At 41.2% G+C, this 144,179-nt stretch overlaps 5 protein-coding genes across 6 annotated transcripts; 1 reads left to right on the forward strand and 4 right to left on the reverse strand.

Moving 5' to 3' along the window:
- Positions 1-13,667: 13,667 nt before the first annotated feature.
- LOC145393530 (pro-resilin-like) lies at positions 13,668-15,085 on the reverse strand. The gene is made up of 3 exons (XM_080267680.1): positions 15,077-15,085; positions 14,152-14,238; positions 13,668-13,877 (listed from the first exon to the last, which is right to left on the reverse strand). The coding sequence occupies exons 1-3, from the start codon at positions 15,083-15,085 to the stop codon at positions 13,668-13,670; spliced, it is 306 nt and encodes a 101-aa protein (XP_080123806.1).
- A 3,687-nt stretch (positions 15,086-18,772) lies between these two features.
- On the reverse strand, positions 18,773-64,935 carry LOC145393466 (uncharacterized). Of its 2 annotated transcripts, none has more exons than XM_080267569.1 (23): positions 64,835-64,935; positions 59,412-59,492; positions 56,858-56,975; positions 54,497-54,667; positions 50,076-50,272; positions 48,886-49,055; positions 45,956-46,272; positions 43,271-43,450; positions 42,107-42,294; positions 40,947-41,120; positions 40,372-40,783; positions 39,152-39,404; positions 32,012-32,183; positions 31,604-31,660; positions 30,064-30,291; positions 28,672-28,839; positions 27,064-27,258; positions 26,008-26,107; positions 25,576-25,706; positions 22,450-22,764; positions 21,872-22,066; positions 20,901-21,057; positions 18,773-20,644 (listed from the first exon to the last, which is right to left on the reverse strand). In XM_080267569.1, the coding sequence occupies exons 2-23, from the start codon at positions 59,472-59,474 to the stop codon at positions 20,445-20,447; spliced, it is 4,161 nt and encodes a 1,386-aa protein (XP_080123695.1). In that variant the 5' UTR covers positions 59,475-59,492; positions 64,835-64,935; the 3' UTR covers positions 18,773-20,444. The 2 variants fall into 2 exon arrangements, with proteins under 2 accessions (XP_080123695.1, XP_080123696.1); XM_080267570.1 differs by lacking the exon at positions 64,835-64,935 and adding an exon at positions 64,420-64,517.
- A 7,874-nt stretch (positions 64,936-72,809) lies between these two features.
- On the forward strand, positions 72,810-75,267 carry LOC145393531 (pro-resilin-like). Its single transcript, XM_080267681.1, has 3 exons — positions 72,810-72,824; positions 73,903-74,040; positions 75,079-75,267. The coding sequence occupies exons 1-3, from the start codon at positions 72,810-72,812 to the stop codon at positions 75,265-75,267; spliced, it is 342 nt and encodes a 113-aa protein (XP_080123807.1).
- Positions 75,268-88,689: 13,422 nt separating this feature from the next.
- Positions 88,690-127,032, reverse strand: LOC145393532 (phospholipid-transporting ATPase ABCA3-like). Its single transcript, XM_080267683.1, has 28 exons — positions 126,806-127,032; positions 125,114-125,171; positions 121,522-121,755; positions 120,353-120,554; positions 115,588-115,818; positions 114,733-114,830; positions 114,156-114,314; positions 108,208-108,457; positions 107,273-107,449; positions 106,821-107,002; positions 106,380-106,507; positions 105,863-105,999; positions 104,995-105,149; positions 102,910-103,065; positions 101,597-101,807; positions 100,870-101,116; positions 99,166-99,296; positions 98,621-98,730; positions 96,604-96,795; positions 96,110-96,196; positions 94,596-94,772; positions 94,065-94,193; positions 92,857-93,007; positions 92,616-92,741; positions 91,705-91,823; positions 91,315-91,448; positions 90,588-90,773; positions 88,690-89,983 (listed from the first exon to the last, which is right to left on the reverse strand). Exons 1-28 carry the CDS (start codon positions 127,030-127,032, stop codon positions 88,690-88,692), a joined length of 5,688 nt encoding a protein of 1,895 aa, XP_080123809.1.
- A 1,263-nt stretch (positions 127,033-128,295) lies between these two features.
- Positions 128,296-140,541, reverse strand: LOC145393533 (RNA-binding protein 8A-like). The gene is made up of 5 exons (XM_080267684.1): positions 140,484-140,541; positions 137,747-137,911; positions 136,531-136,667; positions 134,553-134,683; positions 128,296-128,341 (listed from the first exon to the last, which is right to left on the reverse strand). Exons 1-5 carry the CDS (start codon positions 140,539-140,541, stop codon positions 128,296-128,298), a joined length of 537 nt encoding a protein of 178 aa, XP_080123810.1.
- Between the last annotated feature and the right edge of the window lie 3,638 nt (positions 140,542-144,179).

Consider the following 144,179-nt stretch of genomic DNA (forward strand, 5'->3'; position numbering starts at 1 on the left):
AGAGAGAGAGAGAGAGAGAAATAAGACATACATAGACAAATAAGAAAAATAGTAAAGGGAACGATGGGAAAAATGCATCAGACATAGATCAAGTGACCGACTGACAAAACTATCCACCACTGGCCAGCAGTGTAAATGACCTACCTATCTTCCCTCTCCCCTATCCACCCCATCCCCTATCCACCTTCCTTATCCACCCCGTTCCATATCCATCCCATCCCCTATCCACCGCATCCCCTATCCACTTTCCCTATCCATCCCTTCCCTATCCACCCCTTCCCCTATTCACCCCTTCCCCTAGCCCATTCCCCCTACCCTCTTCAATCCCATCCCCCTATTCCTTTCCATTTAGCGTTTCCTCTAACCTGATAAATATCTCTACCCCGTTTCAGCTCGGTTGATAGTCAAGTGTAGTTATTTTGGAGGGTTGATATGTCTAGTAACCAAGGAGACTCAGTTCCACCTCGCAACTACAGCTCATCCAATTTCATGCAGCCACGATTCGGTATTCAAACTTCTAGGCTACTCCACCCCCAAAGGGAATCTCTCTCTCTCTCTCTCTCTCTCTCTCTCTCTCTCAGCACACATGGGTCAACTCGCCCCCCTAACCACCCATCTTAAATAACCCATCCCCCCCCTTCCTCCAAGCCAGTCCAAAGCCGTGTTGGTCATGTAATACCACGAAGCCTGCTAAGACACCCAGCCGGCTTTATCAGGCTTTGTCACACCCGGCTGACCACCACACAGATTCCCACAACATTAACAAACTTTCCCTCTTCTAACTTTTTTCCTTTTTACGAAGAACAGACACTGGGCCACAGCAGAACCAGATACAACGAAATATTTCTCTCGTAACTATTTTTATAATGAAAGACACGAGACTAGGGACCACTGCTGAGATTTACGTAACAGTACATTTAACGATGAAATGTACTTATACCATTAAACTGACAAAATTATGGACAGACAGGCAGATAAACAGACTCAGATAGGCAGACAGATACTGTAAATATAAAACTTAATATTTATGCTTATACTGATAGACAGATAAATAAATAGATATAAGGTCAATGAAATCCAGAGTCACTGGCCAAAAAAAAAAAAAAAAAAAAAAAATGGAATAAACACATAAATGGGGTTAATCACAAAAAAGAAAACGGAAAAACAGAAGGGGTAACTTACTTCTTCAGGACAACTTGCCCGATGATGTTCTTAGGCTACACACACTCCATTCAAGCAATTCCCTCACATCTTGACTCCTTAGGCACCTGGGAGATTATAAACATGCATTTCAGTATCACAGAAAAACACCACAGCATCTATAACACAAAAAGTAACACTACAACACACACAACATTCGTGATAACACCGTGCAGCGTATATACAATTTCGATCAGTATCATTTTAGTATCACACAATAACACAGTTACAACAACACAACAAATAACACCACAACACATATAACATTTGTAAAAACACTGCAATGTCTATAAAAATCCTGAATCACACAAAAAAATAGATACCACACAGAGAGAACGTACCTCCTCCAACACCATCAAAACATAATAGTTACTGCTGGTTAACATTTAAACGGTAATATCTTATACTGTACTTAGGTAAAGCTCTGTTATCTAGACGTGAAGGCGGCTCAGTATAAAACTGAAGTATATGCGCTACAGGACAAACGATGATATTAAGCACTCATTCGTGTCGTCTAGTGGTACGGTACCCTTGTGCTTGGTGTTGATAGCTAAGAATGATGGTGCGAGCAGCTGGTACCACGTGACTCAGGTAACCATCAAACCTTTGTGGATTGGTAGGTAAAAGGAGTACCCAGAGTAACACACAGGGGGGGCTAACTGTGGTAACCTGCATGAGACAGCATCTTTGTATCCCAGGTCAATGGATGAATAACCCGCCACAAGCTAAAAGGCCTCATTAACATACGAGCACCGCAGTTAAGCCCCTCAAAGTCTTCTACTCCATCTTTACGTTTAATCGTAGTGTACAGGCCCACGTGCAACAAATCAACCGATGATGCATACACTATTTATGAATATGCCTACGCCCGTTCGAGGTAATAATATGCTTTAAATCAGTGCAATACGGCGGAGTTAACAGCGCAATAACATACAGTTGCCATACATCGTTGGGGTCACCATGGAAAAGCTTGTCGAGGTCAGTTGGTTAGTGGCGTACAATGAACCCTGAAATGCCGGTGATTAAATGAACAATTAACGCAATATCACATCCAGTACAGCCAACAACAACCACGCCAATCAATCTATATGACAGGATTTTTTTTTTTTTTCTTGTTTAGCTTCGACCCCTACAAAACCCAGACATTTTTAAAGACAGGCTGCCGTACTGCTGCCTATGGAATCACTGGATCTCTGTCTTACAGTCATAGTGTTTTCCTCTTTGTATTTTTTTTTTTTTTTTGGGGGGGGAGGGACAGCACTATTAGATTTAACTTTTCTTTTCCTGTTTTCAAAGTGTGGTAGAAATTTTCAGTATCAAAATAGTAGTAGTAGTAGTAGTAGTAGTATACCAGTACCCTACGGTGGTGGTGGTAGTAATGGTCGTTGTAGTAGTAGTAGTAGAAGTAAAGGAGGAGGAGGAGGAGCCTACCAGTAGCAGCAGTAGTATGTACCGTTACCATCTTCTGTTATCATCTTCCTACACCTAATATTTCGTAACAATCCGTACGTGTGTGTGTGTGTGTGTATATATATATATATATATATATATATATATATATATATATATATACACTACATAGATTCCATACAAACATACACAACCTGAAGCTGGCTATGCATTTTGGCCACCCTGTTCAAGCCGATTACGCCTGGCCCCACGAATTTGCGAAACACACACACACACACACACACACACACACACACACACACACACACACACACACACACACACACACACACACACACACACACACACACACACACACTCACACACACACACACACACACACACACACACACACACACACACACACACACACACACACACACACACACACACACACACACACACACACACACACACACACACACACACACACACACACACACACACACACACACACACACACACACACACACACACACACACACACACACACACACACACACACACACACACACACACACACACACACACACACACACACACACACACACACACACACACACACACACACACACACACACACACACACACACACACACACACACACACACACACACACACACACACACACACACACACACACACACACACACACACACACACACACACACACACACACACACACACACACACACACACACACACACACACACACACACACACACACACACACACACACACACACACACACACACACACACACACACACACACACACACACACACACACACACACACACACACACACACACACACACACACACACACACACACACACACACACACACACACACACACACACACACACACACACACACAGAGCGTCAAACTTAAACCTAGGACACGGGAAGCAACCCGTTTAGATTCTATTCTTGTTACGCCAATATGACTGTAGCCAAGTTAGGAGACGGCCCTCGGTGTGAATGGGTTAGGAACATGGAAGGGGTGCTAGCGAGCCTCCTAAGCCAACGAAGACACGGCCCTTCACTACGATGACGTCTTTTGCAGTTCATCCTCACTATAATAAGACGATTATATTCAGCTAACAAAGCCCTGGTAGAGAAAACGGTTAGCAAAAGTTGTATCTAAATCTCTCCTGTTTAAATGATTTGTACTAAGCTGAAGTTGGTAAATAAAATAAATACATAAATAAATAAAATAAAAACGCAGTCGCCATACAAAGGGACTGAAAAAGAAGGACATATTTTTACACCTGTCGCTTCTCTCCCTCTTCCCCCGTACCACCCACTGCCTCAGGCCCCGTAAAGTGTCGCTATTCAACCCAACCCTTCATTTCACCAAGCTAAACACACAAACGCGTAGGGCTTGCACGAGTCTGGACCTCCCATTCTCGCTGCTTTAGATATTTACCCTTCCATCTACAGCATTAAGGCTAGTTATTCTTACGCTGCTTCCGATATTTACTTTGCTCCCTGACGCTGAGGAGATGCGTAATCGTGGTGGTGCTGTGTCCCTGGATGTTGCAGCTGCAGCGTCCACTTGGGAGCCAAACCTCTTCACATCTCCCTGCACTTCGCCTTGGGAAGGACACTGGTCCGACCCTGGTGAGGAGTTGTCTACTACAAGGGGACGCCTGATCCCTACGCGATGTACGGTACCGTTCGTACTGTCCCGTACCTGCTGGACGGCCCCACAGAAGCAGTTGCTTTACTGTGGTCGACGGATATGTTCGGCTAGACAGACCAGGATTAACCATCAGTTTTGCTATCTATAGTATTACCGGTGTTACAAATTTGCACACCAACTGAAAATAGCAGGAAATACTAAGCTGTCAAATAAACGAGCCTAATCATATCTATATCTTACAAGACAACTTAACGCAACAGACAGACAGAGACAGACAGACAGACATAAATAGACTCCCCAGCTCTGATAACTTATATATAAGGCAGACCAATTTCTAATAACCTAAGTGGAATTACTATGGGCTATCAGTTAAGCCTAAGGAACCGTACCTTTCAGTTCCAGTACCTTTAGATATTTCTCCTAATACAATAGTAGTAGTAGTAGGAGTAGGAGTAGTAGCAGCAGCAGTAGTGACGATGATGATGATCAGATGATACCAATAATAATAATAATAATAATGATAATAATCATAATAATAATAATAATAATAATACGGTGGCTCAATCGGTAGAGAGGTGGCCTGTAGTCCTACCGGACCCAGGTTAAAATCCCAGCTGGGCCAGGGAACAGTTTAAGGGTTTAAATTTCACGAAATCAGACTTTACTAATCTACCAGAAGACCCGCCGACATGTCGTAAAAATACCCCGCTAATACCAATACACCCGTCCTGTATGAGACAGCCCTAGCATGTATTCAAATGGACGGTGGGTGTTAGCGCCGAAGTGGTGACATGTAGAGAGGGGTATGGTATGTAGGAGGACTACTGGGCCTTAATAGCAGGCTGTGAAGCCTATGCCCAGACTCGAACACATTAAAAAAAAAAAAAAAAAAAAAAAAAAAACGTTTTCGATAAAATAACACCCTTTTTATCATATTTATTCTTGTTAAGGTCATTCAATTTTACTCAGCTTTTTATGTGGCGTGTTAGGAGTGTAATGCTGTATGGTACCGAGACCTGGGGTGTAAAGGAAGAGGATATTAGTAGGCTCAAACATACAGAAATGGCAAATATCACACGGATGTGCAGTGCGTCCTTGAATGAGAGGTTTGAGGGAGCTAAGATTACAATCGATGAGTTGAGAGGAAGGATGGGACTGGGGGGTATTGGTATTGCGATGAGGAAGGGTAGATTGAGATGGTTTGGGCATGTGGAGAGGATGGAGAATGACAGCTGAGTGCGGAAAGTGAGAAGTGTGAACGTCGGGGGCAGGGTTGCGAGAGGCAGACAGAAAATAAGGGACTTAACAGGGAGGCTGCCAGGGATTGAGCAGCGTGGAGTGTCGCCATTAGGGGACCAACGCCGTCGCGTGCATGCATGTTGGAGCCTTTGAAAACGATACAATACGAATTATACGATTAGGGAGGGACTCCTACTGAAGGGGCGACCAACACTCTCCATACACTATATTTAAATAAGATAATGGCCTTTTTAACCCCTTCAGTACGAGCAGAAAGTAATCGTATATCGTGTTCAGTATTAAACAGTAATCGCATATCGGTGTTATGTATCATACAATGCCGTAATCGTGTATCGTTGCTCATAGTATTTAAAATGTAATTGTCCATCGGAGTAAAAAGGTAAATAAATACTGAAATGAGAAATAAATCGCTCGGTAGCAGTCAAAATAAAGCTCTAAATAAATAAATAAATAAACGAGTCGTCATCGCGGAGAAGCCATAACTGCAGGTAATAATTCACGGGGAGGTAATTATGTCGGCTAATTAAGGAAAATGACAGGGATTATACGGGTAATTAGTCTAAGGGGTTGGTAGCCATCATCTTAGGTCCCTCACGCCATCACCTCCAGTCTATATTTAACACCTTCACCCCGAGCATAAGTAGGCTATATACCACACAGTTGCCTTCAGATTAGGGTAGACTTTGCTTACTTGGGGGAGTAGTAGTAGTGGTAGTTGTAATAGTAGTGGTAGTAATAATAATAGTAGTAGTAGTAGTAGTAGTAGGAATAATAGTAGTACCAGTAATAGTAGTAGTAGTATGGTAGCTAGTTTTTTTTCTTCTTAATTATTATTATCATTATTATTATTATTATTATTATTATTATTATCATCATCATTATTACCAGTATTATTATCCATCGATCACAAGCAAACAAGCCGTCCAGGGGCAGACAGCACCTCGCCAAGATCGAAACGGAGCGGGGGGAGAAAGGGGGGAAGAGAGAGTGGAAACAGAGTTCTTTAACTCCAACACAAGAAAAGGGACAGAGATATTTACTAATCTAAAAAAAAAAAAAAAAATCGTATGTCGGCAGTTTATAATAAAAATGATATACTCGGACTGAATGGGTCAAGGTGTAATGACCAGGATGATGAGGGCAGGTAAGGTAATCAGTGGAAGACTCGGCAATCATCATATTTCGTTCCCCGCGCCGAAACCTCCCAAGCTTATTTAATCATTAACTTTTATGACATGGCTAGGAAAATAATTACGGTATGCCGAGAGAGAGAGAGAGAGAGAGAGAGAGAGAGAGAGAGAGAGGAGAAAATAATAAGAAGCAATAGAAGAAAAAGAAAAAGACAATCAGAGATGTTACACGTCATGTTCAAACCTACAGTACTGGAAAAAAATTAACACCTCCATTCTAAGCTTCTTTGCACAAAATTCTAAGCTACTTTGCACAAAACTAAAACGAGCCTAACAATGTTCTCTTCACATTATCTCGAAGCAGAAATTGTCACCTGTCTTGAATGTCGAGCTGTAACACGAGACTAACACTAAAATTAGCGCTAGTCATGAAGAAGTGCTACTGAAGGATGCTGAGTTATAGTATCGTCATTTTCTGTCACTGAACTAGAGGAAATAAACAAAAAAAGAAAAAGGCCAAGTTGAAATGAGTGAAGCATAGATAATTATAATGAAATATATAAAGAAAAATATTGAAATAACACCTCAGAGCTCGATAACCTAATTAATTACACGCACAAGGTAGACGCTGCGTTGCTCATATCATCTTACCTGATATTTTGACACAGGTAAATAATAAACAAATGAATGAGTAACACGTGTGAATTATGAAGAGGCTTATTACACCACAAAGCTGGCATTCGCACTGACCTACTGTTAAGTGAAAGTTGTCTGTGCACCTTTGTCCTCTAAAGTACTTCTCACCTAAGTTTTACTGTTTTATAATTCACTAACAGAAACGTCGAAATATTTTTATAGCCTTATGACTCACATTACTCTCCCTTCTCTCTCTCTCTCTCTCTCTCTCTCTCTCTCTCTCTCTCTCTCTCTCTCTCTCTCTCTCTCTCTCACACACACACACACACACACACCACTTCTATAAAATAACTATACCATATCACAACAGTAATAGATAGATAGACAACGGTAGCCGCTATATACACTTACCAATTCTCCCTTAAAATTTCGTAACATTTTCCAAAACCGCTAAATATGAGAATGCTAAGTGTTGGTCCTCGTGTGTGTGACGTGACTGGGGCGTGACGATCTTTTAAACGTAACAAAAAGCGTAACTGAGGGTAAGGAAAGCAGTCGTAACCTCGTCTGCCTTACTGCGCTGGGTCACGAGAGGTCGGGGAGGGAGAGAGGGGAAAGGAGAGATGGAAGGGAAAGGGAAATGTGGGGGGGTAAGGAGGGAGAGGTAAAAGATATGGGAAATAGGGGGAGAGGAGAGATGGGAGGGAAGGGGAAATGTGGGGGGGAGAGGAGGGAGAGGGTAGAGAGGGGAAATAGGGAGGAAAAGGGAGAGAAATGGTAGGACAAGAGGGAGACGGAAGAGAGAGGGGAAGGAGAGAATTGGGAGGGAGGAGGAGGAAGAGAGAAGGGAGAGGGGAAAGAGAAAAATGGGAGGGAGGAGGAGGATGAAGGAAGGGAGAGGGGAGAGAAATGGGAGGGAGGAGGAGGAAGAGGGAAGAGAGAGGGGATGGAGAGAAATGGGAGGGAGGAAAGGAGGGAGAAGGAAGAGAGAAGGGAAGGAGAGAAATGAGAGGACGGAGAAGGAAGAAAGAGGGAAAGGAAAGAAATGGAAATAGGGAGAGGGGAGAAAGAAGGATGGGAGGGAAGGAAATGAGAGAAATGGGAGGGAAAGGGGAAGTGCAGGAAAGGGGATGGGAGGGGAAGAGAGGGAAACAAAGGAATGGGAATGAGGTAGATGGAGAGAAATGAAAGGATGGAGGAAGAGGAGACAAGAGGAAAAGGGATGGGAGGAAGGAGGAAAATGGAAGGAGGGAAAGAGAGGGAAGAGAAGTGCAGAATGGAAAAAAGAGAAGGGACGGAGCAGAAGGAGAGAAAATAGAATGGGGAGAGGGAGGGAAGGAAGCGAGGGGAAAGAAGGGAAAGGCAAGGAAGGAAACGAGGAGGAGAAAGAAGCGAGGGGAAGGGAACAGACGTAGAGAAAGGGATGAGGAAAAAGAAAGGGAGAGAAAGAAAAGGAAGCGAGGGGAAGGAATGTACAAGATGAAAAAAAGAATGAATGAAGGGAAAATTTCGAGAGGTGGAAGACAAGGAAAGTGTGAATAAGTGAGGAGAGGAACGACAAGTGAAGGAAGAAATGACAAAAGAGGGAGAAGGGGAAGGGACAATAAGGAAATAGTGAAACAGCTACAAAAATGGAGGAAAAAGGAAGGAATTATAAAAGGATGGATGAACAAGGGGGTACTAGAGGAGGTGGCGAGGAAGGCAGAGCGGTGGACTGGTGACTGAGGATGCAAGTTCATCAAGCGGTAAATACCATAAATAGACGTAAATATCGTAAATAAAGATGGAAATAAATACCGTAAATAAATATATGTTAATAAATACCGTAAATAAATAGATGTAAATAAATACCGTAAATAAACAAAGATGTAAATAAATACCGTAAATAAGGATGTCAATAAATAAAGATGTAAATTAATACCGTAAAAAAAGATTTAAATGAATACAGTAAACAAATAAGATGGAAATAAATACCGTAAATAAACAAAAATGGAAATACCGTAAATAAATGATGTAAATAAATACCGTAAATAAAGATGTAAATAAATGTTGTAAATAAAGACGTAGATAAATACCGTAAATAAGGATGTACATAAATACCGTAAATAAATAAAGATGTAAATAAATACCGTAAATAAAGGTGCAAATTAATACCGTATATAAAGATGTAAATAAATACCGTAAATAAAGATGTAAATAAATACCGTAAATAAAGATGTAAATAAACACCGTAAATAAAGATGTAAATAAGATGTAAATAATGTTATGTCCACTGCTCTTCCATATGGCCACACCGACTCGCCATAAACGGAGAGTGGTGGCTTGAAATAACCCTTCCTCATGCTGGACAAGTACGAAGGAAGGATCTAGAACACTCGTTAATCCCTTCAGTGTACATGATGATCCTGCACCTGGACCGAAGCATTTTGAAGTCTATTGCAGGATGCGATCTTGAATGAGTGATAGCCAAATTTAACCCCTCATGCTGGAGAAGTACGAGACGGCATGGAATCCAGTACCTGATGAATGCCAACATGTAAGTGAAGTAACATGTGTGTGTGTGTGTGTGTGTGTGTGTGTGTGTGTGTGTGTGTGAGAGAGAGAGAGAGAGAGAGAGAGAGAGAGAGAAGAAAAAGAAGCGAAATGATGTAGAAAGGAAGGATAAGCAAACACAAGAAATGGAAACGAAAAAAAGGAACAGAGGAAAGGGAGGAGGGTGGAAGGGAATATGGTAGAGGTGAGGAAGAGAGGAGGAGGAGAGAGAAATGAGGAAGAAGGAAGTGAGAGGGAAGGTAAAAAGAAAAAGGGGAAGGAAATGAAGAGAGGAGGTGAAGACGGGAGGAAAGAGAAGGAAGGAGAGGAGGAAGGAGAAAAATGAGTAAAGAAACAGGAGATGGAGGAGGAGAAAGAGAAGAAAGGAGGGATGGAGAGGAAAGGAGAAAATGGGAAGAACACAGTGCAAGGCAGGAAGAAAATGAGAGAAAAGGAACAGGATGCGAGAGGGAAGGGAGGAGGAGGAGGAGGAGGAGGAAGGGGGGAGGACGGAAGGAAAGAGGAAAGGGGGAAGAGGGAGAAGAAGCGAAAGGACGAGAGTTAAGAGGGGGAAACAGGAAACAAGAAAAGAGGAAAGGAACACCAAGGAGTGAAGGATGGAAGGAAAGTCCAAGGAAAGGGAGGGAGGGAATTAAGGAAGTCAAGAGGAGGGAGAGAAGAGAGAAAATGTGGAGGGAAGAGAAAGCATTTAAAAAGGGGGAGAAAAAAGGAATACAGAGAAGGAAAGGAAGATGGATGGAAAGATGGAGAGGGAGAGAGGGAAAGATAATGGAAGGGAGGGAATGAATGACGGAGGGAGGGAGGAAAGCATGGAGAGGGAGGAGGAGAAAGATGGAGGAAGGGAGGGAGGAAAGGAAAAATGGAGGGAGGGAGGGAAAGATGAGAAAAGGGAGGAGGAAAAGTAACAGGTGAGGAAAGGTAAAGAAAGCTAAGGAGGAAAGGCGGAGGAAAGGAAGGGAAGGCGTCGAGGAGGTCGAGAAAAACAGATAAGGAGGAAAAGAAATTAAGAGAGGAAAGAGAAGAGGATGGGAGGAAGGACGGGGCGAAGAGTAAGACGTGAGAAAACGAAGGGAAGTCAAGGAAGGTGTAGAGGAAAGGAGCATGGAGGGGAGGAGGAGGAAGGGAGGAAAGATGGAGGGAAGGAGAGAAGTGATTGGGAACCTGGAGGGGAAGAAAGATGGAGGAATGGAGAGAAGTGACTAGGAAGGAGAATGTAACCTAAATAAAATGAAACAGGCAGTGATAGAAGAGAAGGATGTAGAGGGGGTAGGAAACGAAGAGAGGAAGGGAGGAGGACAGGAGGGAAGGTGGAGGGAGGGAGAGAGGAGGAAAGAAATCACGTGGGGACGCCATCAAGAACATCTCATCTTATCCTACGCGAGATAACGCTGAACTCCAAAAATATTACGTAAAACAACTCCCACAAACCTATGACCTACCAAAAATATTCACCAAATTAACTATATTTCCCACAGCGACCGTCAGCTAAAATATTCAGTCATTAATTTTATAATAACAACAAAACAGGTATCAACACTTACGTTTAATCAAGGCGGCCAACGGTCGAGGAATTTAAACTTGCAGGTATGGGGCAAATATGGCAAAATCCTCCTTAAATCACTCAAAGCAAACTATTGTGTCGATCATGAACGCTCCTCTACTAAAGTTCGACTTATTTTTGAGATGCTAATGAAAGCTAGCGAACATTAGAAAAGTTTCCAAGGTCAAGATGAGGAGCAACACACCCCTACCTTCGCCGGCCGGATGCACACTGACGTCCTGGCGGCGCAGAAGGAGGTTGTGGGAGGAGCTGGGCAGGGAGGGGCGGGACCAAGGGGGTGGCTGGGCGGTTCCAAGGAAGAAGGAGGGCGGGCTTTGGATTGAAGACGGGATTATTTTATTTTTATTTCCATTTAGTTCCCCATTATGCTCTTTGCTTCGGGCGGGGGACACTATTTATTTATCCATTATTCTCTGTTTTCTGCTGTTTATCTTGTCATTATCCCACGTGTTCCTATATTCATTTCCTCCTAAACCCTTTAACTTCGATGGCGTCATTCATTTCCTTCAGGGCATCACCAGACGATTTTATTGAAGTTTGGAAGGACCTTAACCGGTGAAAATATTAACTAAAGCACCTTCTAACCCCCCTAATTGTCAAATTCCATCCTAACCTGCATAAAATCGCCTGGAGAGAGTGGAAATTTAAAACAAAAACCGTCATCGAGCTATTTCTAAAAAAATATGAAATCGTAGAGGAGACTGACAGATTGTTTTACTGGATCTACCTAAGCTTATTAAAATCGTCTGTCGGTGGGAAGAAAAAAAAAAAACTATGACTTGATGGAGATTTGACTCTTTCTCGTCAAGGCACATCTCCCGAAAGTGTATAAAATTCTGTAATGGCATGAAGAATAATGAATAAAAGATAAACTAACGTATAAAAAGGGACTGACTGGGATCATTTTAAGTAGATTGGGATATGCTCTTTTTTTTACAGGAAGAAGTAGACAAGGAGAATTTTTCACTCTTCCCTCACCATCCTGCAGGAAAGTTACAGTATATCCTGCATTCATTTTCGCTTCGTAGCCAAGATGAATTTATGAAGAGAGAACAGGTGAGCATCCTTGGCTTAGAAGAATATGGACTCAGATATATTATTATTATTATTATTATTATTATTATTATTAATTTTACTACCACTATTACTACTTCTGCCACTATACCACCACCACCACCACCACTACTACTACCACTACCACAGTTTTACTACTGCTACTTCTGCTATTACTACTACTACCACCTCAATCATTACTAATCATCTGTTAAGTACTTTATTGTGCCTTAATCCCTCTAATGATAATTCTAGCACTATTACACTTTATTTCTCAACACTGCTAAGGTTTTTATATGCTCGATTTTACTCTGGGTCTTTTTCATACATAAAATATTTGTTTCCCTCTAGTTTTAATCCTGGCTATTTTTTTTTTTTTTTTTTGGTTCACCCTTTACTCGAAATGCGTCTTCAAAGTTGCATGAAATTATATGGCAGTAACGAGAAACAAAAATAAGGAAAAATAACGAAAAAATACTGAAGCACACCTAGAACTCAATAAAAATTCACATTTTTTCTATTTTACACATGCAGTTAGTAGTAAAGAAAATAAACACAACCTTCAACGATCAGCTCTATACTCATTGTACCCTACTATAGTTTCTCTCTCTCTCTCTCTCTCTCTCTCACACACACACACACACACACACACACACACCATGAAATGTTACTCGTACTGTCATTAACCAGGATAACATCGTAACAGCATCAAATCCACTGTTTACATTATCTTCTAACTGCTAATTTAACCATATATTAATAAAAGAAATAAATTTGTATATAAAATTCAGCAAAAAATTAAAAATAGAGGGTATTAGTATTTTATTCATCTATTTATTTTTATTACCCAAGAAATTAACTTCATAACCACATCAAATCTAACGGTTAAGCATTTCTCTCTTAACGGTACACTATTTTGTATTATTCTTGTAACAAACAAACACAGACAAACACATACACACGTCCCCAAAACATTACCTCAGCCGTACAGTCATTATATAAGGAAAAAAAAAAAAAGTATGCAACGTCTGGAGACGAATTCGTTTTTTTTTTCTTTTTTCATTTTTTATACGGAAGACGAAAAGAGGAAAAACAAATTACACTATCAACCCTCTTTTTTTTTTTTTTTTTTTCACTAATGATAGCCGCCATCGCAGCCTCCCTCGCCCCCCTGTCTGGTCACGCCCTCGTATGTCTATGATCCTTGACGCCCTCGTACGTCACCTTGGCAACGTAACCCGCGTCACCCTCCACTGTGTACGTCACCACCTGCGTCCGTCCGTCGGGGAGCAACACGTGGTACTCGCCGGAGGAGGAGGCGGGCTCCGCGTGTCCGAACTGCGTGCCTTCCCTGCTGGCGGAGGCGCTGTAGCGGTAGTTGTAGACGGCCTGGCGGAGAGGCGGTAGTGGGTGACAAGTAGTGGTGCAGTGATGGGGAAAAGAGCATCCGATCCCCTCCACTTTGTGATCTTACTGTAAATACTAATATATATTTGTACACACACACACACACACACACACACACACACGCACGCGCGGGGGCGGGGGGCATTTTATATAGATTGACATAGATAGAGAGACACAGACAGGTATAGATACGTAAGCAGGCAGGCAGGGAGAGAGAGAGAGAGAGAGAGAGAGAGAGAGAGAGAGAGAGACTCACAGGGGAGGTAGGGTTGTTGTCCTGTGATGCTGTGTTGTATGTGGGGCTGGCCAGACATACACCCACCACCCCTAACAACACACCAACCTGTAAAGGGTTAATTAAGTCACTAACATGTAATAAATAATAAACAAGCAATAACAGCCAATCTGCACCATCCCTGCGGCCCGGCATGGAGGCAGACATAACCCGTTTAGCATGACATAGATCCCTTACCTCCTTTCAGCTTTCGACTGCTGATTTGGCTAGTAACCAAGGAGACTCATTCCTATCTCATAACTAAGGCTCGTCGAATTCCATAAAACCATCGTACCCAAGCAATGACAGTGGGCCAGTTCCGTCAGATAAAATCAAATGAACTACAGACTACAAGTACTAGAATTCAAATCATTTAAGCACTGGGGCCCGTAGTCTCGTCGGTTAAGGAAGCTCCCTAACACCACTTCCTAAGCGATTTATTTTACTTATTACTCCTTATTTAGTTGAATTAATCTTTACTATTGTTATTTCAATGGCCACTGTTCTCATGAAGTGTTCGCATCCCTCTTCCACCCATCTGACAGCAAACTCTCACCCCTCTTCTGTTCAACTCTCTGATGATAAAATTAACTGATGCTCACTGTTCTCCACGCACGCAACAGGTTAACTCTGGAACTGTCTTCCTTGGTCTGTATTTCCCTCTACCTATAACCTTCAGTCTTTTAAACGCAATGTGTCCAGACATCTCGAGATTAATAGATTCCCCCCCCCCTCTTTCTCTAAGCAGTAAAATATTTGCGGGCTTGGGGTTTTTACTTCTTTCTTTGCATAAAAAATACGGCACGCAGGGAATACATAGGTGATATTCGTGTTCACTTATACCCCAAAACTGGTTATCTTTTTTCCTTTTTTTTTCATTCACAAAGCGTGTGAGAAGCCGTCTTACCTTAAGCATCATGGCGGGAGCGTAGAGCAGCGTGTGAGAATTCAAAATGACTATACAGTACCGCTATAGCTATGTCTCAGCGTGATATATACCATCAATCTGATAAACCTCGCTTATATACCTCACCTCACACCAGCCACAGGTCTGAAAGTGAAGATGGTATGGCCGCCGAAGCATGAGGAATGTCACGAAAAAATACAAGACGGGATTTACAAGTTGTAATTTCGGGTCTTCTTCTAGTTCGGTTTTTCATAGGACACTCGCTCCTTGACAGATTTTGAATTCGTCTTTTTACACTTTTGCATCGAATTTCGTTTATATCTCACTTAACTAGAACAAAATAATGTCATTAGTTCGTCTTTCTACTGTTTTGTATCCAATTTAGTTTACATTTTTTTTTTTTTTTAAGAAGTAGAAGAAGGCGAAGATGTAAAAGACGAAGCAGAAGACGAAAAAGTAGATGAAGAACTAGGAGAGGAAGAAGTAAATGAAAACGAGACAAAGGAGGAGACCCAACCAAATTATCACAATAGGTATTTAACCGTGGACATCAGGATCCACAGATACAGTTTTTAATATTGTAGTACTGACAGTTTTAGGGTTGAGGTGTTTTCATATGCAGATTTCATTAGTTTCCTTTAACGAGAGAGAGAGAGAGAGAGAGAGAGAGTACTTGTTTCACGATCGTAACTCGCTCCATCTTTAGGCGCGAATAAGGGTGAGGACACTTGCTCACTTATTTCTAGCTTCCTCACTGCCGGGACAACTCTAGTACTTTATTCCAACTAGGGTCACATGATTTTAACTATGAGTGAGCCATAGGATCCTGTATTACGAAGAATTGATGAGCTGAGCGTTAAGGGAGGAACGGAAGCGAGCAAACAGACGTGCACTTAATCGCTGAAGAGCACCACTTTCTCTTCACCAAGACTAAACACTGGAAAATTATCACCTTCTTCCCATCCCTTTTCCTCACATCTCTTCCTCCCCCCCCCCCAGGTTATTATTCCTCTCCTTTCCATCGCATCCCCCTCGCTCTCTTACCAACCCCTCTCCCCTTCCCTCAGTATTCAGCCCCCCCCCTTACCGATTATTATTTTTTTTCAACAACCCTTCCTTTGCCTCTCGCTCATCTTCCCTTCCGAACCAGTGAGTTCCCCTTCCATTCCTCCGTTTTCTGTGGAGCCTTCAATCGCACTGTGGGCTCAGTGGGACGAGCGTATTTGAACCAAGCTTTCATTTGATATTTATTCTCAGACCTTTTCTCTCATTCCAGTCGAGGTATGAAGATGGGCTCCGTGTATGAATATCTTTTTGTTCGGCTCTTATGCTATGTGGTTGTAAAAACTGACACACGAAATGATGTGCAAGACCAAGTATTGCAGACTTGCAAGAAAATCAGGTGGTAATGACTTTTTTGTGGAAAACTGCTGCTTTAAGTGAAAACAATGAATATTATGCGCCAGTAAGTTTAATGCTGTCAAATTTATATGAATCATATTTAACTCACCCATACATTATCCACTACTTCATTGCTAAACCACTATCGCACGGAGCCGCGTAACATAGACCATTCCCCTCTTATGTCGAGGGTGGCAAGCACTGAGCTCTATAGCAAGATCTAAAGACTTTAGACCTTGCTCCATAGTATGGAGGGGTTGTCTCCGCCGCGAGCGTGACTTTCGCCGCCACATAGAAACACCCACACTCGTCGCCTCCATCATGGTAATGCACTTGGAACATTCTTAGCTTGCTGTTTCAGTTTCGCTGTTGCTTACATAAGCTGAGCAGTGGGCCATGGCACTGTATTTTAGTTGTGCAGTGGACCAAGGCACTATATTTTCCGAATCCATGGGCAGTATACCTTCTGTGATAAATAACATCATTTGACAGCAAGTATAAAACAAAATACCACTGTATTAAAGAGGATAAAGCTAAATATTTCATGCTTAGACTTGACCACTTGGGTCTCCAGTTTGTCTGGGTTTGCCTCTGACCACGGCCATCATCATCATCACCATGCTTGGACTCATCACTTGGGTCTGCTCCATTTTGTCTGGGTGTGCCTCTGACCACGGCCATCATCATCATCACCACCACCACCACCACCTCACTTATCCAACTTTTGCTTCCTGGCGAGAATTGTCGTGTTGACGCTTATTCCTTGTATCTCAAATGCAGCCTCCTTTCTTCCTTAACACCATTGTGATCAGCATCATATTCTGGTGCTTATACAATATCTTGGTACAGCTCGGCATTCAAGGTGGATATACAGTACTGCGATGTTAAGCCAAATTAAAAGTGGAGACAGTAAAATGAATTGAGTAGGAAGGATCCCATGAAGAGCGAATGCAAATTTCTAGATGAACCACCAACTCGATCACCACTACCACCACCATCACCATCGATGCTCTCTTCTAACACTCCTCTTTTTCTTCCTTCCCCCTCACAAATATACTGGTCCACTGTCTCCAACATACCAGCAATTACTTTACATTCCCAGACAGACATGCACTTCTAACCAACCTTTACGTCGCTCCTTAACCAAACATTCTGGACAGACATACCTCAATTCTTTGGCTTCCATGAGACGTGACCTTTTTCTTAACATATAAAACTCTTCAATACAAAGGTTATATCTTGCTAGACACCTTAATCTCGCAAGGGATGGTCAGTGGTCACAAACAAATTGCTTCCATGTCGCCCTGCTCCAAGCTCACATACACCTTTCCACTCCATCCATCCATCTCATCCTTGGCCTCCCCCCCCCCCCACCACCTCACTTACATACACTCTCCTCGTTAGTCTCTCCCTCTCCATCCTCCACGGCCAAAACACCTCAATACAATGCAAAGACGACATTCACCGTCTCCCTCATGAGTGACAAGATGATTCAATGGAAAAAGTTTGCAAGCAGGTTATTTGCGCATTTACTGTGTATAATGCAAGACCAAGACCCTCTCTCTCTCTCTCACACACACACACACACACACACACACACAAATGGTGAGATGCTGAGGGAATTAGTATTGAATAATTACGATGCGACAAATTATATGCAGGAATTGTACAGCAATATCTGAGGGGGGAGGGGGAGTGATGATAAACTGGAGAAGGTACAAAGAAAGGTCACAAGGAAGATACTGAGCTTGGGAGAGTTGTCCTATGAGGAGTGACTGAAGAAGCTAAAGTTACCACACCTATGAAAAAGGTGGGAGTAAACTGAATATGATGGTTCAAGGTATTAGGGGATTGGAACAGATGGACAGGAGGTCTTTGTGACTGATGATGGAAGAACAAGAGGACAGGAATTTAAAAGGAGAAAAAGCAGATGACCTACTGTTAAAAAAAAAAAAAAAAAAAAAAAAAAAAAAAAAAAAACTTCTCAAACAGATACCTGTACTTGAAACAGCCTGAAAGAGGTGGTGTTGCAAGAACATCCATGTGTTTAAAACTAGATATGAAAACAGGACAACAAAAACTCAGCTTAATTCCTGTATACTATAACTATGTACATGTGCACGACAGTAAACACACGCACACATGGATGCACACACACACACACACACACACTGTCTTATAATTACACCAACATTACTTACTGTACTGCTACCCTGTACTATGTATTTCTTCTTAACACAGTAAATATTACCTGTACTAGGTTTACTTGAGGTCATGCAAAAATTAAGACCTATTTCACTCTTTTAATGCCTTTCTAGATAATTTGTTTTAACAGTACTGTAATTTAATATTAGGAGTAAATACAATATATGTAACCTGGGTCAGTATTCTTGCCAACTCAGGAAGCTTTCTAGTAAATCTTCCTAACCATGTGTTCTGCATAATACACCTCAGGAAGCTTTCTAGTAAATCTTCCTAACCATGTGTTCTGCATAATACACCTTACTACTCTTATTTCCTTCATTTATTTAGATGTTAAGGCTTTGTATATTTGTGTATGCATAATGTCAGCCTTTTATCAACTGATGGTCATTCTAAATGCACCACAATTTGGCAGCATCTCTATTCAAACACTTAACCTCTCGTATGTCAGTCTTTCATTGGCACTGACTGCATACACAGCATTCAAAATACCGGTACATTACTAGATACTGTATGGAAATATACTGATGAAAAAGAGGTTCTGAGAAGTCTCCTTGGCAGACAAGAATACCACTCATGCTGTTGCACAATAGCTGTAGTTCTGCAACAAGGCTTCAAAAATCACAGGAGGCACAAACCTAAGCACCAGATGTGGCATCCTTTGCTATTAACCCCTTCAATCCCATGACACAGTTTGTATTCTTGTTATGTAAACACTGATCTCAGGAGACAGTTTTCAAACTGGAGGGGTTAGAGACAGCCTCCATTAACCCATTCACCACAAAATTTCTTCCAGAAGTTAGGTAAAATTGTCTGGTTGTTGCTAGAATAACACAATTATGTCATCAGACTGATGGGGTAAAATGCTATACAAACAAGTGTGAACCTATAATTAAAAGTAATGAGTAAACTTGCTGTGAAGGCTTACCAACCTACTCAACATTTGGCAAACACAGCGAGTTATTACATACTGGTATAAATAAAAAAGAAAAAAGTATCAACATTAGAACATGCACTTATAAATACACCTACTTCATTTACAGCTGATAATATATACTGACTTTCTCACCTGCATCTCCAGTGTATCCTAAATCACATAGACATTTCACTCAGCCACAATGGTTCTTTCATGCCATTCTTTAAACGCATGTTGCCATCCTCATCCTCATCACTATCAACCTATTCCTCCAGCTTGTATTCTAAGATCACCACATTTCATTCACTAGTTCCTTCATGCAGTTATGTATTTGCGTGTCATCCTCATCATCCTAACCCCTTTCCTGTTCTAAGGACAGGGTCAAGAAATGAGGGTAGCATCATACCACTGTAGCTGGAGCGAAACCAAGCAACATTGGAAGCTGAGGAAATCCTCTGGCCGTGTGACTATCTCTTCTTTTTTGTGTATGCATGTAAAGAATATAAAAGACACACTTCCACTTAAACATACACTATCTGAGGTCACCTGGTCCATAATATAAGTAATGCTCCTCTACATATTAAGTCTTCTCTCACTTGACTGGTTTTCCACAACCATACACTGTTAACTCCGGTCCAATGTCTCCTTAACAGGCAAGAACATAATAATTGCAGAACAGTGTATAAATATTAATTAATACAACTATACTTAAAATCACTTTTTTTGCGTATATTCTCCCCACTCTTCGGAAATTTCTTGGGCAAGAAGTCTTTAATATGGTCAGGCCATTCCCTATGTGAGGAATGCATGTATAAATATCCAATATCCATAATACCGCTAAACTTAAAATCATTTCTTTTTGCGTATATTCTCCTCGCTCTTGGGAAATTTCTCAGGTAAAAAGTCCTTGTTATGGTCAAGGCGTTCCCTGAGTGAGGTACGCATGTGTCCGGCAAATGATTCACCAAGCTGAGTGGCAGCTTCACCAGCCACACTGTCCATCACCACTCGGTTGATCCCTGCACCTCTCATGCTGTGTCGCAGGGTGTCTAGTGGGGGAAGGAAGGGGGCACAAACTGATTAATATACTGCTTGGTGAATTATAAACAGTTCAGAACAAATGAGTTTATGTTAAGTTTTCTCTACTTACTGTGAAATAGTATCCAAGAATCAAAATCTCCGGTACAGAAAATTTTAAACTTTCTATATGTATACACAACAAATACAGCAATGACTATAACATGGTACGGTACAGTATACTGTAAAGATATCCACAACAACAACTGACACCCAGAGGGCACACACCTTGAATAACCTGCTGGACTGATCCGTGTGGTTTGTGTTGTGATGCCAGCTTGCGTCGCTTGAGTGGCATCCCACACAGGTAGGCATCACTGAGTCCTGTGTCCGGCACGCCACGACGCTGCCTCTCAACATCCCTTGCAATAACAGGGATCCAGTCCTGCAATACCATCCCACCATTACCTTATGCAGAAAAAAAAATTCTGTTCATCCATCACCAATTCCTGTATTGCCTCATCAGGAGAATACAGGGCCAGGGCTATGCTACTCATTTCTGACATTTAAGGCAAGAATGACCAATTGCTTATCCATGAGTGACTATGGGAGCAATAAACTGAGTGGATGTGTCTCATCATGCACTTTATTTACTTGCAGGAGAGCAGAGTGCCCTGGCTGAGGCTTGCTGATGAGGATTACGAGTGACTCCCACTCCTTCTTTTCCTTTACAGATAATGAAATGTATTCATTCTCCCCTTCTTGTCACTTTTTACTACTATTCATTCCATTTCAGGTGGTTCTACACTGAACGATACGCCTAGTCCTGTAACCCAAGAACCCACTTACAACACTGGGTGACAACCATGTGACCAAATTACAAGGTGAAGTGGAGCCATGTATGATGCCCTGGTAACTGGGCTGAGACCCAAATGCAACATCCATCCAGGAACCAAACCTCCACACTTTTCCCCACAGCAATGTGCTGTCAGCCAAAGGGAACATCAGTTTACTGAACGGAATGACCATGCAAGGGCAGCTGCTCGCCTGCTGTTGATGGGTCTGCTCAGCCAGACAGATTAGAGTTGACCACCACCACCATCGTCATCATCATCCAGACCTTTCATATCACAAGGTGGAGCATATTAACCAAAGCTTGCCCAACAGAATGTGTCACACTCCCACTCACTCACCATCCAAGCCCCTGGAATCCTGGCTCCAATTGATTGATCACAAAATATGTACTATACATTATTTACATGTGGGACAGCAGAGTGCCATTGCTGAGGCTTGTCACTGATGATTATGGGTGCCTCCTCCTCTTTTTCCTCTTCCTCTGTGCCTCCCCCCGTCGCTCCCTCCACAGCTATCTCCAAATCCGACTCTACAGCAGGAGCAGCAGCAGTGGTGGTAGTCACTTCCTCCATACCACCTACTTCTTCTATCTCCATAGGCTGGGGAAGAGAATAACAGTAGTAGTAGCTGCAACCCCTGGCTCATATGAATGTAACCCAGTGTAGTGCAGGTTGATGCTGCCCTCCTCCTGCACTTCACAATTCTTCTCTTGGGGAACAGGAAGGGAGCTGAAAATTTTTGTTTGAGAAGGTAGCAGAGCTGACTGGTTATATCAATGCCACTGTAAGCAGGCTTCCCTCTCCAGCACCTCATGGGAATGATGATGCCAATGTGTGGTATACAGTATAACATTCATAAAGTCTCATAAAACTATTTTTTTTACACACAATTAATGGGTATTGCAGCTGTGAGTGGATTATACATTTATCTTTTAAAACGAAGTTCCTCTTTAGCAATGAATTTAAAAATTTAGTAAACCAACCTCTACTGGGGGTCCATTAGCTGCTGTCACATGAATGACATTATCAATGGCAGGAGATTCCTCTGATGACACTGCCTCTGCTGGTGGCTGTGGCTGTGGCTGTTGTGGAGGTGCGGTGGTGGCTGCTGCCTCCTGTGCGCGTTGGCGTCGCGTGCGTTCCTCCTCCATGCGACGTCCCTCATCAGGTGATACCACATAGCGGCGAATGTGGTCATCTGTGATGGTCATGCGGGTCATCATGGAGCGCAGCTGCATGATGGATGTGTTGATGGACCACGTCTGGATGGCTGGGCTCACCCCAGCCATGATGGATCGCTGTACACAACAACACACCATTATAACTCGGGCTATATCGTTACACCTGATAAATTGAATTTTGAGACTTGTTTAAGTATGCAATAATGTATTAAAGTAATAATCATCATCATCATCCAGACCTCCTAGCAGAGTCCAGACAGCCCAAGTTTGCCCAATCCAATGGTCCACACTTCCATTCACTCATCATTCAAGCCCCCGAAATCCTGGCTCTATCTGATACACTAAAAAACTTTCCCCACATTCTGTAGCTTCACATAAATGTATCCGATAGTCAATCTGAACACTGTCAAGTTAAAATGAGGGGCCAAATCCCTGATCAGGCACTTCTTCTCATGACATTCATCCAGCCAGCTCGATCTCATCAGTCCCCTAACCTCACCGACGTCCATACCTCTCTTCCTCACACACTCGTCCACCATATCCCTCCACCTTCTCCTTGGCCTACCTTGCCTCCTCCCTCCTTCAAATTTGCTCAGGTAATCATTTTTCACCACTCTATTGTTATCCATTCTCTCCACATGACCACACCAACTCAGTACATTCTCTTCGATTCTGGTTTCCACAGGCTTCCTCATTCCGCATCTTTCACGAATCACATTATTTCATATCTTATCCATTCTCTGTACTCCACATACATTGCTCAACAGTCCCATCTCCACTGCTCAAACTCCTGACTTTTCATTTTCATGCCACACCACAGTATCACATCCATATGTTAAAGTTGGCACTAACACTCCTTCACGTAAGCCTCGTGCAGCTGCAACACTCAAGCCTCTGTTTCTTATCAAGGCCTTCATAATACCAGCTACTTTCCTTCCTTGTGTCACTCTACTTTCCACTTCATTTGCATACTTTATTCTTTTTTCTATCACTGAACCCAGGTATTTGAACACTCTCACCTGTTCCAGTCTCTCTCCATTCACTGTAATATCATACTGGGAGTCACCTTCTCTCTCAATTACCATCCCTCTACTCTTTTCTACGTTTACTCTTAAGGCACAATGCTCACAAACATCAGCAAAACTCTGCAGCAGCCTATCAAGTTCTTGTCTGGTATTTGCAAGAAGTACTGTATCATCAGTACTGCTACAACAAATCCGAGATATTCCATCCACCACCATTCATTACCAACACCATCCCTCTCTCCATTCCTCGTGTTTTTACTTCTCTCATCACCCCATCCATATACTGTATATACATGTATATACTGAACAACTATGGGGACATAACATAAGCTTGTTGCATGCCCACACTGATCATGAACCATTCACTTTGATGCCCATTTACCCTGATAAATGTCTCACTATCATCATAAAAACTCTTGACGGCACCTAGCAGCTTACCATCTACAATATAAGCCTCATGCAGCTGCAACACTCAAGCCTCTGTTTCTTATCAAGGCCTTCATAGCACCAGTTACTTTCCTTCCTTGTGTCACTCTACTTTTCATTTCTTTTGCACATTTTCCTCTCTATCACTGTACCCAAGTATTTGAATCTCTCACCAATTCCAGCCTCTCTCCATTCACTGTAACATCACACTGGGAATCACCTCTCTCAATTACCATCACTTTACTCTTTTCAGTATTTACTCTCAAGGCATGACACTCACAAACATCAGCAAAACTCTAGTCTACCAAACTCCTGTCCGGTATTTGCAAGCAGCACTGCATCATCAGCATACAACAAATTCGAGATATTCCATCCATCACCACTCAGTACCAATGCCATCCCTCTCTCCATTACTCATGTTTTTATTTCTCACATCACCCCATCCATATATATACTGAACAACCATGGGGACATCATAGAACCTTGTCGCACACCCACACTGATCATGAACCATTCACTTAGATGGCCATTTACCCTAATAATAATAATAATAATAATTTGCCATTCTCCACATACTAACAATTTCTTGCAAAAATAATGAAACTCTACAGCACTAATAAAAAAGTTACAGTTATGATTGTACAATCCAATAACTATAACAGCTTATGGGAAAAAAAATAAGTAACCAGGTGAATTTAGTTCTGCCATGCAATACAAAGGTCCCTACCAGATGATAACCATACATATGTACAGTAACTGACCTTGGGAGTAGATGGCTGGTTGTTCTGCATGACACGTCATGGTATGGGGAACAATTGTGTGAAGTTATAGCAAAATATGTCCATGCATGTGGAAGTTACAGAGCGGACACGAATGTACAGTAGGTATGGTTAGAAGTATGACAGCACCCAACTTTGTTTGAGCCCCAAGAGTGACCTTGACCTTGGGAGTAGATGGCTGGTTGTTGCGCGTAACACAATGTCATGGTATGGGGAACAATTGCGTGAAGTATATCAAAATCTGTTCATGCATGTGGAAGTTACAGAGCGGACACAAAATTGCAGAAGCACTGCAGGAATCGCGCAAACCTAGATTCCCTGACCGGTTTCACCCGTACTGGACTAATAAAACCACCATGATAATGAACGTTTTGGATACTTGGATTTTCTAGAAATGTGTCAGCTGCATTCAAACAAAATATCTTCAAGAAAAAGGAAGTTTTCCTATCATGACATTCAATCTACCTTTCTGATATTTGCTTTCACTGAGGTTATTCTATCATTAATATTTTATCTACCAGTAATGCAACTAGTACAATCTGACTGGAGAAAATTACTGCAAATTCAGCTACTAATATGAGGACTGTCTTATTATTACTGTGTACTGTACTTCCCATAATCATTAATTTTTACTACCTGCACCAGATTTGTAACAAAACCAATTAGACAGGAAAAGACAAAACAATAAGGAAACATACGACTCTCTCCTGCAGGACTCTCTCAAGACCTTGTGCTCCATCAGTAAAGCAGTGAAGGGAAAGAGCAATGAACTCTCCAAGGGCACGTCTTACCAGTGACACCAGGGAAGGACCAAATGTTTCTGGGTCACCTGGAAAAAGGGAGAAGCTGTCATTACCATCATCACCACCATCATCCACACCTTTTTTTTCCTACCTAAAGCTGGGGAAAGGTAGGGTTCAGAAAAACCAGAAAAAACCTGATAGGAGAAACTAACCTAACAGCAGCCTAATTACAAGAACCATTCTGTGTTCTACAATTTATAACACCAAGAGAGCTTCAATTCTCATAAATACAAGGAGCATACACTTTGTTTAATCACACACAATACATTGCTTATACTGTATTATAAAAGTATATACTGTAAATACCAGGAATCTGCATTCACTTACTGTGATTCAATACTAGGTTGAATATGTCATGTAAACGATGTCTGATAAAGTTGTGCACTGTGTTGACGTAATCAATTCCTTCATGGATTACTGCATCACCCTGAAAAATAATACAGTTAGAACAAAACAAAGAATCACGACTATTTAACATGTTCCAGTACACAAAAGTCTTTCAATAAGTTTTTCCAGCTTTCTCTTAGAACAACTTCCAGCTGTGTCAACAATGGATGGCTACCATCAACCCTGGGAGACACAACCATAAACGTAAACTGTGGGTGGCTACAATCATCACTCTTAGGCAGGAAACAGCCAAAAATAGCAACTAACTTTCATTTGTTTTCTGTCCAACTCTCTAATGCAAGAGAACTGTTACTCCCAGTCCTTCATTTACTGCAACAGGTCAACTCTGGAACTGTCTCCCTCTGTCTGTATTTCCTGCATCCTATGATCTCCTGTCTTCAAACATTGTGTCCAGGCATCTCAAAATGAACGGATCTTGAATTTGGCTCTCTTTTGTATTGTTTTCGTTTTTTTTCTTGGAAGGAACGGTTTGCAGGCTCCTGGCCTTTGGTTTCTTCTTCCTTGCATAAAAATATTAAAAATAAAAATAAAAAAATAGTCAAAGTTCAGGTCAAGACGCTCACTCCGATACAAATCTTCTTATGCATCTGATATTTCCTTTTTACAAAGAGTTGTCCACACTGTTGAGAAGTAATCTGCTGGTTTGTAGTACTAGGTTTAACTTCCAGTCCATTGAGAACATCAGCCGCACCATAACCAACCTCAAGATAGGGAATCCTTACCCCCTTCAGTCTGATAAAATTTTGGGACAATCTTGCTGACCCTAGACAATTTTATTCACCTTACGAAAAGGACCCTGCAGTGAAGGTGTTAATGAAGGCTATATCTAACGCCTTTGGTACTAAATGGCTCTCAAAGGGTGAATGAAATTGACTGGAGACAGCATGAACACGATGAGAATGGCATCATCCAAAAGAACAAGTTAAGAAGAAAGCAAGGAGCCATTTAATCTGAACTAATTTGCTTCAAACTTACAGCTGTGAGTACAAGGTGGGGGTGGAGATCCTGTATGACTGTGTCTATGGCACGGTCAAGGTTTTCCTGGGTGGGTTCTCCTCCCTGCAGTGCTCGCTCACGCACAAACCTCTGGAGTGGGGCACGTAGCTGATTCACTGTTGTGGCTCTTCCAAAGAACAGCTGGACCAGGTCACTAATGGATAATGATAAAGCCTGGAAGATAGGAAAATGGATAATGATAAGAACTAAAACAAATTAATAAGTACTGTATATAAAAAGGGATAAATCATGAAAAAGATAACATGATAAGGCCTACAGGAAAAGAGAATGGATAATGATAATGCTCAGAGGAAAAATTAATAATGATAATACCTTACAGAAAGAAAAAATGAATAATAAAGCCTGAAAGAAAAAACATAATTATAAAGCCCATAAAAATGGATGATGATAAAGTCTACAAGGAAAAAAATTTGATGAGAAAGCTTGAAATTAAAGAAAATGAAAAATATTAAATATTACCAAAGAAAACAGATAATGATAAAATCTGAATTAAATACAAGATGCAAAAAACATGACTATGGGTTAAGCAAAGTAAGCATGTGACTGCATTCTAATATTACAGGGATTTTCGTATTATAGCATACCAACAACTTTAACACCTTTTAATTTTGAACAATTCTCATTAGTAACATGTCCAACAAATTAGAAAGAACATTGAAAGACAAGTTTAATGATGAGAAAAACACTGCACTACACATTAATATCAAAAGTGTAACAGTCGAGGAGAAACAAAACTGGACGTACTAAACTACTACCTCCCAGTGGAGATCTTTTTTTAATGTCAGACTTCAGTGCCCATGTGATGACTGATACATCAAGACCACGAGAGTAATTACCAATATACAACAAGCAACCGACTGAAAATTTATATCATTTTCAAACAAAATCACATCATAATACTGTATATCCCAAGGAGAAAACTTTTCCTCCAATTCCTTACAAAGAATATTCTTATATACTACATATTTACAGTATATATATAGAGAGAGAGAGAGTATATACCCTGTGCACCCTCTATATAACAAACTAATTGGCACCAGACCCTTGACATTAAAGCCGAACTCCATGCTGTTTGGTAATTTCCCAGGTGTCGTGACTTTTACTCTGCAAAGATCATTAAACACAGAGAATCATTCGGAAATACAGTCCTCTGTGTGCGTGCGTGCGTGTGTGTGTGTGTAGGGATGCCACGCTGGTCAGTGTTTCCCGACCATCCATTCTTTTACTGAACGAAAATTAGTTAAATGAACATAATATTCGGCCAGCTCAAGGTGGTCATTAAAACCGAAATTCATTAATAGAGAGATCTGTATACATATATAGACTGTGTGTGTGGGTGTGTGTGTGTGCATACACACATACTGTATATGATGGAAGAAGAAAAGCAGATTAGTATAGCTTCACTGATCACTGGCATACACCTTCTTCAACGAAACAACTTGTTTCAAATAAAATCATGTCAGGTACAATGCAACACAATTTCGCAGCATCTCTACCAAAATATAAGCTTGCTTGTAAAGTAAAACTGCATACTAAACAAGTAACACTGTTAGAATGTCTGCTTACCACAGTGTTGAAGAGCTGGTAAAATAGCGAGTCTTCCCCATCTCCTCCTTCACTGAACATACCACCATCAAAAGGCTGGAGGAAGTCATGGAGGGATGCACTTGACTGCTGAGTGTTACTCCCTCCTTCCGCATTGTTTAGGCTTCCCGACACTTGGGACATCACACCCTGAGGACACACACAGAGGAATGTCTTAAGTACAGAGATATGGCATACAACATTAAGGATGGTGTTTCCACAGATCATCATACTAAACTAACTTCCCATGGCTTCTGCTAATGACATCCAAAATACTACTAAAGGGAAGTGGAAGCTATAGGAAAATGGTACACAAAATAGTTGAGATGTCAATCATATGTGAAGCAATACATCCTTCCACTTCTGTCTCTTTCCTTCACTCTTTCCTCCTCCTCCTGTCTACGGGTGACTCTACACTGTATGACAAGCCAAATGGTTTCCCGTACACCAGGAAACCATTTACTACACTGGGTGGTAACCATATAACCAAAATATGGCACCTGGTGGTTTTGTGGGCAATTAAGGCGCTCCAATCGGATTGAGCCGATGCAGGCTTATATCCAAGGGATGGTTGAGGTTTACTGCTCAAATGATGCTACTCAGGGATGAGTGAGGCTGGTCACTCTCAACTTAAATGTCAGGACCAATTTGCCTGGCCCCAGGCTCCTACGTTACTCGTGGGGCAACACTGGATTAGATGATGAATAAATGAATGAATACTGCTACTAGTTCTGAAAAGTAAATGGTACAAGGATCAATGAAGTTTGGACGGTGGCAGTGGTGGGGTCAACATTCAGTCCCATACTATTAAAACAGTGCAAAACCATGGATATACCTTATATTTATTTAAATAGTTTCTGAAACACATGATGACGATAGAACATGTCTAACTTCTCTGTATCACGACAATCTAAACTCTAAATTGTAGCAAGCCATCCATCCATCCATCATCCAATCCTACATTGCCCCATAAGGAGCGTAGGAGCCCGGGTCTAGGCAGTTGGTCCCGACATTTAAGATGAGAGTGAAACCAAATGATCAAATTAACACTTGCATACATTCCACAAATGTCAATAAAATATCAGGGGCTTGCTTTCCCCTGTATGCACTCAGTTTTAATACAGACGATGGTCCTGGAGAACAAAGCCTTAATGTGATGGCACTGATAAAGCTAGGCCACAGAAGTGTATGCTGTTATACAAAATATAATGTCTCTCAACACCCTCTTTATCTCCCAAACAACGATGGTAGACTGCAGAAAAAAAGCAAATTTGGCCTGGGGGTCAACATTTCACATTCAGGTGAACATCAGGTTACAACTACTACTACAACAGTACCGTTCTACTAATAATACAGCTGTCACCAAACTCCTACCTGCACCAGCTGAGCAAACATTTGGTCACTAATCTGCGGCTCCCCTCCATCTGTGGCCGGCTGCTGCTCCCCCTGCTGGGTGCCCCCTGCAGCTGCTTGTCGCCCACTGAACGCCTCAGCCATGAGGTTAGCAAACAATGCTAAAGGGTTTGCCGAGGATGCCGTTGGGGAGACACCAACTTGTGGCCGAGACTGTGATGATGGTTGTGAGGTGCTATTCTCCTGTGCCTGTTTTTAAAATGGCATCATCATCATTGCTGTCACTGTCATCATCATCATTATCATGGCCTCTTTTTTCCTACCCAAAAATGAGTGAGGCAGAGGCCACAGAGCAACATGAGAAAAAAAATGAAAAAAGGAAGAACTAATCAACAGCATGCCCAATGAAATGGGCTGCACACTCATTCACTCATGATTAGGCCTCAGATTCATGACTCCACCTTACAGGGATAGCCATCTAAATATATCCAAATTATATTAGGATGCACAAAAAGTACTTATCTCACAAGAAACATAAGCATAGCAACATCAGTCAACAGAAAAGCAAAGTTTTTAATTAGTGACCAAAGAGACACAGTCTACATCACAACTAGGCCTAAGGCTTATCAACTTGCAAGTAACCATGGCAATATTCAACTTGAGAGAACCATTTCAATCGGATAAAAAGAAACTGACAATACAGACAATGAATTTCCAGACAACCATGATCACAGACAGTAATATAAGCAGGATCCAAAAACATACATCTGCAATATTACAAGCCTACAAAGGGAAAAGCAACTTCTGAAGAGAGTGAGACAACTACAACAAAAATACTTTAACTTATTAAAATGTATATCATGACCAGTTGTAATGAAGAATTAATATATGCCCTAATATGGTGCCGCTCTTAACTGGATGAACACATGCAAATGAGGCATCCACCCAAGAACAACTTTCACATTCTTCCCTGAGTCTCACTGTCTGCTGCAGGGAAGCATTGGTTCACCGCATGCGATGACCCTGTAGGGGTGGCTGTTTGTCTGCAGTTGATAGGTGCAATCAGCTAGACAGACTGGGGTAGCTCAACAACCCCTTCCACAGCTGGAGTAACTCTATTGTCATATTTTATTCTGCTAATTAAGTCCTAGGCTTAGTATCCTGCGAGAGCCAATACGTTCATCACTAACCCTCTCATGGTCAGAATAACACTAGTAGCCACACTACAGTACTCCAGCCAGTGCCAGATTATTTGTTCAACCAAGATCATAAGATCATGATATACTCAACTATAGAAAGGATTACATAGCTATAATAATACATGCCCAAGAATTAATAACACAGAGACTCTAACATATTTACTTCTTCCTGACTGATATGGGCTGCTTTCACAACTTGCATGACATTCAATGAGCTTCAGGTATGAAGCAGGAATGAGTCTTCTTGTATACTTGTACCAGTCAAATCAACCTCCTCAGTCTGGCTACGCTTGGGCATTAACCAAGCTAAAAGGGGCTGGGGATCTTTTTGTGCTGTAATGCTGGTCTCACAGTTGGCTTACCTGGTTATTAGCTGCTGCTCTTCTGCTCTGTGCTTGACTACTGGCTTGGTCTTGTGTCTGGGAAAAATTAATGTAGATTAGCTGTTTTTCAATGTAAAGCAACCTGATGCACTACACTCTTCCATGGCCTAAATTTACCGTCTGTTCATCTTCTTTGTTTAGCTGTTATGAGATTAACACTACAATATGATGCTGGTTACAAAGAACTAGATTAGAATGATGCATATATCACCAAAAATGCACTGTATGGAGTGTGCACTAACTAAACTTGTGTGCTGCCTATAGTGTACAGTACTACAGTACCTCTCTCTCTCTCGATCTCTCTGACCTACAATGTTCCTGTTCTCTCTCCAATCCAATATGAAGCATCAAGTGTAGCCTAACTAAATTTACCTCATGTCTGCCCACCTGTGTCTGTGCTTGGTGCCTCCTGCGTGTGGCAGGCCGGATGTGGTGACTCTGGCAGGGCAGGAACGGATCAAACTGGTTCATGCCCATGCCTGGCACATTGAGCGGCGTCACATGCACGTGCGGCCGGTGGGTCACGCGTGTCTGGGTCGCATTTGTCGTGTTTGTGCCACTGTAGAGAAATAATCATGGACACAATTATAATACAGCTGATAACAGAAAGAGGGCAAAAACAGAGACTAATGGCCATATCATAAAACTGAACATACTAAGGCAAACACAAACCCCTGATTTTTTTATGGTTACTTACGGAACACCTGTTATTTTTGTGGCCCCAGACTCATCTGGACATGAACCTGGTGGACTGGAGGCAGAAGTTGCCATTCTCTTGCAATCCACCATCATCCTTTCACAGAAAACAAGGGAGATGATGGATGTCCGTACAAGTATGCAGCAGAGCCAACCTGTTATATCGGTGCTATCATGCAAAAGCATCCCTCCCCAACTCTATGAAGCACTTGAAATTTTTAGATGCGAGCAGCCTGTATCCCACATGACTGAGTGATCAACATTTTATAATGATCAAACATATTCACTTATCATCACTGACTTCAGCAATCAGTCAAAAATTGGAGGTTAGTTATACTTTCACAAGCTTGGTCTTAATAACATGGCCCTTACTCTTCACTTTTGGTGCATCATTTTCATGTCGGTATGAAGTTTTAGGCGGTAAATAACTAACATCAAGCAAGCCTATTAGAATGTAAAACTGGATCTCATATTCTCATCAATTTATGAGGCTTTCCAGCAACTTTTCCTTTACAAGATATTATATTACAGCCTATTATTCTCTTGCAAGTTATTCATGTATATTTGTTATATCAACATAACATTACCTCGAATTCAGGTGGGAAAAAGAGGTTGGTATCACTATGAATTTGAGACTGCACAAAAAAACATGCATTAGCATTAACCCACTAAGCCCAGGGATACCTTTCATTATATTTGAACCATCTCCTGATTATTTTGTTCACCTTAAGATAGATTTTTTTAAATGGAGGGGTTAGATACAGCTTTTTTTTTTTTTACCTTTCCCTACCAGGAGATTCTCTTCAGAAAAAAAAAAGGACATTTGCTAACAGCAGAGGTAAACTAAAAATAATATCACCTAGTTTCGGAAAGGTAATATACCAAACACAAATGCAAACTTGTAAGGAAGAGGTGCTAAGAAACCTTAACATACAACAACATAGGTCCTGAGTACAAAAAATAGTATATCCTAAATTTTAAGTTATGGAAGGGCAAAACCAGTACTCTGTCAGCATAATACAAGGAACAGGATATAGTTACAAGTGATTACCATGCGATGTCAAGATAAACTGTTTTGCAAATAATGCCAAAACTTTATGCGATACACTCAACCCTTGATATGCCGGACTAAAAGGGGGGGGGGGAGGGGGACCAGTCCGGGAATGGTAAAAGTCCAGGCATCGCAAAAGTCCAGCACCGCATACCATTCCCCAGACTACTACAATTTACCATACTTTGTACGAATTCTCCAACATTGTGCGGCAATTATTCTGATATTCTAGAGCATTCTGGTATGCAGGCTACCTATACCAACATACCTAATATTCACAGTGCATAAAACAATACCAGTGCCACAATAACAATAATAATAACTGAGACAATATCTGTATTTTGATGGCTACAACCCTAAGAATGGTTGTTTAGACAGTTGTTGACGAGAATGTGGAGGGTATGATAGAAGAAGATCAGAAAGCCGAGGAAAAAGAGGAAAATAAACAAGGAATGGAACACCACAAAGTCAGCCAACCACTAATCAGCTGACCGAGATACAAACACGTAGTCTTGGACCGAATTGGCCTTTTCAACTGGAAAGTATTTTAATCTTTATCACCATACAGGTTTGCACACCTATTTATTTGAAATTCAGTAAAAAATTTGAGCTTAATTTAATTATTAATAGAAAATCAGGAATCAGAGTGAAAATTTCTTAAAGTTAGCATAAATGTTTTGCCTCTAGCCTAACAACTCGCCTTGATGGACTTTTGTTTTATAATAAATATTTATTTACAATGCAGATACATCTTTTTGTACTCAAATACTAATGCAAAACAGAAGTCTGTCAAGGCGTCCTGACGATCTGAATGGGAAATATCTGCTAACATTGGTCAATCACTAACCAGCTGATCAAGATACAATCATTGAATGTGATCTGGATCTTGGACAGAATCGGCAATTTTAATTGGAAAATATTTTAATCTTTATCACTATATAGGTTTGCACACCTAATTATTTGAAATTCAGTCAAAAGTTTGTGCTTAATTTCATTATTAATAGAAAACCAGGATTCAGAGCGAAAATTTCTTAAGTTAGCAGAAGTGTTTTACCTCTAACCTAACAGCTCGTCCTGACAGAATTTTACTTTGTATAAATATCAATTTACAATGCAGATACTGTACATTTTTTTGTACTCAAAAATGAATATTTAAGCAAAATAGAAGTCTGTCAAGGCATGCTGACGATCTGAAGGGGAAATACCTGATAACACTGGTGCATTTTAGCTCTTAAACTAAATTTTTAACTTAAGCTATATTAAGTACAATTTTTTTTTAGCAGATATCAGATAATTACGTGTGTATGAGCCACTGTGGCGAAAAAAATATATATTTTTTTTCCAGTGAAAAGTGCCGATTCGGTATTTAGACGCACCGAGTCGGGTGAGCTAAGTGAGTAGGAATGGATCTCACTGAGTTTGTCAGTAATATACTGTATATTTTTTTATTACTTATGAATTTTACAGTGTCCAAGTCTTCCTGAAATTTTACTGTTATGTAATAAACTATTTACAGTGGCATTTGAGAAAGGTAAGTGGCAAATGGGATATTGCCACGAGTTAGGAACTGGTGGAGTGAAGCAGGTTGGTGGCCAAGATGCATTTCATGTATGAAAATATCTTGTGTGTTACAAATGGCCTTTATCGAGTCAAAACCTTGCTAAAATTATACTGTATTGTGCAGCAGACTGCTTATAGACTTTTGTGAGAATCCCGGACTTGAATGGGCATTTGTCTGGCATTTGATAATATTGTCCAGCCACAGACCGTGTCTGGGAAATCCGAAATCAGGGAAATAGGGGTCCGCCAAATCAAGGGTCGAGTGTATAGTCAATGGATGTGGCCAAGTGCTGTGTACCTGGACTCAGGTGCTGGACAGGGATGCCTTCATATGTTGCACCAATCCACCCTCCCTAGCCCCCCTAAATGAAAATGGTAGACAGAATTCTGGCTGCAGTCCACCAGGTTCATGTCCAGAAGACAACAACTAACAACTACTTGGATTCTGGAGTACAGTTGCAGTATGAAGGATCACACTGTCTTGGCTCAGGAGGCTCACTACACCTGATACCAATCTCTTTTCACTTCCATTATTCCATAAGGCATGCTAATCCTTTTGTGCTCAAAACCCTTGTATCCTATTATAATGAAGGCCAAACAATTCTATAAAGCTTTGAAGGATTACATAAACCTAAAAGGGTTAACACTCTACCACCGAGGAACTCAATGTCAGGAGAGCTCTAGTATTCTACTTCTGCTAATGCCATATTTTATTTAGCAGCGAGGATGTACAGGCCCCGTTAACAATGTCTCTTCTTATGAAAACTATGCTGATATTTAAGACAAGCTACTAATGCTGCTGTCACCTATCTGACCCCAGGCTCAACTGAAATGTGAACCTGCTGGACAGCAAGCTAGAGCTGTCCTCCAATAATCCACCATCCTCTATCTGGGGATAGGGAAGTTGAGAAATGTTTATATAACCAGACAGTGGAGTGCACCACCACATGAAGGCATCCCTATCCAGCACCATCTATATCATACAATTGGATATTTTCTTTACTAAATCAAGATTACCATAACACTGAAAAAATCATATATATATATATATATATATATATATATATATATATATATAATGTATATATACTGTATATATAAAAAAGTTCTGACGAGATCAATGTTGACAGGTTTGAGACCTTAACTATTAGGGGTCTCTCCTCATCTGAATATTGTAGTCTGGCAATATGGAGAAAAGGGGTCACAGTATTTAAAGATCTGAAGTGTAACATGCAAAGTAAACAGGTCAGGTAGAGGTCGTAGGAAGCCTCCGATCCCACTGCCTAACAAGAATGTGGCTCCAACATGCCATGTTGCACGGGTACCAGTAACTGAACACCTGCCATTACAAGTCTACTTCCTTGCAGATTGTACTGAGGCCAAAGATTGGTTGTCAAATTTTACTGCAAATTAAAACTGCAAAATTAATTCAAATTACGCTAATCTGTCTTACAACTTCAAGGCAGTGTCTTGTAATAAATATTTATATAAATAACACCTTATTATTACAAAACCTACAGTACAAACACTGACATACAGTAATTCTTTACAGCAAAACACAGCTCTAAATGTTAAAGCATACTTTCTATTTTTAAATATGTAATTTTTAACATAAAATCTTACTTAAAAACTTTCAAAAGTTGCCAATATTGAAAAGTAATGTACTGTAACCTGCAGTAACAGGCAACATAACAGTTTGCCATGTACTTCAGACACTTTCTTAAAATCAGCATCATGGCTGATAAAGTCAACTGGTACTAAACTAGAATGCCATAAATTCAAAATAAACCATTCACTTAAATTTCAAAATCCTGAAAAAGCAAAACTTTCAATTGTGCAAATTAAAATAAAATTCTGAAATGCCAAATGTATTGGAAAAAATGCTCTACAAAAAAAAAAAAAAAAAAAAAAAAAAAAAAAAAAAAAAAGCTTAATTGCATCTGGTGGAAATGTCTCTAAAAATGTTTCAACATTACAGTACTTCATATCACACATATAACAACAACAGTAGTAAATGCTGTAATAAAAGGTCTCCAGCTACATCAGATTAATCAGCTCTAACAAATTCTTTGCATAACAGGCATGCTTTTTCACTACAGCAGAGCGTCTATTGCCAGTTGATTGCTGTTTGGTATGCTTGGTAGTCTCAAAAGAGGATCACATATTAAATTAATCCTTATGCTAATACAATCAGCTCAGACATAACGAAAAGGGGGGACAATGGGGTAAAGTATACTCTGGTGTATGTATGGACAGTATTGCAAGGTTTGAGAGTACTGTACTGTACAGCAAAATGTAGTTGAGAATATTAACAGGAATCACCAACTTCTCTGTGCGACCAAGACAACCAAAACTATAATTTGCAATCTCATACCATGATGCCAGCAGCTCATTAAACATGCAACATGTTTCAACATACCCCTCACTGGAATGCAAACTATGCATCATTTCAATATTTTCCTCAACAGCAGCGGCCACGCATATGACAAGGATGACACTCTGACACTAACAAACTTCTCTGGCTCTTTTGCAATTCCCAACCATCATCCAAAGAGGCGTAGCCTAAAAAACCTGAACGTAGTGCTTTCAAATAATTTTCCTGATGTTCAACGTAAAATATGCAAATCTAGGTGAATAAATATACTGTAATCTCTCACCGCCAAAGCAAAGTGTCTGCAGCCATGCTTACCATAAGGCCGGACTTGCAGACTGTGAGCTAGCATGAAAATTAGAAAAATTGTACATGGAAGGTTCCCATGTCATAAGTCAAATAATTCTCCCCTTATGACATGGCAACCAAATTCATCATGAGTTTTCATAACACAAAACACTATAATGAAAGAAGGCACTCTGAGGCTGAGTTCACACTTTTCTATGAAACAGAATATCAATCAACTGCAACTGACTAGGGCAATGCGTGTCCCTTAATTTTTGATGAAGTTTTTAAATCCACTGATCTATAACTGCACTGGGAGAAACCCATACTACTCACATGACACTGTCATAGTCTGCTTCTTAACCATTAGGAATGCTGTCATTTCCAAGAATGAGGATATACTATTTGGGAACAATCAATATTAGGAAAAATTTTAGACCATTACCCCAAGTAATACACTTTAAGTATTTAAAAAAATCAACACTTGTGCATGATAAAAATGTTCTAAATAAAATTTTGTATAAACATATGTTTATTATCAATATACTGGTCATTTATCTGTAGAGGACTTATCCACAAAAAATGTCAACAGGCATAACAAATACAATGCTAATGGAGTGGAAAAATACTGAAAGTTGAAATGATATGATAGCTGCACTTCAATATCTCCCAAAAGTATCTAGCTACCTAAGTGAGTCTCTCAACCCCTTGAATCTGATGGTAATTTTTGGTTCATCCTTGCATCCTCAAGCAGTTAGTATTCAGCTCATGGCATATTTTTCAAAGAGGAGTTAGATACAGCCTTCAGTAATCCCTTCAATACAAGACACCTCCCCTAAGCTGAATAAAGTCATCTGGAGGTACCAGAGCAAGAGTAAACCAATAATGTACGCTGATGGGTAGAAAGGGTTAACTGTGTCACTTACAAGCTGCCAAAATGAGCCACTTGATCATAATTATCCTTTCCACACTTCCTGCCACACCAACAGCATCACCATCACCAACTTATACTTTTTTCCCACCCACAGATACATTAAGTCCTTGTTATTTATCGTGAATGAGTTCCAAAAGATTACACACTTCCCTACAAATGCCACTGTAACCTGAAGGAAACTGGCTTATCAGCATAAAAGGAGTACTGGAACATGAACAGGCAATTTTTGGTGTGTGATGTCTGTGCACTTAAATTCTTCAATCCAGTAACATCTTATGCTCTACTACCGTACTGTAACCACCAGATAATTTGGCTTTGTCACGACTTCAAACTGATGGCATCAGGCATAGTATTCACGAATCCCTTCACTACTAGAAGTCTGTCCAAGGCTGAATAAAATTGTCTGGTAGTAAAAATAATAAAATATGTCTTTGGATTCAAGAAGTTACAAGCAAAAATGAACATAAAAGAAAGGTAACACCATCATCATCATCATCATCCAAATCTCCTTTCTCATCCTAAGGTGAGGTGAGGTAGGGTCCAGAAAATTGGAAAAAGGGAACACACAGTACAAATAACAAGGGCTTACTGTACCATACAGGAACACAACATTATCATCCCAATTCGTACCTGTTTCCAGCGGCCTGACTGTTGCGTCCCGAACCTGCAGTTTGGACTCCTGGGGCACTGCTGGAGGCTGAGGAGGAGGCGGAGGAGGAGGAAGAAGTGGTGGAAGATGTGGATGTAGAGGAGGAGGAGGTTGTGGAGGAGGAGGTAGAGGCAGGTGTGGAGGTCGGCACAGCACCTCCAAGTCGAACTCCTAACTGGTTGGTGATTGAAGATACTATGTTCTGAATCAGTTCTGGTGGGGGTGCCGACCCTCCTGTGGAAGGACGAATGTTTATATAGTCAATCTGTTTTCATGTGAAGGAACTGGGTCACTCCTATTACCTATATACAGTACAAAGTTGTGGTTGCTTCAAATTAATGAGTCATGGTTATGAGGTAATGGTGAGTCTTCTTGGTTACTAGGCAAATCAACTCTCCAATCTGACTATACTTGGCCATTAACTGAACTAAGAGGGATTAGGGATAGTATACTCGGCACTGGCTACGACAGTATAGTACACTGAAAAACACTATGGGCAGAGATGGGTCATGTTTTATTCAATGTTTCACCAAGCAGGCTTCTTCAGGGCCAACACTCCTGAAGAAGCCTGCTAGCTGAACACTGAATAAATAAAGCAGGTTCTCTCTCTGCACTTGGTCTTTCTCTGCAGGGGTTAGGGATCTTTGTCAGGTTAGAAAAATGCACTACAATACAGTCTATGCATATAGCATACCAAATGACCAAAAAGAATTACATAGCACGGTACCACACAGTCTGGGACAAAAGTTCACCTATTACTTTGCTTCTACATCTCATTCTCCTCTGCTGGCAAAAATTTTCAACTTGAGATTTGTTATGTTTCTTCACCAATATGATTCATCAAGGTAAAAAGTGAAGCACATGACCCAAGTGTGAAGTAGATGCACTGAAATGGTAGGTGACCTTTTTCTCCTGACTGAACCCACAATTTATGTGCATCCACTCTCAGAAGTAACCCTTTCAGTATGATGGCATCTTTTACATTCTATTTTTGCTGCCTCCAGATTTATTTAGCCAATCTTACAGTTCTAAAATTTAAGGGTTAGAAATAGCTTTCAATACTCCCTCCACTAACAAGGGTGCTCTCCCAAGCTGAATAAACTCAACTACCAGTAGAAAGTAGAAAGAATAATACAAAACAAGTGTCATCATGGCTTAAGACAGCAACATCTGCATAAAAACTAAAGCACCAATTACTGACCTGTGGAGCCTCCCTCAGTAGACACGGAGTCTATGGTGATCCCATGTGGCCCCACCTCCATAAGCACCAAGTCCCCACCATCCACTGGGAACCCCTGCATCGACCCCAGGTTCAGCAGGGAGGCCAAATTGCGGGCTTGTGTGGCTGCACCAGAGGCAGGAGTGGATGGCGATGTGGTGGAAGGTGTGGCAGATGTGGCAGCGGGTGTGGCTGAGGTGGAGGAAGAAGGAGGCGGAGCAGAAGAACCAGATGTAGTGTAGAGGCCCGGGGTGGATGATGAGACTGTGGAGGAGGTGGGTGTGGTGGAGGACGGGGTGGATGAAGGGGTGCTTGATGGGGTGCCTGGCTGCAGACTGGTCCGGGTACTCAGGCCTCTAGATGGATCTGAACTGGTGGTTACGTTGATTTGGGCCTGTAACAAAAAAAAAAAGTCAAAAAGTATAGAGGGACTTGGAACATGAAAAATCAACAATTAAAGTTAGACCAACAATATGAAAAATTACACTGATTCAATTATATAGACACACCCATGGTCACAGACAGACAGGTGTAGCTACACAGAAAGACATAATTACCTGTACTAGAGCTGGCTGCTGTATGATGATGGGTCTGGCACGCAGCTGTCGAGGTGGTGAGCGTCGCAGGTCCACCATGATGTCACTGATAGCGTGCATTGCGTGTGACACAAAATGCAGCACCTCTGACACCCGCCATAGCAGCCACTGTTCTTGCATCAGCGTGGCTGCCTCCTGACAGCACAACCACGTGTAGTCATGATGGCATAGGTTAAATATCAAAAACTTTTCCATTATGTAAAAATATTCACATCTTTCAAATTCCATCCATCCATCCATCATCCAATCCTACATTGCCCCATGAGGAGCGTAGGAGCCCGGGGCTAGGCAGTTGGTCCTGACATTTACGATGAAAGTGACCAGCCTCACTCATCCCTGAGTGGCATTACATGAGCAATCAACCCCAACCACCCCTTGGATATAAACCTTCTCTGGCTCAATCCAACGGGAGTGCAATAATTACCCACTAAACCACCAGGCGCCAAAATCTGGTTATATGGTTACCACCCAGCGTAGTAAATGGTTTCCTGGTGTACAGGAAATTCAATCACCAATAAAGACTTTGCTGATCTCTAACATATTTCAAACTAATCTATAGAAAAACTGGGAAAAAAATCCATTCTGCATTTGTTTAGTAGCATTATCCAATAACAGATTATGACAGTTATGAGTCACTAAGCTCTATAAAAAACTGATATCAGTCTGGTTTCTTGTAAATTTAGAAGACTCAAGAGGATCTCCTCCTTCACAACCTATTTTGCACATTACACTTTACAATTCTCATTTCTGCTATTCATAGCTTTTTGATATAAACATGCCATACTTTTCAGCGTTAAGTAATGGATGAATATTATTGGATTCAATGCAGAAATGAACTACCAGTAGTCAATTTGTTTTACCTGACAAAAGATCCAAAACACCTTTTCAGCTTAGCTATGGCCAAAAGTAGTCAAAGTTGGAGGATAAATATGACTACTAACCTATATCTCATAACTATAGCTCATCAAAGTTAATGCAACTACAACTCGGTATTCAAGTCATGAAAGTGGGCCAGTTCCCTCAGACTAAAATAAACTGACTACTACAAGAAAAAGCTACTATGGTGCTTCCTTAACTGTCAAGAATAAGGAACTTAAATTAGGCTTCCTGAAGAAACTTACAGCCTCTGTGAAGGCAGGGTCGGTAGCCATGGCCCGGTGGTACAGAGCCAAGTAAGGCTGAAGGCGGCGCTGGACCTGTGAGTACTGGTCCAATACCTCCACCATTACACCACACCGAGGGTGCTCCAGACGCACATTGTTCATGGACCCTGCTACACCACCACCACCACCACCACTACTACCACCCTCTGTGAAAAAGAAGCCTAGATTATTACTCCACTCTGTTCAGGTACTACCCTATTTGTTTCGCTTTAATATGCACTAAAATTGACTTCACTGCACCCTGAATGCTGAGCTATAACAAGATTAACACAAAAACAGAGTGCTAATCATGAACGACTGTGGGGCCACAATACTGTCTATTCTGCCACCGAGATACAGGATATAAAATACAAAATGACAAATATCCCAGCCAAGTCAGAGAGAGAGAGAGAGAGAGAGAGAGAGAAAAAAAGACTACAAGCAGCCTGCACCTAACATGTCCACCTCCTGCACCTCACTGTCATCACAATCTTTCAAGATTCCCTCAACAAAAGATCTCTGGCCATCTTCCTGCAGTCCTTTGGGTTCACATCCAGATGAACCCACGGCAACAACAACTATCAATGCATACAAGTTGGTACATCTGGATACATCGCACCTATTGTGTATCCAATGAACTTAGGGATGAGTTAACCAAGTACACCATATAGCTAATTACCCCCAAACAGTTTCTGAAATGTGCTGGGAAGGATATAGCTTGGTCTTGGACTCAACCCATGGCAAGTTCCTGCTTTTGTAGTTGCTGCTTCTATGGCCCCACATTCACTTGACTGTGAACCTGGTGGACCGTAAACTGACACTGCCCATATATCACAGTCCACCACTCTCTTTTCAATGGATAAGGAGGAACCTGTGGGATGCTTGTATGATCAAGCACCTCATATGGTAAAAGTATTAACTTATTCAATATGGTGATGAATTTTTCATTTTGTTCCTGCTATCTTCATACCAACTTAGAGAACTCTAACATTTCACACTGGAGGGGTTGGATACTGCCTTCAGTCACCCCTTCACTACCATAGCTCTATTCTAAGGTCAATAAAATCATCAGGTGGTGACAAAAATAAATTGGAAATACATTACCAAAAAGGAGTTACTCTCCAATAATACATTCAAACTAACCTGAAGCAGAAGGTGCACCATCAGGGCTGGGTCTGTCCTGATCAGGGCGGTTGTTACTGGTGGCGGCTGAGTCAGCACTGGTGGTGGCAGCAGCTCGGGTGGCTGTCGTGCTGGAAGATGAGCTACTGCTGCTGCTGGTGCTGGTGCTGCTACTACCCTCCACACCTGAGGGCCGGGAGTCTGTAACAAGCCATAGGCGCTGGGTTAGAGTAAAGATATTTCTCTACTTATCCAGCCATCCATTTATCAATCATCCAAACCTTTATTGCCCCTTCAATAGAGTACTGTAGAGGCCTGAGACTAGAATACACTCTATGCATTTATGCAAGAGTGATCAGCCACTCACCACTGAGAGGCCTTATGTGAGCAAAAACCCCAAGTGCTCCTTTGATTTCAACCATTCTGGCCAAATCTGGTCTTACTAACACCAGTGGACCACCAAGTGTCTGAATAAAATCATCAGGCATTTAAAAAAGTAGGTGGTTAATACAGATTGGTAAGATGGTACACCATGCAATTAAATTTTTAAAATTATTTCCCTTCATTTAGTGTACAATACGAAGTGCCTCAACCTGACGAGTAACATCCGGTGCTACCTTTGCTGGCTTCCTTAATCCACACAGTTCTACACAAATGAGTGAATTTCCAGCCCCCCAGATTCATTTGTCCGTATCTGAACATAAAAGTTCCACCATCAGCAGCTGAGTGGCCTACAAATTTAAAAAATTGGTTGGGTGGCCAGCCAGCCCCTCTGCCCACACGCAGGTAATGGACCAAACCCACAAGCTGGGCAAAAATGGCTGTCTGGCTCCCTACCAAACAGTCGAAGTCCCCCAGCTGCCCAGATCACTCGGAAAGTTCTGCCAGCACTCAAGTAATACAGGCCCGTAACCCATAAGCTCACCAAAATGGCTGTCCGGATTACTCGGATGCTAATGGCCACATGCAAGTAATGCAGACCCCAACCCACAACCTGAGCAAAATGGCTGCCCGGCTCCCTACCGAAAGGTCAAAGTACCCCGGCCACCCAAATCACTCAAAGTTCCACTAGCACTTGAGTAATACAGGTCCATTATCCACAAGCTGAGCAAAATGGCTGTCCAGCTCCTTACCGAATGGTCAAAGTCCCCTGGCTGCCCTCGCTTATCACCCCCAATCTCTCCTCCAGCCCCCTCCAAGCTCAGCGCTCCGAGGCATGTCTCCCTCCCCATCCACCTGCCCTCCCTCCCCTAACCCTGCTTAGTGTGCTGCCTGCCTACCACTACTCACCTCCCTGCATCACCACCAGTGGGTTTTTTAGTTTTTGGCAATTTAACTGAATAATTTTGGTCGTACCGAAATTCCGAAAACACCATGAGAAAGCTTGTGAAATTATGCATTTAAAGATAAGCTTAGCTCTTAAGGATTTTTGTTGTTTATGCACTGTTTTCTGAGTGTCTAGCATTATACTGAATATTCCCATGTGAGTTATGATGTCTACATGGCTGAAAGACCAAAGAAGACTGCCACAATTAGGTGGGGTACTGTGTATGTAGGTAGTGAAATTGTGGATTTTTATTGTTTATGCATTGTCTTCTTAGTGTCTACCATTAGACTGGATATTCCCATGTGTGTTTTGATGTCTACATAGCTGAAAGACCGAAGAACACTGCCACAATCAGGAGGGGTACACTACATATTGGTAGGGTATTTGTGGATCTTTGTTACTTATCCACTGTTTTCCTAGTGCATAGCATTATAATGGATATTACGTGTGTTTTGATGTGTAAATACAACTGAAAGACCGGATAACACTGCCACAAATAGAAAGGGTACAGTACATACAGACTGGGTATAGGTAGAGTATAGGTACAGTAGAGGATATTGCTCCATATCCAGATTACGTCCACATCCGGCTATGCCTTTGGCTCTATTACGTTGGATAATAGAGGGATTACTGGATACAGGTGCTGGAGCCTGGAATGTTTACTCCTAGCATGTTATTCAACTAAAAAATAACATCTAACAGTGAAAGCATTATACAGTAGTTTGTTTACATCAACTTGGCCCAGAGTTTTGTCCCCTTGTAGCTAATTAAACAAAGCACAATGGCAGAAAAAGAATGCAGTGGCTCTGTATCCTTTCCACAGAACTTCTTCATGACTAGCATCACATAATGGTGCTAACCTATTATTACTAATCAACAATCAAGAGGGAAACATGGCAATTTTAGGCCAAGTTAGAGTTTTAAGAAATAAAAAATAACTAAAAAATATATAGAAATTATCATCATCATGTTCTTCAGTGTAATATTCTTGTTATTCTCAAAACCAACAGACAATTTTATTAAGGCCCTTCATAGTGCTACATAGGATTAGTCTGGAGAGAGAGAGAGAGAGCAAATTAAATGAACTGAACAATAAGCATATATAGAGTAGGCATGCATATGACTGCCTCTCGAGTCAGCAACAAATTCAGCATCCTCCTTTGGTTCAAGATGGCTTGGTGAATAAAAATATTAGGTATATAAATCAAACCTCAAATAACTTTGTAGATAAGCTGAAAACATACAGGCTGTCTTCATTATAAGTAAACTTTTTTTTCTGACATATCATTTTACTCTCAAGTCCATAACAGATAATAAAGTTACAATGATCTTTCTGAAGAATCATCTGGTGTGACTGAGAGGCAGCAAACTGGTCTTACTTGTGATTCTGAGAGTCAGTGTGCGAACACTACCCGGAGGATAGCCAAGGGTGGGTCCACTACTGCTATTGGAGATAGAGTTGGAGGTGGTGGAGTTGTTGCTAGAGGTGGTGGAGGCTGGTGTAGGGGTAGGTGAGGGCCGAGTCGTGGGGGTGGAGGCACTGTTGGTGCCGCCTGGAGCACCACGAGCCAGGGAGGACAGTGCTGAGGCAACAGCAGCTGATGCAGCCTGGGCCAGACCTCCAGCCAGGCTCCCATTTATAGCACCCATCATTGGTGGCGGTGGTGGTGCGGGGATCAGTGTTGCTGGGTCCATGCTGAAAACATGACATTACAAATTCATCATCATCATCACCATCATCTGGACCTCCTTTCCTACCCTAGGGCAGGGCAGGGAGTAGCAACGTCCAGACAGCCCAATTATGCCCAATCCAATGGGCCACGCTTCCATTCACTCATCAATCACGCCCTCGGAATCCTGGCTCTATCCGATTACAAATTCAAATCAATCAAATCAAATGATGATATGCTTCCTCCTACAGAATCCCCAGATTCAGAGTGACCATGGTACAGTAGTTTTCTATGGACTGCAAACTAAAGTAAGCCCCAAAACCTGCTAATTACTTTGTAATTTGCTAATAATGTGCAACCATTTAATTATAAACTTTATCAACCAGAAATATTTTTCTCATTCAACAATGAGACGAAGTTGGATTCTGATAATAAGTAAAGAAAAACTATGATAAGGGGAAAAATATCAACAGAACATTCAGTGAAATAACCCAAACACTCCCATTATCATTCATGCCTGGCTGTTTCTCATAAACCACACCATATGCACATGTCCTTCTGGTATTTTTCAGTAAACATGGGCTTCTCATTAATCTGCCACATAGTCAAACATAATACATGGTCATTATTATAAGAAAAGAAGACATACCTTTCAGTCCTGGAGCAGGGATTTATCTTTTAAAAATAAATCATGATCATCTTTTAATATTCTAATCAAAATACAATTAATTCCATGCTCCCTCCCAAAGTACTCCCATACCAGGGTTGGCAATGGTACAGCTTCTTTTGTATCGGCTAGAAGCTTAACCAACCACCGTAATCAGCAATTACTTTCCAACAATTATTAAAAATTAGACAATAATGAGCCAAAGATGTGCAGTAAAATCTGTAATAAAGGAAGAGTCTCAGCTTAGGTGGTCTCATGGCTAACAGTCCTATGATCAAAAGCAACAGCACAGAGATTAATGGTAGGTGGAGGTGCTCACCATCCACTCACTCAATGTAGTGCTGCTATGGGTGTCCACCCTTTCCTCCCATCCATCTTTCCTCTTCTGTCTTTCTTTCCTTCACTTTCCTCTTTCTTCTGCCTATGGGTGACTTTACACTCCTTCTGTCTTTCTTTCCTTCATTCTTTCCCCTTCCTTCTGCCTATGGGTAACTATACACTGACAAGCCAAATGGTTTCCTGTACACCAGGAAACCATTTACTATGCTGGGTGGTAACCATATAACCAAATTATGGTACCTGGTGGTTAGTGGGTAATTAAGGTGCTCCAATCGGACTGAGCTTGCGCAGGTTTATATCCAAGGGGTGGTTGGGGTTTATTGCTCACGTAATGCAACTCAGGGATGAGTGAGGCTGGTCACTCTCATCTTAGAATGTCAGGACCAACTTGCCAAGCTCCGGGGTCCTATACTCCTCATGGGGTGATGTAGGATTGGATGATGGATGGATGGATGGATGAAAAAAAGAAGAAGTTCATTTCAAGATGCCTGGACACACTGCATTTGAGACTGAAGGTTACAGGTCACAGGCAGAATAAAACAGACAGAGGAGGAGAATTGCTGTGTACATGGATATCAGTTAACTCTTGCATTAGAGAAATGGACAGAAAAGGGGGGAGAGTTTGCTGCCAGATGTGTGCTATGTACCATGCATTAGGCAAAAGGATCTAAGCAGACAGTTCAGAAGGGCAGCGATCACTGAAGTAGTGACAGAAAGAGAGATAATGATGCAACAGTGCAGCAAAGAGATGGGAGCCAGTAGGAAGAGGTGATACAAAACACCTTTGACTCCTCCCTTTTGAAAAGAGCTGTATGCAGGGAGACCTCCCCACAAATGAGAGTTGTACTCAACAAAGGAATGAATAAAACCCCAATATAAAGTCAACACCCGTGCATGGGTAAAGAATGCATTTGGTCTGCTTAGCACACCTAATCTCTTGGAAGCAAGTTTTGCATGGGGTTAATATGACCTTTCCATAATAATAAATCCCAAGAGAATGAAACCCCAAACAGTTTCAAAGATGTTGCAAGACAGCGTTGGATATACAGTAGTTAAATATTAAAAGATATACTTGTGCAAGATTTTGATGGGTCAAAAGATGTAGGAACCTAATTCTGATGCACTGAAAAGGTTACTTTTACCCCAATCGGATATGAGCCAAGTCAGAAATAAGGCATGTCAAAGCCTCATCCAGGGTTTGTTGAAATAAATGCCGTGACGGACTCTACGAGAAGCTAGTGGAATGGTGAAGGGTGGAGTTGTCAGCATATGAATGGATAGGGTCTGATTTACCACTTTATGTTATTCATGAACAGAAGTAAGTCTGTGACAAGACAGAACCCTGAGGAATGATCAAAAGCCTTTGAGATGTAAGTGCAATAGCAAAACTTTTGCAAGTAAGTCCCCAAAGGAGAAATGGGCCACTCTCATAACTTGAATAATATGCCATTTAATAGATGCATGAAATTATGAGATAAGAATGAACCACCTTGGTTACTAGTCACACTAACCCACTTATCTGATAACATCTGGCCATCAAATGAGCTGAAAGAACTTTGGAATCTTTGTCAGGTTAGAAAAAAATTTATGTATTCTTGCAAAGTCAGAATACTTGTGCTACAGAGTCACTTACTTATTTAGAGCATCAATCTCTGAGTACAGGGCTTCCATATCCTCCGTCGGTGGGTCAGAACTGGCCACTGCCGGTGTTACCTCCGAGCCAATGTTGTTACCCTGGCTCTCTCCATTGACTGCTTCAGCATCGGTCTCCATCTCCCTCGTCTCTCTCCCAGATTCTGATGACTGAGATCATTGTTTGCAAAGTTAGTTCACCATCACCACTTAGTCTCCATCTCTCTCACCTATCTCCTTGACTTTGTCATTTGAGATTGTCTGCAAAATCATTTCACATGCAATGAATAACTCACCATCCACTCACTCAATGTAGTGCTGCTCTCGGGTGTCTGCCCTTTCCTCTCCTCCATCCTTCTTTCCTTCCATCCTCTTCTTTCTTTCCTTCATTCTTTCCTCGTCCTTCTGCCTACAGGTGACTTTACACTCCCTCTTTTGTCTTTCTTTCCTTGATTCTTTCCTCTTCCTCCCGCCTGTAGGTGACTCTACACTGAGTGACAAGCCAAATGGTTTCCTGTACAATAGGAAACCATTTACTACACCGGGTCGTAACCATATAACCAAATTATGGCGCCTGGTGGTTTTGTGGGTAATTAAGGCGCTCCAACCAGATTGAGTCTGTGTAGGTTCCTATCCAAGGAGTGGTTGGGGTTTATTGCCCACGTAATGCCACTCAGAGATGAGTGAGGCTGGTCACTCCCATCTGGAATGTCAGGACCAACTTGCCTAGCCCCTGGCTCCTACGCTCCTCAGGGGGAAACATAGGATTGGATGATGGATGGATGGATGGATAAAGGAAGTTTTCTCAATATCTGGGGAGGGGACAGTTCTGTAGTACTTCTTTCATCTACTCCCAACCCTACCAAAGGAGCTAGCTTAGCTTCAGCTTCCACCCCCCACCCCCCATCACAGGTCATATCACCTATATAACAGAATTCCTGTACACACTCCAAAGTTATATTTATCAAATCCATCCTCACACCTCAAGCTCTCTCTCCTTGTTAACACAATACATAGCACATTTAATTACAATAACAAAAGCAGAACAACGACTTAAAACTCGAAGATACTGTTCACAATTTTGAGCCGAATCCGATGTAAGACAACTATGACTAGAAAGAGGAGTAATTGTAATTTTGCAACTGTATTGCACACATCAACTAGCCTAAATGGGGTCAAAAGAAATCCAACCTGGTTTTGCTGCTGCGCAGTCTGTGAGTCAGTGGCTGATTCACCCTCAGCTGTGGATGGTGTTGCTGCTGTCGAGTTTGACTGGCCAAGGTGAAGGCGACGGTCGAGCTGGTCCAGGACAGCAGCAGCGCGGTCCAACATGCTGCGGGCCTGGTGGAGACGGACCCCAGAAGAGCTGGGACCCTGCGTTGGTGGAACTGGACCCCCATATCAACAAAAAGATGGTAAGAATACTTATTGCTTACAAAAATGAGACTAAATGATCGCAGTCAATTCATATTCACAAAAACATACAAATACAGTAAAAATAACAGTGAATTAGAGAAGTGCTGCACCTGTAATAACTAGAAAACTGTTCAGTTTAATATTTATGCAAAGAAATGATCAACCACAGCTGCACTGATACTGTAGATGCAAAGGGAAAATAATCATCATTCATATAATGCTTCATCTGGTTAATTTCAAGGTCCAAACAATAACAGGTTGAATTTTGGCACAAAAATGGACCCTCCTCACACAAGAAGGCTTGTGACAACACATGGCAGATGGATGTGGGGACAAACACATCTCTCCAGCCTGTTGTGTTCCAACTCTGGTCCAGTGATTTACTTGTCACCATTATTTATGATTTTTCATTTCCATCCACATGATAACCATACCAACAAGAAAGACAACTGAATATGCCTTCCAATGGCATTTATTTATTAAAAACTATTAACTGACTTTGTCAAACTTTTACAAATGTATGCACACCATCAGGCAAAAAGTATTAAGACAGTCTGCTTAAATATTTTTTTTTTTTCCCTTGTTGTTTGATGACATCACTTTCTGCCCACCAAAGATGAATTTCAAAGAGCAGCAACCTATTATTATTTCAACCTTGGTTCAACCCTTCACTACGATGAGGATTATCATTTCTGTCTTGCTACTGCTATTATATTCATTCTAAAGATCCCTCAAAATACATGGATAAGAAACTATCGTACTGACGGGGGTTAAGTAATAACAGGCTTACAGTATTAACATCATCTTACCATCTGATGTCGAAGATATGCCCTTCGGAGTATTCTAAACTGCTAAATATAACTTCAGGTGGAGGCAGCCATAAAATACAGTGCACACCTGGACAATGAATAAATACCTGGTAAATATGATGACTCCATTCACTGGTCACTTGAGTCATACCTCCTGTTTGTGTGACTGTCTATTTATAAACCCTTCTCATTCCTCTGTTATATGAGCAACACTGTTGGGATGACTTTTTTTTTTTTTTTTTTTTTTTTTAATACTGAGGCTATCTGCTTCAATATGATATCCCTTACATTTGTTATGACCATCAACTTTTTTTCTCACCTAAGGGACACTTTACAGTAAATATTAAAAAATACTGTTATCTCCATCTACTTTCTACCACCATACAATTTCATTAAGCTTAATGAACACCTCTCGTAGTGAAGGGGTTAATCTGAAAGTGTAGGAGGAGAAGGATGACACCTGAAAACAAGTACCTGTACGATAACTAGCTTACTCTCAGCACTGATGCTACATTTCACCACTCTGCCTTGGTGCTGGAAAGGAATGCTTACACACAGTGGCACCACTGTCGATAGATACCTCCATTGCAATTACCCTCAAATCCCTCCCTATTCCTCAAAAGGAGGATGGTAGACTACAGGAGAATGGCAGCTTAAGCCCACAGTCCATCAGTTCAGGTTCAGATGAGGCTGAGGCCACAACAACAACCGCTTTACATCATACAGAGATGCAGAACAAGAGAATAACAATATTTACACTTAAGTTTTAAAAATGCTTTCATCATTTTAGGTTCACTGATTACCTGAGGATAAAGGTACCCATAGGAGGGCGCACTGTCTTCCAGACTTCGTTGTTTGTGCAAAATGATAAAGATACGATGACATATGCATAGCTGTATCAGGTTACCTGTGTGGTGCTATTGGCAAATATACGAAGACAGTGCAATGTCCGTAAATGATGAAATATGTTTTATTGCTGTATCACAGTATGTGTTTTGCTATCCTTTATTACAGGTAGATCTCTTGTACAAGTTTAAATACACAACTGCTGACCAGCATCTGTGGGGAAGAATGAGACCATCCTGGTCTCAACATTACTAATGATGTATGGACATTGGACAATGCCAAGTACACCAAGTATGAGGTCATGCTGTCAGAGACAAGTAACAGGATTTATATGATTCAAACTATTAAAACTGCCTAGCTGACACACTGCTGATAATACTGCACTATGACTGTGAAGCAGCAGAATTAGTCAGCAGCATTATATCTAAAGAATTACTGAGCAAATAAACTTTATACTATCTCCATTTCATCCTGTGTGTCTTGCTTTATGTTGATTTAATTAAATTGTGCTGCATTTCCTTTTCAATCCATAAGTTACTTGCTACTTGTAACTTGTTAACCTCTTTGCCTCATTGATGTCACTTATCCAACTGGTTGATGCTTGTCAATCTTATTTACCAATAAGTTAGGAGACATCATCAGACACATGGGATTAGATGCATTTTCCACTAACTTGTTCAACCTGCAAAGCTCTTATTGTGGCTGATGAATGAATATACCGTACCTGTAGCAATCAGGTTAGGAGAGCTGTCCAAAGGATAAATGGCTTAAGTAAACAGTATACTTACTTTGCTTTTTCCAGGTATATACCCAAATTATGCATCCTATACCATGAATATACATACAGCCCTGTGCTAGTACCAGGTATTGGTATTTGTGGAACCCAAAAATTATACAACAAAGAACTAGGATGCCTTAGTTATGGCAAAAAAAAAGGATCTGTAACAGTTGCAGAATAAATGAGGGGGCCGCACATAGGAAGTGGTTCACAGACCATTGGTCAGAAAATGCGTTTTGTTGGACAACACTATTTTCACCCAAACTTTATCATATGGCCCTGGATGAGAACACCTTCCACCACTGGAAGAATGGGTGAAAGACCTAAAAAAAAAAAAAAAAAAAAAAAAAAAAAAAAAAGCACAGGTACTGAACATAGTCCTTATGCTAACTACTCGCCAATCACCCAAGAGTTGTGTGTGCATGTGTTGGTTGTAGCCAATGAGAACACAGCCGGGCTGCTAGCCTCGCTTATTGATTGGCTGGCCATACGTGGCAGTGTGTTTGGCCCCACCAATCATCAGTCCCTACCATTGTGCTCTGTTCATAGCACGTAAAAAGCAGTGCTCGCTGTTTTACAGACATCTTTTGCAACTTTTACAGAGCTTCATGTGATTACTGGGGTAACAATGTCCTATCATGCTGGTAACAGTAATGAAACTGTTTCTGGGCACTCACAAACTGGTGAAAACAGTGGTTTTGTGGTGAAGTCATTCTATAGCAATAATGGTAAATGACCATTTTGGGGGACCATGGAACATTCACACTGTTTTATGGTACTTATCTTCATTCTAATCACTCTAGCATTTTGCTTAAGCAATCTTGTTTTGTCAGAAAATGGGTTGAAATTTCAGTAAAATAAAAAACTTAAAAAATTCTTAAAATATTAGTTTCATAGATATGGCCAATATAAGAATCACAATCTACTCAAAAACCTTTCCTAGAAAAAAAAAAAAAAAAAATCTACCATCAAAATTTTAAAAGTTAAGGCTGCGAGAATACTGCTGAACTTTGACACCGTTTTCTGGCATTTTCTGATTTGACATGAGAAAACCTTACGTCGCACGACCCCCCAAATACAATTAAAAACATGTAACTTAAAATTTAAACACTGCACATAAACTATGGTACTTAAGATTATATCTCAGTCCTAAGGAAGCAACATACTCCTTTTTTTTCATCCAGTGGACTCTGGGAATGCACTTCAAAAATAAAATCTAAAGTCCAGATTCCAACTCTCATACCACTAAGAGTGATGTACTCCAACTCCACCAGCTCATTCAGCCATGTGCTGACCTTGTGCAACAATATCAAATTGGTCCATACTTTCCATCAAGTAAATATTCATGAGATCATTCTCTCATAATATGAAACTTTGTAAACAGATCAGAGCCAAGGCTCCAGATATCGAGATCTGTTAAACAGCAGAGAAAACCAACTACTTCAAGTAGCTGTGAGATTCATTAAGATGTGTACATCAAAGACACTGCATTATCTATGTATACAGTTATTCTGCATAACATAATGCAGCACCATATCTCAAGCAACCCTGCTTTTGTATTCCATTTTTCTGGTTACTTGTTGCATTATACAACTCGAGAGGTATCATTTTATTTTCTTCATATGAAATGCAGGTAGCTACCCTAGCAAGACATGCTTCCATGGAACTGTGTTCCAGCATAATCTTGACCAATAGTTCCACATACAAACCTATTGGCTCATTATCTTCTGGAACAACAAATGATCCAAGGAGGACTTGTGCACCTTCAGTTGGCTGTTGTCGACGATGGTGGTGGTGATGGTGGTGATGATGGTGATGGTGGTGGTGATGGCCTGGGGACCCACTGCTGGATGAGCTGGCGCCTCCACTCCCATTGCGGCTGTTGGCCTGGGGGGGTGCCCGCATCACCAAGTGAACCACCTTTTCATGAACATCTGCAAAGAAAAGAAATTAATTATCATCCTGACCTTCTGCCACTTAGAATAACGTAATTTATTCAAAGACACCGATGAAAGGTTCAGTCATCTGGAAAAATTAATAATTAGCAGTTAACTCTTTCAAAGAACAATACATTCACCATTCACATCTCTAATACAAAACAAATAAATAGAAACCATAACAATTATCAGATTAAATTATTTCAGTGGCTGGTTAGGGTGGTTATGGCCATGTATGTGGGTGCTCACACCCAGGTGAGAGTGAATGGAGATTTGAGTGATGAGTTTTCCGTGAATGTTGGTGTGCATCAGGGGTCAGTCTTGAGTCCCATGTTGTTTATCATGGTACTTGAAGCCCTTTCACGTGACTTTAGAAACGGACTCCTGTGGGAGTTGTTGTATGCTGATGATTTGGTGTTGATTGCAGAGAATGAAAGGGAGGCGGAGGAAAGGTTTAGGAAGTGGAGAGATGGTATGGGGCAAAAGGGTTTAAGGGTAAATGCAGATAAAACAAAAGTGATGATATCTAGGGTTGGTGGCGGTACTGTCAAAGACGAGGGAGAGTGGCCATGTGCAGTTTGCCACAAGGGCGTGGGAAGTAATTCCATCTTGTGCGGTGTGTGTGATAAATGGGTGCACAAGAGATGTAGTGGTATCAGAGGTAGACTGCGAGATAATGCTGATTTTATGTGTACGGCATGCCGGGGTGAGCAGGTGGAGATCGTCAGACGTGAAAGAATTGAACTTGCTGGTGAATCTCTTGAGTGTGTGGAAGAGTTTTGTTATTTAGGAGACATGTTGTGTGCTGGAGGTGGGGCTGGAGCTAGCTCTGTGGCTAGGGTGAGAAGTGGTTGGAAGAAGTTCAGGAAGCTCTTGCCTCTCCTGACATTGAGGGGGCTCTCCCTACGTGCTAAGGGGTCTTTGTATGCAGCGTGTGTTAGGAGTGTAATGCTGTATGGCAGTGAGACCTGGGCAGTGAAGGAGGAAGACATTCGCCGGCTCAGACGTACAGAAATGACAATGATTAGGTGGATGTGCAGTGCGTCCCTGCGTCCAAGGCCTGGAGGGGCTGGGTTTACAATGGAAGAGTTGAGAGGTAGGATGGGACTGGACTGTATTGGTGTTGTGATGAGGAGAAGTAGATTGAGGTGGTTTGGACATGTGGAGAGGATGGGGGATGATAGTTGGGTGGGGAAGGTGAGAAGTGTTAATATTGGGGGTGGGGTTGTGAGGGGTAGACCGAGAAAGACATGGGACGAGGTCATTAAGTGTGACCTTAGGGTTAAGGGACTGAACAGGGAGGCTGCAATGGATCGTGCAGCATGGAGAGCCGCCATTAGGTGACCAAGGCCGACACATGCAAGCATGTTGGAGCCTTTAAAAATGAAAACGAAAGTGAAATGAATGAAAGGTAAGGTTGGGGACTGAGATCCCTGAAGATCTGTAGAGTCTGTCATCATCACCAACCTACTGTGTGTATAGAGCTGCACATCCAAAGATGGCCCAGTTAATTATACGCTAAATCTAGTGGAAGCACTGCAAGATTGATGATACACGGCACACAACTATGAGCAGAGGGACTCTCAGAGACATCCTATATTTATTGTGCTTGCTCTCCATGGGAAATGGTTTCTTAAGTATCAATGGCACAATATCATACAGTCAGCCAAAGATACCAATGGCAAGTAAGGGTTACTTCAAAATAGTAAACTACATCTTTACATAAGGGATCCTTGCATTTTCTTTAAGCTTCTGAAGTGGTGTTCCAGAGCAACACCTTAGGATTCTTCTGCCCTATTACACAAACATCTCTCAACTTCCTCCTCATCCCCCAACAGGAGGTTAAAGGATTAAGACTTCTTAACTTCTGCTTGCAATCCACCACGTACACATTCAGGTGGGCCTGAGGGCCACAATAACAACCTCTTGTCTAGACAGACTTCAAAGATAAACAAAATAATTGCTACTATATATATATACTGTATGTATGTATATATATATATATATATATATATATATATATATAAATGTTTAGACAGCATTTAGTGTAAAGAATTCAAACCACTTATCCAGGACCTATGCAAGTACACAGGAAATGTCAATCACAGTTGAGTAGCAAAGTATGAACACAATAACAACAACAATAATAATAATAATATTATAATAATAGCAAGAGAGAATACTTACTGTATTCTGCAAGCTTCTTATCATCTTGCAAGACACGACCACAGTAGATGAGTCTCTGCTTGTCAGCTGGGATTTCAACAGATGATGCTATCCGTTCTTTGAACTGCTTCACAGTGATCTGTACATAAACAACATAAAGGTCAAAATACAAAACACTGTCATTAACACTGGCAGCTTACTAACATGACCATGGTCTTATGTAACTCAGCCAGAACCAACTACACTACAGCATTATCATATTTTAAAAAAATATATGATAAAACATTATATCATGTAAGAGGAGTCCAATGATGTCTTTAATGATTAAGAAAGCTCATAACATGTATGTTCAAAGAAAACTGATACATACCATCTCAATGGGCATATATTAATAACGACTAGAAAATAACAATAGTGAGCATTATTATATATGGCATGCTCATGGAAGCACATCCAGACCAAATCTCAGTACTTTACAGTAACTGGTAATATAGTCAGAAGAGAAAGAAAGCCACACTGCAATCTCCTTCCCCATATCTCCATGCAGCAGGTAATACAGTGCTACTTTGCACGAAAGTGCTGGGCAGTGAAGTTAAGACATTCCTAAGCCAATAATTACAGTACCGGGTATATATGGCACAGTTACACCTTTTACAAAACCTAAACTTCTGACAAATTTACTAAAAATTTTCAAGTTTCTAAATCAGGAATATCCATGTTCTACTGTACACTCACCAAAAAGCACTGAACAGCAAAGCAATGTACTGTAACATTCAAGTTCTACATTCACCACAGCAATATACTGTAAAAACAACAAATTGGTATTGGATTATTTGCTTAATCCTGAAACAGTACCATTTTATGTGGTATACCTGTACATGGCTAAATAACTGAACTTCTTATTTTCACCATCATCATCATCATTCGGACCTCCTTTCCCATCCTAGGGTGGGGTGAGGAGTAGCAACGTCCAGACAGTCCAAGTTTGCCCAATCCAATGGGCCACGCTTCCATTCACTCATCATTCAAGCCCCCGGAAACCTAGCTCTATCTGATATGCCACAAAACTTTCATCACATTCTGTAGATTCACATAAACGTATCCGACAGAGTCAATTCGGATGCTGTCACATTAAAAAGGGGTGCCACATCCCTGATCACGCTCTTCTTCTCACAACATTCGTCGATCCAGCTCAATCTCGTCAGTTCCCTAGCCTCACCAACTTCCATACCTCTCTTCCTCACACACTCATCCACCACATCCCTCCACCTTCTCCTTGGCCTACCTCACTTCCTCCCTCCTTCAAATTCACTCAGATATACGTTCTTCACCACTCTATTGTTATCCATTCTCTCCACAAGACCATATCATCTCAGTACACTCTCTTCGATTCTGGTGTCCACAGACTTCTTCACTCAGCATCTTTCAAGAATCACATTATTTTGTATCCTATCCACTCTCTGTACTCCACATACACTCCTTAGCAGGTCCCATACCCACTGCTCTCACTCTTGACTTTTCATTTTCATGCCACACCACAGTATCACATCCATATGTTAAAGTTGGCACTAACACTCCTTCATGTGAGCCTTGCGCAGCTGCAACACTCAAGCCTCTGTTTCTTATCACGGCCTTCATAGTACCAGCTACTTTCCTTCCTTGTGTCATTCTACTTTCCAATTCATTTGCATTCTTTATTCTTTTTTCTATCACTGAACCCAGGTATTTGAACACTCACCTGTTCCAGTCTCTCTCCATTCACTGTAATATCACACAGGGAGTCACCTTCTCTCTCCATTACCATCCCTCTACTCTTTTCTACATTTACTCTTAAGGCACAATGCTCACAAACATCAGCAAAACTCTGCAGCAGCCTATCAAGTTCTTGTCTGGTATTTGCAAGAAGTACTATCATCAGTATTGCTACAACAAATCTGAGATATTCCATCCACCACCATTCATTACCAATGCCATCCCTCTCTCCATTCCTCGTGTTTTTACTTCTCTCATCACCTCATCCATATATATATATATATATACTGAACAACTATGGGGACAAAACACAAGCTTGTTGCATGCCCACACTGATCATGAACCATTCACTCTGATGCCCATTTACCCTGACACATGTCTCACTATCATCATAAAAACTCTTGATCATCATAAAAACTCTTGATGGCACCTAGCAGCTTGCCATCTACAACGTACATGCTCAAAACCTAATCCAACCTAACCTTACTTGCGTCTGACAGCTAGCTTTCTAATTTAAAACTGTGCATTAAGAACGTTAAATATGGCCGGCTACTGACAGAAGTCGGCGGAATATTTATGCATTGTAATCCTTATTAATAGCCTTCAGGGGTAATTTATAAAAATCCCCAGTACCTGTGGTAATCCAGGTATAACAACAAGTAACCAGTGAAAAACTCATTTCAATAGAAATTGTGAAAAGGCTGCACCCGTTTGGTAAAGAAGTTTTATACCATCTATACAGTAAAGTATATTTTATATATACTATATATACTGGTATATATATATAAAAGCCTCCTACAATAAAGGTACAGCTATTACTTACGTCATCTGGTACAGAATACCGACGATTCTGGGAATCCAGAGTTTTGACCGTTACGTCAATCATCTTGTTGGATGTTGAGCCCTGGATAGAAAAATGACAAAATGCATTAACACAGATACTTATGGAAGAGTACATTATTAATTCATCCACATCTCCTACCTTCCTAGATCGGGGTGCAGCAGTTCAAGGATACAAAGGGGTGCATGGGGGATGTGCACTGGTATGAGGGATGTGGAATGGGAGAGAATACTAGAGTTTTGGAAAGGTATTGGACAGATGAATAAACATGTTTGTGTGCAACACAGTCTTTAGGAAGAGAGAGAGTGGACTGATTACATATGAATCTTGGGGTAACAGCAACCAGGCTGACTACATTACCTCCTGATCAGGATGGATGATAGGGGGTTAGTGAAGGAAGAGACAGTTGTAGGGGGCAAAAGAGTGTGTGAAGCAACACATGTTACGGTACTGATGTCAGACATGGTACTAAAGGAACACTATGTGAAGAAACGGACCTATGCACACAGGAGGAAAATATGGAAGTTGAAACCAAATGGTAAGGAATGCCTTCTATATCGTAATGAGTTGACTGGTGGCTGAACAGGGAGCTGCAGACAGAAGTATTAATGAGCAGTAAAGAGCCATCAACAACAATCTCTTGAGTTACTGATTCAAAGTTTGGATGGACCAAACATGATGGCTGGATGTGGGTGTAGAAGCCACAGTTTGGGGGGGGGGGGGGACTTTTCCAGGAGTGGACAAGGGATGGACAGGAATATCTGGCTGCTGAGCATGGGGCCAGAAAGGAGGCATACCGGGAAAAATCTGAGTCTGAGATTTATATTGGATGGCCATAATAAAGTGAAAAGGAAGAATGTGGTATTCAAGGTGACAAAACAGAAGGGATGTCATAGGTGAGCAGTGTGTGAAGAATACTGAAGGAAAGGCTGAGGTGTGCAGTGAGGATATTACAGATGCTTGGAGACAGCATTATAACTGGTTGCTGAATGAGGAATCTGACTGGAACACAGAGAAGGTTTGGAATCAGCAGACCCAGTGTTTGTCCCTTGGCCTTTGATTGATGCTGATGTTGTGAGCACGGCAACAAGCAGGATGCACTTAGTAAAGGTGGCAGGTGTGTCTAGGATGACTGCTGGGATAATGAACGCCTCAAGAGATACAAATGTGGGTTTAGTTACCAGTGGTGATAAGGCTGATCATGTATGTGTTATTCCAGATGACCGGCTGAAGAGTGTGATTGTAAATGTATGTACAGGGAAGGGTGGTGCCCTAGAAAGAGGAAATTATAGAGGCATAAAACAAGGAAAGGTATGAGCTACAGCAGATGGACGGGGTGGAAGACGTATGTAAGATACCGGTATTTACGGAAGAGATAGGCGCAGCATGTGAGGTGGTTCGTGGAGTGAGGAGGAGATGCAAAGGTATGCAAGTGACAGCATGGTGGAATGATGAGGTAAAACGAGCTGTGACACACAAGAAGAAGGCATATAGTGAATGGTTAGCGGGTAGAGGTAGGGGAGAAGATGAGAGAGAGAAGAAAGAGGTATATGTGAGCAGGACAAGGGAGGTGAAGAGATTGGTGAAGGAGAGTAAGAAGAAAGTGGATGAAGAGTTTGGGAGGAATCTGAGTGTGAAATGGAGGGAGAGTAAGAAATTGGTTTGGAAGGAGGTAAAGAAAGTAAGGCAGTGTGAAAGGGGAAATAGTAGGGAAGTGAAAGATAGGAATAACAGATTGTTGGTGGAGAAGAGAGAAAAACTGAGATGGAAGGAGCACTTTGAGGATTTGTTGAATGTACAGAGTGACAGCAGTGTGAGTATAAGTGGTTGGGGAATGGCTGGGAGAAGAAAAGATGAGAGGAGGGAGGAAGAGATCAGTAGGGCGGAAGTAGTGGAAGCAATGAAGAAGATCAAGTTGGGAAAGGCCCCAGGAATTGATGGAGAGTGTGGTGAAATGCTGAGGTATGGGGGTGAAATTGTTGTGGAGTGGATATGGAAGTTGTGTAGATTGGCTTGGGAAGAGGGAAGGGTTCCAGAGGACTGCAAATCAGGTATAACTGTTCCTCTGTACAAAGGAAAAGGGGAGAGAGAAGTATGTGGTAACCATAGGGGTATTTGCCTTCTTAGTGTGACTGGTAAAATATATGGTTGAATACTCACTGATAGGGTTAGGCATACGACAGAGGAGCTAGTTGGAGAAGAACAAGGGGGATTTAGGAAGGGAAAAAGGTGTGTAGATCAGATATTTGTTCGAAGATGTTTAGTGGAGAAGTATCTAGAGAAGGGAAAGAAAGTGTATGCTGCCTTCATGGACTTGGAGAATGCTTATGACAGAACAGATAGGCAAGGTATGTGGAAGGTATTAAGAATATATGGAGTAGAAGGGAAATTGCAGAGTGCTGTAAAGAGTAAGTACGAAGGAGCTAGGGCTACGGTGCGAGTGGATGGTGAGCTGAGTGAGTTCTTTGATCTCAATGTGGGACTGAAACAGGGTTGTGAGATGTCTCCATTGCTGTTTAATATATACATGGATGGGGTTGTAAAGAAGGTGCAAGGTAGGGCAGTGGATGTGGGGGTGGCTCTAATGAATGAGGGTGCGATTTGGAAGAGTCCAGTGTTGCTGTTTGCTGATGATACAGAATTGTTGAGTGAAGATGAATGGGAGGTGCAAGGTTTGGTGAATGAATTTGGGACAGCGTGTAGGAGGAGGAGGCTGACATTGTATTTCACAAAAATTCTCCAAAAAAGTCAATTTTCCCCAATCTCCCACAACATTTTCATCCCATCTGACAAGCATGCCACACCTATCTATCTATCTATCTATTGCCAGACGCCTCAATCCCGTTTGGGGTGGCCACAAACAAATCGCCTCCAAGTCGCCCTGTCCCCCGCCATTTCACTGCCCTGCTCCCAACTCACACCCCCCTCTCTCATATACCTCTCCACCCCATCCCTCCATCTCATCCTCGGCCTCCCCCTCCCTCTTCCCCCCTCCACCTCACTCACATACACTCTCTTCGTCAGTCTTTCACCCTCCATCCTCTCCACATGGCCAAACCACCTCAGTGTGTTCCTCATAACGCTTCCTATCACATCCACATCCACACCACAACGCTCCTTTATATCCTCATTCGTCAGCCTGTCTCTCCACGTGACTCCACAGGCTCCTCTTAAATAACTCATTTCCACTGCTCTCACTCTTGACTTGTGTCCTTCCAACAATGTCCAAGCTTCACTTCCGTACGTTAGAGTTGGTATCACAATACTGTCATGTAGTAACTTTTTCACTCCCATGCTCACTTCCCTGTTTCTTATCACTGCTTTCAAGGAACCAGCAACCTTTCTTCCCTGCTGTTACACTACATCTAACTGGATTTACTTCATAAAGATTCCGTCAGGTAAACCCTTACTCTTACAAATTCCAGTGGGGAAAAGCAAATCTGAATGCTGAAGAATGCAAAGGTTAGGACCATAAATGCCAGGGTTAGGGATGAACAATGCCAAGGTTAGGAATAAACAAAGCCAAGGTTGTGACCAAGAACACCAAAGTTAGGGCCAATGAATGCTGAGGTTAGGACCAAACAAAGCCAAGGTTAGAACCAATGAATGTCAAGGTTAGGACAAAACACAGCCAAGGTTAGAACCAAATACAGTATTGCTAAGGTTAAAATCAAACGATGCCGAGGTTAGGACCAAAGAATTCCAAGGTTAGGACCAAAGAATGCCATGGTTAGGAATGAAGGCCAAGGTTGGAACCAGCAACACCAAGGTTAGGGCCAAAGAACACTGAGGTTAGGACCAAAGGATGCCAAGGTTAGGATCAGGAAGGCCAGTTAGGACCAAAAAATGCTGAGGTTAGAACCAAATGATGCCAAGGTTAGGACAAAATGAGGCTGAGGTTAGGACCAAAAGATGCCAAGGTTAGGACCAAATGATGCCAAAACTGGAACCAAACAATACCAAGGTTAGCACCAATCGATGCCAATGTTATGACCAAAGAATGCCAAGGATAGGACTGAACAAAACCAAGGTTAGGAACAACAATACCAAGGTTAGGGCCAAAGGATAAGTTAAGACTAAAGAATAACTTGGCTGGGAACAATGGATGTCTAGGTTAGAACTGCAAGATATCCCCAGAGGATGTCGTTTTCATGCATAGTTAGGTCCCATTAGGCTGGGTTTGTGTAATGCTCAGAAAAGAAGAATGCCAATGCTAGGAAAGATAAATGCTTAAGTTAGGACCAACAATCAGAATCCCAAAGAACATTACTTTCCTGGACTGGTGGTAAATTTTTATAAGTTGCCAATACACCCCCCAGGTTGTGCGGTATATTTTTCTGGACCTAACCTAACCTACCTGCTGCAGCAGAATGCTTACCTTAGAGTTAGTTATCATACTATGCATTTATGGTGGTACTATCCCCGAACTGCGTATTGGCCACTTGTAAAATAATACCAGATTGGTTAGGTCCTCACTGATTTGGTTCATGTACCTGATTACCAGCAATTTCAAGGTTTTCTTCATTATTCACATTCCATTTGCCACTCCTTTAACTATGCCATTTGTATCCCTAACTTTTCCTTTTTTTTACAACCCTCCCCATTTATAATGAGGCTAACAATTGCTGGACTATTAGGGTATACATTCTTTAATAACCATGTTAACATATAAGCAAACACAGCAAAACTTTGGAAGAAAATATGTATCAACACTATAATCACAAGTTTATACTGTTTCAGTTTTAATTTATAAACATTATTTGATGCGGTTTCCTCATTCATCTCTAATAAAAGTGCTAGTAAACATACAGGTAAATACCAGCGAAATAGTACAATAACATTTATATGACAGGTCTAAATCTCATTTTCCCCAGCCTAACATTACAATAGGATATATATGGGCAACAGAAAGGACACCTCCATTCTCATCAACATGTCACCAAAAATACAGGAGTACTTACATGCCATTAAAAACACAAAAAGTACTTACAGTTCTACTGACAACTGCTGCTTGCTAAGTCTCCATTTATACTGAGTCTAGAAAACTCCAGAACGTACTGTACACGAAAACTGAGTGATGTCACCAGTCAAGTCTTCGCCCACACACACACACACACGCATACACTCACACGGCATACGTATCTGTCCACTCCAAAGTTCTCATATCCTCTAGAACCTTAGTCAACCTGCAAAGCAACTCATACGTATTGCCCTGAATGACTGCAGCCCCTAGAAAGCACCTACAAACAGCCTAACAATTTAACACAAACGTTTTCACACAGCCAGCCAGCCACCATGAGCCCTTGTCCAAGTATTTCCGTAATTAATATCGCTTCTGCTGGCTTACTGACTAAGTACACACACCTGCAGACCTCGTACATTATATACTAACTAAAAGCACTAACCTAGAACTCAGCTTGAACTCATCTGGAGGTCGGTATTGGTATGTAACGGGAAGAGAGAGAACAGCTGACGGCTCGACTCTCCTCTGCGTGTTGCGTTGTCCTGACAAGTGAGTGTCACTATGCGTCCCTCACCATATGTCTTCTCTTTAACTTATACACAAATCATACTGTTTTTTAACTTGTCCAGTGATTAAAATTTGGTTCATGGAGAGGAATTATTACTGCAAAACGACAACAGGGTACAAATAAGCTAAATTTGCTGTTCCTGTGCGTCTCTCACTGTACCTTCTACACAAACAATACTGCATTCTCTTGCTAAATAATAAAGAAAAAAATAAATCAAGCAGAGGAAATACTGCATATTATGTCAAGGTACAGTCTGGCTAAATTTGATGTTTTGTTTGGTGGACAATCTTCTCGCAGCACTCCTGCAACTGAAAAGCTGAATAATAAAGCATAAGATAAAAACATGGGACAATAAGGCATATTCCAGCATAACATGGAACAAAGAACAGAAACTAACAGGGTAAGGTCTGTTGTAACTGCGCCTGTTTAGGTTAAATACAGTTTTGACACACACAAGCATATACAACTTAATGTTTTAATAGACTTCACAAAAGGTAGCAAGAAAACTGATCTGAACAGGATTTATACACGTCGCGCCATACAGGTCATAAACAATGTGAAAACGCAGAGCTCGCAACGGCATGTCACGCTCGGTATGCACGAGTTCGGAACAACTGTTAGTAAATCATTGTCCCAAACAATGAGTTCCTCACAGGTTAACAATAATTTTCCCACTGAGCTTGAAACTCCCAGACTTTTCTGAACAGTGAATCAGATTCCAGCAGGAAGTATTAGCATTAGAGTATTAATGGCAGCAAAGGCAGCAAGATATTCGTAACTGTACCATACTACATCCATCCCTCCATCCATCATCCAGTCTTATTGCAGTATCAGAAGCGCAGAGGCCCAGGAATAGCTACTTAATTCAGAAATTCATGGTGAGAGTAATCAGTCGCTTTCCCCTAGTTTTACTGTGTCCACCTTTCATGCGCCACATCCCATTGAAGGACCTTAACTCACTAGACCACCAGGCGTCAGTATGCCACAAAATGTCATAAAAGGAGCACATCCTTGAGCAGGGTCTTATCTAATCACCTCCTCCTTGGGAAATATTTGGTTGTTTTCCTTATCTGTATACGCACCAATAAAATACTAACACCTACTGTGCTTTAGTCCACATTACAACCTTATTATCAAGGCAAAAAATATAAGCTATCAGTTTTATTACAGATAAGAAACCAATAAATAAATAAATAAATAAATAAACATGTTCAATTTAGGACCGTTTTCTTTGTGGCATATAATACTTCGTGACACCTTTTTAGTGCCTATTTATCCAGCGTATTACATCTTAACATTCTGTATCCTGATTATATCGTTTTAGTATCGTCTGCATCAATGTAACACGAGAGGATGTGGATACATAACGTGCAGAAACTCCAAATTAATAGTGAATGTGAACCTAGTGGACTGCAGGCTGACGTTGACGGTTGACCCTATCCTGCAGTCCACCATCATTCTTTCGGGGGATAGAGAGGGAGGTGTGGGATGCTTGTATAATTAAGCAGGTCCTACACTCAGTTACATCGGTGCCACCGCATGAAGGCGTCTCTGTTCGTCTCGTAACTATAGGACTTTTTTTTCGAGGAAAGACTAAAATCAATTTGTGTTCATCTGATGGAAATAGGCCACTCACATCACTTCAGTACCCGAGGATGTGGAGGTATAATGTGCAGAATGAATCGCTAAGGAACAGGTTTTAAGGATCTCACAAACCACCTATACACACACAAATCACCGAGCCTTGAGTAGACAGGCAATTTTCCTTTAATCTGTCAAGCTCCCGCCAGGCGCCATAATCCCGTATAAGGAGTGACACATACTGAGAGTAGGCCTAAAGATGATGATTGATGGTGATGATGATGATGATGAGCGGGAGGAGGAGGACGATGGTAATGATGATGATGATGATGAGGAGGAGGAGGAGGAGGAGGAAGAAGAGGAGGAGGACGAGGAGGACGAGGAGGATGTTGGTAGTGATGATGATAATGGTAATGATGATGATGATGATGATGATGATAACTGCCTAACTACTTTTATGTTTTCTGCATACAGTATAACAAAAAACTGTCATAAAACACAAGGTTAAAAACTACATAAGGCTAAATTCCTTCGGGCTGTGTGTATGGTATGACGAGGGAGGGGAGGGGAGGGGGAACGGGTAAAAACACACCCCTACACCTGCCCTGCGTGGGAACCAACATGATGGGGAAAAGGTGCAAGTGGGAGAGGGAAGGGGATAGGGGGAGAGGGGGAGATAAGAGGAATAAAGGGCAGACGCCATACTGATGCTTAGCCGAAGAGCTCATCTCCGTAACCGGGCCTGTGGCAGGTTATTCATGGGATATAAGGCCACAGAAACACCCACCGTAAGGTAGAACACAGAGGGCAGAGAGAGTTAAAAAGATTACACCGACTGTATGGTTCCCTGAGGTTCAGTAACACACCTACGACACAACATCAAAGAACTATCATGCAGCCCTCATTCTTCTAAGTAGAAAAAGAAAATGCAAAAGTAAGATGCAAAGTATGATATTTGATTGAAGGGGTAAAATCATCTTGCAATAGTAATAATTAAAAAAAAACATCATTGCGGCAATAGGTCATGAAGAGTGTGTGACGCCTGAGACTTGGCATCCACTCCCTCCCATGTCGTCTCCATGCATCCCGCCCACCACAACAAAACATTCACAACTTCAGCTTCCTCTTCACTCAAAACCTCCGCATTACCACGCTCCTTCACGACGGACAGTGGCTGATATTTCTCGCGTTTTTATCGGGCCTGTAATCATAGCTAGGAAGGGCAGGGATAGACAAAGATGGCGGAAATACGAACAAGGAAGCGTTGAAGTCGATAGGTGTCGGGGAAAAATGGCACCGACTATAATTTCGCCTGTGGAAATTTGCTCAAGGAGAAACTGGACTCGTTGTTGCAAAGGACGTATGATGGGTTTTAATTCTGGATTTGGAAAAACCTCCGTACTGATGTGTTTGTGCCCTGTCTGAGTTCCGGCGACAGGGAGGAAGTCAAATGAGTGTCCATCGCCAAGGTCAAAAAATGGCGGGAACCGGGTTAGTCATTTGTTTTACCCCGTTTTCCTAGTTTTGCTTTTGGTTTTCGAAAGTGGCGTTTCGCTCTAACTAAGAGAAAAATAAGATCAAGCAGTTATGAGGAAGGAAAAGTCGATATTTCGCCCGATCTGTGGCTAAAAATACAAAAACCCAGAAAGTCAAATGAGCCACAGTGGAGCATTGACCTTCATAACCCTCTCTTTCTCTTCCTCTAGTGAATCATGCACGTGTCTCTGCTTTCTTATCCCCTCATCAACCTTGACGCTTCCTCCCCGTGTCCTGCCGAAGAAAGAGAGAGAGAGAGAGAGAGAGAGAGAGAGAGAGAGAGAGAGAGAGAGAGAGAGAGAGAGGGTGAGTCAATATGCTTCACCATCCCAAGGGCTCGAAAGACAGGAAAAAGAGCATGTGATTTTACTCATGAAAGAACTCTGGTACTGAAAGAGTTACTGAAGGCTATATGTAACCCCTCCAGATAGAAAAGTCTCTCCTAAATTAGGCTAAATAAATTCATCCAGAAATGGCGATATATTACTTCTGCTACTACTACTACTACTACTACAGCTACTGCTACTACTATTACTACTACTTCTACTACTACTACTACTACAACCACTACTACTGCTGCTGCTGCTGCTGGTTGTAATGGTGGTGGTGGTTATGCTGCTGCTACTGCTGCTGCTTCTGCTAGTACTACTAGAACTGGACAGAATAAATCGCAATGGAGGACGTGTAACGAAATCTCCAAGGCCAGCTAGAGTAAGTATGAAGTAAACACAGAACAGTACAGTAGTGGAATTCTTGTCTGTGAGTGTAAGCACGTATGTAGGCCTTCTGTAACGCGGCCCTGCTGGAAATAAACGCACCCATCTGACAACACACTCGGCCACATATGTCACTCTAACGAAAATCACAGCAAGAAAAGAGAAAACCAAGGGGAAAAAATAAATATAGGCGTGGCTAATGCTAAGACCATGAATGTGTTAGCCCAGGGTCTCGAGATCGGTTCCCTCAGTGGTCTAGAGAGACTCCTTATCACGGCTGCCTTGCTATGGTCGGTTTGTTATTACCTGGCGAAGATCTGTAACCCAATTCATCTCAGTTGATGGCCAGGTGTAGACTGGAGTGTGACTTTGACTAGTAACTGGAGACTCATTGCTAGCTCATACCTAAGGCTCATCCAATTTCATGTCCTTCACGTTGTGCTAATCACCATGCATACGTCAAATTATATAAAAGTTTAACGTTAGAGTAAATGCATCCAACTCAGCCTGTTCTTTATCAACTGATATTTTATTAATAAACGGTAAATAATAACTGTTGCCATATTGCTCAGACCGCGGAGGAAGATTTACGTATTTTGCAGTGTGTAACGTCAGAAAATATTACTCCTCAGTCGAAAACCTCCCATTGTTTGAGGGTAAATAGTTTGTATATTATTTGTCTCTTTGATATCACGATACAGTAAACAAAGAAAATGTATCAATTGCAGATATGAACTAGACTCAAGTTTTCATGTGAGGGAACTGTGCCACTCTCACAACTTAACTACTAATTACTAGAGAGGTGGTCATTAAAACTTTATCCACTAATTGTGAAACGCTTAGTGAATGAGATGGACTGAATAATAAGGAAAATGAGAGGTAATTAAAATGAAAAACACGTAATAGGAGGAGAATCAAGAGGCCAGCCATGTAAGTGTCCTTGCTTGGCCGGGAGTCTGACCAGAGAAAAGAGAATTCGAAAATGATCAACTCTAGCTTCTACTTTCATATTACTACTACTACTACTACTACTACTACTTCTACTACTGCTACTACTACTACATTCTGGTGATTTTATTCAACAAAGAATAACCATATGACACCAAGGTGAAACAAAAAAATCTCCAAATCCTTTTCACTGCGATAACTGAACTTGCGCTCTATTCTCGCTGCTCCCAGAGAGAGAGAGAGAGAGAGAGAGAGAGAGAGAGCTATTTCACCAGAGAAGATACTTTAATTATGGGAAGGTCACGGTGTTTTTATCCCTGCCTAAAGTTACACCACACCACTGTTGGGCGGGACGATGCGATGCTCTTTTGTTTCAAGATGGCGTAACCTAGCGGGCTACTTATTTCACTTTGAACGATGGGTGAATGCAAGAGTGGCTCAGTTTTTTACATACTTCTTGAACAATAAATTAATGAAACTGTGGCACACACTGATCTGAGGCTTGAATAATGAGTAAATGGAGATGAATAATGAGTGAATGGAGATGAATGATGGATGAATGGAGATGAATAACGAGTGAATGGAGACGTGAATCATTTTAAATTCTACGTCTTTTTCTTTTTGTCAACTCTGTTACCCACCTATATAATACGAAAAAATATAGGATGCTGATGATATTTACAATTCTATACTTTGTTTTTCCTGTTCTGAATTTGCCACTCCATTTTTTAAATATATACTAATCGCTTAACACGACACGTACTTATAAATTAAACTTTCCTACTGCCAATTCAATAAATGAAGTTCATATATATACTGTATATATATATATAGATATATATATATATATATATATATATATATATACTGTATATATTTGTGGTAGGTGGTGGCGACCATCATCCACTCACTTGATGTAGTGCTGCCTACTCCTTCCTTAGCCTTTATCATTCCTTTTCTGTGCCTGCCCTCGTCTCTTCCTATTTCTCCCATCTTTCCTGTCACTTCTTATTGCTTTTCTTTCCTTTACAGGTGGCTTTACATTGAGTGACAAGCCAAATGGTTTCCTGTAAGCCAGGAAACCATTTACAACGCTGGGTGGTAACCATATAACCAAACCATACGTGCTCCCTACGTGTCAACAAGTGGGTTGGTGGAGTGTTAGTGCCCCTCCCCGTAGAACGACTAACTCAAAGTCAAATGGCAACCCCTTACGGGATTATGGCGTCTGGAAATGGATGGATGGATGGATGGATATATATATATATATATATATATATATATATATATATATATATATATATATATATAAATATATATCTATATATATCTATCTATCTATATCTATATCTATATCTATATCTATCTATCTATCTATCTATATATATATATATATATATATATATATATATATATATATATATATATATTAGCAGAAGGGGCTAAATATCGACTTAGTGAATACTGCATTACTAAACTTGAATAAAATCATTGCATTAAATCACTAAATAAAATCGCCCGGTGTTGGAATAAGAAAAAAAAAAACCTGATTGAAGGATTTACTCGTCAGCTACAAAGATTTCAGTTAGTAAATATAAATGTTTGGGTGACTGGAAGGACTATATGTAAAGGGGAAAGGAAGAGGGGGAGGGTTAGAGGATGAGTGGTAACATCGAGGGAAAAGGAGGGGAGCGGGAGGGAATTAGGGACAAGTGTTGAGGAAAACAAGGGAAAGGGGAGGGAGAGGAAGAGAAAAGGTTGAGGAAGAGAAGAGAAGGAGGGAGGGGAAGAGAAGGGGGAAGGGGGGATGGACGAGTAGGGGAGATGAGACTTGAGGAAAAGAATGTATGAGGAAGAGAAGGTTGAGGAAAAGAAGAAGGGGAGGAGAGATTGAGAGGAGGAAGAGAGGGTTGACAAAAAGGAGAGGGGGAGGGAAGAAAGAGAGAAGGAAGAGAAGGGGAGGGGAGAAAGGAAGGGATAGTGTCAGAGAAGGGATGGGAAGGGAGAGAAGGTTGAGGAAAGGAAGGAGAGAGGAGAGGGAGAAACAGCTGAGGAAGAGAAGGGAAGGGAGAGGGGAAAGGGATAGTGTCAGAGAGGGAGGGAGGGGGAGGGGAAGGGGGGTAGCCATGATTACCATACATCGCCGTAATTAACTATTTTGCTCTGAATAATTAGACCAGCCAACCAAGGAGACGGAAAGGGAGGGCAGGGAGGGACTGGGAGGGAGAAAGGAGGAGGTAAGGATGGGGAGAGCCGGAAAGGAGGAGGAAGGAAGAGATGGGAGGAACAGGAAGGGAAGATGAGAAGGGAGGGTTGATGGGAGGGAAAGAAGGGCAGGAAAAGCTGGAAAGAGGAGGGAGAGAAAGAAAAGGTGGTGTGATATGCAAAATAAATAGCTAAAGAAGAGGTGGTAAGAAGCCTCCGAAACGAAAATACGATATCACTTTTCCTTTACCAATTATTTGTCACGTTTATATATATACATATATTTATACATACATACTGTACACACACACATATATATATATATATATATATATATATATATATATATATATATATATATATATATATATATATATAAAATCCAAGCTCTATTTTGATCATTTAATTGATGCTGACATTCAAATGATTTGAGTGTCAGCTACGTCGGTATTAACGAGACATCTAAACTTCGATGCCACATGGGACGGGCACCTATCGCCCGCTTGAGGTAGATTTATTTTCACTTTTCATGACCTTGACCTTCGGCCCACGACCTTCAGATTCCAGTCTGATAGGAGGGGGGAGAGGAGAACCGAAGGAAGGAGATGGAGGTAGGGTAGGGTGTGAGAAAGAGGGGAAATAAGGAAGGGGGTGGAAGGGGAAGAGTGGGGAGGGAATGAGAGGGGGAAGGGGGTAGGAGAGAGTGAGGAGGGTAGGGAAGGGTGGGGTAGGGAAGGAGTAGGGGTGTCAGGAAGGCAGCAGTAGGGGTGTGGTGTATGGAGGAGTGGCCATGTGAGGGGCAGGTATATAAGAGCCACTCCCCTCCTCCCAGCATCACTCACACCTCACCCACCCACACCGCCATGGCGCTCTCCAAGGTAACAGCACTTATTTCCTAACATTTATTCAGTGACAACAAGTGAATGAAACAGCGCGTCATTAATATAAGAAAATAAAAATAATTACAGATATTTTCATGTAAAGGTGTTGTGCATCTGTCAAAAAAGTATATCAGACTGTAATTCAAAAAAATCTTGAAACTAACATGGAAATTATTCTTTTTATCAGCTCACTAATTCACAGTGTTTATTTGCCTGTCTGTCTGTCTGTTTGTCCACCCGGTACGCTCAGCCGCATCTTTCAAATAACAGACCTTGAATATTTGTAAGGCTTCAGACATAGCCGAGGTGAAGGTCGCGAGTATCAGATATTAGGATATTAAAAGAGTTATGGTTTTCATGACCTGATAAAGACGAAAGTAATTAATTGGACAGTAACCACACCTGGCGAAAAAATATCCATAGTTTTCAAAATTTAGAACTGGAATTTTGTATGGGACTATTTACTGACTCAGGTGTGTTGTAGGTGCCATAGGGAGCTACCTGGGGGCTCGGGGAGGGGGTCGCAGCTCGCCTTCGCGACCCCCTAAGATTATATTCAAAGTTCTCAAGAAAAATGGCAGATATGTCGTGTGTGTGTGTGTGTGTGTGTGTGTGTGTGTGTGTGAGAGAGAGAGAGAGAGAGAGAGAGAGAGTGTGTGTGTGTGTGTGTGTGTGTGTGTGTGTGTGTGTGTGTGTGTGTGTGAGTGTGCAGATAGAGTCCTAAGCAGGTCTCTGGCACCATAAGAACTAAGCATGGGTGTTGGAATAAGCATATCTAGAGTCAAGTAAACAGTGCGTTCCCTGAGAGATCCAGCTGTCCTTGTCCATATCACACGCCTTCACATGTCACCATTTTTGCACTAATACCCACCGTCCATAGTATAAACACGCTGAGGCTGTCTCACTCAGGACTGGTGTGATGGTATTTTTGGAGGTATTTTCATGACACATCGGTAAGTTTTGTGGAAGATCAGAAAAGACAAAAAAAAAAAAGAAAAAAAGAAAGAAAGAAAGAAAGAAAATAATCCACAAACTTCCCTGTCTCTTTCCACTTGTCGATCTCGCGTCCTATCAGTCGGCAACCCACTGCTCTGACCATCAAATACTAAACCGAATTCTCTCTCTCTCTCAGGTGCTGGTAGTGACGGCGCTGGTGGTTTTAGTGGCCAGTGTGTTTTCGGCGCCGCAGCTCAGAGAACCCCTTCCCTCCGTGGTACGAACCCTCCGCTTTCTTGGAATATCGGCAGTTCTCTCTCTCTCTCTCTCTTTTCCATGAACTTTGAAAATCAGCTAAGTGAATCAGCACTACTCGGCACTGGTCACATATTTGCTTATGGAACTTTTTTTTATTAGTGAGTCTTCCTGCATATTCTTAAAATTAATGCTGAACACTTACTGAACACTATCTTCAAACTGAATGGAGAAACAGATGTGGCAGGACTTTCGCTGCCGATAGTACTGTACATGTCATACTTCACAATATTCGTCAGTTCGGTCTTTTTATCTTCGATTTCCCAATATTTTAAAACACGATACGCTAACGATATGACACATTCTCCCAGGGGCGTAGCCAGAAAGTTCACATGGGAGGGCGGGAGAAAGTTGTATATAGATTTTTGAAAATGTGGTGGGAAGTGAGCGAAGCGAGCCTCTGCAGCTGGGGGGTCTGGGGGAGTGCTGTGAGCCCCCCAGGGAAAATTTTTGGAAATGAAGTACTTTTAGGGGCTTTCTGAGGCTTATGAAAGTATGTATTGGGATCTTTAGATGACAACTCATTATAATGAAAATGGAGAAAAACAGAGCAAGAAAATGATTTTGGCTGAAAAAGAAGCTTCATTAATGATCATTATGGAATAAAGAACAAAAATGCATCTGGGAGTCTCATCATTCTCTCTCTCTCTCTCTCTCTCTCTCTCTCTCTCTCTCTAAAGTGATTTATTTATTTATTTATTTGCTTGTATATTTATTCATTTATTTATTTTTAAAATTTTACTATCATTTTTTTTTTTTAGCCCTACACGATTTCAAGACCCTCAAGGGGGGGTCGGCCGCCTCCTCCGCCCCCCACTCCCTTCGCTACGCCCCTGCATTTTACTTATTCTTTCTGCCACTCACTGAGCATCTCACTATTCAGAATTTCTATCAATATTTTCTTTTGGTGCTGAAATACCCAACTTGAGATTTTAGAACAGCATATATGAATTATTTTAGTTGTCTATTTCTACTGTATATACCCCTTCCCTTCACTCAGCCCCGCTACGAGTTCGGCTACGAGGTGAATGCGCCAGATTACGGTAACGACTTCGCCCACGCCGAGAGCCGAGACGGACCGGAGACGACGGGCCAGTACCGAGTCCTTCTACCTGACGGACGGATGCAGGTGGTCTCGTACACTGTCAGCGGCGACTCAGGCTACATTGCTGAAGTCTCTTACCAGTGAGCGGAAGTGACGTCAGGGCAAGGGAAACGACATGCTTATATCTATTTTTCCTAGTTGGTCTGGGCCTTCACTGAAAAGTTTACTGTTACAATACCCTTTTTACTCTAACTTGACCTAAAATTATAATCTCTCCATCTTGAATGCTGAGTGGTAGGAACAGATTACCACTAGAGCATGATACTAGCCACAAAGAAGTATGGAAAGGATGCGCAACCGTAGTAATGTCTTTTTCATGCCACTGGGCTACTTGAAATAAGCTGAAAAGGAGCGAAAATCTGAACCATGTTATAGTGGCAGGGCCATAGTTTTCTTAACTCTGCTCATTCTCTCTTTTCAAGAATATACATTGCAACTGGTCAGTCCAACAATCAATCAAACTGTCAATATCTCGCGCCATATTCTGCATAAATAACACAAATGGATATTAACCACCCATATCCAAAAAGAAAGCAAATCGCCAAGGAAGAGGTATTAGGGAGCTTCCTTACACGACGAGAATACGAGCCTTATGTCAGAAAAGGTAAATTTAAATGTGTTAGTCCCAAAAGGTTAACATTATCCGCCATTAGCATACACCAGACGATACTTGACGCGTAATACGTTCCGATATTTTTCTCTACTCATATCTCAACCAAAAGGAAATCACCAGCAGCTGTTGTTTATTATTATTATTTTTTTTTTATACTTCACTTCTTTAAAATATAGATACTTCATAAACTTTTTAAATATATTTTCTGCACCTCCCGAAACCTTTACTCTTTTCTAAAACCTTCACTCACATTTTTTGTAAACAACCTTCCTTGATATTTCCCGCCAAAGACACGCAAAACAGTGAGAAAAAATACAAAAAAAGTAAATAAAATTTGATAATTATAGTGGAAAACACTAATAAATAAATAAATAAAACTAAGATAATTATAAAAAACAAAAAAGCGATCAAAATATTAATTAAGGTATCACGGCTATAGTCTACTAATATACTAAAGGAAATATATAATGATAGTTATTAATAGTATATATTATAGTTATATTCTAGAACCTATAATTCGCTTACAGTGTGGTTTGTAAATAGTGCTCCAACAGAAACACCTAGCAGTGTCTTACGTGTTGCGGGAACGGCTCAGTCTGCTGGTGTGGGCGTGGGTGTGTTAGGAGGGAGGGTAGGAAATGAATAACTGATGCGTGACACTGATAACGCTGACGACGTGGTGTGGCAGGGGTGAGGTAGGAAATGAATAACTGATGCGTGACACTGATAACGCTGATGACGTGGATGTGGCAGAGGTGAGGTAGGAAATGAATAAATGATGCAAGATAAACACTGATAACCCTGACTGCGCCGTATCCCTACAACACACGAGAAATCACTGAGTTCTGTGGAAAAGAAGAGTTATATATGGACCACCCTGTATTATTTCAACCTAAATCAGCTCCTGATGTCATTCTGTAAAAAATATGTCTCAAAAATATATATCATTCCTAAAAAGTGCCATGAATACAATTTGCGCCATGAGGCGTAATGGAGCCGGCATGGGAGACTTCGTAGCCGATCTTCCTCTGCGATTTTCCATATTGCATCTTAATATTCTCTCGTATCGCCTATTTATGTAATACTTCTACATAAATTGTCAATAATATAAAAGCGCATATTGAGGTGAGTAAAATAAATCGCCGAGGAAGATGCATGACGATCACGACCCAGTAATGCTGTAGTGTAGCGCTACTTGAAAACTTCTCTAGGAAAACGAAGAAGAATGTACATGTATCGGGCAACCAAAATAAATGTAGGAATATTTAACGGTTTTTCAAATATATTCCTTTAATAATTGGATTGGGGGGGGGGTAAACTTGTGGATAAATAGATGTTGCATAGATAGAACCAGATACTGATATATGCAGATAGAACTATACTCCATTTCACCTATTCTGGCACCATTAGCGATGTAGACGACACCTGCAGCATTGATAAAGGTCCTCAGTAATGGATATACCTTTTTGTATTGCCTTTATATTTGGTTCTCAAGGTAATAAACAGAGGTTCATCTTGTGAAGAGGATTTACATAAACACTACAGGCACTGACGACGTCACTGATGGTGCCAAACTTGGTGAAATGGAGTATACTGTAGATACTGACAGACAGACAGGAGGATAGATAGATGGGTATAGATAAGGACCGACAGACAGATGGATAGATAGACAGGCAGAGATACCCGGTAGACAAACAGACAGACAGATATAGATAGTAAAAAACACCAATGTTAGAAATATGGAGGGAAGATGAGACATTGTTTTTCTATCCTTGCTTCTGTTTGGCGACTCTATTCGGCATAACCCCTTCAGCACGACCACATCATTATTACTCCCTCTTGCTATCACTTGAGGGAAACACGGAGGCTCCACAAACACAGGAAAAGTCAAATAATTACAGACGAATGGGTGGAGGTGTGCTTGTGGGCGGAGACGCGTGAAGGGGAGAAGAGTGAAAGAGGGCGTGAGTGACTATGGTGTGAGCGGGGAGTCGGTGGGGGTGGGAGAGCGGGGTAAGTGTGGGGGAGGAAAAGAAAAGACAGGTGGGCGGGAGGGGTAGGAGGGGGGCAGGTGGGTGTATGGAGGAAAAGAAGACAGAGTGGTGGGTGGGTGGTGGAGGGGCCAGGAGGCAGTAAGGATGGGAAAGATAGGGAGGGAGGTGGGGGAGATGAGGGGATGAGGAAGAGCAGGAAGTGGAAAAGATGGAGATGGGTGGGGTGGAGGGGGGAGGAAGAGGGGTATGGGGGTGAGGAAGGGGGAGGAAGAGGGAGGTGATAAGAAGTGTCCATGAAGTGATATTTTTGCTTCAGTCCTTGTCACCCTTACACGCTGTCACCTCACCTCACCTTACCGTCTCTCTCTCTCTCTCTCACTCTCTCTCACACACACACACACACACACACACACACACACACACACACACACACACACACACACACACACAAATACAAAAAAAAAAAAAAACGAGGATCACAGAGTAGCCTACCCACAGAGACGAGTCGAGCCTTAGTTATGAGGTAGGAATCAGTCTCCTTGGTTACTATTTAAATCATCACTTCCAGTCCGATTACGTTTTTCTTAATGTAATCTCTACCTCCAGACGCTTTTATTCAGGTAAGTAGAGGCCTATTATACTGAAGGGATAAATGGTTATCATTATTTACCCTCTTTAGTGCAATAATTCTCTCCTACGCTGAGTAATATTATCTGGTAAGAGTATTAATGAAAAAAAAATCGTGGTGAAGGAGTTAATGAAGCCAGTATATTACAACGCCTCCTTGAACAAAAAATAATGATAAAAAAATAAAAATAAAATGAATAATCTGGAGGGAGGAAAAATAATCTTAACAACTACGTCATTAAGGTGATGGATTTAAGATGTATTATATAAAAAAAATCCAACGATGAAGTGATAGTCTTCTATGCAAATATGAACACAGATTAAAATGAAAAATCAACCAACAATATCATTTTTACTTGGCATTGACGAGCTTATCACTTTATCTTAACACTCACCGAGATTGTGCAAAGTACGTACTGGGTTGTGACAGTCGTGGGTGGTTGATAAATCCTGATGACTGTATTGCTCAGTCCAACCTGCCGCTATACATCAATTAGCGTGTCTGTATAATATGGTGGTCAGCTGCGTTCGCGTATTGAAGTTGGGTACAATACTCTTTAAACTAAGTACAAGTAAAAACCTACCCTGTGATTGGCTGGGTGATTTACAGCCGATATGCAATTTACGTGAGGGGTTTACAATGAATCTGTTATACCTGAGCGTAGATAAGTTTTGAGTATGTCCTGTGACGAGGTTTGTGGCTACACCGGGAATTCCATTTACGTAAGGCAGTGACTGGGACTTTACATCAGGCTTTGTGTGTCCGGCCCCAGAACTAGGGACGGTGGTGTCAGTTCAGCGTGAGATCCCATGGAGAAGACAGAACTAGGGACGGTATTCATTCCCCTAACAACACCAATAACTACGATCTAAAAGGAAAAAAGAAAAAAGTCCAAACAAGGCCTAAAACTCCTATACAGCCTATAATAGTATCCCATTATAGGCCGCCAGAATACTTAAAATGACGAGAATACTGTCTATGTATTAACGGAGGCATACGAGTTTGATTTTTTTGTTCCTTAAAAGTATACGATGTCCTTAACTGCAAAACCATCGACTCTATGCCCAACAAGGACCTAAAATCACAAGAATATCGTCTCTAAAACTCAGAAAAAAAAAAGAAACGTATTTTTAGTTTCCCGCTTAAAACCTACAAGGCAACCCCATCAGGATACCTAAAATTACAAGAAGGCCATCTCTAAATACAAAGAAAAAAAAAGGATGCATGAATATTATTTTCCCGCACTACAAGCCCACTAAATCTAAACCAACGAAGATACACGGAACAACAAGAACACATTCCTGAAACCAATAGGGATACAAGGATAGTAATTTTCCCGCATAAAACCTACTAGAAAAATATTTAAAACTTCGAGAATACCATATCAAATTCAACAAGGATACAGGAGTGTGATCTTCCCGCCAAAATTGTCAAATACTACGGCGCTGTGAATTCAGTAGACATACCAAGATACCATGGGTGACTTGGACTGTGGTGATTGTGGTGATTGTATTGGTGACTGCTGTGGTGATCAGGGGTGTTGTGGTGGTAATGGCGGATGCTGTGGTGATGACGGGTGTTGTGGCGGTGATGGCGGATGCTGTGGTGGCGATGGTGAGGGCGGGTTCGATTGCGGCTGCTTCGATCTCTGCGTAGGTAATAATAGCTTCTCATTATCATTATCCCAATGTATCACCATCATTACCCTCAATCATCATCTGACACTTTAGAACCCAGTAGACTGCAGGCTAACGTCTTCCTGTAGTCCACCATCCTCCTTTATGGGGATAGGGAGGGAGGTGATGGACGTTTGTATAACCAGGCAGTGAAGTCGCGCGGTCATATCAGTGCCATCACGTGAAGGCGTCCCCCTCCAGCACCAAATTGAGAGAAAACGAAGAAGTCAGTTTTATGGGTTGAATTAAAAAAAAAAAGTAAAAGTGACATAGAGTTCTTGTATAAAAAAACAAATAAGTAAAATGTATGTACAGTATTTACGTATATATGCATGTACTGTATATTTGTATGTAAGCATTTATGTATGTATGTATTGTACCTATGTATGTATGTAATGTATATATGTATTTGTGTATATGCATGAATAAAAGTATCTATGTATGTACCGTTCATGCATGAATAAAATGTATGTATGTATGTATGTATGTATGCAGATAATGATGTGAATAAAATCATCTTGGGTCAGTCTGAATAAACCACTTAAGTACATGACTTACGTAAGGAAATATTAATCCTCTCTCTCTCTCTCTCTCTCTCTCTCTCTCTCTCTCTCTCTCTCTCCCAGGCACCGAGGACACGCAAGTGTTGAGAGACAATAAGAAAAAGAAGAGGGGAGGTGAGGAGCAAGTGGTAACAGAGCAACCTACCAACTCAGCACTGTCTCCGTGAAGAAGAGATAATATTAACTAAAAATATATATATATAATAATAATAATGGAATAATAATAATAATAATAATAATAATAATAATAATAAAAGACAAAATTCAGACCCTTCTTCCTTAGATTTTTCATGGCACCGGACGATTTGCCTAAGTACAGGGGCCATATTTTCCCTAACACCTTTTCTTAAGCGATTTACTTTGTTTACTGCACCTTACTGACCTAGGCTATGTCTAACACTTCCATACTCTGCATAAATAACGCAGAAAATAATAACCAGCCGCATCCACAAATAAATCGCTAAGGAAGAGGTGTTAGGGAGCCTCCTTATACGGCTCCAGGAGAGGCTTTTGGAACTGGAGGGGTTAAATCCAGTGGACATTAATGTCAGATTCTTTTACTCTTAATAAAATCGTCTGTGCTCTTGTTTACGGTACATTTTTTTTTAACCCCATCAACACGAGAGAGAGAGAGAGAGAGAGAGAGAGAGAGAGAGAGAGAGAGAGAGAGAGAGAGAGAGAGAGAGAGAGAGAGAGAGAGAGAGAGTGATTCAAATCGTCTGGAGATAATAGAAAAGCGTCGTCGGACTGAAGGGGTTTAAGGTGCCATATGGAGAAATAAACAATGGACCATTTACATTATTTCCTGCAGCTCAAAGGCAGAATAAGACAGTACAATGGCTCCACATCCATTTTCACAGCACTTCTTCGTGACTAGCTTCATGTTCTATTTTCTCATTACAGTTTAGCCTTCAAGCATGAGAGATGGCAATTTTAGGCCAAGTTAAGGAGGATACAGTAAGGAAGACAGGAAATCTCTTAACCCATTTGTGCCCAGTGTCCTCAGTATAGGATGGAGCCGGGCATTTTCAAAATCTAATACAGAAGGGAACCCCGGGGTAGGGACCTATTAGCTTCGCGACAATGACTATGAGCCGATAGGCGGAGGGCGTTACACAGAGTTCCCTTCCAGTGAATCCCTGTCACATGAACGCTGGAAGCTAATGGGTTAATCTATTGTGAGGAAAGAGGTGCTGGTATAACCTAAGATGTTATGAAAGTACTGACCTATGTGACACGGGGTGATATTCTCGTGCGATTACTAGCACTGGCTGCCTTACCGGTTTACGTACTTTATCGTTAGGGTACCATATTCTTGTGTGCTATTTATGCAATCTATGTCGACATTAAAAATATGTAAGACGAGAAAATGCATATTAGTGGGTAGTTTGGATAATAAATCGTTAAGGGGAAGGAGATAGGTAGCCTTCTTACCCGACCAGAAAGCTGACCATAAAAACTCGCTTCTTGGGGGTCTACCGGCGAGTTTGTCGTATTTCATCATGTCAACTGGCACAAATCAAAGGCTTCGTGTATACCAGGGTTGCCATACGTCCGGATTTTCCCGGACATGTCCTGCATTTAGGTGTCAAAATCTTCGTCCAAGAAGAATTTCAAAAACACTCCAAAGGTCCGGAAATTCAGCTTCCACCACTTCCCTCGAAAAATTTAATATAGCATTAAACTCTGGAATGACGAGAGAGAGAGAGAGAGAGAGAGAGAGAGAGAGAGAGAGAGAGAGAGAGATGAATTCCCCGAGCTACACCTTGATCAACCATATAGCTCCGCTGAGAGAGAGAGAGAGAGAGAGAGAGAGAGAGAGAGAGAGAGAGTTTACTGTGTACAGTCTAGTTGATATTCATTTCGTGCCATGTTTATACGGCCAAATTCTAGTTGCCATGGAATCGTCTGCTTGAAATAGAATACTAGAGTTATTCCCACCGTGAAAGGGTTAACAGCAGCAATATTAACACACGCTTCTTTTTGACTCCAGCTGTAATGTGGAGCTGTAGTATGGGATTAACACGAGAATATGGTGCTAGTCACGAAGAAGTGCTATGCAGCGAATGTACAGCTGCAGTAGTCATAGTCTGCCATTGAGCTACAGGATATGATGGGAAGCAGGGTGGCTCAGTGGTAAAGCGCTAGTCTCGAGATCAAGGTCGAGTTAGCGCCTCGCCCGGGTAGGTACCTCGCTGGGAGTGGTCTAGCGCTCTCCCGTCACCCTAGCGTGTTTATACGATCTGTCAAGGTCTAGCTCAGTGGATTACATTGCTTAAGGAATATACGCTACACTAGGACAACAATTTCTGCCAAACTGCTGTAGTGAACGAAACTAGAATTAAGGAAATATGACTGAATGCAATAGAACTACAGTAGATAGATGTACAAGGGACTCTTATACAGCAATATTCCTTCCTCTTCAGTCTCTTTTCTTCATTCTTTCCTCGTCCTTCTGCCTCCGGGTGACTTTACACTCCCTCTTCTGTCTTTCCTTCATTCTTTCCTGTTCTTTCTGCCTATGGGTGACTCTACACTGAATGACAAGCCGAATGGTTTCCTGTACACCAGGAAACCATTTACTGTGCTACGCTGGGTGGTAACCATATAACCAAATTATGGTGCCTGGTGGTTTCGTGGGTATTTGCGGCGTTCCAATCGGATTGAACCGGTGAAGGTTTATATCCAAGAGGTGATTGGGGTTATTGCTCACGTAATGCCACTCAGGGATGAGTGAGGCTGGTCACTCTCATCTTAAATGTCAGGACCAACTTGCCTAGCCCCGGGCTCCTACGCTCCTCATGGGGCAACGTAGGATTGGATGATGGATGGATGGATGGATAAATAATCGACAAACTTACAAGCAGATTTTTTTTTTGTTTAACAGAATGAACTGTTAAAGGAAGATATATACGCGTTTTTTTATTTTTTACTGTTAAATAATAGAAAATGAACTGTTAAAAGCTTTTCTTTCCTGTGAATAAAATAATATACGTGTTTTTACTGTTAATAAGACATACACTTTGAAGATATACTTTTTTTTTGTACTGTTCATTCATTCATTCATTGCCAGACGCCATGTATCCCAAACGGGGTGGTCAAGGGCTTAGAGTTAATTGTTTTACAGGGAGGGGCACTAATCCTCCACCAACCCCACTCGACACGTTAAATAAGGCAATAAACTTAAAAGAAGATATAAACGTGTTTTTACTGTGTTCCCTTCTTTACATAGGCTATATATTAATAAGAAATAGATGAAATATATTAAATGCAATGAAATGGATGTTGCCTTTCTAGTAGTGCAAATGTTAACACCGATCAGAGGACCGATTTTATTTATTTATCTAATATACTATAGCAGTGTGTGTGTGTGTGTGTGTGTGTGTGTGTGTGTGTGTGTTGCGCAGCCGAAACTACACATTCAAATCGCACCAAAATTGGCACAAAAATCGCAAAAAATTCGCTGATGTGAGAAAACTTGGTCCCATCACGACTGAAAAACTTTTACTATATTTAATAAGCAATCACATTTTAACCAAAAAACGCTGCTCCAGGCACCTGGCATAGGATCTCCGTAGAATTTTTTCCCCACAGGTATAACTAAAATATATTATAGCAGCGCGAGAGCCCTCCGGAGGAGCAAGTGCGCGGGGTCCGAAGGGCCCACGGGCACTTGTATGTATTTATTTTTACAGGGCGGTCCATATATAATACTTCTCATCCTGTCCTTCACTTTTCCTCCTTCCCTTTGTGCTTCTCTCTCCAACCTGCCACTTCCTTCCTTCTTTACTCTCATTTTTCTATCACCTCATTAATTTTCTCTTCCTCTTCTCATTTCTCTATTCTCTGTCACTTCTCTTAGTTTTCTTTCCACCATTCATCTCTCTCTCTCTCTCTCTCTCTCTTTCTAGTATGTATATAATTATTGTCTCGTTTTGCTAAGGCACACGGGTGTCAAATAAAATGCAAACCGCTGAGGCTCAACCACTTCTCACTCTACAAACCAATCCCACGTCAAGTAAGGGTGTGAGACGTGTATTCTTATTTTCTGTCTTTTCGATTTCTGTTTTCACCTCATTATTATATGACCATTGCTGGGTTTAAATAAAGGATAATAGTATCACTAGAATTAACTATTTTTATTACCAACATCACTGCACCTAAGTTGACCCATCATTTACATTCTTAATTAGTAATAATAATAATAATAATAATAATAATAATAATTCTCAAGATGATTTCTGTTATGTAAGGGCCAGTCTATTTACGTACAGGATACACACATCGCATACCCGTGTGAAATGCTGCCCACTGAAAACAAAATCACAGTATCTAATTTCAGCACCAAGGGTCCAAACTCTTGGTCAAATTCTCTCTCTCTCTCTCTCTCTCTCTCATTTTTCTGTGACTAGGGTAATGTACAGGTATTATTAACAGTACTAAAATTAGACTAGAGATCTCGGACTGTAAGGTCAGTGTAAAGTATGTCTGGTAATAACTCATTCCCACTCTTAGCAGTCTGCTTTCAGAACACTGAGCTCTATGGTATATTGAAACACCTACACTCGCCGCTTACAATACAAAAAACATCTATGGATTTTTTTTTTTTTTCCAGCTTGGTTCAACGAATTATATGGGTATATTTAGCCAATGAGTATAAAACATAGCCATGGGTCGCTGCAGTGCAGAATTTACCCTTTACGGCACTAAGGCAGAGAAAGGTAATGGCAGAAAAGAAAAAGATAAGTGTGGTATTAACGCTGAAATGATAATGACGTTGAAGCTGTTTTACGTTGAAGTAATGGTGTTGAAATGGTATGAGAAGTCCTTAGACTATCCGTCATGAAACCAAATGTCCAGATTGATCAAGGCCGGAAGAAACATGGGAATATCTACAAGAGAATGTGAACAGAAAAGAAGAGGACATGGAAAGAAAGACTGGAGATAAATGGACCCTTTTTAGTGGCCTCATTCATACAGGGATACTGGGGAAGAAGCTTCCCGCCCCACCCCAGGGGGAAGTCATGTTACTGAATTAGCAGCAAGATATAGCCTATTTCTTACTTGTGAAATGTAACGCCATCTCTTCAATGAATTCTTGTGTCCATTTTTGTATCCGTAAGCTGCACAGTGGACCATGGCACTATATTTTCTAGAATCACCAGCTGCCTTCGAAAACCCACAGAGTAGAGCTCAGTACAAAAACGCGGGCATCAGGCGTGGTGTAACATGTCTGCCGCAACACCAGCGCCAACCTGGCGGCGGCTACATAAATTACGTGGTGCTACCCATGAGAAAGCCTTTCTATACTTATATAGCTCAGTGTTTCATAACCAAAGCATAAAAATTCGAATTAGATTCTTTAACACTAAACTACAGTATGTGAATGGAGTAAAAAACGGAAGATATTTTGCGGGGGAAAAAAAAAAATGAAATTCAGTCAGTTTTATGTATCACCATGTACTGGAGAATGGGAGACTGACGGGTTTACCATATAACACTTCACCTTGTTCTGTTCTGTGCTGGCTTATAACTAAGACAACTAAATCTGAAATCAGCACACACCACCTTGGTCCATGTCTTCCCCAGTGAAAAACTAATGCAAAATGAGAATACGCTACTGTACAAAGTGAGAGAAAAGTCTGCAAGGAAAGAAAAGAACATGAACATCGGAACACGTAAAGGAAATAGTAAGAAATACGTTCACCATATTGGCCAAAAAAAAAAAAAAAAAAAAAAAAAAAAAAAGACAAGGTCGGGTCAGGAATATAATTACAAAATTAATCAATTAGTTCCCACGGCTCCTGTGTGAGGGATTTTGCCCCACGGATATTTTGCAAGCCACCCTTCGCCTATTGATTTCTAGCTGTGAAACTTCTGGGTCCAAAGCCTTTGGTTCCCCCTTTCTACCCTCTTTAAAGAACCCTACACACAACTATCTATCTATATCCAGACGCCTTAATCCCATAAGGGGTGGCCACAAACAAATCGTCTCCATGTCGCCCTGTCCCCAGCCATTTCACTGCCCCCCCCCCCAACTCACACCCCTCTCTCATATACCTCTCCACTCCATCCCTCCATTTCATTATCTGTCTCCTCCTCCCTCTCCTTCCTACATCTCACTCACATACACTCTCCTGATCAGCGTCTACTCTCTAGCTCTCCATCCTCTCCACATAGCCAAACCACCTCAGTGTGTTTCTCCTAATGCATTCATCCACATCCACAATACAACGTTCCTTCATTTCCTCATTTGTCAGTCTCCCTCTCCTTGAAACTCCATATGCTCCTCTCAAATAACTCATTTCCACTGCTCTCACTTTTGACTTGTGTCCTTCCAACAAGGTCCAAGCACCACATCCATATGTTAGAGTTGGCATCACAATACTAAGATGCAGTAACATTTTTACTTTCATGTTAACATTCCTACTTCTTATCACTGCTTTCAAGGAACCAGCATCCTACAAACAACCTACATGCAACCAGGTTAATTAGGCAAACACACGAATAAGCTCTTGCTGCATGAAACTCTAGAAAAAGAAAAAAAAAAGTGCAAATAGCTGCCAAAACAGGAGCCTAGTTTGTGCAGTATAAGTTACGAAGACAATATAGAAATGAGTGTATTGTGCCCTAACTGGAAAAAAGAAAGGACTGGGTAATGCTGTGCAAGTACTGTATGTTAGCATGATGGGACAGAACTGGAATGGAAACTGTAGTACGGTACAGTACTGTACCTGAAAACTAAAAGAGGATAATGTCGAAAGCTACATAAAATAAAAGGTTACGAATACAAAAGAAAATCCAGTGTTCTCAAGGAAGCTACTGACTCATGGAACCAAGTACAGGTACCAGATGAACTTGTGTAAAAAAATAAAAAAAATGTAAATTTAAAGAAACATACAGAAATCTGGTCAGAGTAAATGGGACATTCCAAGACTGGCAATCCTTTACAAATACAATTAGGTACGCACACACACACACACACACACACACACACACACACACACACACACACACACAATCACTACTTTGTTATATGCTGTATTCCACTCTTGACTTTTTTTCACTCCATGGAAGATCAATAAAATTCTTGGGGTGGGCAAATTATCATACTTTGTTTCACTCTTTAAATACGATACGCCATTCTATTTTCTCTTCCAGTCGTCAAACAATTAATTAGCTCAGGAAAGAGTTTTCACACTAGAGGGGTTACTTATAGCCTTCAATATCTCATTTTTTTACCCCATAACAGCACGCTTTCCTAAGCTGGACAAAACTGCCTAGTAGAAAAAATAAAATAAAAATCTAATCTCTTTCACTAACATGATATCATCCTGAACCGACCAAACTGCAAGGCAGCAGGTAAAATAAATAACAATCTCTTCTGACTGAAAAGGATAGTTAATGGAAGGATATGTAACCAAAAATAGAATAATAAGTGCATCGTCACAATAAACATTCCTTCACTATGAATCCTCTCACTTAACCCATAATTTATGCCTCAGGGAAAAAACTGAAGTAACTGTGCTGTTTTATCATTTAAAAAAAAAAAAAAAAAAAAAAAAAAAAAAAAAAAATGGTTTATACTGAATTTGATGAAGTATACACAAGTCAATTTTTAGGTTAGTATGTGCTATAGTTTATTGTTGGGGGTATTAAGTGAAAAAAGGCATAATGAAAATACTGTACATACAAAATTTCCATGTTGGGACTGTATCTGCTGTACTACACTTTAGCCATAATGGCCACCAACAAAGTAAAAGGGAGGGAAATTCCTATCTAATAAATATTGAATGTCTAGGTAATGAAAGAGTTAAGAGAAACTGCTTGCAATCCTTCCACAATGAGGGGTTTCTTGTAAGCTCAACATAATTACAGTATCTGGCGGCAGCAGAAATATGGTTTAATGAAGTAACCATACGGAAGGGGTTAACTGCTCCTTGCATCAAATAAGCCACCATTTTCAACCTTTTAAATTATACAGCTGTACTGGTAATTCCAAGAGCCTTAGCTTTGTAATGCCTTACAGGCATCATAGCTTTGTGTCCATGTGGGCTTTGGAAAACATCAAGTCACTATTGCGGTTATCCCAGGGTGATGGTGAATCGTGGGCTGAGACAGGGTGAGGCTCCAAGGACTGTGTTTCCACCACCTCCCGAGCAAATGACAAAAACACCTGCTCCAGAGTGGTGTCGGAAGCGGCATACACCTCCACGATGGATGGTGAGGATGGAGTGGTGGTTGAGATGGTGGTGGCAGCTGGGTCATGGCCACTTTTCAACGCTTCCATCACAGTAAAGAGCTGACCCCACCCCACACTGCTGGACACACGGTATGCTACCATCCCCCTGTGCTGGTCAGTGATAACGGAACCTGGTAAATGGCATGCGATGGACGCCTTTAGATCCTCTACCTTCCGTGTATACTCCTGCTCATCCTGTGCCTTGTCAGGACTGAAGCCGTGTGTCTTCAGCTTGACCTGGAGACTGTATCCCTGTCCGTACTTGGCCTTGAGGTGGGCGGTGGTGCCAACACAACGCAGTGTTCCTCGTGACATGATTATTATGCGGGAACACAGCGCCTCACACTCCTCCATAGAGTGACTGGTCAGCACCACACTCTGCCCACTGCTCACTGCCTGGCTCACTGCTGCCCACACTCGCCGCCGTGAGGCTGGGTCCACACCTGAGGTAGGCTCATCCAGAAACACCAGAGGAGGCTCGCCTATTAAGGCCATGGCCGTGGACAGCTTCCTGCGGTTGCCACCAGAGTATGTGACGGAGGGACGATTGGCACACTCAGTCATGCCCACAACTTTGACAAGAGTGCTGACCATCTCCCGCAGCTGGTCTTCTCTCAGGCCTCGCAGCCGCCCCATCAGTTGAAGCATTTCTACTCCAGTCAGGTCACCCAGGAAGGCATCAAACTGAGGGCAGTATCCAATATTCTTGAAGAACTTATTTCTCTGCCTCTTAAGGGACAGTCCATCTATCATGGCATCCCCAGCAGAGGGTACTTCATCCCCAGTCAGCATCTTAAAGGTGGTGGTCTTGCCAGCCCCATTGACCCCCAGTAGCCCCAGACATTCGCCTCGCCCCACCCTAAAGCTGATGTTGTCCACTGCCGGCCTGATTGAACCCAGGTAGGTTTTTGACAGCTTGTGGACAAGGAGTGTGTTGTCCTGTGATGCTCCACTGCATGACATCATCAGGCTGTCTACATGGTGTGTCTCTGCTGCCACGTCATCCTCTACCATCTGGACCTGGCCTGGGTATGCCAATACCTTGAAGCGCCTCATCTTGCAGGTCAAATGGTACCACATTTCCCTTTGGAGTTGAGAGGTTCATGTGAGAGCCAGTCCATCATCATCATTCTACTAACAAGAAATATGATAAACGCCAGTTTAAAAACACTCATCCTAACCAGAAATACTGTGTAAAAGTCAGCAAAAAAAAAAAAAAAAATGCTGTTGTAAGTATTGTGCCACCACACTCATCAGCATGTGAACCTGGTGAAATGCAGGAAACCACTCACTTCGAAAGGGCATTCCAGTCTCAAGATGAAAAAAATCTTTAGGAGGTGGAAAAGATAAATTAAAAAGTTCATTATATGGATTCTCAGGGTTAAACATTTTCCATCACCCTTTTACACAGGTCATACACAGGAGGCTTTGTGACATCTCTTCTTGAGTTCTTTATTCCATAAAACTATATGGTACTACACCTTAATGTTTTTTTGCAATCTAATTAAATCATTTTCATATTGATGTAGGTTGCATCCATTACACACAAAAGAATACGGTGAGGAAAGGTGCCAAACAAATCCAACAACATATGAAAGGACACTGAGGTGAAACATAGGGAATAAATTGCAAAGGAAGAGATGTTGTGGAACGAGCAAAGCCACTAAACAAACAACATTTTGATTTACCTGAGCATCCTGCCCCCACCAAACTCAATGAAGGCAATGAGGGCAAAGAAGATGACACCATTGACAAAGAGTGAGAGCAGGTCAGGGCCCATACCATCTTCAGCAATGCGGTAGTATGACCACCTCTCAAAGCACACCTTCTCACCTACATGGTCACACAGGGGTCTGGCTGTGGTAGGAATGGCACTGTGGGTTAGGTTTAATTTCAGATGAGTTGGGTTAGGTAGGTTGCTGGTCAGACATGTGGATGGAGAGATGATCAGCCAGGTTAGTTTGGCTGGTTGGTTGGCTAGTTACAGTAGTTGGCTGCTTGATTTGTCAGATGGTTGGGATGGACTGGGTTGGGTGCAGTTGGGTTGGTTGGGAGACTATGAAAAGAAGTGGAGAGAAGTCAAGGACTAATTAGAAAGACAAGATAACTGAGTGTATGAGGAATGATGGAGTTGTGTTGGAGGTGGGGAGGATCCCTGTGTTGAGGCCATCCTTTACAGTATTGTACACCAAAAATAGGATTGATAAAGCACAGACAGTCAGACAGAATCATATAGTATACAGACACAGAAACAGAAAGAAACAAAAAAATATATGCAAACCAGCTAGATAAATAATGATGACAGCACTGCATAATTTGCCAGTGGGTGCAGTGACTACTTGAAGAGACAGAGACGTAAGACATCAGTGCATAATTCGCTGGTAGGAGTATTAACTAGCTAGAGAAACAAAAAACTTACGGCAGCATTGCATAAATTCGTTGGTGGGTGCATTGATGATGAGGGTGAGACAGAGGCTGAGTGTGGTGTTCTCGTCAAACTGGTCACATCTCGTGTTGTGTACGCCTGTCCCAACCAAGTGACTAAAACCCTGGAATGCACACCTGAACAGTTATTATTAGTATTACTATTATTTACAAACAATACCACACAGAGGAAAGGTTTCGGAGGGAAAGAAACAAAGGATATTAAACTTACAAACAGTAAGCTAGACTACTACTTATTGTATAATATCCAACCACACCTAATGGATATGGTGGTAAAATTTATGTACTTTAGAGACTGCAAGAGAGATGACATTAAACTCATAAACAAAGTACAAATTAACTATGGTGTACGAATCTTACCATGGCTGCAGGATATGATGGTATGAGTGATGCTATCCAGTGTATGATGTCACCAGCCAGCTGTGTTCCAGGGGTCTCCACAAACCTCAGCACCCACACCACTGCCACCAGCAGCTGACCTGACAACAAACACACAACACATGTCATCAAGAATAACTCAAATGCAGAGAGGGATGCTACAAATACAGTAATGAAACATGCATTGTACAGTAGTACTGTATTTATCATCCACTGCCCTCATTATCACTTATTAATAACCTTAGAATTCACCATATTTAACATCATAGTTAACATCACTATTATTCTGATTACAACTTAATGACCACTACACACACACACACACAATGTGATGGTGAAAGTTATTTGCACACTGAGTCATACTGTTGCTGGCATGGGAAATTGGCCCATATTCTCATCCAAGTTTCCTAGCACCTCTTCTTTATTGATTTATTTTTTTATATTGCTGGTTAATATCCTTTTGTACATTAAATATGCAGAGTGTGGCAATATCAGAAGGATGTACAGTATATACAACGATACAGAATAAGAAAGTACAGTGTAATAAGTAAAATAAATCGTTTAGGAAGAGATACTAGGAGCTTTCCTTAACCAATCAGAATACAGGCCTTTGTAGTACCTCTCACTTAGTGATGTACTGTATTTTGCATAGCCCAACAGGAACAGATAATCCAATACTTTATTACCTCCATTTAAGTCATGGAAGAATTGCTGGTGCCGAAATCCATACCTACACTACCATGTTATACAGTGTATGTGACAGAAAAACTTCCAGTCACTCTCTGGACTCAAACTGCAGCACAATAATGGACACACAATGATACAAATGAGATAATTCAAGAGCTAGACAGCCACACAATGAAACCAAGACAATGAAACAGGCCTAGACACACCAGCCACAATGTTGACGAGGGTGAGGATAGAGAATCCTGCTGCAGCAGTCTGGAAGGGGAAGCTGAACAAGTATGCCATAGGGATGCTGCCCCATCCATACAACAGTAGCAACACCACTAATGCTCCTGTGATGAGGAAGAAATATATATGGGATCAAATGTCATTAGCAATATAAGACACGTAATAGATGGATATATAGTCAAGGATACACACACACACACGCACAAACTAACAGCTTACCTGGAGCATCATCCATAGTGAAGTATCCATTTGGGTCAAGAGTCATGAAGAAGATGAGAATGAGGAGGAGAGTGACCAAATAAGCGGCCATGTCCCACACAAAGGTCGTCAGCCACAACCCCCACACAGGAGCACCAGTCATTAGTTGTACCTACAAGAGGAGGATTGGTGTCATTGTTGCTGTGGCCCAAGATAATGTGGTTTTGAACCCAGCAGACTGCAGGATGAAGTTTTCCTTCTTCTGCAACCCACCATCCTCCTTTTGGGGCATAAGGAGTGGGATGATGGACAGCTGTATAACTGGCAGTGGAACCATCCAGTTATTTCAGTGCAATCACATGGAGGTGTCCATCTCCAGCATTGGAAGAGGGAAAATATAGCAATCAATCCCATTTTACCCCATTCCAGCTACTCTATAGCTGTCAAAGGCTGGGCTACCACAGCCCAGTACATATTTTAAGAGTTGATAAATTGCCTACTTCCCCTGATGGTATTCTATCTGTCTATATACCTAGGCTGCTTCCCCCAAGGAAAGGGAGGTAGCCGAGACAGGACGATACACTCCCCATTTACTCATCCATTCAAACACATTCATTCACATCTTAGCCCCAAAGGGGGGAACGGACAGATCCTCACCGCATCACACCGCACAAGGGTCAACTGCGCAATGCAATCAGTGACATCCGCAGCAGGGCCCGACAGCAGAGCTGGTTTACCCCTGCCACATCATAACTGACCCATCCCCTTACCCGCATCTGACCTGACTAGCTGATCAGACCAAATGCGGGAGAATATCCCCTCAGGGCTGCGTCATCACTTATTCATTTACAATTTCTCTCCATTTATTTCTGTCACGCACAGCCACTCTTCCTTGCTCAACAAGGTATTACATGATAAAAAAAAAAATCTCCTGCCACTTCTTGGGGACTGAATCCATGCAAGGGTGTTTCCCCAACTGGGGCATTCACAGACCACCACGAGGAGTGGGGAGAGAGATTTTATAGTCCAGTCGCAGAAATGACGTATTGCTTTCTACCTGCAACCATTCCACTGAATAAAACTTTTCATTGATAACAGTTGGACTGCCTCATTGAGGTTGTCACATCCATATAACTCCATGCAAGAAAAACACACTCAAGTTCTCTCTCTTTTTCTCTTAATACCATAGTAACTACAGTATGTTCTCTCTCACTCTCTCTATCTCTCACCTGCTTTGTGTTGGACTCTCTCTCCTGCAGTGGGAAGACAAGGAAGGAAGCAGAGAGGAAGGCGAGGGCGAGGGGCATTATATTACCATACACCATTGAGCTTGTTGAGAATTCTGTTGCGAAGGTCCACTGTTGAGAAGAATGCAAGTGAGGCTTTTAGCAGATATAAGGAGCTCTAAGGAGTTATGCTAAATGTGTCATAATAGAAACCAATATAATGGAAAACAGAATATTGAATTTTGGACACATGGCACCTTCGAAGGTCCTCCATGCAGCACCTGATGTTATTTTTATGACGATCCTTCATGGAAGATCTCCAAAGGCAAAAAACTAAATCCATGTCTCATCTCCATTTTCTCAGTTACTTATAGCTCATTCAGTTGCATTTTCATATGAACTCACAATTTACATACTGTACATCTATTTTTTTTTTTCTCTCTCTCTGTCTCTCTTAAACATTTAAATAAACACATTTCTGACAATTATATTTGCCCTAATACACCTCTCTCCCTCACTCTCTCTCTCTCTCACCGTTGTATCCGGGGGTAGAGGCCTGTTAGTGGTAGTGATGGTGTGGTTGTGTGAGCCTGTAGCATACCTCAGGAGGGCATTTGTGGCAAGTGAAGTGCCTATCCCAGTCGTGTGGAAGGGGATCGTCTGAACCAGCACACGGAGAGTCGATTCCATTGTGCTATCCAGGAACGAGGCCTGAGGATAGGGGGAGAGTGAATGAGCAGATGAATGATTGAGGAAAATATGGGTAAGGGAGAGTGAATGAGTGGATGAATGTCTGAAGAAAAGGTGGGTGGGGAGGGTGAATTAGTGGATGACAGACTGAGAAAAAGGTAAGCAGGGGGAGAGTCAATAAGTGGATGAATGATGGAAACAATGGATAGGGGAAGAGTGAATGAGTGGATGAATGACAGAGGAAAAGGTGGGAAGGGAGGGTGAATGAGTGAATGAATGATGGAAAAGATGGGTAGGGAGAGTGAATGAGTAGATGAATGACAGAGGAAAATATGGGAAGGAAAGGTGAATGAGTGGATGAATAATGGAGGAAAAAGTGGGTAGACGAGAGTGAATGAGTGGATGAATGACTGAGGAAAATGTTGGAATGGAGGGTGAATGAGTGGATGAATGATGGAAAAGATCGGTAGGAAGAGTGAATGAGTGGATGAATAATGGAGGGAAAGGTGGGTAGGGAAGAGTGAATGAGTGGATGCATAACTGAAGAAAAGGTGGGAAGGGAGAGAGAATGAGTGGATGAATGATAGAGGAAATGATAGATAGGGGAGAATGAGTGAGTGTATGAATGAATGAGGAAAAGATTGGTAAGGGAGAGTGAATGAATGGATGAATGACAGAGGGAAAGATGGGTAGGGAGAGTGAAGGAGAGGATGAATGATGGAAAAGATGGGCAGGGAAAGTGAATGAATTGATGAATAATGGAGGAAAAGGTGGGTAGGGGAGGGTTAATGAGTGGATGAATGACTGAGGGAAAGATAGCAAGGGGGTAAGTGAATGAGTGAATGAATGACAAGAAGAAAAGATGGATAGGAGGAATGTGAATAAGGGGATGAATGATAGAGATGAATTGATAGGGTAGGTGAACAAGAGGATGAATGACTGAAGAAAGATAATATAATAAAGAATTAGAACTGGGAATGAAGAAGAGTGAATGAGGATGAATGACCAAGGAAAAAGATGAGTAAATGAAGAACTAGAACTGGGGAAGAGGGAGAGTGATGGAGGGGATGAATGAGAGGAAAATATGGGATAATGAAGAATTAGAATGCAGAAAGGGGAAAGAGAATAAGGAAATACACACCAGAACAAAGAAAAGGATATGTGAATACTGTATACTGAAGATAAAATAATCACTTATACCTACACAGTAATACCTAATTCTAAGGCTTATAATATTTCACGCAATCGCAACTTAGTTGGTTAGTTGTGAGTGTAGCCCAGTTCTGTCAGATGTAAACACAGTGACTAGACAGCCAACAAAGCCTAATGTAACAGAGGCCTTAGCATATGGTACTTACGGAGCAAATGTGGTTCTCACGATAGAGAGAGAGGTCATCTTTGGCTGCTTGCAGAAGGCTGTCTGTCATGTTGGTGACTTGTTCCACCTGGCAAAAGAATGGAGTAGGTTATGTCTTTCTCTCGCTCTCTCTCTCTTTCTCTCTCTCTCTCTCTCATCTACCTTGGACAAGAAGTGAAAGCTCATTTTCTCAGACCCTCTCTATACAAATAATAAGGAAAAAATCAGTGATACTTTAGAACACACTCCTGACTTACAACGACTCTGCATTCTCCTGGCTTTAACTCCATTACAATCGTAGAACAAGGACACATATCACAATAACCTCACTACTGTTCGATCACAGAACAGGGACAAAAATTCTTGCACTAACCTCATGATAATCACAGAAGAGGTAGATACTCCCTCACTAACCCCATTACAATCACAGATAGAGATACATGTTCTTGTACTAGCCCCATTACAATGAAAGACAGGGACATATGCCGAACTAACCTTGTGAGGGTTGTAGAACAGGGACATGTACTCCTCAGCAAGGTCTTGTTTTTCAGGGGAGGCTTCAACAAATGAGTCGGTGGAGGGGAAGAGGTCAAGGGTAAATGTCAATGGTGGGTCCTGTGTGGTGAGGAAGTCAATGGTGTGGTCCACAAAGAGGCACATGATTGTGACAACCACTGGTACCAGGCCCTAGAGTGTCGCAGAAAAATAATAATATTATTATTACTGTTATTGTTATAGTGGTAAGTGAGGGCGCTCACCATCCACTCACTCAAAGTAGTGCTGCTCTCGGGTGACTGCTCTTTCCTCTCGTCTGTCCTTCTTTCCTCCCTTCCTCTTCTTTCTTTTTTTCCTTCATTCGTTCCTCTTCCTTCTGTCTATGGGTCACTCTTCGCTGAATGACAGGCCAAATGGTTTTCTGTACACCAGGAAACCTTTCACTGCACTGGGTGGCAACCATATAACCAAATTCTGGCTCCTTCCTTCCTCTTCTGTCTTTCTTTCCTTCATTCGCCCCTCTTCCTTCTACCTACGGGTTACTCTTCACTGAGTGACAGGCCAAATGGTTTCCTGTACACCAGGAAACCATTTACTGCACTGAGTGGTAACTATATAACCAAATTCTGGTGCCTGATGGTTTAGTGGGTAATTAAGGCACTCCAAATCGGACTGAGCCTAGGCAGGTTTATATCCAAGGGGTGACTGGGGTTTATTGCTCATGTAAAGCAACTCAGGGATGAATGAGGCTGGCCACTCTCATCTTAAATGTCAGGACCAACTTGCCTAGCCCCAGGCTCCCAAGCTCCTCATGGGACAACACAAGATTAGATGATAATGATGATGATTATTATTATCATCATTACAATTACTATTACTATACTGTTATTATTATTATTAATATTATTATTATTACTACGTGGCTTAGTGTAGCAGCCATCGTGGCTCAGTGGGTTAGAACGCTCTGACCAAAGGGTCGGAAGTTCGTGTCCACCCAAGGATCGTTGGTAGACATCCAGAAGGGAATCTGGTCCTGAAGTCCTACACACTCCAAAACCAAAGTCCTCAACCCAGGGGCAACGCCTCAGCCCTTATTGAAAAAGGGTACACGGCGTAAGATAAAAAAATTACTGTTATTATTATTGTTGTTGTTGTTGTTATTATTATTATTATTATTATATTATTATTATTATTATTATTATTATTATTATTATAATAATCCATCCATCCATCATCCAATTCTACATTGCCCAATAAGGAACGTAGAACATTTAAGATGAGAGTGACCAGCCTCACTCATTCCTGAGTGGTATTACGTGAGCAATAACCCAAACCATCCCTTGGATATAAACCTAAGCCTTCACCAGCTCAACTCGAATGGAGAGCTGAAATTACCCACTAAACCACCAGGCGCCATAATTTAGTTATATGGTTACCACCCAGCACAGTAAATGGTTTCCTGGTGTACAGGAAAACATTCGGCTTGTTCCCCTTTGGGTGACTCAACACTGAGTGACAAGCCAAATGGTTTCCTGTACACCAGGAAACCATTTACTGCATTGGGTGGTAACCATATAACTAAATTATGGCGCCTGGTGGTTTAGTGGGCAATTACGGCACTCCAATCAGATTAAGCCGATGAAGGTTTATATCCAAGGGATGGTTTGGGTCATTGCTCATGTAATGCCACTCAGGAATGAGTGAGGCTGGTCACTCTCATCTTAAATGTCAGGACCTACTTGCCTAGCCCTGGGCTCCTGCGCTCCTTATGGGGCAACATAGGATTGGATGATGGACGGATGGATTATTATTATTATTATTATTATTATTACTATTATTATTATTATAACAGACTCCTCTATTAATCTCACTCAACACACTCCTTCCTTTATTATAACCTCACTCTGTAAACTCCTTTCCTCTTACAACCTCATTCTGCACACCAGCTTTCAAACTCACACACTCTTCCACTATAACAACTTCAATCTGCACATTCCTCCCATTCTTTCATGCCCACCTGGGTGATGAACAGTGCCCACTTCCGCTTGGTGTAGATGGCTCGCTTGATGAAGAACGCTCTCAACTGCTGCAGAAGAAGCCGCCAACCACTCACCCTAACCAGTTCATCTGCACAGGGAATGGAAAGCAGTGAGATGCAGAGAGTAAAATAGCAGAATTGTGTTAAGTGTGGTGTGATGTGTTAGGAGTGAGAGTAGGGTACTAAGTCACAATTATATATTGCTTCATAAGATATTCATTTTAGCTATTAAGTCCACTGGTACTTTACAGGAAAACTGCATATTAAATTTCCACTGTTACCTATAAAACTATCTGTCTGTCTATCTATCTATCTATCTGTCCATAGCCAGATGCCTTAATCCCATAAGAGATGGCCACAAACAAGTCACCTCCTCCGATCTGTTTAATACTGTTGCCCTTGCCGAGTGGAACCGATACATCAACTAACAATATAAAACAGAAATGCCAAACACTTGGGAGGAAACAAAGCCATTAGGGGAAAAAAATAAAATAAAAAAAATAAAAAATAAAATAAAAACTTACTCCTGCACAGCTGTTGTTTACTTGTCCCAATTTCCACGCTCGCATCTGACTTTGACCCATGTAGCTTATCTTTGTCACTTTTCTCTTTAAGGTCTGGCAGCTTCTCTTCATTTTCCATCACTTCACTCACTCTGAAAATAAAATAAATACATAAATCTATAAATAAATAAAACCAGTATGGTAAAATACTTGTTTTTATACAGTAAGCCATTCTTGCACCATGACAACTTTTTCATTCTTACAAGAGTTTTCTTAATGTGGGACTGGACAGATGCTTTAAATACATATGATGTAAGTGCTGGAGAGGAATGCCTTTAAGCTGTGGCACCAATTCAGCAGGACAGTTCTACTGCCCAGTTACACAACTGTTCCTCTGCATCCTTCCTATTCCCTGAAAGAGAGATGGTGGACTGCTGGAGAAGGGTAATTTCAGCCTACAGTCCACCTGGTTCATGTTTTACATGAATCTGAGGCTACAGAAACTACTACCAGTCTCACAGCACCATACATCTGCATCAGTACCATTTTAAAACTAAATTCACACATGATACTTTTACTACAATGCCCTTATCTTTCCTCATAACATAGACTGTTTTTCAAACTTACTCTCACCTAAAAACCTCCACAAGCACCCAATTAAAGCGAACACGTTTTTGCACTTCAATGGGTTCTCATCCATGCAAATCTGGGGAAACAACACCACAGACAATGGGTATCCATTGTCACTCAGTGTAGAGTCACCCATAGACAGAAGGAAGAGGAAAGAATGAAGGAAAGAAAGACAGAAGAGGAAGTGTAAAGCCACCTGCATTTTTTAATTTACTTATCTACTTATCTACTATTTACACTTATCTACTATTTACACTTCCATATTACAGTCAGAAATCAATCTGCCTATATATTTATGGCCTAAAGTCTAACCCCAGCACAGTATTCATTTCAGATGATGAAAAAACAAATCCCTCCCTCCCTTGTATATGATAATCTGCAAATAAAGATGCTTGGTAGTTGGGGGCACTCGCTATCTGCTCACTCGATGTGTGCTGCTTTAGGTGTCTCCTCTTTCCTCTCTTCCTTCCTTTCTCCTCTGTCTTTCTTTCATCTTTCTTTCCTTCATTCTTTCTTCTTCCTTCTGCCTGCAGGTGGCTTTACACTTCCTCTTCTGTCTTTCTTTCCTTCATTCTTTCCTCTTCCTTCTGTCTATGGGTGACTCTACACTGAGTGACAAGCAAAATGATTTCCTGTACACCAGGAAACCATTTACTAAGCAGGGCAGTAACCATATAACCAAATTATGGCATCTGGTGGTTTAGTGGGTAATTAAGGCACTCCAATCAGACTGAGCCTGTGTAGATTTATATCCATGGAGTGGATGAGTGTCACTGGTCATTCTCATCTTAAATGTCAGGATCAACTTGCCTAGCCCCGGGCACCTACACTCCTCATGGGACAACATAAGACTGAATGATGGATGGATAAATATAAAAGTACTGCATTTCAGCTGATAATTTTAACATTCATAAAAAAAAAAGTGTGTGTGCGTGCGTGCGTGTGTGTGTGTGTGTGTGTGTGTGTGTGTGTGTGTGTGTGTGTGTGTGTGTGTGTGTGTGTGTGTGTGTGTGTGTGTGTGTGTGTGTGTGTGTGTGTGTGTGTGTGTGTGTGTGTGTCAAGATAATCACAAAATGTCAATCCTCTCAGTCATACCTTAAGAATACCTGCTCCATGGTGGTGAGAGAGAGACCGACATGGGAGATGCCAAAGTGCTCCTTGTTTGTGGTGAGGGAAGTAAGAAGGGATGCAAAGTGGTTGGTGGTCGGTGGCAGTTTGTATGACACCTCACCACCCCGGTGAGAGTGGAGGCTTGCTAAGGACATGTGCCTCTGTACTTCTGCTGTGATGGGGTCCAGGTCACTACCTTCCTTCACTATCATCTCCAGGGTGTAACCATCACCTACACAAGCCACAAACAACAGTAAGCACACCTGTATCTTTCTTACTCAAGGAAATATTCAACCTGTAGATGTTATTTTTCTTTTATGTGTCTTCTTTAATACCTGGATATGCCTATAAAGAGTCTTTACTAGCTCTTTCATGATATGTGTAACATTTCCCAAATATTTTGTAGAGTGTACCGTACTGCCACACAATTTTACTTCAAATGGCTATCTGTCCTGTACAGCTTGGCCCTCAGAAAATTAGGAAAATCTTAAATACTTTATGCTTTACCACCAATCATTCTCGGGAGGAACAGCTTACTGTCTAAAGTTACAGAAAAAAATATACAAGTATAAAAATAAAAAATAATCTTCACTTTACAGATCTTCTCTAATAATCCATCAGCACTAAACTGTCTGCTTTAATTCAAACAGGATACCTAATTACCATACAGTCTTTGCAGGAGATGTGGCAGTATGACTGCAGCTGCCCTTACCAAACTTGTTCTTAAGGAAGAGTGTCGATCCAGCACAGACAACAGTGCCAGAAGCCATGATGGCCACCCTGTCACCAAGGACGTCAGCCTCTTCCATGTGGTGTGTGGTGACCAAGAATGTGCGGCGACCACGCTCTCCCTGAACTACTTGCCACACCCACCGTCTTGACTCTGGGTCCAGTCCAGAGCTTGGTTCATCCAGTATAACAACCTATTTGAGCAAAGATGATGTCCTATTAACACAGAAATTATGGCTTTACACTTGCCTCTTCCATGTGGTGCATGGTGCCTGGTGTTTGCCTCCCATGCTCTTCTTGAACTACTAACCACACCCACTGCCTCCACTCTCGACCCAGGACTTTGCTAAATTCACTGAGATCTGCTATATACATCAGATGTGTAGACAATTTCTTTACACTATCTTGTATAAGCATACAGATAGCTAATTACAACAGTGACACCCACTACCATAACTCATTGTGGTGTGGGGTAACCAGGACTGTCTGCTGGTCACACTCTCCTAGAATTATTTGCCACACCTATCACCTCCACTCACAATCCAGTCCAGCAAAAACATGTATAACAAAAAAGATAGTTCCTTTATTTTACAACTACCACATCCATCACCATGACTCAGGGTGACAAGGACAATGAGCCAGCCATATGCACCCTACACCACCTGTCAAACCCAGTGTCAGGTATCGGCCTAAAGCAATGCATGGTTCATCCAGGATTATCACCTAGAGTAAATAAACACAGATATACAGTACTGTACACTCTAGTTCCTTTACAACTGCTGTGGATGTATAATTTAGATTCACTGGCAAATGTGTTGACAGTTCTTCCACTTCAGTATTTGAATTTTCATTTTTTTCTGAATAATAACCACCAAATTTTAAAATAATGGTAATAGTGCTAGCATGATAATAATGATGACAACAAGAGACAGGAATATTTCAAAGGCATAAATGGTAAGCAAATGGATATGTGGCCCAAATTCAGTGATCAGTGTGTTGGTTTTCCTTCTTTCCATATCCTTATTCTGTTTTGGATCCTACTACTTCATCTGCAAAAGAGGGATACTGGGTTGGAATAATTATAAGAATGAGGGAAAGGCAAAACATCAATTATTCATTGGTCCTTATTAGGTTATATGTTACAAAGCAGGATACAAAATAAAAAAGGAAAATGAGGTAGAAGGACAGAAGAAGAAAGGCAAAACAATTTCAAAAATAGTCCTGTGATGCATGCTCACACACACACACACACACACACACACACACACACACACACACACACACACACACACACACCTTAGAACCACCTATGAGAGAGATGGCTAGACACAGCTTCCTCTTCATGCCACCTGACAGCTGGTTGCCGAACATGTTTTGCTTGTCAAGGAGTTCCAGCCGCTGCAGCACCTCCAGAGCCTCCTTCTTTGCCTCTTTTGTCGTCATACCCTTCAGCTGTCATCAAGGGAGTAATTTAATAATACTGCACTGTAACTCTTACTTGGTATCTTGCTACACAATCATCACTCTTAAGTAGGAAACTCACCCATCTAAGTCCCATGCACTCATCACTTTTAGGGAGGACTCTCAGCTACATGTCAAAACAGTCCAAGCTGAGACACACAGTTACAAATCTTATTATACTGTACATCTGAGATATCTTTTTATCCTCGCAGTTCCAGGAACTGTTGGGATGCAAGTACTGTACCTGGTAACTGGCTTTGGCATCTGGTTCAGCTCCAGGTATATATTTAAAAAAAAAAAAAAAAAAAAAAAAAAAAAAAAAATCAAGTATACCCTCATCAACTTCAATAATGCAGGCGAACTCCTTATGAGGAATCATGGTGTAATCTGAACCGACTAACTGTAGCTTCAAAATTGATCCTTTCCATGCTTCGCATTACTGATTGCCTTAGTATGTTTTCTTTTTTATCATATTTTTGTTATCATCAGACAACCTCTTGTATTAGAGGTTGAGATATTTCCCTGTGCTACTGCCAAATGGTATTCAGCTCAGGAGGGACCTATATAACGTTGCCGTAAATCCTGCCAGTATGATGATATCATTTTCCTAACTCCTGTCACTACCAGGCAGTTTATTCAATGTTGTAGTAACCCCCCATGATAAATGGGTTAAAGTTATTGTTTGGTTAATATCAGACAAGTTTATCCAGCTGAGTGAAACAATTACCACTGAGAGAGTTAATGAGTGGAGATGGTTAGGTTAGACACAATAGGTAAGATCTGTGAAAAGTAATTATACAATGAGTGGTCTTGACTGTAATCTATTTCCCCACATCACTTGTAACACCTAAGATAATCCTTTTGTCCTTCCAGTTTATCAGATCCATGTAATAATTGACGGCTCTTATTTCTCTTTTGTAAAAAAAGGCAGTTCTCTTTATCGGAGCTGAATTATTAGATCTGCAAGTACTGTACTGGCTTCACCATAAAACATGAGATACAGTAAGTTCCATCCATCCATCCATCATCCAATCCTATGTTGCCCCCTGAGGAGAGTAGGAGCCCGGGGCTAGGCACGTTGGTCCTGGCATTTAAGATGACAATGACCAGCCTTACTCATCCCTGAGTGGCATTATGTGAGCAATAAACCCCAACCATCCCTTGGATATAAATCTACATAGGCTCAATCCGATTGGAGCACCTTAATTATCCACTAAACCACCTGGTGCCTTAATTTGGTTATGTAGTTGCTACCCAGCATAATACAGTAAATGGTTTCCTGGTGTACAGGAAACCATTTGACTTGTCACTCAGTGTAGAGTCACCCATGGGCAAAAGGAAGAGGAAAGACTGAAGGAAAGAAAGACAGAAGAGGAAAGTAAAGTCACCCGTAGGCAGAAAGACAAGGAAAGAATGAAGGAAAGAGAGACAGAAGAGGAAGGAAGGAAGAGATGAAAGGGCAGACACCCAAAGCAGCACTACATCGAGCGAGTGGATGGTGAGTGCCACCACCTACCAAGAGCAAACATAGTGGTAAAGAATCATGAGGTGGAATGAAAACCTACTGTAAGGAAAAGTAACAGAAACTAGCTCTCTTGAAAGAGATGCATTACCCAGTAACCATTTCACTGTGCTTAGTGCAAATGGGTATTTTATTCAGTCCAGCACCAGAAATTTGTTCAGCTAAGAGAAATCATATATCAGAAAAATGCTAAAAAGCTACTCTGAGTTATGCTTAATCTACTGGTAGTACACCAAAGAATATTATCATACTGTACTATAATTAACACCAGGTGGCTTTGTACCAGCCACATACATTCACACAGTCAGAGGATTAAAAGTTTCATTAGTTGCCACTGGTACTGTGAGACATAAGCAGACTTACCCTGCCAAAGAAGAGGAGGTGCTGGAGGAACTCACCCTGCCAAAGAAGAGGAGATGTTGGAGGACGGTGAGGTCAACAAAGAGCATGTTGTGCTGAGGACACAGACCCAGCTCCTCCCGTGCTTCCTTCAGGTGTGTGGCAATGTTCCACCCACCCACCTCTGCCACACCACTGGTCGCACTGTACACGCCTTCAGAATGAGGTAGCAGGTCTGTACTGCTGCACTTATAGTATATTTGCTTTGTCTATTACAATACTATGTTTGGGAATGATTATGCTTCACACTTGTGGAACATTTTCAGTGTTTACAGTTGCTGACAATCTGTGGCATATCATGACCATGAAGCACTACACTGAACTTGAATTAACACCAGGTGGCTTTGTACCAGCTAGATACATCCACACAGTCTGAGGGTTAAAAGTATCATCAACATCATCATCTTTGATGCTTTGCTGCCTCCTGGGAATCCTAACAAGGGATGACTGTGACAAATTACTTCAAAGCTATTCTGTCCTTACATACAATACAAGCCTCACCATACCACAGTCCTCTTTGAATTCCCACTCTCATCAACTACTGCTACTGTGCCACATTTTAGTTAGGTACAGCTACTGATGAACGGATGCACAATATCCCTATATGTTCTGATGTCCTGAGTCATAGTGATACAAAATTTGTAACACAAAGAATCTGTCACAGGAAGTTTAAAGTTCCAGCCACTATAAAGGCAGGTCAATAAAACAACTTCCCCCAAATATGATGCTACTTATGAACAAGTGCTATGGAAAAGATACAGAGCTGTAGTAATATCTTTTTCTGTCTCTATATGTAGTAAACTTCAAGAGGATAAAAATCTCTACACAGATAAGGTGAATGAAATATAATGACCCCTGAGGACCAACCTGTGAGGATGGACATAGTGGTCGTCTTGCCAGCCCCATTGTGCCCCAGCAGCACTGTACACTGACCCTCATAACACGTCATCGACACATTCTCAACTGCTACTTTCGTTTTCCCACCCAGTGTCTTGAACTCCTTCCTGATATATCATCATCATTATTATCATGACTTTTTTATTTCACCAAAGGACAGGGTATGATAGGGTCCAGAAAACACGGAAAGAGAATGCACAAAAAAAGGAAGAAATATGACCACTGAAATGGGTTAGACACTCATTTGCACACCATTCAAGCCTCCAGAATTCTTGTTCTACCTCACAAGCCTAGCCATCTACATGTAGCTTTTTGGTACAGTTAGTTTTTATTCAAGTATATGCACTTCACATTATCTCTTACATAGAGTCCTGAGCCAATGAGGCAGTAATGTGTTATATAGGAGGTAGACCCAAACCTTGACAAATTGTATTAATGTAAATAATAATTCAAGTGATACAGAAGGCTTAACCCTTTCACCACCCACCTGAGATTCCTTATAACAATGCCAGGTCTGAGTCCCTCTGGCTCATCTTCAAAGTACTGGCGACGCTCACTGGCCATCTCCTCAGTTTCTAAGCTCTCAGATGCAGGGGCACCACACCAATAACTTTTCTGCACAATGGTGGGAATGAGGATGATGTTGGTGACTGTCCTTGTGGCTTTATCATTATCATAATGGCCACACAGAGAAAGCATATCATATACAGATAAAGTGGTGAAAAGTGTATATATGGGAAAGTGTGTGGGTAGGTGAGGAAGGCCAAGATGACAGTTGATGGACATACTAAATGAAGGTGTAGAGATGCAGTGTAAGGAAGTTAGTAAAACTGAATGAAAAAATAATAAAACATCTATAGACAGTATTGTATTCAAGGGATTAACATAAGCTGAAACCATACTAAAAATAATTTCCAAGCCAATCTACCTGAAACGGGAAATACCACGGTGCAGCAACTCCATACGTTCCAGGGCTGACTTGATCCACGTACCAGATAATGAGGCAGTACAGGAGGATGTCCACAGTGAGCATAATGAGTACCAGGGCTGGGGTAAGCTCATCACGGTGGTTGCCAGTGCTCCACAGGTCATTCCACTGCACTCCCAGGGCTTGCAAGGGAGAGGAGGTGGGGAACAGGTTAAGTTGGATTAAGCAGGCATGGAAAGACACATACTCACTCTGTCTATGTCTCTGTCTGTCAGCCAATAAGATGCTCCCCTTTTTATTCTCTCTTTCACTCTCCATTATCATGCTTTCCTTTCCCTTCTTCTCTCTCTCTTTCTCTTTCTGTTTCTCTAAGATGATCTTTTATTCTCTCTTTTTTTCCCTCTCATAATACTTTCCTTATCCTTCCTTTTTTATTTCTCTCTCTCTCTCACCTCTGCCCTCAAACATAGCCAAGACCCTAAAGCCCAGGGTCATAGCCATGTTGGGGAGGAGACATGCCAGCAATTTGACAGCGAGTCCTTGCTTGTCGTAGCGGAAGAAGATGAAGGTGTTGGGAAGGTAGTATGAGATCAGCCATAGCAGGATTCCCAGGGTCGTTGCCAGGGTAGCTGAAGGGAAGAATAAGGGGAAATGAATAAGTAAATACACGCACTACACAAATTTTACAGTCCCAGTCAGGCCATCTGGTCTTACTATTTAAAGTTCCCTAGTCACAAAAACATTTAAAAAGATTGGCATATTGGCATAGTTGAAAGATGAGCAATTATTGGAAGAAGATAGAAGGGAGAGGGGTCAGTGAGGGAGAATGCGGGAAGAGATAATAATCAGAGGGGAAACTGAAGGCAACAAGGAAATGTATCAGATCCTATGGTTGTGGCAAGGGCAGCTGATGGAGAGAAAGTGGAGAGTTACAAGGATACTCAGACCATACAAAGCTTAAAGTGCCAATGAGGTAATCTAGTCTCAATACTAAGAGAAACACGTACATTCTAGACGCAGTTATAAGAGAAGGAGAGCACAATAGAAGACTGAGGGGAGATGAATAAGTGAGGGACAAGGGACTACAGAGGGCAGGTGAAGGGGAAAATGATTAGGATGAGTGACATGGAGGTGGACAAAAGAGTATGGAAGGTAATGCAAGATTAGCCTGATGAAGACTTTCAGGGTCTTGGCAATATACAAAGATGTAGAGATTTTCTGGCCTCTTCATGTAATTACCCTCTGATACATTAAGTACTGCATAATCAACTGACAGTAGCAATAACAATAAAAAATATTATGCCATTCTCTGGATGATGCTATATGTATAAAATTAAAGAGACACTCCACTTTCTCACACACACCCTCCCTCTCTCTGTGTACTCACGTCTACTGAAGAGGGTGGCGATGGTAAGACAGAAGGCTACAGAGGATATTCCATACAGTGTCAACATGACCCACACGTAGAAGGGGTCACTGTAGTTGAGTATGGGTGGGATCCAGCCACTTTCACCATGAAGGCCGACAGTGATCATGATGGTGATGACAGTGACAACAATCAGAACCACTGCCAGTCCATGCAGGAACCACCCACCCCACATCAGCCACCGGTTCATGCCCATCAGACGAACTAATTCCTGAAGAGTGAGTGATAGGTGGATGTGTGAATGGATAAGTGGACAGATACGAAAAGAAACATGAAAAGATTAATGGACATAGATACAGTGATAGACACATTTGTGGATGGATAAACTGACACAGATAAACATATCAGTGAAAGAAAAGATAATATCATCATCAGCAGCAGCCACTTTTCCACAAATGTATGGTGTAAGAAGATCCAAGAAATGGAAAAGGAAAGCAGAAAAGCTGAAACACCACCAAACAGAATATTCTGTGAAATGGGTCGTTCACTTATCCTTATGTCTGTTCCTTCTCGTGTACCATTCACTTTCTCCTTCCTTTTCATCCACCTTACTCTCATTCTCTCTTTCCTTCCTTCAATTCATCTCATGCACTACACTTTCTCTTCCTCCTTCTCATGCACACACCCCTCCTCTCCTTCCTTATTTCCTTCAATACCTTCCCTTCATTGACCCTTATACCTGCTTCCTTCTCATGCACCATGCTCTCCTCTTCCCTCCATCCTTCCTTCCACCCTTGGCACCTGACTATCTCTCCACACACACACACACACACACACACACACACACACACACACACACACACACACACACACACACACACACACGCACACACACACACGCACACTCACTTGTTGAGCTTCTACTCAAGGGTGACAGACATGCTACAGGAGAGAGATAGTTGGGTGGACTGTGTATTTAGATTTGGAGAAAGCCTTTTACAAGGTGCCCCACAAGCGACTTGTGTGGAAATTGGAACACATAGGAGGACTGAAGGGGAACCTCTTAGGATGGATGAGAGACTTCTTGAGGGACAGACAAAGGACAGTAATAAAAGACAGGATGTCTGGATGGAAGGAAGTAACAAACGGAATCCCACAGGGCTCGGTGCTAACACCTGTAATGTTCCTGATTTACATAAACGATATGATAGATGGAATGAACAGTTATGCAAGTCTGTTTGCTGATGATGTGAAGATCATCAGGAGAGCAGAAGTTGATGAAGACTGTAAATGCTGCAGGATGATCTGGACAGGAATTACAAGTGGAGCCGGATGTGGGAAATGACATTCAATGCAAAAAAAAGAAAAATATTGGAAATAGGTAAAAGTACAAAGAGCCCAACACTCAACTGCTCGATGGGAAAGGAACCAATCACAAATGCATGAAAAGAGATGGACCTGGGAGTGTTGATCCAGGAAAATGTCACCCAAAAAACACATTAACAAGACTGTCAGAGAGACATATACTGTACAATACCATGTAAGCTCTCGACAAACATAAGAGTGGCATTTCAATGTATGGATGAGGACATGATGAAAAATTTATAGTGGCTATGATCTGCCCCAGGTTGGAATATGCAGCAATGGAGTGGTCCCTGCACAAAAAGAAAGATATAAACAAGATCAAGAGAATACAAAGAGCAGCAACCAAGATAGTCCCTAGCCTGGCAGATCTATCATTCAAGGAAAGACAAGAAAAGCTAGGTTTGCCTTTCTTAGTAGAAAGAAGAGAGAGGAGCAACATGATTGCAGTGTTCAGGGCCATGACAGGAGTAGACAAAATTGACAAATAAGATCTGTTTGTATGGGATGGGGGGCAACAAAAGGACCTGGAAAGATATTGAAAAAGACAAGTTGCCTGAAGGATATCAAGAAATACAGTTTTCCATCTAAATGCAGTGACCAGTGGAATAGCCCAGACAAAGGGATTGTTCAGTCCAAGAACTTAAATGAGTTTAAAGTAAACGTTTGACTGGTTGAGACACGGAGATGGGACCCCATGAGTGTAGCACATTTCCTGCACATCACAACTAAGTAAATACAACTAGGTAAATACACACACATGTGGTAGGTGGGGGCAATCACCATCCACTTACTCGATGTAGTGCTGCTCTCAGGTGTCTGCCCTTTCCTCTCCTCCATCCTTCTTTCCATCCATTCTCTTCTGTCTTTCTTTCCTTCATTCTTTCCTCTTTCTTCTGCCTGCAGGTGACTTTGCACTCCCTCTTGTGTCTTTCTTTCCTTCATTCTTTCCTCTTCTTTCTGCCTGTGGGTGACTCTACATTGAGTGACAAGCCAAATGGTTTCCTGTACACCATGAAACCATTTACTACGCTGGGTGGTAACCATATAACCAAATTTTGGTGCCTGGTGGTTTAGTGGGTAATAACGGTGCTCCAATCGGATTGAGCCGGTGAAGGTTTATATCCAAGGGCTGGTTGGGGTTTACTGCTCATGTAATGCCACTCAGGGATGAGTGAGGCTGGTCACTCTCATCTTAAATGCCAGGACCAACTTGCTTAGCCCCAGGCTCCTATGCTCCTCATGGGGCAACGTAGGATTAGATGATGGTTGGGAAAGTATGAGGAAGGAGGGGCATGGCCACTGAAGGTAAAGTTTAAGTCCCAAGCAACAGTTAATGAAATTATCAGTAGAACATGGAAACTATCGGACAAGGGAGGGTTTAAAAATGTGTGGATAAGGAGAGATGCAAATGAGGAAGAAAGTGCTAAAATAAAGGACTTGGTAAAGGAAGTAAAGGTAAAAAACGAACAGAGAACGGAGGAAAAGAAGACAGTGTGTTATTGGAGAGTCATGGATCAGAAGTTAAGGAAGTGGTACCGGTGGAGAGAAGGAGAAAAGAGGGTATAGAAAACATCAAAAATCACTGGAAGGTGGCATATACTAATGTTGATGGTTTATATCGGCAAGGTTAGAAATCAACGATCTTTTGAGGATACATGAACCTGACGTTATGTGCTTTGTAGAGACCAAGTTAAGAGAAGATATTGATGTTCATATGGGAGATGGTAAATACAAACTGTGGAGAAGAGACAGAAAAGAAAAAACAGGAGGAGGAGTGATGATAGCAGTGAAGAACAACATAAATGTAGATACCGTGGAAATGGGAGAAGGCAGGGCCGAAGTGATAAATATGAAATTAGAAACTGGAGAGAATAACTAGTGAGATATGGCAGTAGTGTATGTTTCCCCTAAGACAAGAGCATGGAGTGATGATGAATACCAGGAAATGCTGTCAGACATGGCATGTTATTTACAGAAACTGATTGAGAAAAGCAACAATATAATTTTAATGGGCGACTTCAATTGTAAAGAGGTGAACTGGGAGGAATGGGACTCAGGAGGCGGCGAGGAGTCGTGGGGCACTATGTTATTAAATATAGCAATGAACAATGTGATGACGCAATGGGTCAAAGAAGAGACAAAGTTCCGAGGTGAGGACACACCAGCAAGACTAGACTTACTGTTTACCAAAGAACCCGATGTAACAGAATCCTTGAAATATCAGTGTCCTATTGGAAAAAGTGATCACGTGGTCATTGAGTTCCAGATGATAACAGGGAACGTGGAGCCAAGAGACAAGCTTTATAGACAGGGAAGGTACAACTTTGGGAAAGCAAACTTTACAGGATTGAGAAAATTTTTTGAAAATGCAGATTGGAGAAAATTCAGAGTAACAACAGAGATACAGACGAAGTGGGATATTTTTCTAGACCTGTATAATTCGGGAGTGGAAAAATTTGTGCCAAGAGTAATGGGGAAAGAAAACAGGAAAAAAGAGTGGTTTAATAAAAGGTGTATGATAGCAAAAAAAGGGAGAGACACGGCGTGTAAAAATTTGAGAAAGAGAGGTAACAACAGAACAAAGGAAGAATATAAAAGAACTAGAAATGAATACACAAGAATACGCAGAGAAGAAGAAAGGAATTTTGAAAAAGGTATAATAGACAAATGTAAGGATGAACCCAAACTGTTTTATAGATTTGTTAATGGCAAACTGAAACAAAAGGAAGGAATCACCAAACTGAAAGTAGAAGGAGAGGTCTATAAGGATGCGGCAATGCAAGCAGAAATAATGAACAAACGTTTCCAGTCAGTTTTCACTAATGAAAAGGAGTTTGTGGAAGTGGAGGTAGTGACTAGAAATGTACTGATAAAAGATATAAAAGTGGAAGTACAGGAAGTGTATAAAACTACTAGAAACTCAAGATGTAAGGAAACCCCCAGGACCAGATGGAATCTCTAATTGGGTACTGAAGGAATGCAGAGAACAACTGGCAGATAAGATTCACAGTTTAATTGTGTGTTCTCTGGAAGAGGGGAAAGTGCCTCAAGAATGGAAGATGGCAAATGTGGTACCAATTTATAAGGGAGGAAACAAGGAAGAACCTCTGAATTATAGACCAGTGTCCCTAACCAGCATGGTCACTAAATTGTGTGAAAGAATTCTGAAAGATAGATGGATAAAATATCTGGAAGAGATGAATATTTTGGCTGATAGTCAGTTTGTATTTAGGAGTGGAAGGTCATGTGTTTCCAACTTGTTGAGTTTTTACTCAAGAGTGATTGACGTGCTTCAGGAAAGAGAAGGTTGGGTGGATTGTGTGTATATAGATCTGGAGAAGGCCTTTGACAAGGTACCCCATAAGAGACTAATGTGGAAACTAGAGCATATAGGAGGACTGAAGGGGAGCCTCTTAGAATGGATGAGAGACTTTTTGAGAGACAGACAAATGAGGACAGTAATAAAGGATAAGACTACGTGTCAAGTGGGGTTGGTGGAGGATTAGTGCCCCTCCCAGTAAAACAATTAACTCTAAGCCCTTGGCCACCCCGTTTGGGATACATGGTGTCTGGCAATGAATGAATGACTGAATGTCTGGATGGAGGGAAGTAACAAGTGGAGTCCCACAGGGCTCGGTGTTGGTGCCAGTAATGTTCCTGATTTAGGTAAATGATATGGTAGCTGGAGTGAACAGTTATGCAAGTCAGTTTGCTGATGATGCAAAGATCATGAGGAAGGTAGAGGTTGAGGAGGATTGCAAAATGCTGCAGGAGGATCTGGATAGGATACACGAATGGAGCCGGATGTGGGAAATGAAATTCAGTGCAAAGAAATGTAAAATATTGGAAATGGGTAAAAGTACCAAGACGCCATCACTGAATTATTTGATGGGTAATGAACCAATCACAAAAGCGAGAGAAGAGAAAGATTTGGGTGTGCTGGTCCAGGACAGTTCATCACCTGAAAAACACATTAACAAGACAGTTAGAGAGACGTATAAACTCCTGACTACTATAAGAGTAGCTTTTCATTATATGGATGAGATGATGCAAAAATTGATAGTGGCCATGATTCGCCCCAGGTTGGAATATGCAGCAGTAGTGTGGTCCCCACACAAAAAGAAAGATATAATCAAGATTGAGAGAACACAAAGAACAGCAACCAAGATGGTCCCCAGTCTGGCAGATCTGTCGTACAGAGAGAGGCTGGAAAAGCTGGATTTGCCCTCCTTAGAAGAAAGGAGAAAGAGAGGCGACATGATTGCAGTGTTCAGGACCATGATGGGAGTAGATAAAATTGACAAAGAAGATCTGTTCTAATGGGATAAAAGAGTAACATGAGGACACGGGATGAAACTGAAGAAACAAAGCTGCTTGAAGGATATCAAGAAATATAGTTTTCCTTATAGATGTACAGACCAGTGGAATAACCTGGACAAAGAGATTGTCCAGTCTAAAAACTTAAACAAGTTTAAAGCTAAATTTGACTTACTGAGAAACAGAGACGGGACCCTACGAGCGTAGCTCATTTCCTGTATATCACAATTAGGTAAATTTGTACACACTTTCCTTCTTTTTTCCTTCAATATCCTTCCTTCACTTACCCTCACACCCGTTTCCTTCTCATGCACAACACTCTTGATAAGGCTGGGTGAAAGCAGAAGAAAGGACAGCACCACATATGAGGGCAGGAGGGTCCCGTAAAGCTGACTGAAACCGTTGTCGTCATAATAGGGTGGGTAAGGGTATGTCTCAACCTCGTACTGTGAAGGAAAAAATACTCAACTTCATAATCATTATCATATTAAGAGGGTAGAGGTACATCTTAACCTCCTAAGACATGATGCAAGGAGAATTTTGAAATTTAAAAAAAAACATCAAGCAGTGTACTCAGTAAAACAGCCCACACAACCATTCACACACTGTCAAAGGCCACATTCATACCATGTGCTTGCTGAATGTGACTTAATCCTGGCTTCACCTCATAGGCAAATATAAAACAATTAAATTGTGCCAACCCAGATCTGACTATACCTATTTCAAGAACTACAAACAAACTTAGAATAAACTCCACCAAAACTATGATTTGCTAACTGCGTATCTTGTTATCTCAGAAGACAGAGCATACTTACAAGAGGGATGAGATTATAAGTTCATTTGTGAATCTGAACCTGATCTCACCATATAGTTGTCCATATAGGAGAAGTTGCCAGTTAGATGTGAGATGTAAAAGCGATCCACCAGACTCTGAATCAGTGCAAATCCTTGCTCAATGTAAGCTGGTCAGGGTATACACAAAAGATTAAAATTAATTATCATCCTCAGCATCATCATCCCAACCCAAACTCTCATATGAACAAGGGGTTAGAAAAGATCAAGATAAAATGAAAGAATATGCATACAAGAATCCAAGTAACAAGAAAGTAAATGTATAAAGTGGGAGAACTATCGAACAACATTTCCAACGAAAAGGGCTATACTGTACAATCACCCACACACAACCGAAATTTCTGGAATCCTGGCTCCATTTATGAGGAAAATTATCTGCACATGTTTATTGTCATAACTTCTTTTTTGTATTGTGTACTTTCTTTACAGATGGTTTCACATATACCTGTAGGATAAGTATATTCTCTCAGCTACCAGGTTAAAACATTGGTGCAAAAATTTAAGACATAAACAATTAAAAGCTTTATGGCAGAGGACAGGGTGACAGAAGGCAATTTAGCATATATGGCCACCCCTTCTGGGAGTAGGATGTGTGGCTACAGACATACAGATAAACTGACACAGTATACAGTATAGACAGACAGACAGACAGACAGACAGAGATAAAATAGCTACTGGTAGATCTTTTTTTTTGCGCCCTTTCAAATCTTAGCAGCTACTTTTTCTGGTCCTTAGTATTCATGGGTAATCCCACAACCTTTTCAACACTGCATTACCACTATTTTCATCATTAACATGCCTTAGTTTCTTCCTACTATAGTAATTTTTACTCTCTCTCTCTCTCTCCCCCTCCCCTTCTCAACTCACTTTCATTGCCAAAGCCTGGACCAGCAGTCTGCGTAAATGGGTAAAGTGCCTCGGTTGACCATGATACCCCGCTGATGCCAAGGTCATAGTTCAGGTGGTGTGGGGGTGAATCGGGGTTGTCCTGGTTAAAGAAGAGTGCGATGTAGTAGGGGTCCTGGCTCTTGTTGGCTGCAAAGTATGATTGCTTCACCAGGTCATCTATCTCTTCATTGGAGTTAACTGCTGTTAAGACTGGAAAACAAACAGAGAAACATTAACAGACCTGAACTCATAAATTGAGAATCTGTAATATGACAACTTCTGGTTTTTAACTGAGCCAAGGAATGTCTTTTTTATTTAACTTTTGCTACCACCTGTTGATATTATTCAACCTAGGACAGACTTCTTCAACTGGAAGGGTTAGACAAAGCTTTAACTCAATATAAGAGGCACTTCCTGAGCTGGAAAAAATAAATAAAATAAAAACTGCCCATTAGTTGTTTCAACAACACATTAAAAAGTATGTCTCCACGATTAAAGGGTTTCATATACTGTATTCTCATTCATGACTTTTAGGGCTGGAAAAGGAGTGGAATATAATAACACTTGACAGCTTTTAGGACAATGAACAACAGATCAATCCAATACAAGTAAAAAGTGCCCTAAGATGGTTTGGTCATGAGGAGAGATGGCAAATGAGGCTGATAAGAAGAATGCAAGTGAGTAAGTTTGCAGGGGAGGGGGAAACTAAGGATGTGGTGAAACACAGGGGGGGGGGAAGATACATATGAGGGTGGCATAAGTTGAAGAGCAGTTTAATGGTGATGGATAGGGTGGCATGAGGATAATCTGTTCATGGTCAACACCTCAGAGATTTAGGTATCTGGTACTAGAGAAACAGTAATTCCTCGATTATCCGACGTAATAGAGCCAAAGGCATGTCTGGATAGTGGATCTGTCTGGATAATGGACTTCTCCCTTGGCCCCCCTTCATACATACCCTAACTTTGAAAGCCAATGTAAAGGCCACTACTGCACATTGTACAACACTTCTTCCTGGTGTTTTACGCTAGTCTATCCAGTCAACCATACCTATAAACCTCAGCCAAGCAATTACTGTACCATAGTCAAGCAGACCCATCAACCACAAACAAGTAATCACCACTGTAGGATCATACCCTTGAGTGACATTTAAAAAACATGAAAAAACCAGCCTGGCCAGATGAAAGTGTTTGCACGGCCATAATCTCCTCCTGAAAGCAAGCAGTTTCTTAGGATAAAATGGAAAAATGTACAAATAATGGTTTCAAATAGCTAGATCATAGCGTCTGGATAAAGGATTGTTTGGATAATGGACGTCCGAATAATCATGGAAGCACTGTACTGTAATGCAGACAGATTATGAAAATGAATGGAGAAGTTAATTATCTCACACATGACTTTTAAACATGGGAGGTCAGACAATACAGCCTTCAATAACCTCTTCACCATCAGCAGGCTCTTGTAAGCAGTATAAAATCATCTACAGTAGTAGCATTATGTACTACAAAAATGGTCATTCTATTTAAGGCATTAATTCTTTCATTACAAGAGGTGTATTTGAAACTTAATAAATATCTGGCAGGTAAGTGAATAAGATACAAAGGTGGTCACATTCCTTGAGTGCTTAACCCCTTGAATCTGGTGATTTACAATAATTCTCATTTCATTTTTGCTAGCCCCAGATGATTTTCTTCTGACAAGTGGTGGTATTCTCGCTGGTAAAGAAAACTTCCTAACACCTTTTCCTACATGACTTACAATACTTTGCTTACTACACCTTATTGTCCAATTCTGTGTTATATAAATCCTTTTAATATTAACCAGTCATATCCAGAAATCCATCGCTAAAGAAAAGGTGCTGGAAAACCTCCATAACCAATCAGAATTCAGGTCCAGGAGAGATTTTGGGTACTGGAGAGATTAGATATAGACTTTAGGGGTTAGATATAGCCTTCATTAACCCTTTCACAAGAAGGCAACTCTTCTTATGCAGAATAAAATAGCTTAAAGATAGCCAGATTAAACTACAAAAGACATCACAAGACTGAGGGGGCCTACATAAGTTGATCAGACCCTTACTAATCTACATACATTCATCTTGTAGTAGTAAGAAAAAAAAACAGAGGAGTCACCATCATACGAGGTGTTAAGACTGACCATTACAAGGAAAAAGTGTGAACAATCATTATCTCTTCCACAACAATGATAACTTTACTTCACTCTTGTTTCATTCAAATGATTTTACTCAGTTCTAAACTCTGTTCACTTTAATTATACCGTACATATTAAAGCTTTCTCTCCCTCCTCAATGCTGAGCTATAACAAGAGACTAACACTAGAATATGGTGCTAGTCACAAAAACGTACTACGGGAGGGATGCACGACCACAGTACTGTCTCATTTTGCCACTGAGCTATGGAAAATAGGCTGCAAATGGACGAAAATCTCTATCAAGAAAAAATGAATAAACTACAGTGTATAGTGAAGGGTTCAGAATGCCTCCAGTTAACCATAAGCTGAAAAAGGAATGGTGGTCGGAAGAAGTAATATCAAAATATTCAAGAGGGTAAGGTTATAGCTGGTATGTACACATTTTAGTATTTCCCTTACGTCACAGGACGATAGGCGTTATCATACTGAGTTCATTGGTTTTTTTTTCTGCCTCAGCTAGCCCACTGTGTACGTGATAATGTGTGTGGATGATGCTGGTGTACATGATGCCTGCCCTGGGTGTGTGTGTGTGTGTGTGTGTGTGTGTGTGTGTGTGTGTGTGTGTGTGTGTGTGTGTGTGTGTGTGTGTGTGTGTGTGTGCATGCATGCACGAGAGAGAGAGAGAGAGAGAGAGAGAGAGAGAGAAATGAAGAGCTCTGACACCACGTTTCTAGCCTGAGAACAATACAAGATAAATACAGATTAACACCACCTTCATTATATTTGAATTATTCCCAACATGGGTTAGGTAGTCTGGGAAACTATCATGGCTACTTTTATCCTATGATTCTTGTCCCCAAATGAAACACAGACCCATGTTCTGGATCAAGATTAATTTAATCATCTTGATGTGGCAATATAATAAAAAAAATAATCCTTATTATTTCCAGGAGTTAATTATACTCTTTTCACTTTAACTAGCCCTGAACCTGGCATCTTTCCATCTTCAGTGCTAAACTGTGGCAATATATTACACTCAGATATTGTGCTAATCATGAAAATGTTATGGAAATTCTGTAGACCCACATTATTGGTTTTTTTTTTCTGCCACTGTCTACATGCAATAAGCTGCAATGGGATGAAAATCTAGGGCAAGTTAAGTTGAATGAACTATATTGCCAGTAAAGTAAACCCTGCATTGACCTTCTGTCCATGAAAGAAAAAGTTTGTATGTAATTTCACCTGATGGCAAATGATTTAATGGCAAACTCACCACATGGAATAAAGCTACTTAAGTTCAACCCTCAACCATGAAATACCAACTCTATTTCATTCAAACTGACACAAGATGATTATATTAAGATCTATCTATTTATAAATAAACACTCAAAGTCTGGAAGGAGTGGTTACAAATAAATCACCTCCACATATATCACCCTGTCCTTCACTGGCAGGCTACTCTCTCTCCAGCTCACACCTCGGTCTCTCAAACATCCCTCCACTTCATCCCTCCATCTCATCGTCAGTCTCCCTGTCCCCCTCCACCACAGTTGCCTACACTCTTCTTATCAGTCTCTTATTCTCCATTCTCTCCACATGGCCAAACTATCTCTGGGTACTTCTCCAAATGCTTTCTAACACATCCACATTAACACACTGCTCCTTCAGTACAACAGGCCCTTGCAATCTAAATAAAGCTGTATGTACATCCAGTAAAAACAAACAGAAAAAATTGTGTTCCTAATGAAAGGCTTAACAGGTTGGAGAAGAATACTTTGATAACTGTAGATTAGATATGATACAGACAAGCACACACACATGATAGATAACACAGGGTATGACGACATATCCAACCTTATCTCTCACAACTGTTGAAATAAGGCTGCATAATAGTTAAGTATATGCAAAGTCTTTAAGAGGCCACAATGGTGATGAGGTTACTGCATTTGCTTCTTGATTTGTAATATCCAAAGTCTGGATTTTAATCCAGCCAAGACAGACATTTGACAGCCATGACAGATTTTTAACATGGATGTTGGCTATGCTTCCTTTCACATGCTGCACTCATCTCAGCAGCATGTGATTTTCATCCTTCTGCAACTTTATTTCACACAACTCAATGGAAGAATATAACAAGACTATACCTTTACATCCTTTCCACTCCACTTCTTCATGACTAGCATTATACTTTTGTGTTAATCTCTTGTTGCATCTCAGTATTCAAGATGGATAGAAGACAATTTTAGGCTATGTTAAGAGTAGAAAGAGCAGAGCATATTACTGAACTGTCATTATTTTTTTTCTACCTCTTCATCTTTAATTATTGGCCCTCAGGAGCCCAGGGACCCAGGGCTACTTGATTCAAACATTTAAGGTGAGAGTAACCAGTCATTTGTCACTGAATGGCATTAAGGGAATAATAAACTTTAATCATTCTTCAGATTTAAATCCTAAATGACATCCTATTCGAGTGTTAATCAATATGGTACAACTAGTATTCAAAATGGAGAGATGGCAATTTTAGGTGAAGTTAAAGTGCATATAGGTAAACACAACTAATTCCAGAAATTACAGTACAAACAAAACCACATACCAGAAGTGGGCATCTCCAGTTTGTCAATTACATATTCTGATACAGCCCGTGTGAAGTTCCCTGGGGGCCCGTAGAAGACCCTGATGTCAGCTTTGGATTTGTCTCTTATGAAGCATCGCATGGTGGTGTTATACCATATCCCATACTGCTTACACACCTCTTGCTGTAGGTCCCGCTCCGTCATTGGTGGGTATATGGACGTCTGTGAAGATCATTCATAATAGCAAGTCCTCGGTATAAGATGCTTTCTTAAACATTTTAACTATGAAGCACACATCAAATGACAAAAATGGATTCTTAATGTTCTAAAGCTATCTATAAAATATAAGGGGATCACTGACTATAGCAGGTCCTCATTATAAGCTGTCTCTGTTTCCTACTGAATTCACAATAAACTACAGAAAAATTGCCCATTAAAAGGATGCTTCACTTCAACCTATATAGCTGACATGCCAGTTTCACCCAATTTACCATACCAGTTGCTTAGAAAAGCTGTGAATATTTTTGAAACATTCCTAACTTACAGCCATTATGTTGATTCAGAGATGATGATGTGTGTGTGTGTGGAGTTCCCAGTTTGTGACGATCATGTATGGAGCAACTGTATGCATTAGGTGTGATTAACCTGCATGCCACAACACCCAGTGCATTCAGCAGTGATGCAGAGCAGCCAAACAAACTTCAATTTCACTACAGGTTTCATTAACAACCCATCAAAAATCAGGGGCTTGATTCAACTTCTCTTTCGTTATGATAATACAAACTTAAACCTATGATCTACTCACTTGAAGTAGTGCTTTCAGGTGATTCTACACTGAGTGACAAGCTAAATAAATTATCGTAGTCCGAAAAAACCATTTATTATACTTGGTCATGGCCATATAACTAAATGGACACTGATGATCTAGTGGGTTAAGGCACTCCAGCAAGATGACCTCATATGAATTTACATCTGATAGGTCAAGAAATTTATTACCCATATATTTCTACTTAAGGATGAATGACTGGTCACTGTCACCTTTAATGTCTCAACAATGCAGCCTAGACCCAGGCCCCTACACTCCTGAAGGGGTCATATAGGATTCAGTAAGACAGATGCTGCAGATGAACAGATAGATAAGCAGACAGATACAATAACCTGTACTGTATATCCCCACCCATGAACTCACCTCATTGTGATAGACCGGGAGTAGGGCTGAGTCAGGAAGGAGCCTGAGAAAGAGGATGAGTGAGAATAGGGCGGTGGGAAGAAGTATTTCGAAGAGGGTGATGAGCCAGTGCCTTCGTCGCAGCAGCAGGCTCTTCCACATGAGCAGGAGTAGGTGGCGACCCGCACTCCTCTTGTGCCGCACCCGAGAACCTGTGGATGGATGGACAGATGGATGGATGAACTGACTGACTGACTGATAGACAGACATATACAGACAGACAGCACTTTAGATAAATGGCTGGATAAACAAACAGACTGACTGACAAAGTTGGACAGGCAGAAAGACAGACAGACATTGACTGACAGGGAGACAGACAGACTGATAGACATATAGATAGGTAGACAAACAGACAGACAGAAAGGTAGCTGGCAAAACTTGCTTGATAACAAGATGGACTGAGAGACATAGAGAGAGAGAGAGAGAGAGAGAGAGACACCTTGGAGGCAGAATAGATATGTATTGTCAGACACACAGATAATGAAGGGATTTCCATACGTTGACTTCATTCAATTTTTCCCTAATGCCAAAAGATTTTATTTGCCTTAGGACTGTTGCTGTTGTTGTTATAGTTTCCTCGGGGAGTCATAAGCCTTGTGGGATGCTGGCTGAAATTGCCCTTCTCCTGCAGTCTACCATCTTTCTTTGGGATGATAGGGAGGGAGTTGCGGGGCGTTTGTACGTGTATAACTGTGTCACCGCGTGAAGGCGTCCCTCTCCTAGCATCTCACAAAAGGGATATTTCTCATAATGAATCAATTAGAACCTGTCCATTAACCCACTAACTGATAAGTCTATTTTAAATTCAAATTTTCCTCCTCTGAAACGAAAGTGTAGTAGCCTACATACCCATACAGTAGGTCTCAAGGATGACCAATCACAATGACGAGATAATACTCAGAGAGAGAGAGAGAGAGAGAGAGAGAGAGAGAATATTTATACTCTTTTTTTACTTCAACTTGACCTAAAATTTGACTCTTTCCATCTTAATGCTGAGTATCCTCTGGGCTACGTGAAACAAGCTGCAAAAGAACGAAAGTCTGGGCCAAGTTGCTGTGACAGAACTACATTTTGCCAGATTTCATTCACCTAAAGACTACAGTAGTAGTAGTAGTAGTAGTAGTAGTAGTAGTAGTAATAATAGTAGTAGTAGTAGTAGTAGTAATAGTAGTAGTAGTAGTAGTTGTAACTGTTGTTGCTGTTGCATTTTGCTCATTTTTACGTTAATGGAGAAATAATGACACTGTTTCTTACCTTCCTCGTCTGTTGTGGAGTTGGGCATTGTGACTGCTTGCGGGGGAGGATGTGAAGGAGAGAGATTTGCAACAGATCACGTGCGCAGAGGCTTACGGGTACCTGTTAAACAGTGAAAATGTCACGAAATAATACTGCCTTGGAAGGGTATGCATTTCACGTGATCGACAACGCATCGTTATCGTCATAAATCTGGTGTACTTTCCCCACCACCACTATCACTACCACCACTTTCATCATCATCATTAATGTGATCCACTTTCCCACTTAAACATGAGGTGAGGTGGGATCCACAAACAAGGAATGATAAAGCGTAGTGGAAATAGTGCCATTATCATCATCATCATCTCAACTATTTCCTTCTCAAGATGGAGTGAGGTAGGAACCGGAAATGATGAAGGAGAAAGCTAGAACTATCATCATCATCATTATCACCGCCATCATCATTATCACAACCACCATCATCATCGGTACAAATTCTGTCTATCTATTGCCAGACGCCTGAAGTGCGTAAAGGGTGGTCTCAAACAAATCGCCTCCACGTCACTCAGTCCTGTGCCACTTGCCTGCTCTCTCTCCAGCTCATACACCCACTTTCTCAATAACTATCCATTCCACCTCTTTATCTCATCCTTGGTCTCCCTTTCCTCCTCTCCCTTCTCACCGTAACCAAATTATAAATAACGATAAATATAAAACTCGCTCTCTGAAACTACTGCCCTGATTAAGTGACTGAAGGCCCTGACAAGAAACAGAAGCTTGAGTGTTGCAGCTGCACGAGGCTTACATGAAGGAGTGTTAGCGCCAACTGTAACATAAGGATGTGAGACTATGGTGTGGCATGAAAATGAAAAATCAAGAGTAGGAGCAGTGGAGATGGGACTGCTGAGGAATGTATGTGGAGTACAGAGGGTAGATAGGATACGAAATAATGTGATTCGTGAAAGATGTGGACTGATGTGGAGTGAGGAAGACACCAGAATCGAAGAGAGTGTAACTGAGATGGTATGGTCATGTGGAGAGAATGGATAACAATCGAGAGGTGAAAAAGGTATATCTGAGCGAATTTGAAGAAGGTAGGAGGCGAGGTAGGCCAAGGAGAAGGTGGAGAGATATGGTGGATGAGTGTGTGAGAATGAGAGGTTAAGTCTATAGACTGACAAGAGATCGAGTGGGCTGGATGAATGTTGTGAAGTGCATGATCAGGGATTTGGTTCCCCTTTTTAACGTGGCAGCGTTCGGACTGACTCAATCGGATACGTTTATGTGAAGCTACAGAACGTGGTGAATGCATTTGGTGTATCCAATAGAGCCAGGATTCCGGGGACTTGAATGATGAGTGAATGGAAGCGTGGCCCATTGGACTGGGCAAATTTGGGCTGTCTGGACATGGCTACTCCCCACCCTGCCCTAGGGTGGGAAAGGAGGTCCGGATGATGATGACAGAACTCGCCTGACGTGCAAATAAATAAATGAATAAAAAAGTAATATAAAGATCCATGTATAGAAAAAAAAATAACATCAGTAAAAATCAGCTTACATCAGTCCCTTATCAGTACTTATCAGCACATGAACCTTCTTTCATGGCCGAATTCTAATGGTGATGTGGCACATGCAAGCTTTGTTAGCATTTTCTTAGCGATTTATTTGGCTAATGTGTGTGTGTGTGTGTGTGTGTGTGTGTGTGTGTGTGTGTGTGTGTGTGTGTGTGTGTGTGTGTATCATCGTTTTGTTATCAACACAGTTATTTTATCAATTACATACAAGAGAGTACTGAGATGTAATATGAAGAATAAATCACTACGAAAACCATGTTACGATATCCCCGAAGGCTCGTATTCTCATCAGTTACAGAAGCTCCCTAACACCACTTCCTAGGCAACTTATTTTGCGCAGTATATCTTCCGTGAAACATAAATCATTCTAATATCGCCATACTCTGCACAGAAAACGGACAAAAAAGGCGACCTGCCATTTCCAAAAACAAATCGCTAGGATGAGGTGTTAGGGAGCACTCTCACCTGACTAAAACATCAAACCTAACCTAGAATAAAAAGCTAGAGTTGTGTTAATCATGAGTCAACCCCTTCACTACGATGACGTGTTATGTGCTACATTCTCGCTATCACTAAACTATTTCCCTTCGCTTACAGAAAATTTCTCGTAGTAGTAGTAAAAGGGAGTTAATAGTTTTTGGATTTATCCCCCTCATCTGTGTGTGTGTGTGTGTGTGTGTGTGTGTGTGTGTGTGTGTGTGTGTGTGTGTGTGTGTGTGTGTGTGGCGCAGGGCCGGATTTACCAATAGGCCAAGCAGGCCATTGGCCTGGGGCCCACCGGTATCTGGGGGCCCACTGAAACTAATTTGTCGCACAGTGTGCCAGCGTATAACTTTGTTTCAAGTGTACACCAGGTATTTCTTTATATAATATATTCACAACCATAAGGGCCTCTTTACAATAAGTATAGGGCCCGGAGTACGGGGCCCCTGTACAATAATTTGGGGGCCCACTGACGAGTTTGGCCTAGGGCCCACAAGTACTGTAAATCCGGCCCTGTGTGTGTGTGTGTGTGTGTGTGTGTGTGTGTGTGTGTGTGTGTGTGTGTGTGTGTGTGTGTGTGAAAACAAGTCACGTTCATGTAAAAAAAAAAAAGATGAAAGAAAAGCACTCAGGAGCCGAATGCTAATGGCCAGCCAGAATATGCTGTTGGTCAAGTCCAAGGTTTAGGCCATATCTTGATACCTTGAAAGTTTCATGTTGATAGCTCAAGCAGTTCATGAAATGATGGTTCAAAGGACGGGCGATAAACACTAGTTGACCTTTGGCACCCATTTTGGTGATCTTGACATTGACCCCGATTGCCCATTTTCGAACTCTTCCAAGATTCTGGCCATATCTTGATACCCTGAAGGTTTCATGTTGGCTGCTCAAACCGTTCATGAGATATAATGGGAACACACACACACACACACACACACACACACACACACACACACACACACAGGCAGACAAAAACATTATCGCTCCGCCTTTTAAAGGCGGCCGATAAAACTTGACCCCATTCATTAAAAAATGCTGGATCCGCCCCGAAGTCACTAAATACATGAAAATAAGTTACCTTCGCGTTTAGCAGAAGGAAACCGAGTTGACAAGAAATCTGAAAGCAGACTCGAATTATATATATATATATATATATATATATATATATATATATATATATATATATATTTCTGAAACTTTTACAATGAACTTCTTCACTACGATGACGCATTTTGACTTATTCTTGCTGCTACCACACTGTTTTATTCAGCCAAGGAAGTCGCAAAATACTGAAGAGGTTAAGGATACATACAGTACATACAGACTGAGATCGCATACATACATACATTAAACACTCCAGTCGGAAAATTATAGGCTAAATAAAATCGTCAGGTAGAAAAAAAAAAACACACACACGGGCTGATGGGGTCAAAGGTCAACAGAATTCAAGAGACAGCATAGTCCAAGCAAATGCATAAGACCATTTAGAATTTAGGCGTTATTGAATTTAAAAGCTTCTTCCATCATAAAACGAAATAATCTCTTCCGACAATTACAAAAATGACTGTGTTTCCGAATCATCTACAGTTGCTACACAGTCCAACACTACTAAAGAGATGACGTACGTGAAAGGAAATTTTAAGAATGAATGGCATTGAATGACCTACCTCTCCTGTCAAAACCTCATCACCTCATCGAAAACCTTCTAATTATACATCTGTTTCCGATTCCTCTGCAATTAATTTATGTCCCAACAAAATTTAAGAAACACGTACTACAGTATATAAGAAACGAAATTATGAGCCTGAGATACAAATGAATAACTTCCCTTGACAAAACTTCACCACCTAATCAGTCATGGTCTAATTATAACTGCGAATCCACAACAGTTAATATACACTCAAACAGAATGGCTTTTAGAGGGACGAAGGAATCACTGTGGGTACACTTACAAGTAACTGTTGTAGAAGTGGGACTTAGAGAAGGGATCTTCTGGTGCTGCTTCTGATCTAATACACTCAAGCCACGGGTGTAGGTGTGGGTCTGCGGGAAGGGATCTGCTGGTGTTGTTTCTAATACACTCACAAGCCACGGGTGAAGGTGTGGGTCTGCGGGATGGGACTGCTGGTGTTGCTTCTAATCTAATCTCTATCACCTTCCCTGCACCATGAGTTGTCATTCCTGCCCCTCTTGTGTTGACAGCAGACTGCGCACACACACCGCCCTCTTGATGCCGACCTTTCTTTCCCGCCTTTTTTATATTAATAAGTCCAAAGTATACTATATAAAAGCCCACTGAAGTCTCTGTTTACCTATCTCTATCTACAGGTATCTATCTTATCTACAACCAGAGCTGCCGAAAGTCTTAATTCCGGAGAGAGTGGCCATGAACGAACGCCTCCACGTCACCTCGTCCTCCGCTATCAAGACTGTTCTTCCTCTGACTCACACTACCCTCAAATTCATAAACCCCTCCACCCCATCCCTCCACCTATAATACTCCGAGTTGTGTTCCAGAAGACCGAGACTAGGAAAAAAACGGGTGTCTGCCTTAATGATCCGCGTTTGGCTGACAGGCAGTGCTGGAGAGGGGGGCCTTCCCGTGGTGGCACTGATATGACCGGTCGGCACCACTAGTCGGCTATACAAAAGTCCTTCAGCTCCCTCCGTGTCCAAAGGAGGATGGTGGACTGAAGGTGGGCAACTTCAGCCTGCAGACCACTGGGTTCAAATCCATGATCCTGGGGTTGCAACTACTACTAGGTCATCGGACTGACGGGATTAAAGATGTTTGTGTAATCTCAAGTCACATTTTTTCACAAGTGCAACATCCTGTGGAACACTGATAGCAAGATTAGCACTCAGGCTCCTATGACTCACCCTTAAGATTCTCTCTCTCTCTCTCTCTCTCTCTCTCAGACTCCAATGACCCACTCAGCTGAATAAAATCGTCTTGGCACTGGGCGGCGTAGAGTACTAAAGTTGTCCCGACCATCAAAGTGTTATTGATAAGTTATAACTTTCAGGCTCTCTCAGCTGAACAAAATCGTCTGGCTCCCGAAAATAAATTTGATCACGTGATATTTTTTTTTCACCTTAACTTGGCCAAGATTTTCGTCCTGCAAATTACTTCATGTAGCTCAGTAGCAGAAAGAGAACAATACTACAGTTCTACATCCTCTCCACAGCACTTCGTGACCATCATCATATTCTAGTGTTAGTCTACTGTTACAATTGCACTGAAGATGAAGGTGGCAATTTTAGGCCAAGTTTAAGTGAAAAGAGTAGAGTATATCTGGCCAAGGTGTCTCTCTCACAACTTGAATTAAAATCATTTGGTTGTAGCGATCCTGAAGCTCCCACTAAATGCAAGACTGTAATTAAAAAGCAAATATTTTATCTATGACAGGAATGAGCATACCTTCCCCCGCAGTGCCCCATTCTAGTTAACATGGGAGACTACGTTGCATTTCCTCTTTTGCGATTTACTTTGTATATTACACCTTAAAATATACTTTGCTTGTCTCTTTAATATCGATATTTTCTGCACCGGTAACAACTATAAGCCCACCTACCTACCAATCCAGCCTTCTTCCCACCTACCTACCTTCCCTGCCACTTACCAACCCTATACCAACTTACCTACCCACCCATCTACCCCACTTACCAACCTACCTACCCTCCCACTCACAAACTTAAGTTACCTACCGACCTATCTACCAACATACCAACTCGATCCTTCCATCTACCTACTTACCAACCTACCTATCTATCTATCTACCTACCAACCCACCTTTCAACTCTCCAACTGCCCACTTACCAACATATTTACTTACTAATCTACCTACCAACGCACCCTCCCATCTACTCACTTATAAACTTACTTTTATACAGGCCTATTAGCCAACCCTTCCACTTACCCACTTACCAACCTACCTACCCACGAGCGAGAGTACAGTGAAATACACATAATAAATCGTTGTTACGAAATTTCTTATGCCATCCAGAGAATGTCCACAAGACTGGAACCTTTAACTTTAAAACACGAAGTCAATTGATCGAGCCAGGAATGAATACGCGAGTTAACCATGAAGTCACCTTTCGTACGAGTGAAAACGGATATATTCCCATGGTAACTGCTACAAATATCATTCTCCCCTAACTCTGATGATATAAAATACTGAGACATTACTACCTATATACTGTATGCCACTGTCAACTCTGATGTGGGTCAGTGTCATATATATGGAATAATGTCGTCTACACAGGGTAGTGCCATCTTCATAAGACAGTGCCACCACCAGGAGAAACTGCCATCACCAATTTAGGTCAATGCCACCACCAATACAGGAGCGCAGGCACTGATATGACACTGGAGGATTTATATGACTGTGCCACCAATATTTAACAGTCCCAATATGAATAATGAAGCACCACCGTAAATCCCAGCACAGGTCCATCTATGCTACAAAAGGTAAACGACATAATTATACTTAGGACAGTGCCATCTTCAATATTATCCCTCCCCCCACCACCATAACACTGCCACCTTCAACGCACTCAAAGGGTAAACTATAATATTCGTTTAGGACACTGAAACTTCAAATATCATCCCCGACAGCGCCACCTCAAACATTAACCCAGACAGTGCCACCTCAAATATTTTTCCCCAGACAGTGCCGCCTATTCTCCAGAGAGTGCCATCTCAATTATTATTCCCCGGACAGTGCCACCTCAAATATCATCCCCCAGACAGTGCCACTTCATATATTATTCCCGGCAGTGCCACCTCAAATATTATTCCCCGGACAGTGCCACCTCAAATATCATCCCTCAGACAGTGCCACCTCAATTATTATCCCCCTAGACAGTGCCACCTCATACATTATCCCCCAGACAGTGCCACCTCACATCCTCAGACAATGCCACCACATATTATCCCCCTAGACAGTGCCACCTCACATATTATTCCCAACAATGCCACCTCACATATTATTCTCCTAGACAGAGCCCCCTCATATCCCTCTAGACAGTGCCACCTCATATATTATCCCCCTAAACAGTGCCACCTCATATATTACCCCCTAGACAGTGCCACCTCATATTATTCCCTACAGTGCCACCTCACATATTATTCTCCTAGACAGAGCCCCCTCATATCCCTCTAAACAGTGCCACCCCATATATTATCCTCCCAGACGGTGCCAACTCATATTATCCCCCTAGACAGTGCCCCCTCATATCCCTCTAGACAGTGCCACCTTATATCCCTCTAGACAGTGCCACCTTATATCCCTCTAGACAGTGCCACCTTATATCCCTCTAGACAGTGCCACCTTATATCCCTCTAGACAGTGCCACCTTATATCCCTCTAGACAGTACCACCTCAAATATTATATCCCCCTAGAGTGCCACCTCAAATATTATATCCCCCTAGACAGTGCCACCTCATATCCCTCTAAACAGTGCCACCTCAAATATTATTCCAGACGGTATCACCTCAAAAATTATTCCCCCCAAACAGTACACCTCAAATATTATCCCTCAGACATTGCCGTATTTCCCTCAAGACAGGGCCACCACAAATATTATTCCTCCCAGGACAGTGCCCCCTTAAAGTCAAAAGGTAAGCTATAGTATTCGTTCAAGACAGTGCCATCATCATGATGCAGGCCTTTATTCCCACCCAAGGATGGGGTATGGTAAGGTCCAGAGTGGAGGGAAAGACCTAACAGAAGAACTAGAAAAAGTCTGCCTAATTCAGCGGCCCACACTCTCATCCATACAACATTCAAGCCTACAGAATCCTATCCCCACCCCACAGTGCCACTTTCAACATTATCCCCCCCTCGTAAATCAGTGCTTCAATCAGGACGTATTTTTCCTTTTATTCTGCTATCCTCAGACGATTACACTTCGATATCCTGGTTGACTTAACGGATTATATGCAGCTTTCATTAACCCTTTCTCCACCAGGGGTTATTTTTGTGCTGAATAAAATCATCTGGCACCAGTAATAATACAATAATAATGACATTTTCTAACTGAGGTGGTTAAATTGTCATGGGGTAAATCCACAATTCATCCAGGACACTACATCCCCTCCCCCCATGACAATACAGTGCAATTTCCGAGACATGTGATCAATGGCTTACGTAAAGTGTGATAGCGTGTGTGACGTCACTGGCTGGGAGAAGGGTTATCACTGTGCTATGACTCACTGAATATCAACATCACTTCTCATTAATTTGGCAATGTGGTGTTGATGCCCATGCTACCTGTCCATTATCAAAACCATCATCATCCTGACCCCTTTCTTCCTACCCAAGAATGTTACCATTATTATGAGCATTATAACCACTGCCACACTCATCATTATTACTATCACCATCATCATTCCCAATATCATCAGCAACATCATAAAACCATCACCACCATCATCACAACCCCATTTCCCACTGGTACATATGGTCTGGCAGGATCCCAAACTAAAAAATAAAATACAACCTAGAAACACAGTACTGTAGAACTCTATGTCACAGCAATTAGGTTTTATTTTTTGCTTGCTTGTGTCAGACTATTTCCTCAGCAAGACAGACCTCTCATACTGAAAAAGCTAATCTATGAGCTGCTTATCCCTTCACTACTGGGTGTCTTTCTTGACCTGACTAAACCATCCAGTGGTAACATGAAGATACAATGGTGTAGTTTTAACATGGTATCTACTGAAGTATTAGCTGAGACCATTTCTAACCAATTCAACAGAAGACACCCTACCTATGATGGATAATGGTCAAGGGGTAACAAGAACACCACGCAAAAGATGTTACAGTGGCGAAAGTGTTAATGTTAATATGATTGATAGGAAATCTGGCTTTAACCTAATGTAAACAGATGGGTGTGTTTGTGATGGTGGAGATGGGAGAGCAGTGAAGTAAGAGTGGTGGAAGGTTATATCGAATGCTGTGGTGGCAAGGTAAAGTCCTATGCTGTGGTGCAAGGTATGCTGTGGTGGAAGGTAAAGTCCTATGCTGTGGTGGAAGGTAGTCCTATGCTGCAGTGGAAGTCCTATGCCGTGGTGAAGGGTAGTCCTATGCTATGGTGGAAGGTAAAGTCCTATGCTGTGGTGGATGGTAAAGTTGTGTACTGAGGTGGATAGTAGCCTACAATCGCATGCTGAGGTGGAAGTTGTGGTAGGGGTAGTCAGGGTTGGAGGATGAGGTTAAGAGGTGCTATTGGTGCTGAGTAACAATGACTCAGCAGCCACCCTCGATGAATAATGGTACACTGAATCATCTTTTCACTCCTCAGTGTTACAGTATCACAATGAAAATAATACTGTACAGTGATGGTACACATTTTCTTATACCTACTAGCTGAGGTATTTCGAGTGTTGCCTGTCCTTCACTGCTACATACATCATCTACTGGGACAAATGAAAACAGCCATAATTAACGCTTTCCCAAGCCGGCAAAGTACAGTACAAATCATGAAGGAATGTGTCTAGAGTGTGGTGAATGTCTGAAGTGTTGTGTTGACTGTATTTGTGCACGTCAGTCTGTATACACCATCAGTGCAAACCATCAGGGTGCAATCAATTGCTTGTTATGTGAGAGGTCATACTAACCGCACCAACATTAAATGTCTGCTATGACCTCGGTTTCGTACCCAGACATTGGGCACATGCGTCTCAGGAGGCAAATGTTGCAACCATCAAGTCAACATGCCTCTAAGGGTCAATACTCTTCTCATATTCAGTTACTAGCCACATAATTTATTTCATGACATACTTCTATGGTCAATACTCTGCTCATTTTCATTTACTAGTCACATAATTTACTGTAATATATTTTCTTAACACCTAACATTAATACATTAAATAATAAAATATTAAAAGTCAATACAGTATTAAAAGACTGAGAAATTTTAACCCCAACAGAATGAACTCCCTACTATCCAAAGGTTGGATATTCCAGGCGTGTTCTACTAGGATTCATAACCCATACCAAATACTGTACAGGGCATTATTAGACTGGCAGTTACGTTTACAGAACGCTGGCCCGGCTTGCAGTCCCCATGCATCCTAATCCACAGTCATTGCCCTACTTAACCCCCTTCCTCACAGGTCTTCCAACAGGACATCATCCAACATTAAAATAAATATCAGTCAGAGAACATTAAAAAATACAACTAGCTTTTGCTATGCTACCTTTGATGCATGGAACATGTTCCATTTTCTCAAAAAAAAGAAGAGGAAGAAGAAAAAAAAGAGCAAACAAAGTACTGTACTGAATTTTCTAATCTAGTCAATAAGTACAACACAACATGCATTTCGCACAGAAAATAAAGTAGAGTACACTGCATAATACTCATTATACAGGACAGTGTATTAAGCAATACCCACTATGATCAATGTAGCAATAATAAATGTTACTTCTCATAGCTACAGCAACCACAGCAACTGTCGGGAGAGGTTATAATGCATAAAGAAAAAAAAGTCCTTAAACAGTACTAATTTGTAGTAAAGTAATATGCCTTTATACACTGCATAAATTTCAGGGAAAACAACAACAACTATACTACAGTATTAGCTGAGACTGGAGTTACAAATTAGACATCTACTGTACTTTAACTATTAAAAACTACATGTTTTCCAATATCCAATACACTGTACTCCCATAAATTTTCTGGTCATAAACAAATGGTCAGTAAGAAAAATACAGCAATGCACTTCAGTTTATTTCTAAACCTTAAATTCCCATTTGTAAAAAGTACTGCAGTATGCTGATGTACATAGCTAAATTTATTTCTTAACCTTAAGTTCCCCACTGTAAGAGCAACTTCGTCGATCCTTACAGTCCTTCTTGTTCCTGGAAAGAATGAATGAACTGGAGATTAAGATTACCAATACTACCTTTATTGTACAGGGCATCAAAAAGTCCATTTGGCAAGACACACTACCATACCTCAAACTGACACACCACACCATCCACAGTACACATGACCCCATCACAATTCTCACAGTGCCACACCATACAATGCCCAACCACACCCCACACAATGCCACACCTTACACTGTCCCACTACAATCCACACAATGCCACATCTTACACTGCTCCACCTCAATTCTCACAATCCCATCACAATCCTCACAATGCCGCTTCACAGCACCATGCCACACCATACACTGCCCCACCATAATCCTCACAATGCCACACCTTAATCCAACCACAATCCTCATAATGCCCACCTCACAGCACCATGCCTCCCATCTCCTACTGTACGGGGAATTTTTCTGACCCCCGATAAAGCTGTTGTCCAAATCTCTCCAGTCACATGCACAAAAAGACCAATGATTAAGGTTTTTACAAAGCATCATCCACTCAGTACTTTCAACAAAACCCTGAGGTAATTATTTCTACTAAAAATATATATTTAGTACAGGATAAAAAAAAAAAGTTAATAAAATCATAATGGTACCGGTACTGAATGAAAAATCTTAAGTCCATTACAAGTAACAAATTCATAGTATGTAGCTACTGTACCCAAAACAGAAGTGGGAATATAAGGTATAGAAATAAGATGTGCATGTAGTGATAGTTAGGCATGAACATGGTCAAACAAAAAGGAATATGCATAATGAACAATAAAATGGGAGTGAAATGTGTAGCAATATTGGTACTGAATATGTGACTTACCGGTACCGTTTTGGTCCATTGATGAAGCACCAATCAACTGAAATAGGGTGGCCTAGTAGGCAGGTCCGGTTGAGCCCAGCGATAGCAGCCTTGGCTTCACCAAAGGTTTCAAATTCAATCAAGGCATACCCCTGTGTGACAGATGCATACCATATTTTATCTTATAAAGGGTTAGCATTCCAGCACAGTACAGGAGTTCAAATACTTTACAACCTATAATGGTATGAGAGTGAAACTTGGACAGTGAGTGACAATGAATTTTTTGTGTATAGGATGTACATACTACCATTTTTAGAATAGCTGCAAGCATAAGCACAATGGCTAGTGGAAAAAAAAAAATTAAAAAAAGTATTCTGGAACAGAAGAAAGAGTGATAGGACTGAGATGTGGAATTACTACATGGAAAAATGAAGTATAGAAGAGAGATGGTATGGACATATTCAAAGAATTCACAGAGACATGTTGCCAAAGGAGCCTGTGAGAAAATATTGGAAGATGCAGGCAGCAGATCATATGTGGTATGGATGAAGAGGGTGAAACAATACACTGGTGTCAGATAAGAAAGAAGAATGATGAAGAGGGGAGTGAGACAGTGTAAGGACAAAATAATATGCAGGCAGTTATATCCATCCCTTGTTGGGGGGTTCTGAGGAGGGAGCAAGGAGTGAGATAACTGACTAATTAACTGATCTGAATGGAGGTGTTGTTGTAGTTTTACACTGCAATCTTAGGCTCATCTGAAAGTAAATTTGGGAGACTCCAAGCTAAAACTGTCTTATCTTGCAATTCACCATCCTCCCTAGCAAGGAGAGGGAGGGAATTGAGCGATGTGTATAACCTGGCAGCAGAGCCACAAAATAATATCAGTGTCACCGAGGGAAGGCATCCCTCCCCGCACTAAAATGGTTGTAAAATGGTAGCTACATGTGCCAAGTCTGAAGATGGTAGGATGGCCACGAAAAAGATGGCTGGATAGCCTATAGTGAATGAATATGTGAGAAAGAAAGGTATGGGAGATAAAGAGGAATATAATAAAAAAAAAATTACATCAGGATGAATACTGTATACAGAATATACTGGTATATCACTTATTTAGATGTATATGAAAATGACTACAAATCTCCCCCCCCCTTTTTTTTTTCTTTTTTTTGGGGGAGATGATGGAATGGCTCTATCCTAAAGGTATCTGTGAACTATGAAAAAAGGGAATGTTTTTTGTCTGTGTGGTGGAACTACGAATTTTGGAGAAGTGAATGATAAGTGAATGGATGTGTAACCAATTTCACTGGGCACTCTACTGGTAGCTCAAATTAAATGGTTTCCCTTTTTTGGACCCTGCCCAAACCAACTTCTCAGCAAGAAAAAAGGAGTGATGACAAGATTATCAATGATTATTATCTGGCATACTTTTTCAAAAACTATTAAAAAAAGAAAAAAAACTACAGTATATGAGCCAAAGTCAGGTAGACAGGTGGTTTGCGGTCCTACCGGACCCAGGTTCAAATCCCCGCTGGGCCAGGGAACAGTTTAAGGATTTGAATTTCATTACGGCAGACTTTACCAATCTACCAGAAGACCCGCCGACATGTAAAAATACCCCTGGTAATACCAATACACCAGTCCTGTATGAGACAGCCCTAGCATGTATTCAGTATGGACGGTGGGTGTTAGTGCCGAAGTGGTGACATGTAGAGGTGTATGATATATAGGAGGACTACTGGGCCTTGGGAGCAGGCTGAGAAGCCTATGCCCAGAGTCGAGTACATAAAAAAATAAATAAATAAAAAATAAAATAAAATAAAAAAGTAGCTTTGCAAATCACTACAACTAATCTTTAAGTAGACACTGAGAGTTGTTGGTTAAAATTAAGACTCAATACAATTAACTGAAGGCTGCAAAAATACACACACAATCTCATCCTACTGAAAGGGAAATCCTCTCTTAATATCAAGCTGGCAAACTTTAAGCTGTGACTAACCTTGATGAAGCCAGTGCGGCGATCAAGGTTGAGGTGAATGTTCTTTATCTCACCATAGTCTCCAAACTTGTCAGAGAGGTCATCTTCATGGGCTTCTTCATGAACTCCTGTCACAAAGACAATCCAACCTTCCACTGCTAAAGGAGAAAGACAAAAATATCATTAAAAACCATGTCTGCAATGAATTAACCACTTTCATTTTATGACTTTTTTTTTACTCTTGTCGTTTCCAAATGAATCTGTTTACCTTGGGACAGGTTTTTTGAACTCAAAGGGTTACATATACTCTTGAATAACCCCATCACCATATGCATCTTCCTAAAAAAATGAAGTTACTGGTGTATGCAAGAATAATACAGAAATTTCAAAAGCATATTGAAAATATAAGAGTTAATGGAACTCAGTGTGTCTCCTAAGTACCATACTGATTTCTTCCAACAAAGAAAAAACTGAAACAAGTAGCTCACTATAAAAGTTACAGGTTCTTAACTAGTACCAAGTACAGTATGCACACTTAATCAGTTTAATTTACAAAACACTGACATAACTCAGGCAATAGTAACATGGATGAACTTGTTTCCATGGACTTACCAAAAAAATTTAAGCTCTGAACTCCAAGAGTATTTGGAAAACTAATGTTTTGTAGTTGTTATTTTGTTTGCTTAACCCCATCTGCCTGGCCAAGCAAAGCCACTGGCCGGAGGTAAGCAACTACTTCTGTGGGCTGGTCCCACAGGTACAGTACTGTATACAGTATACGGTACATCATGTAGGGATCCAGTGTCACCTTGTGGCCTCCCCCTCTCTCCCCACTGCAGATCACATCACTACTACATAAATTTCAAGTAAAGTGTAAAATAAATCCCAAGTATGTATTACATGAGAAAACATAACACAACAATAATAATGAATAGCTGGATTCTCCCTACCAAATGAGAAATGGTAAGAAGGAAGAATTATTGGTCTGGTAATGTACAGGACCATACTAGTAGGTTATGGCCCACATAATGCCAGTCAGGGATGAGTCTGGCTGGTCACTCTCATCTTAAATGTCAGGACCACCTTGCCTAGCCCTGGGCTCTTATGCTCTTCATGGGGCAACACAGGATTAGATTATGTATGAATGTATGTATGTATGGTATAGGTAAAAATTATACGGCACATACCCAGCATATATTCCATGGGATAAATCCACACAAAACTCTGAATAACTTACATCTCTGTGGTGTTCCTGGCTTATATTTCTGTGGTGTTCCTGGCTTATGATCATCACTCTCTGGCTCCAACCCTTCACAGGATTTAAGCAGTTCAGATGGTTCATTTACTTGGAAACCCCGACCTCTTCGCTTTGTAGCCTTTATCTTGAGCTTCTCCAAATAGTCTGTAGGGAAAAAAAAAAAAATTACAAGGAATACCCGGTACTACATATGTAACTTCTACACAGGGGCACCTGTCATCCAAACACTTGATCTAGTACTCCCTGAGTCCCTTCACATGACTCTTACAGTAAATGACATGACAAGTGGTTTCTTGTGGCTTAAAGAACCATTTAGCTATTACCACACACTGGGTGGTAACCATATCATGAAACTAAATGGGTGCTTTTTGATCGGTTGGGTTTCCAATGATGTATTTTCTCTTTTTCTTGTTGCCTCTACATGGTTTTACTCATTTTATGATAAATTTTTGGAACTACAAGGGAGAGCCTTCTAACCTCTCATTATCTGAGGTCTTTCCCAAACAAAATACAATCATCTGTTGGTGGAAAGAATGGATTAATAAAATAGCTACCGGTATGTCATCGGATTCAAAGAGTTAACGTAACCCCTCCAGATGTGATCCATATGGGATTACAGTACATCCAAGGGGGGGGGGGTGCTAAGGTTTATTGTTCACATTATGCCACTCAAGGAAAGCAAACAGAGGTACTGGCAGTCACTCACTTTAAATGTCTGGACCAAATAGCCTAAACTTTAGCACCTACACTCCTAACGGGGCAATGAAAGACTGGATGACAGACAGAAAACATTTTAAAAAGTTGATCCCATTTTTGGCCCTATCAAGATGTTGGGGCCAATGTATTTTAAGGGCAAAAAAAAAACTTATCCTCTCTCTTTCTGTTGAGCTCAACCAACATTTCTCCATGCCTAGCCTTAGTAACAGTACTAACTCTGTTTTACATACTTCCCTCATTGGCATTAACTAATCAAGCAACCTCCTGTCACCTCTTAAGAATTGAACTTTAAAAGGAAGACAGTCACTCCAGTTTGTGCATTCTAACCACAAGACCACCAAAATTGGTATAATTGGCAAAAAATTGCAACAGGATACTCTGATTAACATACAGGTGAATATAATCTATTTGGAACACAAATTATTACCGGTACCTTTAACTAAGTTCTTCTGTGCTATCTTAAATGATACCTGTTTGTTGCCAAAAACTTCAAAATATTTACAAGAATTTTTCATACAATCTCCCTATTTGCCTGAAAAATACTGTTTAATATATCTTAAATGGTGAGGCGGCTAAACACAATTTCTGCAAGGCTGAGAATTACTGGTATATAGCTACAGTGTCTATGAACTGTGAAACAGACCATACTTTAATCATTCATTATTAAAACCTTCAAAATCTGAGGAGCCTACCAAGCGAGATTCTTCAACTCTACCCCTCTCGTGGAAAAAAAAAACAAAAAAAAAAAAAAAGCAAGTAAACTTAAAGCTTAGGGGCATCATCAGAAATGTACTAAATCTCTTCCAATCTTTCTAGGACTAGTTCAGTGTTTCTTCAGCTTTTTCACTTTATTCCCCACTTGTGGGGATCTTAAGATCCTCATGGCCAACCTTCAGCTTTCTCTCAAACCCCTCACAAATAATGATGAAAAAACTGTTTTGGTGAAGACACACCCTAATTTACCTTACTACTTTCACCAGCCCGCCATGGGTCCCCCAAAATTCTTCCGTGGCTCTCTTGGGGACCATGGCTCCCAGTTTGAGAACCAGTGACTAGTTTTGATGTTGCTGTAAATACGATTAGTCATGTAGATCCTCAATTTATCCTAGTTTAATCAATCTAAGCCTAACCTGGCCAAAAAAAAAAAAGTATAAGCTCACCAGCCGTTTTTAGTACCTGTCATCAGAACAATCTCTGCTAGAAGGCATAGTCTGAGGAATTTTATTTGAAAAAAATTATATGAACTCCAAACAGAATATGAAAAATAAACTATCTATCTATCTATCTACTGCCAGACGCCATAATCCCATATGGGGTGGCCATTTGACTCTGAGTTATTTGTTTTACAGGGAGGGGCACTAACCCTCCACCAACCTACTTGACACGTAGGGAGCACGTATGGTTTGGTTGTATGGTTACCACCCAGCGTTGTAAATGGTTTCTTGGCTTACAGGAAACCATTTGGCTTGTCACTCAATGTAAAGCCACCTGTAACAGAAAGAAAAACATTAAGTAGTGACAGGAAAGATGGGAGAAATAGGAAGAGAGTAGGGCAGGCACAGAAAAAGAATGATAAAGGCTAAGGAAGAAGTAGGCAGCATTACATCAAGTGAGTGGATGATGGTCGCCACCACCTACCACTAAAAAATAAACAAATTCAGGAAATAAAGTACAATTAAAAGCTTTTGGTGAAACCTCTGCTTACCTGATACTAAATGCTGGTATTTGTCGTGTTTACATCATACTTATTAAAGCCACTTTCACTACAACTGAGACCAACAACTGTGACGTTAATATGGGGTGCCCTCTGACGTTTACAAGGGTCTTCATCATACATGCCTCATTTTTTCTCACAGCCTATCATTTATCCCACCCTCGATGTCAGCAGCCCAACCGCTTTAGCCCCAATATTTCCAAGTTCTGACTCTCTGTCATTACTTAATTTTACAGGTATTCTTTATTACTCGCCACATTACGGTATTCAACGACCTATACTCACTGTTTTCATCGTCTGGGTCAAATTTCTCAGCAGCCTCGATAACCAACACGTCCTCCATGTTGCCGGACTCACAAGGTATGCTTCAAAGGATACGGAGCTAAAGGAAAAAAAAATCCGGACTGCGACATTCTCCCATAGATTTCAACTTCTAACTTGATCAAGAAGTAGAAATAGCTATATAGATCTAAAGAAATATTTAAATTGTGACTTTATTTTTACGAAACTGTAGTTACGACATCTGAATATTCAAGAATTGAATAGCAATCTCACCCACAATAAGTAGCATCGTAGTCGCTTCTGCTGACGTCATTAATAAACAAAAACATTGTTAGGGAAGACGTTTGCAACTATAAAAGTCGGGATATTTTGATCATTTTACACTTCTCATCCCCTTCTGGCTCTTCGTGTTTGGTATTTTCATTCTGTGAGGTAAGTTAAATATTCATAGATGCTTTGGAAATAGTCATTATTGCTGTCTTTTTGGTACTGGTTTAAATAAGGCCGATATGTACCATAGTATGTAGAAGACACTGAAGACCGCGTGAATATTTTCATCTTCAGGCTCTCCGTGTGGTATATTCTTCTTACGAACTAAGTCAGATATTCGTAGATGCTGTAGGTTTTTTTTTAGGATCGTGTTATATGTAAACGACTAAGTGTTGTTAATAGGTCTCATGACATGTAGAACATTCCCCCCCCCCCCAATCCGTGCCCGATATTCTTTTTCGTAGATGCTTTATGGATAGTTAATATTGCTGCGTTTTTAGTATCGGATCAGATATGGCATCTAGGACAGTTAGGCCTAGATTTCGTTACTGAACTCATTTATTTATTTTTGGGGGGCAAACACGCTTTACTTCATGCAGTTGAAACACCTTACCAAATAATTCTTCTTCCTGATAGTCTGATTATTTCTCGGGTGGTAAGTAAACTTTTCTTCGGTAAAATTGTAGTTTCAGCCCAAAACAGAATTACTAGATTTTGATGTTTGCGGTATTTTAGACAGTTCTAAGACACTTTTCTTGTAGGGCATTCTCGTCGCAAATTTTTACTTTACTCGACGATAATCTAACCAAACCTAACCATCAGGAGTAAAATTAAAAGTAATTTGCGACGAACATGCCATAGAAGAAAAGTGTCATCGAATTGTCTAAAATACCCCCCCCCAAAAAAAAAGGATCGAAATCTCGTAATTCTGTTTTTGGCTGAAACTAATCTGCTTTCCTACTAGTTTCAGCCGTGTCTGAGAATGAGTCATAGTGTGAACAAGAACAACAAATCATCCACGGAAGCTACTGATAAAGCGGGCACGAGTTTATTAGTCATACTTAAATTTTGGTGCGATAGTGTAATTTGAGTTATATTTGTTGCTGATGGACGACGACCACATTATTATTATTATTATTATTATTATTTGTATACAGCATGTCAGCACTATCTTCTGTGTTATGTATGCAACCTGTGTCGTGATGAAAAAACATGAATAACAATAGTTCAGCATGTAGGTGTAATTTGCAAAAGACTGTTATATCGCTCACGAGAATACCATCCTAACAGCATTTAAACGTATTCACGAATCTTTCGATATATTGAATATGAATGGTGCAAGTGTTATTGTAAAGTAGAAGGGCGCTCATTGAGTATGTTTTTATTTCACGGGTGACATCTTTTCGTTCACCGTAGGAGTGAGAAGAGTTAAGGCAGAGATGGACGAAACAGTGTGAGAGTAAACGAACATGTGTGTAAATGTGAAGTTGCAAATACTTTCCCCGAATACGAATGGTTTCGTTCACCGCAGGAGAGAGACGCGCACAAAGAAAACGAATCCATGTGAACAGAAACGAACGTAAGCAGGAAAAATAAATGCTGCTGGTTGCAAGACATCCTCCTTCAATAGGAAGTAACATAGTTGGAGTTGTGTCTTGTAGTAGCGGTGAACTTCGGGACTGTGGTGTTGTGAAGTGGCAATGTGTGGGTGAGCTAAGTTAGGGTGTTGTGAATATGACAGGATTACGCTGGCAGTGTTGCAGAAGTTATCACGGGGCGGATGGAGGCGTGTTCCCTATAATGTCAGCAGTTAGGAATGTTCACTAACCCGTGGAGACTTTGCGAAGACCTGGGTATGTGTTCTTAGCATGATGAGGTTACTGGAATTTAGGTATAACATCTTAACGGAACAGCCTGATTCACCTTTGCAATCTGGCCATGCATCAGAATCCACTCAAAAATCACGAACAGGTAAGTGTTTTGAAAGACTTACATTTCGGCGGGATTTAGTCATAATAAATTCTAGTAAACTTTTTTTTTATCACGAATATCGTAAAATGTCAATAGAAAATTTCGTCTACAAACTGGTATCACGAAAATAATGTGTTCATCCTGTCTGCCAGACGTAGGATGAATTACGTACTCCAGGTAATTTATTGCTATGCCAGATTTGCAGGTACGGTGGTGAAATAATTATGTGATTATGTGAGCCTATGAAGTGTGATGTTGGTCAGCATCAGTCAGGGTTGTGAATGGCCAGTTTGATCAGTTGTGGAGAGATAGGCACACAGAACACTTTTAATGATAGTGGTAATGATAAGACTGACTAAATGTTGAAGAATTCTTTTATCACACACACACACATGCACAGTCGCGCAGTAGCATGGTATGTGCCTGGTCTTACTGTCCTCGCTGGTTGATTGATTTTACACATTACGTATTTATGTCTTCTTGTAGGCTGTTGTTCCCAGTTAGGTCGATATTAACACCCTTATCTCAGTAGTTTATTCCGTAAGGTCGCGTGTATGGGTTAATTGAAATGTTTGGAGGGTTATACTACGACAATCCTTATTATTATTATTATTTTTTTAAGTTTTGATGAATATATATAGCCGTTGAGGGATTGACAAAATTGTGAAAAAAATACTACTTCATATAATCCAAAAATCCGCTGCAATATTACTAGACTTATATTTAGGCTCGCATTTTTGTCGGTTAAGGAAGCTCCCTAACACCTCTTTCGTAACGATTTATTTTGGGATATAAATAGTTAATATCTTTTTTGTACGTTACCCATGCAGAGTATGGGGATATTGGAAAGATTTATTTAATACAGGAGAGGACAGAAAGGTGTAGTAATCAAAATAAATCGCTTAGGAAAAGGTGTTAGGGAGCTTCCTCAACCGACGAGAGTACGGGACTTGTCACGGCAGCACATTGATCTTAAGTCCTTTTGTGAATATCAGACAGGTGAGCTTCATTGACTACAGGTGAACGTGATTGATTACAGGTAAACGTGATTGATTACAGGTGAACTTTTGATTACAGGTGAACTTTTGATTACAGGTGATCTTTTGATTACAGGTGAACGTGATTGATTACAGGTGAACTTTTGTGATCAGACAGGTGAGCTTGATTGATTACAGGTGAATTAGCGTACCTGGGTTTGTACAGCCATGAGCAGAAGTTAGTCGATGTTTCTGTGCCAGCTGTGTTAATGGAAGTTTTTACCGGAACTATTATTATGTGACAGCAATATCAAACACACACACACACACACACACACACACACACACACACACACACACACACACACACACACACAAGAAAAAAAAAGTATGAGAAGGATACTCTCTTGTTTTGGGAGGGATGAATAATTTGGAAGACAGGACACAAACTTCTGATATTGGCTGTATTCACGTTACCTGC

Source organism: Coenobita brevimanus, chromosome 24 (genome assembly GCF_032717465.1).
Source record: "Coenobita brevimanus isolate Jiangsu-jjx chromosome 24, ASM3271746v2, whole genome shotgun sequence".
Classification (NCBI taxonomy): domain Eukaryota; kingdom Metazoa; phylum Arthropoda; class Malacostraca; order Decapoda; family Coenobitidae; genus Coenobita; species Coenobita brevimanus.

Excerpts from the sequence above, each read along its gene's own strand:
- LOC145393533 (XM_080267684.1), bottom strand. The coding sequence starts at position 140,541 with ATGGAGGACGTGTTGGTTATCGAGGCTGCTGAGAAATTTGACCCAGAC. Across the intron at positions 137,912-140,483 it reads TGACCCAGACGATGAAAACA|ACTATTTGGAGAAGCTCAAG; the intron begins GTGAGTATAGGT and ends TTTTCCCTACAG. Across the intron at positions 128,342-134,552 it reads AATGGACCAAAACGGTACCG|TAAATCGCAAAAGAGGAAAT; the intron begins GTAAGTCACATA and ends TAATATACAAAG.
- LOC145393466 (XM_080267569.1), bottom strand. The coding sequence starts at position 59,474 with ATGATTGACGTAACGGTCAAAACTCTGGATTCCCAGAATCGTCGGTAT. Across the intron at positions 56,976-59,411 it reads GGTATTCTGTACCAGATGAC|ATCACTGTGAAGCAGTTCAA; the intron begins GTAAGTAATAGC and ends GTTTATGTACAG. Across the intron at positions 21,058-21,871 it reads GGCACTCTGCTGTCCCACAT|GACTGGATCCCTGTTATTGC; the intron begins GTAAATAATGTA and ends ATGGTATTGCAG.
- LOC145393531 (XM_080267681.1), top strand. Across the intron at positions 74,041-75,078 it reads GAGAACCCCTTCCCTCCGTG|CCCCGCTACGAGTTCGGCTA; the intron begins GTACGAACCCTC and ends CCCTTCACTCAG.
- LOC145393532 (XM_080267683.1), bottom strand. The coding sequence starts at position 127,032 with ATGACAACTCATGGTGCAGGGAAGGTGATAGAGATTAGATTAGAAGCA. Across the intron at positions 120,555-121,521 it reads TCCCGGTCTATCACAATGAG|ACGTCCATATACCCACCAAT; the intron begins GTGAGTTCATGG and ends TGATCTTCACAG. Across the intron at positions 90,774-91,314 it reads TTTATGCAATGCTGCCGTAA|TGCCATTCCTACCACAGCCA; the intron begins GTTTTTTGTTTC and ends CCTAACCCACAG.
- LOC145393530 (XM_080267680.1), bottom strand. Across the intron at positions 13,878-14,151 it reads ACAACAACCCTACCTCCCCT|GCCGTCTACAACTACCGCTA; the intron begins GTGAGTCTCTCT and ends CCTCTCCGCCAG.